Genomic DNA, 130380 nt, shown 5'->3' with positions numbered 1-130380 from the left:
GGTTTTAAGTATTGCAATTTCGACTTTTCAAAAAAGGATAGTTTCATGGGCAGAGTCAAAACTGAGACACCAGCACATGAGCTTCCCAATCCCTAATACCCTTTAATTCACCTATTTGGCTGGATTATATTAGATTTCCTAGCAAATAATTCTGTACTTAAAACAAAAAGAACATTTCTAAAAAAAATCTTTGGGACCCCATCGACCAACCTAGGAGAGTGCATACTATCGCCATTGAACTCCATGGCAAAACTCTCCTTGACGTCATTGAAGCCAGGATTCCACCCCCGGGTATGTCCTGGTCTCCTGGTTCTACCATTGTTTGGGGCAAGTGGGGGAAGAACAGTTTGCCCAGCTGAGGAAGGGGAGAATCAGACTCCAAAAACCTGCAGATCTTGAGCAGGTGCCATACAGTCTGCTCTGCTCCATACACTGCTTCCTGGCCACCCTCCGTCCCAATAGTTGTGTTCCCATAGGCATCTCTGCCAGCAGGTGCCTCTTCATTCCCCACTCAGGACAGGGGTTCCCAATCTGAGCAGGGGCTAACTGCACACATTAATCCTGATTTGGCCATCAGTGAGTTACACAAGCTGCCAACCCCTTGTGTAGTCAGAAACCTGCAGAGCACCAAAGTGGGGTTTTCAGTGGGGAAGGGGAGGGGATCTTACAGATGCAGCAATCCCTAGCATCCCAGCCAGGATCACAAGGGCTTCAGCACTTCCCCACCAATCTGCTAGCTAGGCAAAGCTACCCCTATGAAACATCTTCCTACCCTTTCCAGCCGAAGATTGGCTGTAGTCTCAGTTGTTTCTTTACCAAGGAGTCTGCTCTCAGATCCACCCTGCAGCCTTGTAGTCCCATACTCTGCTCTACCTACCTGCAGGGCCCTGGGGGTTTAAAGGGCGATTAGCTGTAAATACAGGGGTTAACGAGTGAATCTCATTTTGGGACAGGGAGCCATGTGGATTTGCATCGAATTGCTGATGACTGGTGCTGTTAATCACAGCCAGGGTCCAACAGCTCTTCAGATTCAATGAGCTAGGTCATTTTCCCAGCTCCCCCCACCCCCATTTCGCTTTTGTTTACCACACCAGAGGCAGGATACATGATCCTGAGCAGCCTCATTACACGGCTTGTATCTCTGTAGATAGTTTAGGTACAATCTGAGAACCTCACAACAGCCCTGGGAGGTCTGGAAATACTGTTTCCCCATTTTACAAACGGGGAACTGAGGCACAGAGAAGCTAAGGCCCAGCTCCGCAAATGTATTTAGGCTCTTAAGTGACTTTCCCAAACAGGGAATCCATGATCAAGCAGGGACCTGACACCATGTCTCCTACAGCCGAGGCCAGTCCCTTAAGCACTGGCCCATCCTTCCTCTCGTATGCAGTAGCTGTAGTAAAGTCGGTACCACATGGGCCAGCTTATCTGAGCCTACTAAATGGTATGTTTTGGTATCGGTGAGGCATTTTTCTTCTACTATTCGGGAATCCATGCTAAGGAGTGTCACCGTACCTTTGCAAGCTACTCTCCCCTGGGCAAATTTCACACTACAGGGGTCCTACATCATGATCTTCTTCTGTAGACGCCAGCCAATGTACCTCATAGAGCTTGTCTACACTACCGTGTGGGGGTCGATGTAAGATACGCAACTTCAGCTATGTGATTAGCGTAGCTGAAGTTGACGTACTTAGATCTACTTACCACGGTGTCTTCACTGCGGTGAGTCGACAGCTGACAATCTCCTGTCGACTCTGCTTGTGCCCCTTGTTCTGGTGGAGTACCAGAATTGAGGAGAGCGTGCTCAGCGGGCGATCAATCGCGTCTAGTATAGACACGATAAATCGACACCCGCCCCGCTGGATCTATCGCTGCCCGCCGATCCAGCTGGTAGTGTGGACAAGCCCTTAGCGTGCATTCAGCCCTGTGTCGTCAGTTAACAGATAATCATAGAATCATAGACTTTACGATCAGAAGGGACCATTATGATCATCTAGTCTGACCTCCTACACAGCACAGGCCAAAGAATCTCACCCACCCACTCCTGTAACAAACCTCTAACCTATGTCTGAACTATTGAAGTCCTCAAATTGTGGTTTAAAGACTTTGAGGTGCAGAGAATCCTCCAGCAAGTGACCCCCATTCCCTATGCTGCAGAGGAAGAACCTCCCCCCGCCCCCCCAGGGCCTCTGCCAATCTGCCCCGGAGGAAAATTCCTTCCTGACCCCAAATATGGCAATCAGCTAAACCCTGAGCATGACTCACCAGCCAGACACCCAGGAAAGAATTATCTGTAGTAACTCAGATCCCACCCCATTTAACATCCCATCACAGGCCATTGGGCATAGCTACTGCTAATAGTTGAAGATCAATTAATTGCCAAAATTAGGCTAGTCCCTCATATCATCCCTTCCATAAGCTTAGTCTTGAAGCCAGCTATGTCTTTTGCCCCCACTGCGTCCCTTGAAGGCTTCCCTTCTCTTGGAAGGCTGTTCCAGAACTTCACTCCTCTGATGGTTAGGGTTAAATGGCTTAAATCAATTCATTTTCCAAACCTTTCTGGTAAATGGTGATTTTTGGAGAACAGTGAGTTACTGAAATCTACCTAATAATCAACTGCATAAGTGATCAAGTACTCACTGATGTGAATAATAACAGTGACTGACTCTCAGACTCTGTCTATAACTGTCGTTATTCCCTCCAGCTACAGGCCTGAGGCTACAAAGTGCTGAGTTTTCAAATCGATGGGAGTTGAGAGCTCGCTGGAGGATCAGACCCTACAATGGAAATAGCTAGGGCCAGCATCTGTGCGAATGAACACCCTGCATGCTTCACTGGCACTGCTATGCCTAGTTAGGAGCCGAGCCTAGGGACCTCCTGATTTTATAATGCAAGCCACTGGTATCACAGCATGTTTAACCAAATCCGTACAGTAGATTATACTGTGAAACAATGGGCAGCGTTGAGGAAGTTTGTCCTGCTGCTGCCAGCTGTGTCGCAGCTCTCTGGGGAATCGGGCATCCGTCACCATGGGCAAGCTGTCGTTCTTGTAAAAGGTTTCATCCTAAGCATGCATTCAAAACTAGCCTGTAGTGGCTGGAGCCTCGGCATGTTCATTTGAAGGGCTTGACTGCCTGATCAGCTCCTCCAGGGGCTAAGGAGCGTGCTTTATTCCCCGCCCCGCCCCATAGTACCACTAGTATGTTATTTATAGATGCTCTGGACTACCAGAGCCCCGCCGCCCATGGAGTTATTATCCAAATTATGACGCATGGAATTCTGTGACAGCGGAAGTGCAGGTGGTCAGACTCGATGATCACTGTGGTCCCTTCTGACCTTAAAAAATCTATGAATTAAAATCTATGAGGTTAGCCTCAAGTGAGATCAGAGCTAGGCTATTGGGCTAGTCCCTGTACAAACACATTGTGAGAGATAATCCTTCCCCCCAAGAGTTTACAGTCTAAACATGCAGAGGTTGGGAGAAAAGAGGTGGTGTTATCCCCATTTTAAAAATGGGGAATTGAGGGCCAGAGAGATTTAAGTGACTTGCCTCAGGTCACCCCACAAATCTGTGGCAGAGTTCAATCTAACTCTCCTGAGTTCTACGTCAGCGCTTTAACTGCAGTAGGGGGGCGTATGAACTAGCAAATGAGATCTTCCATGAAGTTGCCTTGAGCTATTCTCTGAAGTAGAAGGTGGCTATTTTTCTACTATCTGCCTTTTAATTTTAAAAAGTTTCTTTCCCCCTTGAAGTAAACAACCACTGTGCATAACTTTTAAAAAAGCCACTTTGTGTTATAGCAGTACGAGTGATCCCATTGTGTTATAGCAGACGTGCCATGCTAAAACGCAGTTCTCGGGGGTTTTTATTTTAGCCCCAAGTTCCTTGGTGAAAGTGACACTTCGGGAATTTCAGTATTTTCGTTCACTCTACGCTTTTATTTTTGCGATAGAACATACATGATCATCTTCTTATGCTTCAGGTGGTAACCGACAAAAAACATTATTTATTTAAGTCTGATCAGTCCATAAGGTTGGTTTCTGGTGCTGAGTAAGTGACAAGCAGATTTGCTTTTTTAAATAAAGATCAGTTTTAAAAACATAAATCAAGCAACTTTCAGGCTAAGAAACATTTGATGTCTGTGCCACTGTTTTTAATTTGGCCCAGGCTGACAGTTGCTGCAAGTCATGGCAGGCAGACAGCCGTCTGAGGGCCTATGGCCAGTCAGTTGGTGGTTCCAGGCCAGTATTGAGTGATCAAGTAGCCATGTCACCAAAGGACACACACATGACAAGCCCGAACTGGCCTCCTCATAGAACAAAAGGAGGTCAAGTGGTTCAGGCACTAGACTAGGACTCAGAAAACCTGGGTCCATTCTCAGCGCCACCACAGATGGCCTGTGTTGACCTTGAGAAAGTCACTTAATTCCCAGATCCTCAGCTTCCCACCTGTAGCATGTTCCATATACTTCCCTCCCTCAAAGGGTGTTTTGTGAGGACAAGCTATACCTATCTGGGGGGAGCTCCCATGGTATAGGCATGTGGCAATATAGAAGTGCCTAGATGGCCTAAATGGGTGCCCATACTGTGAAAAGTATGACATTTTGTATGATGACCACATTGCTTCCAAAGATAAATATGGCCGTTGGTCTTTTAGCACAACTTTGCCATTGTTTTAATGAACACCAGAAATGATCCATACAGTCCAGTGGAGAGGGACCAGCAGCCTCTGCTTCAGAGGACGGTACAAAAAACCACAGTTCCCCCCCACCCCCCAAAAAAACCTCCATAATGGACAATAGTGGCCTAAGCCACCTATAACTGTGGCCATTAACCAAAATGGTGACATTTAGTCCTGGATCAAATTAGCCAATTCTCATGCTCTCCATTGTTACTTTGCAACAGATCTACTTATGCTGCAAGTGAAAGTGACTTTTGTTTTTTGCATCTTTACTGTAATGACTATGAACTCCAAGAGCAGAGGATGTGGCCTATACCCTCAGACACCAGAGTATGACCCAACCTCTAATTAATTAGGGGTAGAAAGATTATTTTTTATTTTTTAAATCAAGATCAGTTTTTAAAAACCTGGTGGGTGGTTTATCCCATAACTGCCACTGCAGGGTTTATGGCATCGTCTTTTAAAGAATCTACTACCGGCCACTCTCAGAGACTGGAGTCTAGTTGGATCCATGGAAATCCCAATGCATAAGAGTTGCTGGTTGGGAATGAGGTACATCAATCTATATAGGGAAATTGGCACATCACCCTTCCTTCCATCCCTCCCCCCCATTATGCTGGCTCTAGTCAATGCCATATTCCCCCTGCGCTTATACACACTCCAACTTCGGAAAGAAAAATGGCTTCTTAGTTCACTGAGCTCAATCACATCAGCTACATCAACAAGGCTTACGTTGCCAAGTTACTGCATAGTTCCAAAATGAGAGCCGCAATCCCTTACTGTTGACACAGAACACACCTGCTGCTGCGGACAGAAGTAATCACTTGCAGGTTTTTATCTATTCTAAAGGCAGTCTAATAGCTGCTGGAAACGCCAGGCAAAATTTTGCTAATAAGGAACCAATGGGGAGTATGTTAATACCAAGGGTCACTGATCTTGCTGTGACCATGGAGGATAATCTTGGAGGGGGGAGGAGGGAAAGCCTTAAAACTTACCCCTTGTTTTCTATAAAACTAAACACTATCCCATCTCAGGGGAGCTGTTCATTTGCTACAACAGCTAATGCTATGAAAGTAACGAGGTTCAATGGAATTTTCCCAGTGTAGGGATTTGCATTATGTGGCTAAAATGAATACATTCTTCGCAACGCTGAGAACCTGTGGGAACAGATCCTCAGCTGGCCTAAATTGTCAAAGTGCCATTGACTTCAAAAGCGCTGGAACAATTTACACCAGCGGAGGATCTGCCTGCTGGGCCTGTAAATTGGTCAGCTGGGCAACTCCTCTTCACTGCTCTTTTGCCATTTTGCTTTCTAATGATTTGATCCTTAATGAGGGACGGGCGCATTTTATTGTATTTCTTTTTCTTGTTTGGACTCTGACACGTTGAAAATTGCAACCACCACTCTAAAGGCAGACAACAATGTGGCAAATGTTCCTGCATCGAGCTATATTTTGTAATGACAAGATTCTCCTATTCTTCTTCCTTGTCAGCCTGGTACTCGGTGCAACTAGTGAGCCTTTGGTGAAAGGTGCTGTTTGGTGAAAGGTGAGTTGCCAAACGTTCTGTGGACATGAAAAAGAAATTAGCCTGAAACCTGTTGTAACTGACAGGTTCATTACACTCCTTTGCAACTTAGTTTATCCGCTGTAATACTTAGACTAGGTGATCATAATTATCCTTTCTAGACTTAAAAACCTATGGAAGTGGGTGCAAAATGCCGCCCTTTTCATTTGGTAGCATTCATACCCATGCTGGATTGGCATAAGTGAAAAAAGAGGTGGACCAGCAGGTCCCTATCGTCCCAATAAAGGTGTCCATACAGGGCTCTTTAATCTGCAGGAAGATGTTAAAAAGACATAAAAGAACCAAATTCATTTTGATACCAACCCAAAAGGTTTGGCGGCTCAAAATTACAATGTAGGGGGGCCAGATACTATTCAGCATGAGTAAGTGTTACTCGACAAATAGGCCCACTGACGTCGTGGAGGCTACTGGTGGAGTCAAGATGCTACTACAGGTGAATAAGGGTATTGGAATTTGGCCCTATCTGCACTAACCTAATGGGCAGAAGTATTTTTTCCCCCACACCACTTGCTTGTTACTATTTGCTGTCACTGAGCAGCAGGATGTTATCAGCCCCACACCTAAAAGCAGCATCGATTATGTTTTGTTGCGGAGGTTTTAAAGATAAAATGACTGTGTTCTAAATTGAATTCTCCCAGTGCTATTACCCTTTCGAAGGACATCAGTAAGAGCTCCACAGAGCAACTGAGAAGTTGAGATCCGGTACCAGGAGACCATTTTGCCTTGGGCTTCATGTTGCTTGAAAATGATACCACACCCACTCTCTGTCTCAGAAATGCCAGCAAAAGAAAGTACATCCAGCTTCTTCTTATCAAAATGAGCTCAGAGTAATTATGAAGTCAATAAAGCTACTCTGCTTGAAACTGGTCACAGCTTTATAGCTGAGGTCACGCTCAGGTTTCCTTATAAGCCCTATATTTAGCCCTCAAAGAGCTTCCCTTTTTCAGCACTATGATTCCCTAATTTGGTGTAGATATGTACCTAAACCCATTTAGTAGTTAGGATTCATCAAGCCTTTATCCCTAGAATAAATATGAACATTGGATAATAAATTTTAATAGCTCCAGTCAGTAACTTTGTATTATTCTCTCCCCAGCAAAAATAAACAGATTAATAGGATGAATGCTATAAAATTTATCAGGTAAACTATGTCATAAACAAAAGGAGGACTTGTGGCACCTTAGAGACTAACCAATTTATTTGAGCATAAGCTTTCGTGAGCTACAGCTCACTTCATCGGATGCATACCGTGGAAACTGCAGCAGACTTTATATATGCACAGAGATCATGAAACAATACCTCCTCCCACCCCACTGTCCTGCTGGTAATAGCTTATCTAAAGAGATCATCAAGTTGGGCCATTTCCAGCACAAATCCAGGTTTTCAGGGGACACCATCACAGGACCTAATCACATCAGCCACACTATCAGAGGCTCGTTCACCTGCACATCCACCAATGTGATATATGCCATCATGTGCCAGCAATGCCCCTCTGCCATTTACATTGGTCAAACTGGACAGTCTCTACGTAAAAGAATAAATGGACACAAATCAGATGTCAAGAATTATAACATTCATAAACCAGTCGGAGAACACTTCAATCTCTCTGGTCACGCAATCACAGACATGAAGGTCGCTATCTTAAAACAAAAAAACTTCAAATCCAGACTCCAGCGAGAAACTGCTGAATTGGAATTCATTTGCAAATTGGATACTATTAATTTAGGCTTAAATAGAGACTGGGAGTGGCTAAGTCATTATGCAAGGTAGCCTATTTCCCCTTGTTTTTTCCTACCCCCCCCCCCCACGTTCTGGTTAAACTTGGATTTAAATTTGGAGAGTGGTCAGTTTGGATGAGCTATTGCCAGCAGGAGAGTGAGTTTGTGTGTGTGTGTGTGTGTGTATGTGTCCCCGGGAAAAAAAAAAGGGGGGTACCAGGAGACCATTTTGCCTTGGGCTTCATGTTGCTTGAAAATGATACCACACCCACTCTCTGTCTCTGTCTCAGAAATGCCAGGGTGAGAAAGCCTGGATTTGTGCTGGACATGGCCCACCTTGATTACCATGCACATTGTAGGGAGAGTGGTCACTTTGGATGAGCTATTACCAGCAGGATAGTGAGTTTGTGTGTGTGGTTTTTGGAGGGGGGTGAGAGAACCTGGATTTGTGCAGGAAATGGCCCACCTTGATTATCATGCACATTGTGAAGAGAGTTGTCACTTTGGATGGGCTATCACCAGCAGGAGAGTGAGTTTTTGTGGGTGGGGGGGTGGAGGGTGAGAAAACCTGGATTTGTGCTGGAAATGGCCCAACTTGATGATCACTTTAGATAAGCTATTACCAGCAGGACAGTGGGGTGGGAGGAGGTATTGTTTCGTGATCTCTGTGTATATAATGTCTACTGCAGTTTCCATGGCATGCATCTGATGAAGTGAGCTGTAGCTCACGAAAGCTCATGCTCAAATAAATTGGTTAGTCTCTAAGGTGCCACAAGTCCTCCTTTTCTTTTTAAGGTTGAATGTGTGTCCCCTTTGATTCTACAATGTATCAAGAAGTCCTGAAATCTTCGGGGGTGGGAGGGGGGCAAGGAAGTTTTTTTTAAAAAAAAGCTTTTCTTCTGTCAGTTTTGGAAATAGCAGGAAAGTCTCATCTTCTCTGGCTCAGCTGGGGGACTCATGACAGTGACCTATGTGCAACATGCCTCTCTCAGCGCTTCATTACACAGATGAATCCCCTCTCGCCTTCCAGCCATTCATAGGCTCCTGCAGGCGACACCAAGCAGCCAAAAGCAGCAAAAGAAGGTACACACCTAACCGTGGTTTTGTTCTAGCTCACTCACGCCTAGGCCACCCGTGGGCGTTTTACTGGTATAACTGTGTGGGTTAGGGGAATGCTTTCTTCCAGTTACCGTTACAATCCCCAGTGTCAACCCAGTTACACTGGTATAAAGGCAGCTTGTACCAGTCTATTATTCTTCTCCCTGTACTGGAATAACTAGACAGGATAAAGCACCTAGACTGAGAGACAGACAGCCGCACTGGGAGGGTTATGCCACTTTAACTATACTGGTATAAGACAGGCCCGTCGGGCTGGAGCCAAAGCTGGCTGGCGTCAATGGACAGTCTCTCACTGACTTCAATGGTCTTTGGAGCAGGCACACAAAAAGCCCAGACAGGCCGGTGGGTTTTACAGCTGACCAGACTCTCCCTGCTCAGTTAAGAGTTCTTACAGCTCCTCGCTCTGGCGGCATCACTGACCCGATACTCAGCACACCTACGGTTCTATTTTTAGACAAATGGGAAGTAAAATTTTCTACTTACGGAAATTACTGTCTTGACAGACGGCGTTGTAAATGAGTCCACCTGGCGGGGCTGAGTCCCAGGGAAGTCATTGGGCCATAGAGCAGGCCTTTCCTCCACGCAACTGGTATTCCATGGGGGAGCGGTGGCAGCTCCCTGTTTATGGGGAGGCGGAGGGATAGTGGGTGCACTGGGGGAAGATTACAAGACTAGAGGGGAGGGAGGGAGCAGCTGGCTCCAGGCTGGGACTGAGGGTCCCAGCGGTTCCTACCTGGTCCTCCTGGGCCTGTTCCAGCCCCTCTGGGTCCCATTCCTGATCCCAGACTCCAGCCCTTCTCCATCCCGCTCTTGCCTCCAGCACCCTCCCACCCCAGCCATGTGCAACTTCCACGGTGGGAGTGCTAGCCCCCTGCAGCATGGGCAGGGACACTAGGCTTCCCTTGAACTATTCTATCAACATTTTCCCACTCTTACCTGAGAGCGTGATCTCTTGGGACAAAATGGTCCACAGGCCATGTCTACACAATCTCTGGCCTGTCTGCATCAACAAGGGCACTAACACGTGCTGGGGCCCCAGCCGTTTGTGGCTGAATTTTAATCCTCACACATTTTAGCCTCAGTTTTAAAATTTAATCAAAATTAAAATATTGCTACTAAGTTTGCCCAGGAACCTCTAGTCTCAGGACATACGAGGCAATTTTACAAAGGAGCACTTACTCCCATGAGTATTTTCCTTGACTCATGGGAGTAAAGGCGGCAAGATGGCACCCCAGCCATGTGATGAATGGCATAAGCCTAATATGTGGCGTGGGGGGAATAATTTGCCCCAATTTTAAGTTTAACACAGACTTTCAGATTATTAAACTGTAGATTTTATGTTGATAATTTTACAGTCTATAGGCCCAGACCCTCAAAGGTATTTAGGCACCTAATGCCTATTGAAATCAATAGGAGACCTAAATACCATTGAGGATTCTGGACCATAGTGTCTTCCATCCTAAAAGAGCTGAAAATGCTTTACAGACATCAACAGTTATGCAAAGCTGGGGTCCAAGTCAATGGGCTTTGGATCAGGTCCTGTATGCAGAGCTCACATCAGTGGAAATACATTAAGAGGGCCTGAAACATTATAGGAAAGGAAAGTAGAGATACAAAAGTAAAAGAAAGAAACCTACCAGAAATAAATAACTTCCACTTAGACCGGGAGGTGTAGTTAGCAATGCAATTCATTTTATTAGTTATAAATAAAGTACAAAAAATCCACCAAAAGTGAATCTAAGCATTTACACAATTTCTAATGTCTCTTCATTTCTTCAATGCACTATTGCTTTAATATTAATAATAAATATTTTGTCTAGCTTTCTTCTATAAAATAGTCTATGTAGCAAAATGTTGCACAGCACAACAGAACAGCAGTAGGATTACAAAAAAAGTGGAAAATCCTTTCACTTGCCCGTGCCATTAAAGGAGTTTTTATTTGTTTGTTTGTCCACGCATTGCTCTAGTTATCCCCATTACAGTCCGATGGTGCCCACGGGAAAAACAAAACCCGCTCCACATTATGGGTATGTGCACGTTAAAGAACAGTGTGAGATGGAGGTGGACATGTTTTAGTCACAGTGACAAAGCAAGCTAAGCAGCACCTTTAAGGGACGGGGGAAAAAAAGGCAATTAAGACTGTCGTGTTTTTTGGTCTCCCGTCCAAAATAAAATCACTTTGAAACAAATTATGGGAAAAACTGGCTCATGGCCAGGATAATTTCTCAATTATTTTCTCACTGATATTCTTATGCAGTTGAACTGCTAATCATTGACACGGCAGCTATGACTTAAGGTTAACATTTCACAGCAAGGGCTCCCACCCTCCTGAGCTGCCTATTTGCTGGTTATGGATCAAGCCCATTTAAAAGTGCCCCTCCTTGCCCTGCTGTGGCTGCTGAGCTATTCACTGGTCTTGCTGCTACTATGGTGCCCCCTACTGGAATATGCTCTGCACTGTCTGGAGAGTGGCACAGTTGTCCCTGCCTGTAACTTTCACCTGGAAAAGAAAGGGTGCAGGGGGCAGAAGAGGGGGGTATACTGTTTGAATTGACACCTCTGAATGGCAGACAGGCTTCGGATGAAGGTTTGTTTATTTGCAGTTTTATTCGTGGACCAGTATCTCAAGGGTGGAAACAATCACTTCTAGCAGAGCCCTCAGGGTTGTGATAGCTTGTGGTGATAGGTCTGTCACACAGTGTGTGCTGTCCCCATGCATTCAAAATACAAACGAGTTGTTTAGGATCAACAGTGGCTTGGGTTCATTAATCCCCTTTTTCTAACTTCAGTTAAGTTTTGGGGGTAAGGTGGGCTTTTATTTGGAAATGAACTGCCTGGTCTACACAAGTACCGTGCAGGATTTTAGGATTTAAAAAAAATTAAACTCAGCTGTCACACAGAAGAACCACCATTGTACAGAATTATCATCTTTACGTATATTATAGGTGACTTCTCTAATTCACAGGAAACCTACTTATATGTATGTGTGTCCCCTCCTTAGTAGAATGCTTATATGACAAATTTCAACCCAAGAGAATTTGCCTTGATTACACTGAGTTACTCCTAAGGAATAACGGTTTCAAATGGAACACTGCCAAACCGTTATTTCTCTAATGCAGCTAGCAAGTCTGACCAGATTATACAGTGGTTGTCATAAAAGAATCAACATTTGCCAGCAGCTACCATAGTTTTCCTTCTACATACACCAGGAGACATCTAGTGAAATGACTGGCAATTTTTTTTAAGTGGCTTCTACTATTCTCCACGTGAACCAATTATATCAGACATCTAGGGTCACATTTTCTAGAGAAAGGGATTTCCCTTCTATGCCTGAAAAAGCATTGTGAAGATGCCAGCTGAAATTACTGTGTCATATTAAGTTACAACTTTTTGATGGGGAGAGTAAAAAATGGAGGGTGGGGATTTCAATACTGATTTATTTTTAAATGATTAAACAAACAATTTCTAGGCATCTTCAATTCCAAGCCCTAGAGGCAATTTATAACTGTTTCTAACCAGTGGTGCTGCTGTCACTGAACCAGCTGAGACACTTGGAAAAGTCAGACAATAAAATTACAGCGGGGGTGGGGGGGAGTAGTCTCAGACCTAATTCTTTTGCTGGATTCATGAGTGTTCATTCTACACAGTGGGCCTGCCACACAGGAGAAGGGGCCACACAGGCCATTTTCTGTGGTGCCCCAGTCTATTCGGTCTGCACCTGCAACCGCCTCTAGGGGGCTCCAAAGTAACAGCAATGTCCCTGAATTGGCTGGCAGCCACAGCAGAGCAATGGAGTGATCTTTCCAAAAAGTGCCCTTCGTTAATCAGCACTCAAATTCCACCTAACACTTGGTCACAGCTCCTCTATAATGGAAATGCTGAGAAGTCAGCCACTGCCACTGCGCAATCTAGGGCCCAGACGTGCTCCGCTCCCCATGATGAACTCCCTGTCTTCAAAGGGACTTCCACACTTGGGTTCAGCCACAAGGTCGGGCTCCACACTTAAAAATACAGTTTGATCATCTCAGAGGGCAGCCCCTGTCTTTTGCCTCATCCCTTTTGAAATGCTTAGCTGGCCAGACATGTAGCATGCTGAACAAACCACCACCTCACACACGCACAGGCACACCAGACAACAGATACAGCAGGAAGGAGAAAGCCCACAAAAGGTTAGTTTAAAGGGAACCATGCAAGGCCAGCCGGAGCTCTGCGACAGTGGTCACCAGGCAAAAAAATAGATCCATGTGCCTGTTTCCCCGCTCACCCATTTGTTGGTCTTGTCTATTTAGATTGTAAAAAATTTGGGCTAGGGTCTGTCATTCACTATGTATGTGTACAGTGCCTAGCACAATGAGGCCCCAGTTTCGAGGGGCAGGAGGGAGGAATCCAGGAAGTACTATAATACAAATAATAAAATAATATCCCCAACAGCCCCGGCACCGTGGCATCCGAGACATGGCAGTTACAGCTCAGCCCTGCTGCCTGTCTCCTGCAAGCAAGTTTCATTGACTTCAATAGGGCTATTTATGGGAATAAGAGCTGCAGAACTGTGGCCAGATTTCCTCTTCTAGGTACAGGAGGAAATTCTGATATTTCAGTCACTACTGTGCAGTTGTTATTGGCAATCACTGGCTTTTTAATAGTGACCACTGCATACTGAGGAGGAATATGGCCTATAGAGACTCTCTTTCTAAAGGGGATAACCAGCACTGACCTGATTTGCTTTCAAATCCTAGGTGTATATTATGTTACGATGGTCCAGATGCTGTCAGCCCTCTGAGCAAGAAACTCCCATTGAAGACACCCCCGGGGGCTTGCGGGAGCCACCCCGATTATTTGGCTCTGAGGAGTGTTATTTTCCTTCAGTGCATACGGGCATGAGTGAAAGGATCACCACAGTTTGATTATGAGTGCAAATAATATTTATATATATATGTGCTAAACACAGTCACTATATTGCAGTTTTCCACTATGTCACAGCATACAGAATCAAAGGTTTGCATGTTTATGGAATGTATCCAAGGTAACAGCACCACAGTAATACAGTTTGTAATCACACACCCTGATTGATTTTTTTTTTGACATGATAAGCTTTACCCACCCCCATGCCCCATGTTTAACTTTGTTTAAGTACCGATGCATGCAAAGCATTCCATTCCCAGAAACGATGCAAAAATGAGGTAATAGGAGTAATAAAAAAAATTAGTATTAATTTCTAAATAAATAAATTATAATTAAAAATGCAAAAACAACTATAAAAATAATTAAATAAGAACCCACAATATCTACAAGTTAGTCATAAATTATGATTGTTAAATATAAGGCATTTAAACTCACAAAACCCTGTAAACTATGTTTTGTTTCTAGAGATTTGTTTTGTTTTGAAAAAAATCACTCTATTAGCTCATTCTACTCATACAAGCTATTTAAAGACAAGGGAGCCTGACACACCAAAATGCAAATTTCAGACGTTACAAGCTCTCGCGTGCCACTGTATCACTCACTCACACAGACCATGGAAGTTTGGTGCTTTCTTCACCGTTTTAAAAACTGTGCTTGTTCATTAGGCAAATAATAATACTTTCGCATAGACGTAAGAGACAGGGGTCGGAAGAGTTCACTTCCTCCCCACTGAATAGTTCATTCCAAGTCTTGAAAGGTTCTGAGCACCACCTGCAAGGTGCTGAGCACCACCTGCAAGGTGCTGAGTAGCTGTAATTCCCATTCACTTCATTAGAGGACCCTCAGCCCCTCCTTGGACAAGCTCAGCACTGGCAGGACCAGGCTAGAATGCATGATGGATTACAGTGCATCGAAAGAGCAACATCTTGTTTGGCTTGTTCATATTATTTTGTAATGATGTATGAATCTGCTGCTGCTGGAGTGAGGCCTAGGCTATTTATTGCCCAAGGCCCTCAGCCCCTCTAATCTCAGGGCTCAGACTGCCATGTTCAACAAGATAAAGTAGAAATGACCACACGTGTTCCAATGTCATCTTGAGGCAAAATTTAACAGTGCTAGAATTTTTCAGAGCGGAGTTTTGCAAGAGCGGTTACCTGCCCCAGTTATCTCGCCCCCACCCCCGACACTGTTCTCATCACACACACACACACAGGACGAGAACAGTGGTTCCGAATAAACATTTATGGATTGCATCTTCTTCACCTGCCCTTGTAAGTTATTATCTTTCCCTCCTCCCCACGCCACTACCTGTGTCTAGCAAGACAGATCAGCTGAAGAGATGACGACCCTGGGCGAAATGACTGCAGTGAATTGAAGAGCCTTTCCTGTGCGAAAGCTGATGCAGTCGCTCGTCCCGGCCCTATCGTTAACTTTATTCTCCAGACTGGAAAAAATATATAACATGGGCGTCTGGGAGGTCAGCGTTTTCCAATTACAGCTCGCAGGAATTCTATGAGCTCTCCAAGGGTAATTTATGTTCGTCTCCACTTACAAAACATTACTTAGCTCCTATGAAACAGGCACTCGTGGGAATGAGAAATCATCCTCCATATAAGCATCCTAAATACATGTTTCTGATTAAAAATCCTCTAGTCACTTTTTTGCTCCCCTAGTACATGAAAAATGTATTAAAAGCCTGGAGAATCTGGGCTGTTGATTCCAATCCTCCAGAGAGCTGTCAGATAAAGAAGACTGAGTAAAGAGTCAACATGCACTTAATTCAATGTCTCTCATGGCAAATAATCTGAAATGTTTATTTCAAGGGAATGTGGCTCAGAAAGTGCCATTATTTTTGGCACTTCGTTGATTACTTTCTAATCTTTATTTTGTACATACTTATAACCGAGCCGGCCAAATTAGCATCCGTTTCATTTCAGAGCTCACACCTTACATATCTATTATATAGATGTGGTTTTGTGCTGTACATGCATACACATCTACAGTTTAAAATTCAGACCAAGTAGTCAATTATCCCATACATCTAAATTCCCGTCCTGTACTGAAATTTTCACATTGTCCGCAATTTCTTATGTACAATATAAGACTGAACTATCCTGTTATTCTCCCCCGCTTCTTGTCATCAGAACAACTCGCTGAGATTTTCCACAGCCAGGTATGAAGAAAAAAGTGGATTTTTAAAAAACCTGCAGAATTCCACCTGAGCTGTAAGCTCCTCTCTTATTCTTGCTTTCTAAGCAACGAGATGCTGCCATTTCGTGTAAATCGCAAAAGGAAAGAGCAGAAGAAAGAAATTTAGTGCAGGATGCAACCTGAATCAATCCCTTTTCTCCTTTGCCTCCAGGAGCCTGAAAAGGAGGTTAGATGGCAGCACAGCTCTGGAGAGTTTAATTAGATCACTTGAAATTTCTTAGTCCGCGAGCCAAAGAAGACCATGAGATTAGGAATTTAATTGTAAGAAGGGCATGTTGGTTGTGTTCAATTTTCCCCCTTCTGGATACCTGCCTTAGCAGAAAATATGGTTTGTGCTTTTGTTTTTGAGAGACGGAAGAATGCATTTCTCATCACATTGCAAGCATATTTCCAGGCCAATTAGTCCTCCAAAACACACTTGCAGGGTCTAACGACTATGACCAGCTTAATAGGTTCTCTTTCTCCAGCAGAGAGACAATGGATCTTTCACCACAGGTGGGGTGTCAGGTTAGCATCAGATACATCTTCTGCTGAGGAATTCTTGGCCTGGTCAGGAGAAATGTGGAACACCTGCAGCTCCCACTGACATCAACGGGCCATACAGATTGCAGGAGCCATTGCAATTGCACTGGAAGATGAGACAGTGGTAGGAAAAATTACAATGATAAAACACCAAGTGGCCCTCCTTGAATGCTGCACCCCAAAGTACATCGTTAAGCTATGGAAGCAGGAGAAGCAGAGTCAGTCACAGGATCCTGCCCTATAGAAAGTGTCCAGCACCAGCAGATAAGTAAGAACAAACCTTCTCTCTATCGTTTTGTTCACTTCAATCTGATTTTTTTTTAGGCTTCTCTAAATTAGCAACACACTGTAAACATAATCAAAGAAATAAACTCAGACGAGGCAAAGAGCACGATCCTTCTAACTGTAAACAGGAATTTGCTATTTCACCTCTTCCCCCCCCCCCCCAAAGGTGGGAAGATTTAACTTTTTTTTTCTTTTTTCCTCTGCACATTTCAGTCAGGCACCAAAATAAGGAATCTATGAAAAAAATATTTGGTGGAAATTAGGTTAAGAGCGACATGTCCACCACAAGATGACTAGGGCACCAAACACAACATTTCTTAAGCTAACATGCTCCAGTTGCTGTCCACAGAAATAGCTAAAGACCCCCTAACATGTGTCTACTTATTCAAGAGGTATATATACAATCCTTGTGAAATCCAGGATTGACAGGCCAGACTAACCACACACTAGTTCCTTCATGTTCGATACTAAATCTTCTGTAGCACAGGGCCTTCTAGCTCTGGGAATACCAGCTCCCATGCATTGGACCAATATGGCTGTTAGGATCCTCTCCTACCACTAGATATTGTACCACCAATTTCTCCTTTTCGCTAATGTGCTTGCAGACTTTTCCTCTAAATCAAATGGCTCAGAAGGCAAAATTTTGCTGCAAGGGCTTATGGCCAAATGACCTGGTAAGGAAAACGGTGCACCGCATTGGTTCTTTCAGCTGTCAGAGCCAAGTTGTGTTTCAATGTCCACTCTGCAGATCGGGCACTTCTTGCTGGTTGCTAGCCACTGATCCACGCACACTTGGTGAAACAGATGCATACAGGGTAAACGCCTGCAAAAGAGAATCACATGCCTGTTACAGTGGGTGAAGTGATGTGCGTGAGGCAGGTGGAAAAGGGACAAACACAACCACGTATAGGATACAGAGAGGGAGAGAATCAAGCATTCTCCACTTAGTATGTTTATAGATTCATGGATTTCAAGACCCGGTGGGGCCGTTATTACTCTCTAGTCTGACCTCCTGCATAACACCCTAAGACAAAGAACCACACCCAGTAATTGCTGCATCAAGCCCACATCTTCTGTTTAAACTATGGCAACTCTTTTAGAAAGATATCCCGGCTTGATTTAAAGAGGGATGGGAAAACCTGCCACACCCCTAGGCAAGTTGTTCCAATGGTTAACAACCCTCACTGGTAACATTTCTGGCCTCTCTGTTTGTTGCAGTTCAGAATCGTTTAAGCTTGGCCATGCTGAGTGACCTGGATGGCACTTGTACACACAGCCCTTGCGAAAACATTCACCAGCTGCACCCAGCACCTTAATTTCAAGATTTTCAAAGTGTCCCACAAACACCCGTTTGTTTTATAGAAACGGAAATTGGAGTAAAAAAATGAAGGTCCAGTGCCTTTAACCCTTGTGCATATGCCCTGGTGTATGGAGGATGGCAGGAACTGCTCCCTGAATGGGACAACTGAATGCACAGTGCCCCAGAAGAAGTACGTGGTGGGCACAGGGAGAAGGTAGAGAGCCATATCTCTCCAGGCAGCCTGGACTGGGCTCATCTGCAGAAGCAGGCTACCCCTTTCTTGAGTCAAGCTACCTCATTATGGAGGAGTCACAATCCCTTCCTCCTGCATTCAGTGCAGCTCTGTCCCACCGCCCCCGCACAGGGCTGCGCCTACATGCTGCCTGTGATTGGACCAACGTTTCAGCAGAATAAATGGGCACAGCCCTTACTCAGCTGGTGCAAGCCAGGAGTAACTCTGCTGATGTTAGGGTTCCGCTACCATGTACACAGCATTGTTGGGAGAATAGATGCCAGCCCTGAATCTTCAGTCTCGTCACTTTATGTGTGGTGTTGGCTCCTACCCCACTTAATTGCCGCAATAAAATTTTGCTAGGACAAAACTGATATGCACAGCCAGTAATCTTACTGCAGGTTGGTTACTTTAGGGTACAACGGAAGGTCGCAGCTATTCCATGCCATCTGCAACATTGTTGTGTTGCCATTCTCGCTCACGGCAGCAGGAACTTTATGCCAAGAAACCCAAAATTTCTTAAGTGGCCGTGACCTGGCTTCCAGTTTTGGGTGCTCATTTAAGGCTCCTAAAACTCTGGTTGCCGTCCCCCTCTAACCTCCCAAACACACATGCACTGAGCAGCTGGATTAAAGAGGAACCTGAAGCAAAACCCCAGATCCAAATGTCCCTGAGCTTGAAATCTAAGTCTTCGTATAGCTACTCCCGTCATAAGGGGTTGAGTCCAAACTCCAGATGCAAACACCCCAGAACTACAGAGCCTTGCACACAGATCGGAACTGTGTGACTTGCCACTGACTTAGCTATCTAACCTGGCTCCTGCTGTCACACAAATACTGATTGGCACTAAAACCTGCAGTGCTGTGGGCCTAAAAACACAGAGGCCCAGAAGTAGGTGACCAAAAGCAGAAGTCACTGTTGACAACTTTGCCTCAGTGCTGCAGCATAGCTCCCTTTAGCCACAATTTATAAAATGGACTTTGAGAGAATCCTAAAGACGTTTAGCTTCCTACAGACACCTGCACTCTGAGTATCAAAGGGAGCTCACCAGATGTGCAGTGATGTGCGTGAGGCAGAGCATTGACAGCCTGGGCTTAAAAACATACTCACACAGCGGTGAATGATTTCCAATAAAATAAAATCCAACCAAGCAGGAAATGAATGGAAGTAAGGTGGAGGCTGGGGGGGAATCTGAGAGCCAGAAAATCTCTGTGGGAAAGATCATACCTCACGTCTTCTCCATCTTCAAGCATAGACAGACAGATTGTGCATTTCTCATCGGTGTCCGACTCCTCCCCATCCCCCTTCTCAGCTTTGCCTTCCTGCGGTCTTCTCTGTGACAAGGTTAAAGACGTAATGTAATTACACAAGGAGAGATTATGACTCACTACTGTTCTCTACAGCTCTGCAGCTGGAGGATTCTGAACAGTAAGTGCTTCATTGTCAACTGAAAGGACCCACCAGGTTAGGGAAGCCTGCCCAGTCAAAAAGCCTGCCCAGTGGGATGCATGCCAGTTCCTCCTCATGCTCCAACTGTCAAATTGTACCAGGAGAGGAAAGGCAGACAGAATAATGTCAGGGTCGCAAAGGAGCCAGGCAGCCACTTCCTCACGACTTCCATGATTAAAGTCACAGTCATTAATGTCACAATTAATGTCATGATTTATTCTTAGGTACTGGAACCTCCACAGTCTCTTGGACATTTCCAGTGAAAAATAACAATCCCAGTTCAACCCTCAGCTATACCAACACAATTCCCACAGATGCTGTACCGGTACATCCCAGGAGATATCTGCACACCTATACCTGCCACAGCTACAGTTGTTTCCTGTAGACTTTAGAAGTGTGAGCCTTTCTACACAACTCAACATTCACTGCAGTAACTTCCATACCACTGAAAATACCCTGGTTGCTGGCCCACTGCCAGCAATTCCGGGCCCCAGGGCATAGCAGTCAGTGGGCCCCCACGCGCAAGCCACGGACGCGGTCAGCCTGACATTTAGGCAATGCTGCGGCTGCGCAGGCTGGTGCCCGGCGAGCTGCCGGCTGCACTGCTGGCTGCGCTCTTCCGGCACAGCCAGGGCTTCCGCATGCCCGCCCGGTAGGGTTGCCAACTGTCTAATTTTGCAAACCCAAAGACGCTTGCCCCACCCCCTGCTCTGCCCCTTCCCTGAGGCTACGCCCCGTCGGGCACCTTCTTCAAGGCCCCGCCTCCTGTTCACTCCATCCCCCCTCCCACTGTTGCTCGCTCTCCTCCAGCCTCACTCACTTTCACCAGGGTGGAGCAGGGGGTTCTGGTGTGGGAGGGGGTGAGGGGTTGGGCTCTGAGAGGGAGTTTGGGTGCATGGTTTAGGCTGGGGCAGGGGGTTGGCATGCAGGAAGCGGTCGGGGGGTCGGCGCTTACCTTGGGCGGCTCCCGAAAGCAACCTGCACACAAATGCAAACCCTCTGGCAACAGCTCCTAGGCGGGGGGCCCAGGGGTCTACGCATGCCAGAGCCAATAGGCACTGCACCCCACAGCTCCCGTTGGCCACAGTTCCTGGCCAATGGGAGCTGCGGAGTCAGTGCTCGGGGTGGCGGTAGTATGCGGAGACACTCCCCGCTCCCCACGGGGGCCATAGGGCCATTCCGGCCGCTTCTGGGAGTGGCACGGTGCAAGGGCAGGCAAGAAGCCTGCCTTAGTTCTGCTGTGCTGCCAGCGGTGGCTGCCAGGGGCCCTTGAGCCCTTTTAAATTGCCCAGGCTGCTGGGCAATTGCCCCCTTTGCCCCCACCCACCCCCGTTGACAGGCTTGCTGGTGCCACAATCACTCTGGAGTGACAACTGTTACTTGTCTTGTGCTAATGTCAACAGGCCCCAACCCCATCGTGCTAGGTGCTGTACAGATAGAAACAGTGTCTTTAATGGAGCTCACTAAATGACAGCAGAATTCGGCCCATGAGCTTTTCCCATTGTTTTCCACAGTTTCCAGTTCCACTCACATCCCCTTTCCTGAGAGAGAATAATCTAAACCCAGCCCAGCAAGTAAAACAGAGTCAAAGTCTCAGGCCCCACTTTCCTTCCTCCTCCCTTGTAGATCTAAAATAAAGTGACCTCCTGGAGTTTTGATCACAAAATCTGGAGATATCACTTTTACTGAAGGGAGAGTGCAGATTCTCTCATCGCCGTGTGAGTCTTCCTCGTGTGGGACTTGGACTCAGAAGGGATATACATGTACACCCGCAGCTTTCTGGATCCTGGATTTCAAATTCCTCCCATCTGGATTTGAGGCTTTGGTTTGGGCCTCAATCTAACCTGAATTTGGTGCGCACACACACACACACACCCAAGTTTCTTCCCATTTCCTATCCCTGAGCAATCCTGGGACAAGAATGATTACGTGTTTCTTTACCAGCTACACTCATTCCCTTAGGAAGCGAAAGTCAGACCTGCTGGGAGAGTTACCTGTAGACTCAACCCTGGCAGCCTCCTCACCTTTTTGTACTTGTGTGGGAAAGTGAACCTCTCGATTGTGTTCTGCACAGCTCCCCGGTTCACGCTGCCTAATCTGTCTTCCAGCTGCAGCAGCTCCTTAAGCAGAAAATATCCACAAGGCATATGACAATCTCCCAAGACTATCCCTGCAGATTCATTCTGCTTTGTGATGAACATAGAATGTAAGGTTCTTTTCTTACCATTTATTCAGAGAAAGTATAATCTCATGTTAATAATACTATGTTTCACTTTCATGAAGTCTTTTATCATAAGAACATAAGAACGGCTGTCCTGAGTCAGACCAAAGGTCCATCTAGTCCAGTATCTTCTGACAGTGGCCAATGCCAGGTGCCCCAGAGGAAATGAACAGAACACGTAATCAACAAGTGATCCATCCCCTGTCACTCATTCCCAGCTTCTGGCAAAAAAAAAACTTGGGACAGCATCCCTGCCCATCCTGGCTAATAGCCATTGATGGATCTATCCTCCATGAATTTATCTAGTTCTTTTTTGAATCCTGTTATAGTCTTGGCCTTCACAACATCCGCTGGCAAGGAGTTCCACAGGTTGACTATGTTGTGTGAAGAAATACTACCTTTTGTTTGTTTTAAACCTGCTGCCTATTAATTTCATTTGGTGACCCCTAGTTTTTGTGTTATTAGAAGGAGTAAATAACACTTCCTTATTTACTTTCTCCACACCAGTCATGATTTTATAGACCTCTATCATATTCCCCCTTAGTCATCTCTTTTCCAAGATGAAAAGTCCCAATCTTATTAATCTGTCCTTATACAGAAGCTGTTCCATACCCCCAATCATTTTTGTTGCCCTTTTCTGAACCTTTTCCAATTCCAATATATCTTTTTGGAGATGGGGCGATCACATCTGCACAGAGTATTCAAGATGTGGGCGTACCACAGATTTAGATAGAGGTAATATGATATTTCTGTCTTATTAGCTATCCCTTTCCTAATGATTCCCAACATTCTGTTAGCTTTTTTTGACTGCTGCTGCACATTGAGTGGCTGTTTTCAGAGAACTATCCACAATGACTCCAAGATCTCTCTCTTGAGTGGTAACAGCTTATTTAGACCCCATCATTTTATATGTATAGTTGGGATGATGTTTTCCAATGTGCATTACTTTGCATTTATCAACATTGAAGTTAATCTGCCATTTTATTGCCCAGTCATCCAGTTTTGTGAGATCCCTTTGTAGCTCTTCACAATCTGCTTTGGATTTAACCATCTTGAGTAGTTTTGTATCATCTGCAAATTTTGCCACCTCACTGTTTACCCCTTTTTTCCAGATCATTTATGAATATGTTGAATAGGACTATCCCAGTACAGACCCCTGGGGGACACCACTATTTACCTCTCTCCATTCTGAAAACTGACCATTTTTCCTACTCTTTGTTTCCTATCTTGTAACCAGGTACCAATCCATGAGAGGACCTTCTCCCATGACAATTAACAGACATGGACTCAAGCCACAGAATCCACACCTGGGTTTCTGACACTTAGAAATCCAGGGTGTTTGAATCAACAGTTTTCTGCGAAGCCATTGTCTACAAATTAGTGATTTATAAAACATTAGTTAATTCTCAATTCACACCTGTGAAGTTGGTGGAGTCTTATCTCCAGACAGGAAAAATGAACCAGAGAAATTAAGTGACGTGTTTCTAGCCACCCATTGAGCCAGAGCCAAAAGGAGGACCCTGGAGTCCTGATACACAGGGCTTCTTACTGTAACTGTTAGACTTCATTGCCACCCAAATTGATATTAAAATTACATGTTTTAAAATAATCTGGACACAAATATTTTGCCAGATCAGTGCCACTGTTTCAATGTGCTAGTATGTTTCACAGAGAGGATACAAACTGGGACAAAGCTCCAAAACTGCCTGCCTGGATGCGCACCTGTAAAATCTGTGCTCCCACCTGTTCTGTGCACCACACCTGGATTTGTGTGTGAACCACTAAAAGCCTGATTAACAGCCCCCCCACCCACCCACCACCGAATGGGAATCTTTCCATTGACTTCAATGAGCTTTGACTCAGACCCTAACTATATCTATTTAGCATTCCTGGACCTAGCACATTTATTCCAGTTTGGAACAGCTGCTCTATAGTGAACCGGTATAAACATTTATGGCAGGACAGCTGCAGGTTCCAGGGGAAGGAAAAAGGGGTTAAACCATCATGTAAGCCAGAAGGTACCTACTTCATAACTTTCCCTTACGGCAGACGTGTGCCTGTTTGGATTTAGTCCCTGAAGAGCAAGTAACTGAAGCTGAGGATAAGGGTAGTTCCTGATTTCATGGACAACCTGTGGGGGAGGAGAAAGACAATCACCTGGGTTTAGCATGTAAAATCCTGACTTCAAATCAAATCTTTCTAAAGTGCAAAACTTCAGAGCAGACTGGCAACTAGTTTGAGGCTCAAAATGAAGATTTCTTTTAAAAACAAAGAAATCATAGAGTTTTTATTAATTAAATCTACTCTCAGTAAAAATACAGTTGTGAGAGGTTTTTTGTGTACAGTATGGCCAACCCTAGACATTCAAAAATCATGAGATCAGCTTAAAAATAATCAGCAATACATTTCGGGTTCTGTTTATTTTTCCTCTGATTTTTAGCCATTTAAATAGCATTTGAGTCACATTTTCAAGCTTTTCTTTGAAACCAGGAGAACTAGAAACTTAGTTTAACGAAAAAAATGAAAGCTTGGATTCTCATGGTCACATGATTCCAGGAGCCAGAGGCTTTAAGAAAAAAACCAGACAAACCCCCCACCAAATATCACAAGACACAATAAAATTGCTACGGTTGGCAACACTGTGGATCAACATCCAAAACGCAACATCCTGCTAGCAGGAGAGTATCACTAAGGTTATGTCTACACTATCACTTTTGTTGGTAAAACTTATCAGTCAGGGGGTATGAGAAACAGCAGGAATGATTCTCAGAGACTTAGAGACTTTAAGGTCATAAGGGACCATCATGACCATCTAGTGTGACCTCCTAAAGTCCCTTTACACCACTCTGGCACTACAAAGGGATTAAATTAAATTTAAATCCACTTCAAGGCTGCTTTACATTGCCAGAATGGTGTAAACAGTGCTTAGTCTAAATGAGCATCAGGACCAATGACTCAAATTCTGCTCTCAGCTAAATCAGTATGAATCTGGAGTAACTCCACGTCAATGGAGTTAATCTAGATTTACAGTGGTTTACCTGGGAGTGGAATTTACCCTAATATCTACAGTGGTACAGTGTTCCATATCTTTTCCATTCTGTCTAGATGTTGTGGGCCAGCTAGTGTAAAATCAGTGTCGCTCCATTGACGGTAACAGAAGTAATCCTATTTACTTTTCCTGCCCAATGTGTACAATGACGCAACCTTATCCTCTCAGGCAGACTCCCTCCCACAGCCAGAGATAAGTGGGACTCTTAGAAGACAGGTGATGGAAAGATAACAGCCTTTATTTTGACTGCTTTCTGGCAGACAATGCATAAAACATTTCCCAGCAGAAGTGTTTCACTTACCATCTGCGCTGAGGATGTGTTTCTGGGGAAATGGTGCATTCTAGATGTAGCTAAATAATGTTGATAGTGCTGAGGAACTGGCCTGACCTGGAACTGGGCATGCGTCAGTCCAGCATCAACACTAAGATCCCTGTAAGAATGAGACCGAAAATACATATATACAGAAAACATAAATCCAATCTTCCTTTTAAAACCCTCGCTTTATTTCTGAGCCCATATACACTGCCCGTTATAATTCATAGCATGCTCTCACATACTATGCATGCAGTTCATTGGGTCCCATTCTCAGCTACAATGGTGCAAATCCAGAGTGATGCCACTGACATCAGTAGTTACTCCAGATTTACAGCACTACAGTAGAGCAGAACTAGGTCAGATTCTCCACTGTCTTGCTCTTTGTGCAAGTCACTTGCACCTTGTCAAGGCGAGTACAAAGTGGCGGTAAGAGTCCTGATTTTCATATGTGCAAGGCAGTAGAGAAATAGGCCCATTGGCTTCATGGTTGGATTAATAAAAATTTAGTGGCCTTATTGGTGCTCCAGGAGATGACGGGTAAGGCAATGTGAATCAACTGGTTCAGAACAGGCCAGATTTTGGTTTCGCTCACGCCAGTGTAAATCTGGAGTAATTCTACTGACTATAGAATCTGCCTGTTCCACTTAATTTTTTTATTAATACTAATCATACTTTGCTTATATACTTTACAAACATAGGAGATGCCTCACCTGCCACTAAAATGCAATCACTTCCAATGTGAAACAAAGCATCTGTTTCACACAGGACAGCAACAGTAGCACAGGGAGAGAAGAACTGAAACTACAAGGAGAATTTTAGGTAGGCAGAGTAATACCAATTACCCAAATTGGAATTAAGCCAGAACACAGCAAGGCTTTGGTCAAATATGAATTTGGGAGCTTTAACACCACTAAATAGTTTAAGAGCTGGAATTCACATAGTATTCAAAAGCTGGCCCAGCCCATAGAACAGAACCCCCTAACAGATCACAAGGGTAATGGTCCAATGCTGACTCAGAGCCCCACCTACAATACTTTCTGCAGCACTTGTGTCTTCATTGGAGATTTACCATCCCAGGGATGAGCTCATCTACAGTTGCATGGCTTAGGAGAGCACCGTGGTTCACAGCACAAAGTGAGATGGTACATACTTTACCCTAATCAGTCACCCCAAGCCTCTGAACTGCAAAATTATTATTAAAAGCAAACAAAGAGAAGGAAGCAATATATAGGCAGGGGAAAGGAATACATCTGAGGGGAACGGGGCAGAAAGTGGGCTGGAGTCATAAGGAAAGAAGTTCATCAATTTTTAAGCCAGAAAGGACCATTAGACCATCTAGTCTATTTACAGATTACATCATCATCATCATCTAGTCAGACCTCCTATGTGACACAGGCCAAAGAATTTAACCCAGCTACTCCTGTGTTGAGCCTAACCACTTGTGTTTGGCTAAAGCATCTCTTCCAGAAAGGCATCTAATCTTGATCTGGAGTCATCTAGAGATGGAGAATCTACTACTGTTGTAATCTCAGAAAAAAGATAGTTTGTCTCATTGCATTTCTCGTGCTTTCACCAGACATAAATTTATGATCTCCATAAGCCCTCCAGCAGGGACCCCCTCCTGTGCACACACATACAGACACAAACCTGTGAGCTAAAACTAGATTGACCAGATGTCCCGATTTTATAGGGACAGTCCCAATTTTGGGGTCTTCTTCTTATATAGGCTCCTATTACTCTCCACCCCCGTCTCGATTTTTCACATTTGCTGTCTGGTCACGCTAGCTAAAATGTGCTGGCAAACCCCACCCTCTTGATTCCTGGAGTCCAAGGGCAGAGAGCTAGTACGGTATCTCCATCAGCAATTCAATTAACAGATCCCTTGGCTCTCCAGCAAGAGAAATCTTGTAGCAAACAGCGCTTTGAATGTTGGTCACTTTATCAGAGTTACAAAAGTAGGCACTCTAATAACCATTGTATTAGCACTTCCAAAGCGAAGCTAATGAGAATGGAGGAATTGCCTTTTCATTCCATCCTCAAACTTCCTTTTCCTTAAACGGAGGAAGAGAGCAGCCGGCATTGAGGCTCGTTATGAGCTATCAAAACATTTCTTCAATGCACTGTGGAAGCTGCTTTCCCTCAGCAGCGGATGGCAGGCATGAAGACACAGTCACTGTAGAAGTCTTTGGCAGCACTGTTGCTTGAAACATCCTGAGGGTGAGGAGAGAACTCCAACGCCCACTCCTGCCATTTCGCTAGCCTATTCCTGCCCTTGCTTGGCTGTACCATGCCTCCTGTCACGCGAGATCTCAAATGGAGCAAGCCTCAGACCAGGAGAAGGTCCACCGAAGGATGCAAGGTGTTGCAAGAGGGAGACTGCCATATGAGGAGAGATTTATAAGCTGACCCACTAATACTTAGTGTGCAAAAGATAAGATTAAGAATTCAAAGTGAGAGAGAGGAGAAGCAGTGTGGTCCAGTTGTCTATTCATGACTCTGCTGCTAGTTTTTATGATAGACATACATAATAGCGGCATAGGTATGCACGATGCTATACAGAGAGAGTAACGACTCTTTCTTTTTATTATTATAATCTAATTATAATAATATTATAATCTAAGGCCCCATTCTTAAAATGGCATCTGCCCCGGCAGACCCCTGCATCGATGCCTAGCTCTACTATAGCCATTGAAACTTCGGGTTGGTGCAGGAGGCTGTTTGCATGGATGTCTTTGCAGGATCAGGGCGTAAAAAGACACCATTAAGCCTCTCCTGTCTGATTCTTGGGTTTTCCTACCTCCCTGTGGCTGTGGGCCCAACTGGCTAGGGCGTCTAGAAGTGTCAAGGAGAAAGTTTTTAAAGGTTTCAGTGGACAAAGATCAACATTTTCAAATGTGGATGGCCAAAGTTAGGCACCCAAATACAGACTTTGGCATCTACCTAAAAATGGTCAGATTTTCAAAGGTGCTGAGCACCCACAGCTCCATTTAGGGATGAGAGAAAGTCAGGGTATTTACACCTCTGCAAACCAAGTCACTATTATACAGGTGTATAAATATGCATTTTAGGTGCCTACTATCAGCCACTGATTTCTAATTCTTTTCCTTGAATAGATAGCTTTGAAACGCACACCACTGTGAATTGATTACTAGTGCTGAGAGGGCCAAGCCGCTGGGCTCTGCTCCTGCAGCAAGAAGTTGAGAAAGTCAGCAGAGGCTCTGTCTACACTACGAGCTCAGGGTGAGATGTCCCTGTTCACGTATACGCATTTGCACTAGTGCTCATCAAGTGAGTGGTTTCAGAGTAACAGCCGTGTTAGTCTGTATTCGCAAAAAGAAAAGGAGTACTTGTGGCACCTTAGAGACTAACCAATTTATTTGAGCATAAGCTTTCATGAGCTACAGCTCACTTCATTGGATGCATACTGTGGAAACTGCAGAAGACATTATATACACAGAGACCATGAAACAATACCTCCTCCCACCCCACTCTCCTGCTGGTAATAGCTTATCTAAAGTGATCACTCTCCTTACAATGTGTATGATAATCAAGTTGGGCCATTTCCAGCACAAATCCAGGTTTTCTCACCCTCCGCCCCCCCCCCCCCCCCACACACACACACAGCAGGAGAGTGAGTTTGTGCTCATGCTCAAATAAATTGGTTAGTATCTAAGGTGCCACAAGTACTCCTTTTCTTTTTGTGAATAGAGACTAACACGGCTGTTACTTTGAAACCTGTGTATATAATGTCTTCTGCAGTTTCCACAGTATGCATCCGATGAAGCGAGCTGTAGCTCACGAAAGCTCATGCTCAAATAAATTGGTTAGTCTCTAAGGTGCCACGAGTCCTCCTTTTCTTTTCATCAAGTGAGTGTGAATATAAATAGGCAAGGTAGCCACGGCGGTAGCAGCAGCCTAGCAGAGGGGCCGCAGAGCTGAGCCAGGCAGAGTACATACCCACTGGTTTCAAGTAGGTTTGTACTCGGCACAGCTCAGACATGCCTCCGTTACCAGTGCTACCATGGCTACCCTGCTATTTATACTCGTGCTAACTCAGGCAGTGCTAATGCAAGTATTCATACATCAGCAGGGAAACCACACCCCTCGCTCCTAGCGCAGACGCAGCCTGAGTTCATCATGGCCAGACAGGGTGAAACAGCCTGCAGGATGAATGACTCAAGTTCAACCCTTAAAGACATATGGGGAGATACTGTTTGTGGTTTTTGTGTATTTACATATATATGAGTAGTGGTCAACAATGTAATCAACAGTCCCTGCCTATGCTGTATTCTGTTAATTCAGAGATCAAAAGAACATCCTAGCATTTAAATGAACTGTAAACACGGGATAGCTCTCTATTCATCTCTCTTTGAAGTGTATAGCAAATCACCTGTGAATGGTGGAAAAACAGGCAATTGCTTTATGAATAATTAACAACAATGCTTAGGAAATGAGGGCCTGTTGTTCCTCCAGGGACTCTAAATCTGTCAAAAAGAAAGAGGACTTGTGGCACCTTAGAGACTAACAAGTTTATTTGATCATAAGCTTTTGTGGGCTAAAACCCACGTCATCGGATACATGCAGTAGAAAATACAGTAGGAAGATATATACATACACAGAGAACATGAAAAAATGGGTGTTGCCGTGCCCACTATAATGAGAGTGATCAGTTAAGGTGAGCTATTATCAGCAGGAGAAAAAGAACCTTTTATAGTGATGAAGATGTTGTCAGCGGCACTGCTGTGAGTACCCGCATGGCCCCTCATTATGCCAACATTTTTATGGCTGATTTAGAACAACGCTTTTCCACTGCATGCATCCGATGACGTGGGTTTTAGCCCACGATGCTTGGGTCCCAATCTTTTTTATCTCTGATCTGCTTGATGCTTCAATGCAGGGGAAGCGTAAGCTACAAGATTGAGATCCCAATTGTCTAAGGTTATACGACATGCCAATGGAAAAGTCAGGTGGGGATCCTATTCATATGACAAGGCATCCTTCAGTGCACATCATGTATCTGCACAATTACACAATTTACATGTGCAACTGCAGCACTATAATTCAATCACCAAATTAACCACACAATTGTGCACCTAACTTTAAAAAAAAAAAATCACGCCCACTACATGATGTTGCTTCACAGGCAGGAGGATCCCAACTAACAGACCATATTGGATGTTTTCTGAGCATTTTGAAATGAATGACTATGACAAGCTAGCTGGGGAAAGCAAAAACAACCACCACCAACGATCTAGCCCAAGCCGACATTGGCACAGCTTTCTGATGCACAGACATCATAGATTCCCATCTTGTTGCAATGCCCATAGGACTCATCTCACTTGGAAATAATAATTTAAGGATTAAAGCCAGGATAACAGGTTAGATTGCACTCACTAAATGCATATTCAGAAGACAATTTGTGGGACCAAAGGGAGTGTTTTATGTTTTAATAAAGGTATGGCTGTTGGAAATATCTGATCACTTTCAGCAATTCCACCCATCTCCTTTTCATGTAAAAATACACTCCCTTACCTTCAAGTGAATGCAGTCTCCACTGATGTATTAATACATTACAAGAATGTTTTTACATCTATCACTGAATAGACTAGTACAGGCACCCTGAGGGGAGATGAGTCACCTAAAAGTATATATACATATATACTATATGATTTCCTGACAGCCACTCCTTCGGTTTTGTAAGATTATTGAACAACCAAGGCAAAAATAGGATGTTAAGTGGTGCTTTATAATGAGCATAATTAACACCACACACACACACACACACAGAGCACTATTCCATCTAGAGAGAACCTAAAGCACTTGTCAGCACATAGAAACTGGGCCAAATTCTGCTCTCGTTGGTGTCAATAATGGGAATGCTTGAGAAAAAGAGACAGAAGAATCAGGCCATATTGATACTGAACTTCAAAGGTTACAAAGTCACAAATTAGGAAATGCCAGAATTCAGGTTGTCTGTGCAACCTTAATTCGTCCCCCTTGTGCATATGGATTATGATCCAGGCTTTAATTACATGATCATATGCTATTTTTTCCACAGCAGCCCCACCACATTCAGGGCGCAGAATGGACTGTGCTCACTTATTGAGCAGCTATTCAATAATTTGTTTTTCCCTCGTTGGTCAATGTGGACTTGTGCCGTTTTCACTGCACACTATTCAAACCATGTCCTGACCACTGTTCCCTCTAAGCTGTGTGCGTGTGCACGCAGATCCTAAACCCCGCGTACACGGTGAAACACCATGAGCACAAAAATTCGCACCGAAGCACAACAATTTGCACTGAAGAAACTTTTTGCACACACAGCCTGTCAAAAATTTGCACAGAAGAAATTTTTTGAGCACATGGCCTGTCAAAAATTAGAGGGAACACTGGTCCTGACAACAGAATGATTAATTTCCTGGTGGGCTTTTCTGTCGTTCTCATCACTTTAGTAGCCAAGCACTTCACAAGTATTTATTTAATTATTTATTTTCAGAACACCCCTGGGAGATGAGGGGTGCTATTATCCCCATTTTACAGATGGGGAACTGAAGTACAGCGAGATTAAAGTCAAAAGTATCCACTAGTTTTGGGTGCCCAATTTGACACATCTAGAACCTGATGTTTCAGAGTACTTAGCATTACACAGCTCTGTATATGTTCCAAGCACAGCTCCCCTTGACTTCAGTTTCAGCTATGAATATTAGCACTTCCACAAATCAAACCCCAGACTCTCAAATCAGGAACCCATAAAATGAGGAACACGCAATTCCTGTGAAAAGTTTGGTTTTAATGAATTGCCTCCCACTGCACAATAACACGGTGACAGAGGCAAGGATAGAATCCAGCTCTCCTGGGCAGCATTCAACTGCCTTAACCAAGAGATCCTCCTTTCTCTTCCTGCAATCCCTGCCTCATCCACTACATACATTCCAAGACCATAATAGACTGAATGCACCTAATCTTGTCTGATCTCGGAAGCTAAATTAACCTTGGGTCTGGCTAGTACTTGGATGAGAGACCACCTGGCAGGTGATATAGGCAGCTTTTCTACACACCTTCCAACTGCTGTAACCAAAGTAAAAGGGGTTCTACAGACAACAGCTTCCTTCCCTACACAGCCCTGATTCATCCCCAGAACATCTCCCTCCTGTGCACTGAATGAGGCAGGAGCCCTGCTGAATAAATAGTATGTGATCATGTAACTAATGACGGTCTCGTAATGCCTATGCACAAGGGGATCAAATTAAGACATGCAACCTTAATTCTGGCATTTCCCAAATTTTGGGTGCCTGACTTTGCAACTTTCATAATGTGCCGCCGACATAGTTTTGTGTGTAATTTCCTTGGTTCTTAAAAAAAGGAAACTGAAACAAAAACAACAGAAATTCCATTATGTGCTATCATATTGACACCCACACTCATTGAATTGCAGCCACTTCTGCAATGGAACGTGGCAGCTGTTTAACAGCACATGGCAATTTTAAACCACCATTCAGGAGCAGAAGTGAAGAATTTCTGGGCTAGACTCTCTAGCTCAATGTGCCTTAGCTCTGCTGGCCTCTATCCCTCCCTCTCCACAGGTCCTGCAGCGCAGACCACAAAGAGAGGAATCCCATTGGCCAGAACACAATGCAGCAGGGAACTAGAGACAGCTAGGACTGTCGAGAGCAGCCTCCAGTCTGCTCTAGTTTGACTAAAGGCTAAGGCAGAGAATCAGAGTGCTGTAATTGACTTCAAAACAGTCTGCTGCACCCACAACATATGCTGTATGCAGCAGAAAATCTGACCCACTAGTTGTAAGTAAAATTGCAGCACGAATATAGATAAGGAAATGTAATTGCCCAAGCTGGGATCTGGTTGGGCCTCAGGGGTTAATGCCCCTACTTGCTATACAAGTGCAAAGTTTTATCATATTGTAAAAAGTGTCATGGGAACATTATCATTAATTTATTATAGCAAGTCAAAGTATAAACATTTTCCCATAGTACCCAGGGGCCATAATCTTTAATGACCACAGTTGCTTATGGCTTTGGTTTTATGCCTCATCCAAAATACCAGGGGAAATGAAAGACTTACCAGTCTGTGCCTTCAGCTAAATACCTGGGCTGGGGCCCCATGGGTTGAGGAGTTTGCAGTTGGTGGCTGAAGTCAAAGCCTGGGTGTAACCGATGAGGTTGAACAGACATGCGCTCCTGAGTCCGCCTGCAGGGGTGAAGAGAAGGGCAAGTGTTTTTAGAGGTAAGAAGGCCATGGCTGAATGATGTCAGGGGGTAAGAGATGGGCAGATTGCTAGGTAGAACATTGTGCACCTAGAGCTCCCTCACCAAACATACCTTCCTTCCTTTCTTTAAAATACAGGGAGGAAAAGATATTGCTCTTCTGTGGAACTTTATTTTTTTATCGCACCCTAAGCACATAATCGCAAATAAGGCAAGAAAACAGCAGCAATAGAAATGGTCACACTTTTAAGGGGTTACAGACTAGACAGACAAGACACACAAGGGATGAGAGGGAGGGGCAGCAGAGGGAGAGAGGTGATGGGACTTGCCCAAAATCACATGGAAGGTCAGTGGCAGAGCCAGGAGTAGGATCCAGGTCACCTCAGTCCCTTTCCAGCACTTTATCCAAACTTACTCCGTTTACAAGCAAAAACAAAAGTACGTTAATTTTGAGCATCAGCACCACAAACAGCCTCAAATCTGTAAATCAAAAAATATACTTAGTGGCTCAGGGATAGTCAATCTGCTATCCTAATTTGGCACTCAGTTATCTCTGTATCTCTACTCTCTGTATCCATCCTTGTCTCCACATTCATAGAATATCAGGGTTGGAAGGGACCTCAGGAGATCATCTAGTCCAATGCCCTGCTCAAAACAGGACCAATCCCCAACTAAATCATCCCAGCCAGGGCTTTGTCAAGCCTGACCTTAAAAACCTCAAAGAAAGGAGATTCTGCCACCTCCCTAGGTAACCCATTCCAGTGCTTCACCACCCTCCTAGTAAAAAAGATTTTCCTAATATCCAACCTAAACCTCCCCCACTGAAAATTGAGATCATTACTCCTTGTTCTGTCATCTGCTACCACTGAGAACAGAGTATATCAGGGGTCTCAAACTCAAATGACCACGAGAGCCACATGAGGACTAGTACTTTGGCCTGAGGGCCACACCACTGACCCAGCTCCCACTGCCCTGGGCCTGCCCCCACTCCACCCCTTCCATGAGGCCCCACCCCTGCCCCACCTCTTCCCAGCCCCCATTCCAACCCCTTCCCCGACACTTTCTAATTTTTTCACATCCTTCTTGTAGTGTGGGGTCCAAAACTGGACACAGTACTCCAGATGAGGCCTCACTAATGTCGAATAGAGGGGAACGATCACGTCCCTCGATCTGCTGGCAATGCCCCTACTTATACAGCCCAAAATGCCATTGGCCTTCTTGGCAACAAAGGCACACTGCTGACTCATATCCAGCTTCTCGTCCAACTTACTAACTTATTCAACATATTAACCTGTTTTTATGAATGGCGTTCCACAGACTCCACAGCTGGTAACTAGGAGAAAAATTTGGCCCTGCCCCTGGAATTTAGTCAACAGGTAGCAGCTCAGACCCAGGCTTGCACATGGGTGTGGCAGTTGGGCCAAGCAATCCACCATCCACCAGCAGTCTCCCTCGTACAGCCAATGAAATTGTGGCATGCAAATTAGCTGTAAACAGGGTTGCCAACTTTGGTTGGACGTATTCCTGGAGGTTTCATAAAGGTTAGTTTAAATTCCTGGCGACTCCAGGAAAATCCTGGAGGGTTGGCACCCCTAAGTAAAGGTGGCAGTGATTGGTTGAGTTATTTCTGATATCACAGTGGTCTAGGACTCCAGGCAATGCACATAGATACATGCCTTACTGTAGCTGTACATCCCAGGGGTGGAGTTTGGAAAGTCAAAATGGCTGAACACTTAAAAACTGGTTGGTAACAGACTGTGAATTCCAGTGACAATTCAACCTGGTGACAATCTAAACAAAAAAGAGCTCTCAGCCATGCTTGTAGTTGTATCCATCACTTCACACTGACTCTGACGTTCTAGCCTTCAAAATAACAATCCTGGAATTTTATTATATTGTTTTTTCTCTTGATGATATGCAGGTCAGAATAGACCCCCTGCTTGCTCTCCTTTAGTTGTTTTGTCTTTGCAGGGCTAAGAGAAGAAGGAGGTAGTACAAGCTGTGTGTCTAAGGGCTGGTCTACTCACAGCTCTTGACTACTTGAACTGCATCCACACTGTGGGATTGCTTGGCTTTAACAATATCAGTTTCTAAATTGATATAGTTAGAGAGAGACAAAAACTATATGTAAACAAGACCTGAAGTAAACAGATGAGGCTCTGAACATACAAAGGGTGAAACCTATGTGCTCAGTCTTTATGTAGTCAAACTCCTATTGACGCTGATAAGGTGAGTGAGGTACAACTACACGGCATACATTGATACTGATAGTTTGCCTGAGCAAAGACTGAGTAAATCTAACTAAAGAACTCTGGATATAGCCCAAATGGAGTTAAATCTGCTGAGTAAACAGGTTTCATTTTTCAGAGTCACAATAGAACCCGCACGCTACAAGACATAAACCAGATTCTCCCTATTAAGGGTTTGAAAGAAACCTTTCCTGTAGACAGGCTATTCCACAGCTGCCAGCAACAGAGATTCTTGCAGCTTCCTCTGGTACTAGCTGTTTCCCTGAACAAGATATGCTGGACTACATGAGCATTTCTTGATCTTTTCCATACTGGGACCCCCTGAGAACTCCCTCCCATATAGTTAGCATCACCCATGTAACCTTGTGAGAAAGCCATAAGGGTTGTGTCCCCATTACCTGATTTGTGAATCCCCCAGGGGCCCATGACCACAAAGTCAACAATCCATTGATGTACCACTGATCTGATTGTCTGAGGACATTTTTATGTAGAACTGCACTGTATGGTTTCAGAAGAGTGCAGTGTACAACCAAGTAATAAACATATCATCATTACCCTAGCCACAAATATATTTGCTACTAATCATTAAATCCACTTAAAGAACTAACCCATGCAAAACAAAACAAGCACAAGAAGAGTATAAGAAAACACCTTTAACAAGGAAAACACATGGAAAGGAGGAACCTTCACTTTGCAGCAATCCTTCCAAACACAGCATTATTGCAAAGCTTCATGCTTTAATTCTTGATCCATTAGTATAACCCACAAATGGTTTCCATATGTTTTCAAATAGGTCTCCCCATCCTATATTTTATATAAACCACTCTCTCAAGAAATGCAGTCTGAGTAAGGCTAGACATCAGTTTCCATCTCTGTTGAGTTAAAATTATTCTCTTTGCAGTCATCAGTCTAGTCTGCAGCCAAGTTGCCTTCCTTGACAAAATGTTCTTCAAATCAGATGCGTCATTTACTCTGTATGCAGCTGGATTATAGCCATCAAACCTACATCCAGAAGGATGATCCTCTGTCTTTCCACAATATGTACATATAAGCGAACAGACCCAGAATATGGGATCAAGTCTCCTATATGGTTGTGAAACCTGCAGCAAACATTTATAGATCTCATACAAACTACCCATTTTCTCTCTTGCCCAGTATAGATTATGTACAGTTTTAAAACTGTCATCCTGATTCTCCTGTCATTTACACTATTACCTTCAATGACTTCAGGTGAGTTACCCTAGTGTGAGAGAAGACTCTGTCTTAGTACTTTTAAATTCAGTTCCCCAACTAGTCTTATAATTAAGAAGCTAAATGTTTTCCCCATTACCTTTGTGTAACTTTCACCTATTCTGATCTCCCATGTGCTTTTAGGCCCCACCACTAAATGTACATATCTATGTATATATTTTATATGCTTAATGAGTTTCCTTCATGCATCTAAGTTTTCAGAGCATGGTGGGCACATCAGTCAGGTGTTTTCTGTAAGGAATCACTCAATGATTTTTCATACATAGTCACAACTGTGAATGTCACTCGTACTGGAACTTTTTTTAACTTGGAAAACAAACAAACAAAAAAAAACCTAGTGGCCGGTTTTCAGAAGAGCTGAGCAGCTACATATCCCATTCTATCTAGGGGCTTGTACTGTGGATCCCCATACGATTGCATAGGTGCAACAGAAGTTGAAAATCTGCTCTGCAGACTCTCTCTTCCTCTTGATGATACCTGACCCTGAAAGACCACAGTTTTGGTGCCGGCTGAATCTGTGGCACAGTCAGGTAGAAACCAAATGTCATAGGAAGTGAGTGAAAGATGGGGCCCCAGGACATCATTGTTAGGATAAAGATATTCAGGCCTGTCTGCAAAGGCCTGTACTTTAAGAATTTAGGTGTATTCTTATCACTTGGCTAGTTCTAGAGGTATAAAAGAAAGAATCAAAATCACTGTCTGCTGGTGTAAGGGCCTTCTCTTACTGTGACAGTCTGAGGCCCTGTTCTTAGGCTAAGGCCTTTGGCTAAGCAGCAGAGGCAGCCATAAGCTGGGAAGCGAACAGTCACATCCTCACATTCCAAACTAGTCACATTGAAAGAAGGTGCTATTGGGCTATCACCTCCAGAGAAATGGAAGTGCCTAGAAAATGTAAAAGGAAACTTAGTTTGATAGCATCCTGTCTGGCAAGAACTAGCTTATCAATAGCTGGGATGTGAAATCCTCACTTCTGTATTGTCTTGTCATTATAGTTCCCACTTTGCTATTGTTTGTCTGTATAATCTCTGTCTGGTTCCGTGATTGTTCCTGTCTGCTGTATAATTAATTTTGCTGGGTGTAAACTAATTAAGGTGGTGGGATATAATTGGTTACATAATCATGTTACAATATGTTAGGATTGGTTAGTTAAATTTCAGGAAAATGATTGGTTAAGGTATAGCTAAGCAGAACTCAAGTTTTACTATATAATCTCAGGTTTCAGAGTAACAGCCGTGTTAGTCTGTATTCGCAAAAAGAAAAGGAGTACTTGTGGCACCTTAGAGACTAACCAATTTATTTGAGCATGAGCTTTCGTGAGCTACAGCTCACTTCATCGGATGCATGCCGTGGAAACTGCAGCAGACTTTATTTATACACAGAGAATATGAAAAAATACCACCTCCCACCCCACTGTCCTGCTGGTAATAGCTTATCTAAAGTTTCAGAGGAACAGCCGTGTTAGTCTGTATTCGCAAAAAGAAAAGGACGACTTGTGGCACCTTAGAGACTAACCAATTTATTTGAGCATGAGCTTTCGATCACTTTAGATAAGCTATTACCAGCAGGACAGTGGGGTGGGAGGAGGTATTGTTTCATGATTTCTGTGTGTATATAAAGTCTGCTGCAGTTTCCACGGTAAACATCTGATGAAGTGAGCTGTAGCTCACGAAAGCTCATGCTCAAATAAATTGGTTAGTCTCTAAGGTGCCACAAGTACTCCTTTTCTTATCTAAAGTGATCATCAGGTGGGCCATTTCCAGCACAAATCCAGGTTTTCTCACCCTCCACCCCCCCCACACAAATTCACTCTCCTGCTGGTGATAGCCCATCCAAAGTGACAACTCTTTACACAATGTGCATGATAATAAAGTTGGGCCATTTCCTGCACAAATCCAGGTTCTCTCACCCCCTCACCCCCCTCCCAAAAACCACACACACAAACTCACTATCCTGCTGGTAATAGCTCATCCAAAGTGACCATTCTCCCTACAATGTGCATAATTAAGGTGGGCCATTTCTGTAATAATAATCTGTAGTCAATGAGGAAGTGGGTGGGCGTGGGCATGTGGGTGAGGGAGATGGGAAAAGGGAATGGGGGTAAGAAAATTGGAATCATGTTTTGCTAAAGGGGGAAATGGGAACAGGGAATGGGAGTAAGGAAGTTGGAATCATGTTTGGCTAAGGGTAGGAATGGGAACAGGGACACGGGTGTAAGGCTCTGTGGTGTCAGAGCTGGGAAGGAGGATACTAAGGAAGGAAACTGGAATCATGCTTGCTGGAAGTTCACCCCAATAAACATCGAATTGTTTGCACCTTTGGACTTCAGGTATTGTTGCTCTCTGTTCATGCAAGAAGGACCAGGGAAGTAAGTGGGTGAAGGAATAAGCCCCCTAACAATCATTTGTTCAGAACCACTTTTCAGATCCTACAATGGAGGGATGCCCACAGGGGCATCCCTCCATTCTAACCTCAGAAGGTCTCATGAACTTCTGCATTTGAAAAATCAGGCCAGGGGTATTTATCCCCTCCAGCAGGTCGGACATGTGTAGAATGTTCTTTGACATCCAGCAAGTCAAGTCCGACATCAACTTTGTTTTACTGCGCTCCTGGAACAGGACATGGAGCCAAACTCAGCCCTGATTGAAATGTGTGTGAGACCCATTGATGACACTGGGTGTCAGCCCCAGGTACCTGAGGGCTGAGCTTGTATTGTTATGTCACATATGTAAGAAGAAACATCACCCTCGAGAGCCATGGGCTGGCTGGGGTGGGTTAGTTCATGGCCTGTAGCTGGCTGCCCTATTTCTTGGTGGAAAGGTCACTCACCTGGGATGAGGCATGACCCTGCGGTGCTGGGCCTCGAGGAGCTGCTGCTGGAGGAGGTATTGCTGGTGTAGCGCCTGAGGTAGGAAGGAGGGTCCTGTCACATCCTGGAACGGCAGGGCTGGCAGAGGTGGTAGGGGCTGGTGTAGTGGGCCGTTATGCTGGTGAGCTGTCGCCATGTGAGGGTTCAGCCCTGGCTGTGGCTGGACAGGGTGAGGGAGAGGGAAGTCAGCTGAGATCTGAGGTTGGGGGCCCAGATGGAAGTGCCGGCAGGAGGTAGCATGGGGGTGCTGAGACCTTTGAAAAGGAGCACCTGCGAAAGAAAAGCAAGTCTATCACAGAGGTATGCAAATACCGCCACAAAGGCTCTGCAACAGGACTTCCTCTAGAATACCCCATCAGGAACAATGCCTGGAGGGAAATAGATTACACAGCCTCATAAATGTCTTCCATCTCTTCAAATTAATGATCAAAGCCATCTGTATGCCTCTGACCACATTTCCAAACATACCTCCACAAAAGCCAGCAGTTGCATTATGTGTGCACAAGCTGGATAGCTGCATTAAACCAAACATGAAATCTTTAAAGCATATAAACCTTCCTGCTTTCGCACACAAGACAGCCACAAACTCCCAGGATAGAGGAAGAAATGTTACATGTACCCCAGTGCCATCATTGTCCAGGGTGGAAGCTTTATACTTTTTTTCTGAAGCCTCTTGCATTGGCTGCTATCTGAGACAAGATCCTGGACTACATGGGCCAGTGGGCTGATTCACCACATAAATACCTATTTCCTTAGAACTTTTGCATTCATAACAGCTGCCATCTTGGCTGGCATACTAGGGATTGAACATGCATGCTGCACACCCACTGAAAAAACATCCTCATGTAGGAAATTAAAGACAGCAATATCATCATACAAACTACTTATTTTTAGTGTGTCTCATACTATAAGATGAGTGTTTGTAATAAACCTCAGAGGTTTATTAGAATAAGTCTTCCGGTACAGATGAAAGCCGAAAATGTAGACTCTCTTATCCTCTAAGCCTAAGGCCATCTCTTTTATTCAGCACAAGTGAAACCTTATACCAAAGACATCCAGCTTGTTTGTTTCATCTTGGGAGGCCTGGTTTTCATATAGCCCTTTGGTAACATATGCAAGATCCTTCCTAAAACTAACAATAAACCAGGTGCTACCTACTAGAGGCCCATGTCCCTCTCACTCAAACAGACCCCAGCTAGTGCTAGTAATGGGCCAAGGGACATGAATTCAATTCCCTTCTCTACCACAGACTTCCCGTTTTACCTTGAGCAAGTCACTCAGAGCCTGTCTACATGGGATGTTAGTGCACAGCAAGCCAGAGTGTTAATCTACAGTACACTGGCTGTCGCCAACCGGGAGTAGGTCAGAATTCACTGCAGAACTGGCAGCATACTGTGCCACATAGGACATTACTGCATGGCAAACTAGTGCACTGTAGATTCACACCCTGGTTTGCCCCACACTAAAGTCCCATGTGAGACAAGCCCTAAGTTTCTCTTTGTCTCAGTCCCCGTCTGTAAAATGGGGATATTAGCATTTCCCTTACCACTGGTTTTGTGAGCATAAGCGCATTAAATATTGTGAGATGCTCAGACGCTACTGTACTGGGGGCCATATAAGTATCAGAGACAAAAAATAATCATTGGCACTTCTATGATGCTTTCAATCAGAACACCTGAAACATTATATTCATCTCGTCTTACAACATCCCGGTGTAGGTAAGTGGTGTTATCTCTTTTGTCAACTCTTACGAATCTCATGATATTTAGTGTTTTTCTTCTGTGGCAAAGTGGTATAAAAAAAGTAGGTAAACTGAACTCCATATTTCCCAGATGAGATGTGGGTAAAAACTCTGTTTACCCAAATTTTCCCCTCAACTACACTACTGTTTTTTGTCAAGCCTTGGCTCCTGGAGTCAGGTTATTTCATGAAAATCTCAGCTTAAAACCTTCAGAATGTGACTCAGGTACACCCAAAAGGCTCAGCACCCCCAAAAAAAAAGAAAGAAAAAGAACCCTAGATTTATCATTTTTTTTTTTAAAAAAGTCTCATGGTTTTTAGGGCTTGACTAATATTTTAATACTTGGGGTTGACAGTATCAGATTCACTTTATAGACAGGTAAAATGAGGCATATGGAAGTTAAGTGACTTGCCCAGGGCCACACAGAAACCTACTGGCAGAGCCACAATTAGGACCCAGGCAATGAATCGGCATCCCTTTGGCAAAAGAGTCTGTAACGAATTAAGGGTGCGCAGCATCTCACTACAATTCTTTACAACTCTCCACTCTAACTTTTCTCCCATATCAAGACAGATTTCACTATGCACCACACTGAGACTGGCCCTTACGTGGATGTATAGGGATCGCACACTGAGCCCCAGCCCTCCTCCCTCCCCTGCTCCCCCATCTGCATACACCAGGCAATACAGACCCTGTGATCAGTAGAGCACATGGATTTCTTCGTCTGTGACACCTTGGAGTGCAGAGAGGCCTGAAGTGGGGCCGTGGTTGATGGTTTAATATACTGCTCTCTCTGATGGAGTGTATCAGTGATCATAGTGCGCTGAGCGCTCCAGGAGAAATTCTGCTCCCTGAGGCCCAGCATTCCTTCAAGAACTCCCTTGAGGATGGTGTATCTCCAAACACGCTCAACATGGGGCCATGCATATAACACACCATTGACCACTGTATCAAGATCAGTTCTTGCTGCAAGTCATTAGCATCATACACTCCACCACCATCCATCTCCTCCCCATTTGTGCGTGAAATGCGATTGCTTCTCAAGGGCATTTAAATAAATAGACACCCACCTACCTCTTGAAAATACAATAACAATTCTTGCTGGACAAAACTCTCCTTTCAGAACTCCTCTGAGGGACAGTCAGATAATCTACTTCCTACAGCACGCAGACAGCAGGCCATACAGCACGCACACTGGAGACAAGTGGAGGTTGCTTTCGAATGCTTTGTTCATTACACACTTACTGTACAGTGGACTGCACGAGACATAACCCTGCAACTAGAACAATGCTCACAATTAAGCCAAAAGACACAGGAAATGTACCCAAGTTGAAGTTTTCTTACAAACTCAAATCTCTGACCAGGTTTGGAAGCCGCTTGAGAGAAGCAGGGTCCAGTTTGGGGTGAACTTGGGACAATGTTATGGTATTGAACTGGAAGCCAACAATTATTACAATTATTTATTGTACTGGGTGCCAACAATTAGCATGGTGCTTTGAATACACAGTAAAGTTCAGCCTAATCTGCAAAGCTGAGAAGTGGCTCCAAACTCCCTTAGAGAGCAGGGTGTTCTTATGCCAGGCAGTGTTTTGGGGTCATCTTAGGTCAGACAAAGGCAAAACAGTTTGGCCATCTATTCTCTAGGGTGCCTCTACAAGTCAGAAGCGGTGGAAGAATTATGCAGTGGACATATTTGAAATTTGTGGTTTTGCATGAATTTGTCCTGAAACCAAGCAACAAGCTGGTGTTTCTAATGGAGGGAAGACCCATAATCACTGGCCGATTGAAACTAAGGGGACACCTACACTTGGAGCTGGGATTGTGATTCCCAGCTCGTGTAGACATACTAGTGATAGCTCTCTTCGAGCTAGTCCACCAGAAGTAGGAGTGTAAGTGGGGAAACATGGACAGCAGGGGAGCAGCAAAGCTAGCTCCCCCGATAACAAACTCGCCTGAACACCGTGGGTGTGTACTTGGCACGACAAGCACCTGCTGCCGCTCGCTGCTGCCTGTTCTCCCAAGGCTACACTCGTACTCTTAGTGTGTTAGCTCCAAGCATAGACATACCCTAAAACAGCTGATTGAACACACAAACCACCAACTTTTGAACAATTCCGTGTATAACCCGATCATACATTGGTTCTGATGAGCTCACTCGCTGGCAATGGTTGAATGAAGACATTCACACATTGGGAGCCTAATGAAACTGGATGATTTGTCTACAGCTCGGAGGCTCCATTACAAATGTTTCACGCTGCTCTGGGGCAGAATATTACACTCTGTATTTTTATCTCTGATGAAGACAGTCTCCATTAGACCCGGGCCCATATTGGCTAGCTGCCTGCGGGAACATTCATTAAGATAAAAGCCATAAACTTGCTTTGACAGAATTTGTGACTTTTTATTCCTTTCCTACAAGCAGTGTGTGTGGTTGTGAGGATGTCTGAGGAAAGACAGAAGCTTTGTGAAATACATCTGCAGGCCTGTGGCTTCAAAGGAAGTCTTAGCACAGCCATCTTGAAATCTCTGTCACCTCTCTCTTTCTGTTGTGGTCATCCAGACAGAAGCAGAAACAATACCAGTACAAAGCAACTGACCAACCACACATCACAAAGAGCAAATAGTTACTGAAAAACACACAGGATGAAATCTGTTAACTAGGGTAAACCCATAGTACCTCCGCTAACATCAATTGGAACACAAATAACCTGGATTTACCCCGATGTAACTGAAATCAGAATCTGGCCTTGCAGTACCATTCCTTTACTGAATTTAATGGAAGATTTCTCAGAGTAAAGTGCACAGGATCAAGCCCTATAGTATTTACTCCAGTAATATTTATTTTTTTTTCTTTTTGCTCAGCCAATATTTCAGTCCCAGGTCAGATTTGCATTGGAACATAAAGTCACTGCCCATAAGAGATTCTGGGTCAAATGAGAACTTGATCCATTTATTTCAACAGTCCTTTGTTTAGACAGTAATATCTGGCACAGCAGAGAGAAACCCGTAACTAAAGATCTGTCCAGAGACACCAGACTGGCTCAATGTTTGTGCTTCCTGTAATGATGGCAAGGATGTCATTTTCACTTTCCAGAGCACGTCTTGAGCCTGTAGGACATTTCTATGGCAAAGAGGATTATGCTGGAAATGTGTACATCACATTCAAAAGCCACTAATTGCATCCTTCCTGTGCCATGCTCTGCATAACCTGTCTGCAGTGGGAATTTGTATATAAAATCTCCCCAATGCATTTTCTACGGCATGCATCCGATGAAGTGAGCTGTAGCTCACAAAAGCTTATGCTCAAATAAATTTGTTAGTCTCTAAGGTGCCACAAGTACTCCTTTTCTTTTTTCAAAAAGGAAATGTAGTTCTAGGATTAAAGAAGGGAGATGGAGATTCAGATACTCCCTGGGTCAAGTCACAGAGGGCCTCAAGTTTCTATCTCCATGTGAATGGGAGATCTGAGCCACTGACTGGACCAACCACAATTGACTTTATTATTTCCATTAATGCACTTTGATCTCCTGACAAGTAAGCAGAGAGCTTACCAGTGAGAAACTGACCAGCTCATGGCCTAAAGGACTGGTCTCTGCATTAATAGCTGCTTTCTTAGGGCCTGCTCCAAAGCCCGTTGAAGTCCACTGAAAGACTCCCACTGACTCTCCAGACGAACTGGGAAAGAGAGTGTATGTTAGCATGGGGATGCGTACACTTAGACCACCAAGTGATGAAATGCTGCTGCTGTTGCTGCTGAGGGCTTTTGACCCGAAGCAAATCTGGAAAAACAGCATGTTGCCCTCCTTTCTCTACCAGCAAGGTGGATTCAAAAGCCCACCGGGGCATCTCCTCAATGTGTCCAGTTTATTTATGTGCCTCCCTAAATTGAAACTTCTAGCGCTTCCCTGAGGTTCTGGATTATTAACAATTTATGTGTGCTCTCTTGCTCTCAATATCCATTTTCCCCTTTTGCCACTTACCTGTACTTTTCCATCAGACTATGATATTTAAACAGTAACTTGGAGGGATATTGGATCAGCAGCCCAGAGAGGGACCCTACTGAAAACAATACCCAACTGCTGTGTCAGCGGAGGAGATAACAAATCACAACTCAGCCAGAGACACCAGTTCCCACTTAGCTGATAAAGGCTGAGCAACGTGAGGATCAGCAATCTCAGGGGCTAGGCCTGCATAAAATTATTCTGACAGTATGTTGCTTGGCAGCATAATGGTTTGACTCTCTATCTTCTTCCCTTCATTTCCTGGCTTTCCCTTTGTGATTGATCACATTCAGGCTCCCTGTCATTTCGCACTGACTCAGTGCTTGTCACAAAGTCCTCAATATGTCCTAACTAACCCTTTCCAACATCAAATGGCAGGCTGCATCCTGTGCTGAATTACGCCTATGTGACTGCATGGAAGCCAATGTGGCAATTTCACCCTGTGCTGATGTAGAATGGACAAAACACAAAAGGTTTGGGATGGCTCAGGAAAATAGCCCTGTGTCTAACTGCTTAGCCCACGAAAGCTTATGCTCAAATAAATTTGTTAGTCTCTAAGGTGCCACAAGTACTCCTGTTCTTTTTGCTTATCCAAATGATTAACAGAGAGGAAGGATAGTACAGTGGTTATAGTAGCCTAAGGCTTGTCTAAGCAAACACTCAGTTTGCGGCAGCTGGGGTGTCAATCTACCCTGCACTAGCGTGCCCAGCATTAAGTGTCTGTCTGGTTTCTGCTGCCACACACTAAAAGTCTCCTAGGGTGTTTTGATCTACCCCGTTTCAAAGCAGGGCAGATCAAAGGGCACTAGGAACTTTTAGTGAATGGCAGCACAGTCCACACAGACACTTAATGTGGGGCATGCCAGTGCAGGGCAGATTGACACCCCAGCTTGCTGTCAACTGAGGCCTGGTCTGCACTTAAAAGTTAGGTGAATATAGCTATGGCAGTCAGGGGCTGTGAAAGTCACACCTCTGAGCCCCATAGCTATGTCAACCTAACCCCCAGCATATGTAAGCGGGGGAATAGTCCCGCTACTGCAGGCAACTTTCTTGGCTTCTGCACTACCCCAGTGAAGTGGGCAAGCAAAAGGATCCGAGTCCTCACTTCCACTTCCTTTACCCAGTGGCCTCTCTGCCCTTGAGGGCTCCCCTTCCACTCTCCTGTCTGGCAGAGTCCTCATCAAGGCTGGGCCCAGAATTCCGGGGGGGCTCGACCCCCAACCCTGCTGTGGTCACCTAGGACAGGGGCTAGGGTGTCCCCACTCCAGGGTACTCTCTCCGCACTGGGTGCTTCTCTGACCCACTGACCATTACATACAATTGAAAGCAAATGCAAGTTATTTAATCAACAATTAATTTTAAAAAGAATAAGGAAAAATGGGAAAGGTTAAAGGAAACACATCAACCTGCTCTGTGGCAGGGAACATCACAAATAGTGTCTCTGGAATATCAGGGCAGTTCACAGTCTGTTCCTTGTATGTTCCCGGCCTTCTTCTCAGGCCCTGGCTGTGCTGTAGGGATGCTGTGGGTTGGACACTCGCTCTGGTGGTGGCCACACACTCTACGTGGTAGGACCCTTCTTCCCAGTGTCACCCCCGCCCTGTTGGGGTTACGATCCAAGCCTGGCCTGCAGAGCCCCTTGGCTGAGGCATCTCCCTGTGCTGGGTCTGCTGCCCAGGGTCCCCCTCAGTCTCACCCAGCTCCGGACTGCTCCAGCCCCAGCTCCACCGCTCTGTCTCTGCACTGCTGCTGCTGCTGCTCTGCCTCCAGCTCCCTGGGCTGCTTCTTTGGCCCCTCTGCCTCTGGTTGCTCCTAGCACAGGTTTGCTCTGCAGGCTGCTTCTGCGACTCTGCTCCTAGCATTGACCTGCTTCGTGGCCTGCTTTTCTGGCCCCTCTGGCTCTGGTTGCTGCAGCTCTGCTCCCAGGGCAAGTCTGCTCTTTCTGTGCTGTGCCTCTGGCTTTGGGGCTGCAGCTCTGCTCCCAGGACAGGGTCTGCTCTCTCTGGGTTGCTTTTCTGGTCCCTCTGGATCTGGCACAGCTCTGCTCCCCAGCTTAGCTCGGGTCCCTGCTTTCTCCTTAGCTCGGCGCCACTCTGTCTGACCCAGGCAATTCAAGCTCACACAGAGGAGGACGGGACCTCCCTGGCCTCCTGACTCCCTGATTAGCATGCCCGCCCTGTCATTCAGGCTGACCTGGAGCATTGGCCTCTCCCCATTGTTCCTGGGGGCTGTCAGTCTCAGGGTCCTGATTTCCCATAGACCCTTCCCCTTTTAGTACTTGGAGCTAGCCAACCAAAACACCCCCACTGAATGTTAGTAAGGGGGCAACAGTCCCCTTACACTTAGATGCACGTGGTTGACAGAAGACTTCTGCCTTTGGCTAGCTACTGCTGCGGAGGGAGATGGATTTCCTACAACAACAGAAAACCCCCTTTGTCAACCCCCCTTTCCTTCCCCACTCTGAACTCTAGGGTACAGATGTGGGGACCTGCATGAAAAAACCCCTAAGCTTATTTTTACCAGCTTAGGTGAAAACTTCCCCAAGGTACAAACTATTTTATCTTTTGCCCCTTGACTTTATTGCTGCCATCACCAAGCGTCTTACAAATATATAACCGGGAAAGAGCCCACTTGGAAATGTCTTTCCCTCCAAAATCCTCCTAAACCCTATACCCCCTTTCCTGGGGAAGGCTTGATAAAAATCCTCACCAATTTGCATAGGTGAACACAGACCCAAACCCTTGGATCTTAAGAACAATGAAAAAGCAATCAGGTTCTTAAAAGAGGAATTTTAATTGAAGAAAAAGTAAAAGAATCACCTCTGTAAAATCAGGATGGTAAATACCTTACACGGTAATCAGATTCAAAACATAGAGAATCCCTTTAGGCAAAACCTTAAGTTACAAAAAGACATAAAAACCAGAATATACATTCCATTCAGCACAACTTATTTTATCAGCCATTTAAACAAAACAGAATCTAACGCATATCTAACTAGATTGCTTATTAGCCCTTTACAGGAGTTCTGACCTGCATTCCTGCTCTGGTCCCAGCAAAGGCAACACACAGACCGAGAGAACCTCTGTCTCTCCCCCCTCCAGCTTTGAAAGTATCTTGTCTCCTCATTGGTCATTTTGGTCAGGTGCCAGCGAGGTTATCCTAGCTTCTTAACCCTTTACAGGTGAAAGGGTTTTTTCCTCTGGCCAGGAGGGATTTAAAGGTGGTTAGCCTTCCCTTTCTATTTATGACCCCCTTCCATTGCTGTAGGAAGTGGCTACATTACGCAACAGCACAGCTATGGCACCATAGCCGCTGCACTCGGAGAGTAGCCAGGGCCTAATCATTAGTTTAGACATGCCCTCGGACCTAGGAGGCCTGGGTTCAAGCTCCTGTTTCTCTTTGAGCTTGGGCAAATCACTTAGAGCCAGATCCTCAAAGGTATTTGTGCTTAGGGCCACCATTGACATTTTCAAAACCGCTGCTCAGCTGCCTCCTATCACTGTAAGTGCCTAAGTCCCCTAGGCACCCACGTTCCTGCCAGTGGGCGTTTCCAAAGCCACCTAAGCTGTGACACCAGTCCACAGCTAACAAGCTGCCCAGAGCCCTAGCTCAAGCTGAAACCGCAGAGGCCACAAAGCGGGATTCTCAAAGTGGGCAGGGGAATGCCTGGCTCACCAGCAGGACCTGGTCCTATAGGTGTGCTCCAAGAACACCTGAAACCTGACGGACTCTGCAGCAGGAGGGCTGGATGGAGGCCACCTATAGGTGGGGAGACAGCACAGCAGCAGAAGAACAGGGAAATGTAGGGTGAGCAAGGGCAAAGGACACAGAGACAGAGGCAGCTTCACCTGTTAAGGAATGGTCTACCTAAGGGGCTGACCTGGCTTAGATCCCTAACTCCAGAACAGAGTTTGCTGCTGAGATCCTGAGCAGGCAGAAATGCCATCTCTGGCCCATCAGTCAGATGTACCATGTTAGCCACCTAAAGATGCACCTAAGCCTCTCTCCTTGGCATTGCACTCATGACTAGCTTACGCAGCTCCTTGCTCAAGTGGCTGGTTCTCACGATCCCCTCCCTAAATGCTTAATTCTCCCCATGCATAGTACATGGAGCCGGGGTGTCTAGCTCAGGGTGGAGATGTCACGAGGCAGCAGGCGACATAGGATTAGGCATTGCATTGCTAAACTGAGCAGGTCTAAGGACCTGTGAGGAGCTGAGCCTTAGTCTCTCTGTACCCCTTTAAAATGGAGATGGCAGCACTTCATGTTGTGTAGGGTTACTATATTTGAACATTCAAAAAGAGGACACTCCACACGGGTTGTTGGCCCCGCCCACAGTCCACCCCCGCTCCGCCCCCACTCTGCCCCAGGTCCAGACCCCTCCCCACTCGGCCCCACCACCGCACCCCTCCTCACCCCCTGGCCTGCCACTGGCTTGCTGCGTCCCTCCTCAGTCCCCCACCCACCGGTCACCTCCTCCCTCCTGCCACTCACCTCCTCACTCCCCTGCCAGAAACCCCCATGCCCACCCCGAGAACCCCCACCTGCCGCTGGCTCGCCACTTGCCTCCTCACCCCCGCCCACCGCTGGCTCCCTTGCCACTCTCCTCTTCCACCCCCGCTGCCCGCCGCTGGCCTTTTCACCCCCCACCACCTGCTGCTGGCTCACCGCCCGCCTCCTCACCCTCCTTCCCGCCCGCTGCTGGCTCCCTCACCGCTCACCTCTTCACTGTCCCCGCCTGCCACTTGCCTCCTCACCCGCCTGCCAGCCTGCCCACCAGCCACTGGCTCCCTCACCGCTCGCCTCTTCACCACCCCCCTCGCTCACCTACTCACCCCTCCTGCCACAGGACCCTCTGGCTCCTAGGATCAGGGGCAGCCGAGGGGTCGCCACGTGCTGCGCCCGCCACACGCGCGAGCGCCGTGCTCCCATTGGCCGGGAAAAGCGCCAATAGGAGCTGCGGAGCGGGTTTTGCAGGCGCCGGCAGCGCGCAGAGAGCCCTCCGCCCCCCCCCACCCCCCGACCCGACCCTAAGAGCCAGAGGGACCTGCCAGGGGGCGAGGTGGGGAGTCCCGGGGGCGCTTACCTGGGGCGGCTCCCGGGAAGCATCTGGCAGGTCCCTCTGGCTCCTCCTAGGGTGGGGTCAGGTCTGGGGGGGGGGGGGGGCAGAGGGCTCTCTGACCACTGCCGGTGCCTGCAAGCTCCACCCCCGCAGCTCTGATTGGGCAGGAGGGAGCTGGTGCCGCACACGGAGACCCCCTCCGCCTCTGTGCCTAGGGGCTGCCCACACTGTAGGCTCCTGCTGGCGGGCAGGTGCCGGGAGCTGCCCCAGGAAGCGCCACCAGCCCAGGATGCTTTTAGATATTTAAAAATTCCTCCCAGATGGTGATTTAAGAACTAAAAAGCCGGACGTGTCTGGAAAATACCGATGTATGGTAACCCTAATGTTGTGAGGATACATACACTGAAGACTGTGAGGTGCTCAGATAGAGTACTGGGAGCCATGTAAGAACCATGGCAGATAGTCGGAAAGGAGCGGGGGGGAGCGGGGGAAATCACACCAGAGCAGATTTTCTTACTGGAAGCACCAGGCCACTTGAGACTGGGGGTGGGGTATTGGGTCCTCCCCTTTTATTTAATCTGAAAAACAAAAAGAGGTGTCAGGTAGCCTTACAAAACCAGTCAGCCTGAAGCCTAGCTATGACCAAGATGAGTACGCCACTTAAATGCCTGAACCAGATACATCAGACAGCTGGCCGGCCCACAATGTGCCATGGCACAGGTGTTAGGCACAGGCTTATTTAATACCTTTATTAACAATGATAAGGGGAAAGCCCTAACCACTGGACTATAGAGTCACCCTCACACTCTCTGACCCAACGCATATTTCATTATTTATACACAGTAGAGCAACTTCAACAGGAGCGACGGAGAGGCCATAGGTGCCAACTCCATGGGTGCTCCGGGGCTCTGCACCCATTGGCAGCCAAGCTCCCTGCCCCGCCCCGCCTCAACTCACCTCCTCCCCTGAGCGCATCACGTCCCCACTCCTCCCCCTACCTCCCAGTGCTTGCTGCTGCCAAACAGCTGTAGCAAGCTCCAGGAGGGAGGAGCAGGAGCATGGCGCGCTCAGGGGAGGAGGAGGGGAAGAGGTAGGACCGGGGCGGGGATTTGGGGAAGGAGTCGGAATAGGAGCAGGGAGGGGGCAGAGACTTTGGGGAAGGGGTTGGAATGGGGAAGGGGCAGGGGTGGAGTCAGGGCGGGGACAGGGGCAGAGCACCCACCGGTGCAAGTAGAAGTCAGCGCCTATGGGAGAGGCCCACAGTAGAATATCCCAAGGTGCAGTGGCTGTATCAGTCACCTGAGAAGTAAAAGACCTATGTTCAAATCCCTTTGCTGCATCAGGTGGGGGGCAATTGAACCAGGATCTCCTTCCTCGCAGGTGAGTACCCTAACTGCTGGCCTATGGGTTCTAGCATAGACCTGCTCCTCCGCCCACCATTTTGCCTGGCATTAGGCATGTGTCAGGAACCCCTACCAGACTGGGCCCCATGGCAAGATGGCTGTTGCCTATCTCTGCCTGCTCTGAGGATCCCACTGGGGCCCTTGGGATATGTCTACACACCCGCAGCTGGCCCATTTCAGCTAACTCAGGCTTGCAGGGCTTGGACTACAGGGCTGTAAAACTGTGGTGTAGCCATTCGGTCTAGAGACCGAGCTCTGGGGGCTCGCAAATGGGGAAGGTCCCAGGCTCCAGCCCAAGCCCAAACATCTACACAGCAATTTTACAGTCCCGCAGTCCGAGCCCCATGAGCCCGAGTCAGCTGACCTGGGGCAGCCCCAGGTGTTGAACTGCAGTGCAGACAGACCCTTACATGCGAGATGTTGCCTACAATGAGGTGTTGTGCCCATGTCCAGTGACAGGCACTTAGGCAACATGGGGACTTTTACAGCAAAATTTAAGGCACCAAGAGATTCAGGTGACCCCAGAGTTTGGTGGCAGCTTAGTGGTGTCTAAATTTGGGCTTTGGGAGCTAGGCAACTAAATCCTTTTGTAGATGTGCGACTCAGTGATTACAACTCTGCCCTCAATTCACTATGGGAGAGATTGGCACAGCCCTCAGCAAGGGGTGAGGCATCCGCTGTGTTAGCCCCTGCATGTACTGTGCCTTAGAAACCCCCATTCCTCAACTGTCTCCTGCTTCCTCCTGGCTCCCTGGATGTAATGATTTACAGCTGGCCTTTAACAACAAGTTACTACCCACCCCACACAGGTTTGGAGTCCGAAGGACAAAGCCATGCCTTGCATTGTCACACAGGCCTATGTGACTCTAGGTTTAGGCAAGCTGTGCCTCTATTTCTCTGCCTGTGAAATGGGGGTAATGATACTTCCCTGCCAAGGGAGGGGGCGATGTATTCACAAATCCTAGAATTGTGCTTTAAGCTCCCTGGATGGAAGGCGCAGAGCAATAAGATAGCAACAGAAACACCAACAACAAATGAATCAGGTCTCGTCCTAGCAACCAGCTCCAAGTCATGATCAACTTAAAGAATTTGAAGGGGCGGGAAACCCCAGCACTTCATTAACTTACATTGGTGCAAAATCTGAGTACTGCTAACTAATTATCACACTTCATTTGGCTCACCTCCACTTCACCAACACAAACGTTTGCAACTCCAATGATGGCATTGCTGACTACACTGATGATCTGACACAGAGCTTCTCTCTAATGCTGCACTGCAGCTACCCGGGCTGGTGCTGCTGCATTTTCCAAGAACAGCTAGTCCAGAAGCTAAGCACCTGCAGTTGCCATGGAATGACAGTGCTTAGGATTAGTTTTGCTGCAGAATAAAAGGATGCCCTAATTGGGAAGTGTGTGATTTTACTCTACTACTTTCCCTGCCATGCGTTTTGGTACAAAGTGTCATAGCAACACAGCCAAGGAGGGCAGTTTCTGATGGTTAAAACGGAAGCTTGGGAGTAAGGAATTCTGGACTTTATCCCTGGCCCTGACACTGATTCACTGTCTGTCCCATAGGCAAGTAACTTAGTTTCTCCACATGTAAAATGAAGAAATACTTAACTAAGGAGGATGTTGTAGGACTGATTAATGGATATTTACGAAGCACTTTGAGATACTTTGATTAACAGTGCTATTACAGGCTTCAGTTCTACAACCCTTCACTCAGGGCTGGTCTACATCGGCAATGCTAAAGCTGCAGAGAGCTCGCCCAGTGCTCTAAGAAAACCGCCTCCCCAAGGGGCACAGCTCCCAGCGCTGGTGCGTTGTCTACACCGGCGCTTTACAGCGCTGTAACTTGCTGCGCTCAGGGGGGTGTTTTTTCACACTCCTGAGTGAGAAAGTTGCAGCGCTGTAAATTGCCAGTGTAGACAAGCCCTCACTGAAGTCAACAGGATTACTCAGGTGCATAAGGGTTTGCAGGCTCAAGTCCATGTACTCATCCATATTCCATGGGGAATCTGTATAATGAAACACCCTCTTTTCACACAGGAAGGAAAAAAATTGCTCAAGTCCCACAAATTTGTCTTCAGAAAGATAAGATGCAACACAAAGACCCAAATTAATTGTAACGGTTGAGAATTCCCACTGTGGAAAATTCATCAAGTTTGTGGGGGACGAGGAGGGGAGGAAACAACTTTCCTTCCTGATTCTCATCAAAAGTTGAAATTTTGTCAAAATGTAGAAATTTTGACCATCTCTGCAAGTTACTCGAAAAACAGTGGGAGGAAGAATTTTCCCAGAAAAATCCTCAGAGTCCACAGTAATACAATCAAAGCATTGTAGGATGAAGGTTTGCATGTGGCACCATTGATGTAAATATGTTTTGGTCCTTGTTACATTCTGTAGCGTGGGCCCGTGTGTTGACATCTAGGGCAGATTATTTTGGCCCATTCATTTCCCCACCTATGGGCTGTTATAATACCTAACTTGTATACAGTGATTTTCATCAGTAGAGCTGAAAGCACCTTACAAAGGAGCACCATTACCCCCATTTTAGAGATGGGGAAACTGAGGCACACAAAGGTGAACTGTCTTGCCCAAGGTCATGCAATAGACCAGTGACAGAACTGGGAATAGAAGCCAGGTCTCCTGAGTCCCAGAACACTACCCAATTCACTCTGCCTCTCTGTAAGCATTGGTGATTACCACAAGAGTTGCCATTAAAAAAAACCCCTTAAAAACTGCTTTTTCAATGAAGATTAACTATCCATTAAAACACATTGAAACTCATTTTTCAGGGGATGGTTTGAGCTACTTTCTCAATGTTTCACATATCATCATTTCTGAAATCAGCTCTTTCCACATAAGATCACTAATTATGCTGCAATAACCAGGAGGTAGACGGAGCCTCTGACTCCAACAGGACTGCTGAGCTGGGGTTGCCAACTTGGTAATATTTAAAAACTGGACACTCCAACAGGAGTACCAGAACCTCACCTACCCGGCCCCTTCCTCCTGATGCCCTGCGCTGCCTTTTCCCCAGAGGCCCCACCCTATGTCCACTTCTCTTCCCCTCTCCCCTCCATCGCTTGCTGCTTTTCCCTTCCCTCCCTCCCCTCCTCCCCCCCGCCCCGTGTCAGGAGGGACTCTCCTACAGAACCTGGCAGGGAGCTGCGCCCCCCCCCCCCACACACACACACACAAGTAGGAGGCAGCCCCAGCTCAGTAGCGGCTGGCCGGGTCATGAACCAGCACCTCCCCATCTCCCACACCCTCAGTAACTGGACATTGGGTGCCCGGTCAGTAGATCTGACCAGACACCGTCAAATCCCCTTTTCGACTGGACTTTCCGGTCCAAAACCAGGCACCTGGCCACCCTAGACAGCTCGTGGAATAGCTAGTCACCAACGTAAAGGGCTCCTAGTCTGATCCTATATTGGCAGAACCAACATTCACACGTAAAGAACAGCGTGCACAATTTTATTATCATGCACCAATATTCCATCCAAGGTGTTCATAAAATCCCGGGATCTATAATGTGCATATAAAAAAACCCCTCATCAGTGCTTGTGATGTAAAAATCTGTAGCTAATATTCTCAACACAGACATACACGTTTCAAGCGTTACAGAAAGAAAAGAAGTCCAAAAATCAGGTTTGCCCATATGAGTAATTCTACTGAATGCAAATGGGGCTACTCTGAGGAGGGCTACTCATGTGAGTAAGAGTTTCAGGATCAAGCCCCTTAGCTTTTATTGGAAATAGGCATCCCAAATATGCATTCCCAGGGGCACTGCAACTGTGTCACATATGAAAGGAAAACAAAAATCTGTTTTACATTGTTAAAGCTGCCCATGGTGCATGTGAATTTTTCCCCTTGGGTAAGGAACCCTGGCCAGTGTAAAAGAGGCATTAACAGCTTGTGGGTGAGAGGGAGAGCGCTGAGCAGGTGTGTGCATGAATGTAGTGAGGGAGGGTGGAGGGAGGGAGTTGAAATCCTATTTATACATCTCTGTCAGATCACAGAAGAGAGGGAAATGGCAGCTTCTGGTGAGTCCTGACTCACAGGACACAGTCAAAGACAGATTTTGGAACTTCAAAAGGTCTTCATTTGCCTCTCACAATCTGCTCAGATGGGAGAGGCAGACACAGCCGCATATCTTGATGTTGGCCACTTGCTATTGTTTAAACTCCAGCTCAAAATCTCCCCCCACTCCGAAAATAAAGAAATAAATCAAAAGGCACCCAGATAAGAATGACACACACCGCTACAGCCATTAGGGCTGTATTCTGAGGGCTGTTTCTTAAAGCACCAGCCACTGCAAGGCTGATTTCAGCGATGCCTTGCAGCTAGGAAGTCTTTAAATAGAATTATTGCCCAGTAACGCTAATAAATCAGCAGCCATGAGAGATTGTGATTTCACTCCAGTTTGGGTTTGTTATTCTAGAAATGCTCACATTTTATATTAAGGTTCTATTTAGAAATAGTTATAAATGAATACTGATTACATCACACATTGATATTAATAATGATTACTAGATGTTAGCAGCACATTACCGATATGAGTAGGGTGTTATATATGGGAATTCGTATATCAGCAGGTGTATTACAAGCAATCTGTTGAACCCTAACAATTGATTAATACTATTTTATAACATCCATGAATCATGTATTAATCTTTTACAAACTATTTGTAAATGTATCTTTATAAAAACAGCCCAAATTTATTCAGTGATCTGAAATGGAAGATTATATTGCATAAAAATACCCATAATAGACATAAGCACAGAAGCTGTGTCTTTAATATGCTCATTTACTTCAGTTTACAAGACAGGAAACTCAATACAGAGGAGAGATTCTGCTACAGCCACTAGACATGGAGCTGTGGGGTGCAGGGAGATATATAGGGTGGGAAATCACTCTGTCTTGATTTCAGTGCCTTTTACAACAGCATTGTCATTTTGTTTAGGAAATTCTGAGAACTGTGCCAAAAACAACCACACGTATTGTGAATAACCAAATTTATTGCAGAGCCATAACCAGGGGTTGTGAGTGCTCAGCACCCAGAGGTTTTGCCTCAGTTTGCTTGGTAAAGGACCACAGTTGTAGGTTTCTGCTTCTGTTAAACCACAAAAAGAAACCACAACGCTTTGCATGTACATGGCAACTGGCCTCTAAGGAGAAAGGCACAACAAGAACCAGTGGCTGGATACTAAAGCCAGACACAGTCAATTAGAAATAAAGGCCCAATTTTTTAACCATGAGGGCAAATAACCATTGGAAAAAAGCTACCAAGGGAATGGTGATATCACTTGATATCTTCAAAGCAAGACCGCAGGCCTATCTGGAAGATATGGTTTAGTCAAACACAAGTAAATGGGCTCAACGCACAGGTACCTGGGTGAAATTCTTTGGCCTATGTGATGCAGGAGCTCAGACTAGCTGATCTAACCTTCTGGCCTGACAATTATTATCTCATTGTGCTATGCAAACAGTCATTAAACTTCAGGTTACCCTGGGTAGTAGGTATGATGCCCATGTATCAGATAGGCAAACTGCTCCACAGAGCTAAACTGAATCACTGAAAGTCACAAGCAAGTCAGTCCCAGTCTCATACTTTAAACAGTGAAATCATTAAGTCCTACATTAGCTATGGGAAGTGTGGATGACGGGTAGGGTCCACTGGCCCTCTGATGGTTACTGAAGAGTGATTCTACTCTGAAAAGTGACTGTAGATGCATTGACGGGGGGGGGGGGGGAGTTCCCTATTTATTACCCTCAGTACCTTCTGTATCAAATGCGCTGAATTTATGAGGGACATGGATTAGCGGTAAAGCCTGCAAAAGAACAGTTCGGGATCCAGTTGATTCCCTGACTGAGAACTACACAGGCACACGCTTGTGTCCAGGCAGGTCTCAATACAAAATCATTTGGTGTCCTAAAATGTGCAAAAATTGGTGCAAAATTCACAACAACAAATGACTACAAGACTCTAGAATCCCATTTCCTATACAGAGGATCTGTTCCCAGTACTCTAAACAGTAACACATGCTACATCATTACACACTATAGGGGCTACACACTCATTGCTATACAACATAATTAGTCAAGTTAAAATAGAAAGTTGTAAGTGAATGTGGAGGTCTCATAACACACTAGCACTCTTCAATCAACATGGTTTTTAATGCCAACTCAATCAATCATTTCATTGACATGCATAACAATATTCGACCTGACCAGCACAGTACTCCATAGAATGCACAGAATTCTAACAATGTCCTGGGGGGATTCATTCCTTTCAAAATCTTTATTACTTATTTTAGACAATGTCTAAAACTGACAGTCGAGTCTCAAAGCATGTTTCCATTGAAGATCAAGACAGGTGAAGTTAATTTTGAGCAGTGTAAACTGGGAACAATGAGAGAAAATGATGAAGGATTATATGGCACTGGGGACCTTGTTACAAGAGTGTTGTACAAAGGAGACGTCTGTATGTATGGTTGAAAAAATTATGATGAGACCATTTGCCATCAAAAAATAGAGTTTTGTCAAAATTCCCATGGAACATGTTGATTTCTCTACTTTTCCCATGCAAACTTCAGTAACATTTTGATTTGACAGTGATAAAATGTTTCGATTAATTTTGTTTATTTGTATAGTAAAATATTCGTGTTACTATTACAGTAATACTATATTTAATATAATATTAAAGCTGACACAAAATCAATCAAAACATTTCAGTGATCCTCAATTGAAATCTTTTGGAATTTTTGTTCTGTGGGAGATTCTGGAATGTTGTTTTTTCATTCTAATTCGGAACAATTTTTTCCCCCAAAATGTCAGAATTTCCCACAAAAATGTAATTTCCAGTTTCAAACCAGATCTAGGTACCTTGAAAGACAGTGAATAGTAGTTTGTCAGTAGATGGTGCTCAAGAACATGCAGCATTATTCATAGGTGTTGTAGGGCCAATAAAAGTTGGGCTTCACAGAGAGGGCTATTTGCAGTGTACTTTATGTCGACTTTTAACAGAATGGAGCGAATCCTTTAACTGCTCATTTCCTAGCATTATCAACCAGCACCTCTGCTGATGTCCAGTCAGGCTACAGATTTTTATTTGGACACCTGTTCACTATTGGACTGAGAACCTCAATTCATTTTACCATCAGAAGGTAACAGCTTTCAACCACTCCTGATCTGAAGCAGCCACTGAGAGATTCAGAAATTCCAGATCATGTTACTAAATCCCTGAGCTACCCAGGCCCCTAAATAGCAGATGTTTTAAATGAATGGCCTGACTTTCCTCCCCTCCTCCTCTTTATCAGTGGCATGCACTCACACTGCATTCTTCAGTCTTTAAATCAATGCTTGCAGCGAAGTGTTCTCTGGACAATCCCAGTTTCAGCACCCAAACTTGCATGCATAATTTTTTGGGCAAGCCCCTTTTTTGCACATTCCTAAACTCGGATTTACGCACAGATGGACATGATTTGCTCAATCAAGTGTCAACTGTGTACATCAATCCGTGTTCTGTATGCCCAAAAATGAATACCCCGCAAAACACACATGCACAAATGTGGATGCTCCCATTTGCTATTTTTGAAGATTTGGCCATCGACCATTCAGTCATTCTGTCTGTCTGAGCCACCCTCTTCCATACACTCATGCTCACTGTTTCTTGTTTACAACATGACATCATTCTGTACATAACAAACCAATGAATAAAAACATTGAACAAAGCTTTTGCTGAACTTAAGGCAAAGCCCCAGGACTCATAAATGCTTTCCCAAAGTTCACACATAGCTCTCCAATTTACATATAAAGTGCTACAAAAACTGCATGGGGATTGTTTGGAACCAGCGTGCTTTGACTCATCCATATATGATACTGCACACGCCCTGTCCCTCAACCTGAACTTCATATCTACTCAGTTTATCAACCACAGTACTCTTCCTTTGGGCCATTCCCTTTATCTTTCTATTCGAGCCAAGCCAACGGTGTCTTTTTTCCCCTTTTTCTGTTAATTATTATTAGCTGGGCTAAACCTCCAAAGGAACTAAATGACAAGAATGTTCATTTTGTTCTGTTTTAAATAATGGGCTCAGAAAAGACGGTGGACGTCACAGGAATGTATCCTGGGATATACAGAGCACAAAGGTATTAGTGCTTTTTCAAGAGTGGGGTATCGTTTACTGTGTCTTGACTACTTTACACTTGTCTTTCTCCAAGCAGGCAACAGAAAAATAAACTAAGGGAAGGGATTTCAGCCTACACTTCAAAAAGTTTTTCCCATGAACGATATCTTTTTATCGAACCTGCCTTTGCAGAATGCTACAATAAAGTGAAGAAGCACACACACACAAAGGTGAAGCATTAGATCTTAGTTCTTTCCCTGCCAGACCCTTGGGAATGTAAACAGTGCTTACTCGTGCCTGTGAGTGTCTCAGAATTTGACAGGCAGCAGTAAGCTGCTACCAGTTGTTTTAGAGGGTGAATTCAGTAAATGGTTTTCTGACGTTTGGTGTGCTTTGCAGTGCCCAAAAGGCCAGTTGGCATTGCTGAAGCCCTGGCATCTAACAACACCCTTAATTGGCTTCTAATGACACCCCTAAAACCATGCATACATTAATTGCTACTATTATTAGTGGGAATAATACTTGGATGGAAAGTGCTGTAGACCTGCCAACTCAAACCTCTATACAAGCTGGAGATGGGCACAAAACCAAAGCCTTGAAATGAAAAACACCAAACTTGGAGGGTTCAGAATATGACCTTTGATCCAGCTCTGAATTTTGTTGCTAGTCTGTGATGTGCCAAAACAAATCTCTGAATCCAACCACCACCAAGCCACGAGGATTTGAAATCCACAGCTGGATCCAAATGCTATTACGTCCTCCCATCTCTAGTAAAAGTAATAATTAGAAGATCTTTGTACACAAAATGACCTCCTTTCTCCTACTTAAAATCCCTCCTTGGAGAATTTTTCCACAGATCCCTTTTCTGAAGGCGGCCTTCTGTTAGGATCCTATGCTGTCTCACACTTGTACCTGCTCAGGATGTTCTTTCACTGTGTTTGCTGGATCGTGCTCTAATTGAAACAGCAACAGGGTCCATTGATAGATTTGTACAGAAACAACTGCACAGCCAGTGCACTCAATAAACAATAATGACTAGAGAGACAGTTTGGTTTGTGAGCCTGGAACTAATTCTGACTCTGACCCACTGTGTGACAATGGCAAAGTCACTTTGCCTCTCTGTGCCTCAGTTTCCCCATCCATAAAATTGGGATAACACAGGGATGCACTGACTGCTCAATATCATGCTAATTCATGAGTAGAGATGGGGCAGCAATGCAAAGTTTTGATAGAAATCTAAACGCTGACAAAGTGCGGGGGGCAAAGCCAGGGTTTTGGTTTGACCTGCTATGGCATTAAGGGCCAACCATAAAATTCCTTTCTGGATATAACACGAATAATAACATGAATTTCTTCAAAGTTTGGAGAGGTCTGGTTTAGGTTCAGCCCCATCTTTTGCTCATTAGTATTCACACAGCCCCTCCAGCTGCGTGTGACAGATCTTACCCTGCTTCAAGGAAATTCTGTCATGGCTGCCGGACCTGAGGAAACGACACCAAATGTCTGCCCTGCCGCTCACAGGGGAGCAGGCAGGGGTTTGACTGGAAAGCACAAGGCACCACTTCTGAATATTGCTCTAAAGCCCAGCTCTCTGCTCAGGAGAGTAGGAAGGGAGGTCGCAATGACTCACTCCAAGGGCCCGATCCCGCTCACCTCACTCACACAAGCAGTCCTGCAGGAGTCAGAGCAACAGACTTGGGAAAGAATTTCAGAGTAACAGCCGTGTTAGTCTGTATTCGCAAAAAGAAAAGGAGTACTTGTGGCGCCTTAGAAACTAACCAATTTATTTGAGCATAAGCTTTCGTGAGCTACAGCTCACTTCATCGGATGCATACTGTGGAAAGCTCCACAGTATGCATCCGATGAAGTGAGCTGTAGCTCACGAAAGCTTATGCTCAAATAAATTGGTTAGTCTCTAAGGTGCCACAAGTACTCCTTTTCTTTTGATTTGGGAAAGGTGAGCAAGTGCAGCACGTTTGGGCTGGGGGCAAGTTTTGGACCCCATCCTCCCACTGTTTCTGGGGCAGCCCTTGAGTTCTGGTGTACAAGAAAGAGAGGGCTCTGGGCCGAAGGTGCAGCCTGGGGTTATTATTCCCTCCTTGCAGGGGTGTGAGGATAAAGAGCTGGCGAACAACACAAGGCAGCATCATAAAAAGGAAGACACAGACTGGAACACACACTACAAATGACTCACTCAGTAGACATCCATGTGGGTTATTAGCTTGTCTCTACAGCCTGTGTGACCTACCTGGAGCCCCTGACAACTGAAACATCAAACCCAGCTGGCAAGGAGAAGGATAAAGACCTGCAATTGATAAGGGCCCAAGCTACCCCTGGTCTGTCAATCCTATGGCCCTTCCTTCACCTCAGGGTGGGGTGCGCCTTTTGTTCTGGTGAGCTCCACCCACCATCCCAGGATTTCAATAGGCCAGATTCTTTCCAGACAAATTGGTGGAACTCATTTCCACAGCCCCGGTCCTTACAGAAATTGCTTTACCCAGGATCCCTTGCTGGGGACTTGTCAGATAAAGAGGCAAGTATGTTCATATGCCCTTTACGCTTATTGTCTATTCCGGTGCCTGCAGGAGTATCTGAGGCTATAACCTAGCCTGCCTAGGAGGCAGCCTGCCCTCTCTGATTGCCACCTTGCCCCTGTGTGATTTGAACAGACAGTCATCCAGACCCAGAACAACTGTTACCAGCTTGCATACGTTTGTGAGAGGCAGCGTGGCACTGCTTTCCCCTGGGGCTTTGGGACCATATGGCTTTGGGAAGGATTTTATGTGCACTGTAGCCTTCACTTTAAAGGGTCAGGAGACTCAGGAGGATAGTATAAAATTGTGCTGTTTGTAGGGCAGGCTGCAGTTTGGATTTGTCAACTCTGAGAGCATCTATTTAGTTTCTTTTTATTTCAGGGCTCAAAAGCCTTGATGATAGCAAGGGAGAGAGAGGGTCTCGTGGGATCCTGGCAGCTGAGAATGCCTGAGTTCTAACCCCAGTGCTGACACCAACTCCCAAGAGCCTTCCTTAATGTACTTTACAATCAAAAATTTTTATGCCCATTTTACAGATGGGTAAACATCGGTTAAGCAACTTGTCCAAAGTCACCGCAGAGCTAGGACTAGAACATAGGAGTTCGGGGTCCTAAGCTAAACATCAGGTCACCTTTACTTTCTGGTCACCTACTTTCACTACCAAAGCAAGTCTTTCCTGCAGCACCTTCTCTCAAGAGTCTCCATGCATATCTCCCATGCCTGCCTCATGGGGAGCAAAATGCAAGCATAGCGAGACAGTGTGGCTTAGTGGATAATGCACCTAGGAGACCCCAAAGGCCTTAAGTTCTAGTCCAGCACTATCACTAAGCTGCTGTATCACCTTCAGTTGCTTTACCACTGTTTCCCCTCCCACCATTTCTTTCTCTTGTCTACTTATAGCGTAAACCCCTCTTGGCAAAGAGGGCCCCTCACTCTGTGTTTGGACAGCACTTAACACAATGGGGCCCTGAGCAATGCTCGGTGCAACTGTTATGCAAATAATCAACAATCACAGGTGATGTGTACATATTGATGGCTTTACTTTAAACTTGTATCAAAATCACTGCTAATTTTCAAAGCCTTCTGACTATCCCCATTCACCTCCACTAGGGACTGTGGCAGCATTTGAAATGTCTCCTTAAAGCCACACTGTGCCAATTACTTTTGCATTGGATGTTGTTATTCTATAACAGTGGTTTTCAACCTGTGGTCCGCGGATCCCCTAGGGGTCTGTTGACTATGTCTAAGATTTCCAAAGGAGTCCATAGACTATGTCTAAGATTTCCAAAGGGGCCCACACCTCCATCTGAAATTTATTAGCGCTCCGCAAATGAAAAATGGTTGAAAACCATTATCCTATATTGATTTTGTTCATTTCTATTTTAATAACACAAGAACATAAGAATGGCCAGACTGGGTCAGACCAAAGGTCCATCTAGCCCAGTATCCTGTTTTCCAACAGTGGCCAATGGCAGGTGCCCCAGAGGGAATAAACAGAAGAAGTAATCATCAAGTGATCCATCCCCTGCATGCATTGATTTCCCCAACCCCCTCCAAATTTAAATGGGGCTGCAATTACCAGCTAGTTTTGTTATTATTATTTACTTACTGCTTAAACTCACTTGTATACTAGCATCATCAGGTGGGTTGGTACAGCTCTAGGAATTAGGGAAGTTACCACTGCATAAACAGAAATACTTGGGCATTTTTGGCAAAGTGTTGGATAGTTTTTGTATTATCAGCAATGGAATTTTAGATTTAAAGAGAAATATTTATAATCCAGCCATTATTCTTCACTAGATTATAAGAGCTGTAAAATAAAGCAAAGTTTGAGCCTAAATTTTTTCAGACTGCTACATATCATTGCTCCCCCTTTCATCTTGTGCTACATGAACTTTCTCCCGAAACCAGTGGCACGGTCACTCAGAGGAAGACACAGGTCCTAGAGATTGGACCAATTGAAATTCTAAATCTTAAGAGGTCAGGCAGACAATTGCCAAAACAATATCTGTAAGTAATTGTTGCTCTTAACACTGAGAGTTACTTAACAGGCTGTGTTTTGTAGTTGTTAGACCTAAGAAATGGGAGTCAAGACTCACGGGTACTATTCCTTGCTCTGGTATTTGTTCATTGTATGGTCTTTGGTGAATCACTTTAATCTCTTAGGATGGGTTTTCAACAGTGTTCTGGATTGGCCTAACTCTGCTCCCACCGACTAGACAATCCAGTGGTCCCTTCTGGCCCTAAAAACTCTGACTCTTCCCAATTTACATATATGTTCCTCACTGGTGAATCTCCTATCATGTGACCCTTTCCCTTGAATTGACTGTTCCTGAAGTTCCTCTCCTTTCGGAAGGTGGTTGGGGTCAGTTTTTAGAAGCTGATTGTTTGAATACATGACAGCAGGAATTCAAAGCCCAGCAACCTTGATAGCTTGGGCTTTCATAGAAGATATGCTAATCTTTGGTTGATATTTAACAGAGCTTTGTAGCTGCCATACATGACCTCCTGCCATGTATCGTTATGACCTTTCTGTTTCATTTGTGAATTTATTTGATATTTCTGAGATTTTGATTCCTGCACAGAGGATGTAACCAGGAGTCCTACCCGGGGGGGGAAGGGGGAGGAGGGGGGACGGCAAGGGGGAGGTATAGCTCTCCCTAGACTGTACACTGTGTCCTTAAATAGCACCCAAGGATTGCAAAGTGCTTTACAAATGGTGAGCAAGTACTGCGCTGTTACCCACATTTTGGGGAAACTGAGGTACAGGGCAGTGAAGTGAGTTGCCTTTGGCTGCACAACAATTTAGTGGCAGAATCGGGGACAGAGCCTTTCTGCCCCAGACTCATCTCATCCCATTCAATCTCCTGCTGTTTCACAACAGGCATTAGGTTGTTGGCATTGAGCTGGCTACCACACCATGTGAGAAGACAACACTTTCCATACATTTGGGAACTAGCGTCACCGGCCTGTGTAAGAGGGAGAGCATCTGTCACATAGTTCCCAGTAAGCTGCCCGGCCACGCAGCAGCCTATTTAGCGCCACACAGGCAACCTGCCCGGAGACCTGCTGTGGCTGCGGGTGGGGGGCCCTGTCAGGTGGGGGGCCGCACCCATGGGCCGGACCCAGCCGTGGCCAGGGCGCACCTACACAGGCCCGGACCCAGCCACAGCCGGGGCAAACCCAGCCTGGACCCAGCTGCAGCTGGGGCACCACAGCACAGCCCCAGCCGCAGCCAGGACTGTGCGGCCTGAACATGGATGGCTTAGCTGCGGCCAGGGCGGCCCGGCCCAGTCCCAGCCGTGTCCCGGACCTGCCACGGTGCCCCTCCCCTGGCCTGACCCCAGCCCTGGCCCACACCTGCCAGGGCTCTGGCACCACTCCCACCCCAATCCTCTGCCCCAGCCCTGAGCCTCTCAGCCCCAGCCCTACCCCAGCGCCCACACCCCCAGCTGGAGCCCTCACACCCCTGCACTCCAACCCTTTGCCCCTCATTCCTGGCCCCACCCCAGAGCCCACACACCCAGCCCTCAAACCCTGCACTCCTACCCTCTGTCCCACCCCAGAGTTATAGCAGTCAGAGGTGTGGTTTTTCCATGCCAATGACAGATATAGCTAAGCTGATATAATTTCTTAGTGTAGACGAGGCTCAGAAAGAAATTCTGTAGGGAAGATCAGTGGGGAGCTGCCTAAGCTAGCTAGGAGTGAAATGTACAGGCAAAGGGTGGAGCTTTAGAGTCAGATCAACAAAGGTACTGAAGTGCCTAACTCCCATAGATCTAGGCCTTCAGTGTCTGACCGACAGAGCGCAGGAAGGCACCTCTCTCCATTCAGGTGTGAAACCTCTCCTGGAGTCAGTTACTTATCCCAGGTCTCCCAGAGGAGCACCCTAAACCATCAGGCTGTTGGGTAGTCTGGGGTAGGACTCTGTCAGTCATGCTTGCTGAAGCTGTTCCACTTTGTATAAATAATTAAATGTTCAGTGGGCCATAGGGAGAAGCAAGACATTGACTATAACCTTATGGTTAAGGCACTCCCTTGAGGGGTCCTGGGTTCAAGTCCCTCCTTCAAATCAGGTAAGGGGAGGGGAGGAGAACTCAAACCTTGGTCTTCCATATCCCAGGAGCATGGGGAGGGCCCGAACCAATGGGCAAATGGATGGATGCATGCACACCAGAATATTTCTTACACCCCACTGTCATTTCATAGAATCATAGACTCACAGAATATCAGGGATGGAAGGGACCTCGGGAGGTCATCTAGTCCAACCCCCTGCTCAAAGCAGGACCAATCCCCAGCTAAATCATCCCAGCCACGGCTTTGTCAAGACTGAACTTAAAAACTTCTAAGGAAGGAGATTCCACCACCTCCCTAGGTAACGCAGTGTTTCACCACCCTCCTCGTGAAAAAGTTTTTCCTAATATCCAACCTAAACCTCCCCCACTGCAACTTGAGACTATTAGTCCTCGCTCTGTCATTTGCCATCACTGAGAACAGTCTAGATCCATCCTCGTTATTCTTAACATCTCTTGCTAGCTGCAACTCCAGGTGTGATTTGGCCTTCCTGATTTCACTCCTGCATGCCCGAGCAATATTTTTGTACTCTTCCCTAGTCATTTGTCCAATCTTCCACTTCTTGTAAGCTTCTTTTTTGTGTTTAAGATCAGCAAGGATTTCAGTGTTAAGCCAAGCTGGTCGCCTGCCATATTTACTATTCTTTCTACCCATCGGAATGGTTTGTTCCTGTAATCAACCTCAATAAGGATTCTTTAAAATACAGCCAGCTCTCCTGGACTCCTTTCCCCCTCATGTTATTCTCCCAGGGGATCCTGCCCATCAGTTCCCCGAGGGAGTCAAAGTCTGCTTTCTGAAGTCTAGGGTCCGTATTCTGCTGCTCTCCTTTCATAGAATCATAGAATATCAGGGTTGGAAGGGACCTCAGGAGGTCATCTAGTCCAACCCCCTGCTCGAAGCAGGACCAATCGCCAACTAAATCTCCTTTCTTCCCTTTGTATAGGTTAGGTGTGCTCTAAGCATGTCTACCACAGCAGGCCCCGCAGGGAATGCAGTGTTTTGAGAATCCTGCCAGGGGGTTAGGTGCACAGTTGCCAACTTTCACGTGGTAAATAAGCACCCTGACTTTCACAATAAGCCAAAAATCAAGCTAGTCCCATTCCAAAAGTAGGCCAAAACAAGCCAATCCCTAAGAACCCTAACACTCTATGTGACTAGATCCCCCAGGCGTGTAGTCTGGGACTGTGGTGGGCCCCCTGTGCACCCCTGACTCTCTCCACCCCCTTGCCCCTGCCTTCCCCTGCTTGCCCTCCCTTGCCCCTGCTTGCCGGGAGCCAGTAAAAAAAAAAAAAAAGCAGCAACAAGCTACAAGCCAAAAACTAGCCAACAAGCAACTCACAACCCAATTAAGCCAAAAACAAGCCCAATTTCTGTGTTTTTTTCACGGGTTTGGCATGTCTGGTTAGGTGTCAACTAAGGCTTTGAGTAGCTTGTTAGCTATGGGCCAGCATCAGAATTTAAGTGTTTTTAGGATTTAAGGATTTTACCCTATCACTGAAATCGACCTCTGTACCCTCTGATTGGATGTACCCTCTGACAGCTAATGTAACACTGATTTTAAAAATTCTCCAGAGGAGATCCTGGCAATTACAGACTGGTAAGTCAAACCTGAGTATTGGGCAAATTGGTAAAAACTATAGAAAAGAACAGATTTATCAGAGACATAAATCAATATGATTTGTTGGGGAAGAGTCAATATGGCTTTTGTAAAGGAAATCATGTCTCAAAAATCTATCAGGATTCTTTGAAGGTGTCTGCTAGCCAAGGCGTCTGCTGGCCTTACCATGGGGCGAACTGAGGCAGATGCCTCAGGTGCCAGACTGTGGGGGGCGCCACTAAGACCCAGTGTGTAGAAAATTGTGTCTGCTGCTGGTGCATCTGTATTCTCTCTGCTCTAGATGCACAGAGAGGGTGGAGTGCTGTGCTGGAGGAAGGAGGGCACAAGAGACATAACAGGCAGGCAGGAGAAAAGGCGAGAGGGAATAACAGAAAGCAGCAGGAGCTGCAGGGAGAGAGAGAGGAGAAGGAGCCTCTTATGTACCTCTCTAGCACCCCCAGGGGCCTGGACTGATTAACCCCAGCTTCTCAGGGAGCTTCCTGTTTCCTGCTGCTTCCCTGAACCCACCTGAGGAGAACAGGCAGTCAACTGAAGTGGTAGGAGCCAGTTAGACCCTTAAGACGCTGATATCTTCCCTCACTCAGGCCCTGTTACCAGCCTGCTTATTTGTCCCCTTCAACTGAGTGTTGAGAGCCACTATAGCTGGCACAGAACAGCAGTCATGAGTGAAAGGAGAAAACGCCCCTCTGGGGCAGCATTCAGAAAAAGAGAGAAAGCAAAGGAAGCTTTGCTATCTAAACAGGAAGGAGCTCTCCTGAGATACAGAGACACAAATGTTCACGGTGAGCCTTCTGGCCCCAGTGAAGAAGTGAGTGGTGAGGAGATGCCTGATCTTCCAGTTAGTCAGAGTGCAGGTGACCTGGCAGCTACTGCAGCATCCATATCTCCATCTGAAATGGATGTAACCATGCACATTCCTGAAGAAAAGTATAGATCAGAGAAGAGTGTGGTGGAGGCGCAAGAAACAGCTGCTGTGAGTTTAGTTCCTTAAGTCTAGATGATCCAGGACTGTGGACCCACTTGAGTAGTAGCCTGAGGGACTTCCTTGGCCACATGGGCCACAGTAAGTGGAAAACTTCATCTTTCCCAAAGACAATGAAAATAGAAGTTTCCATCCAACACATTACTGGAATCCCCAATGGTGACAAAGTGGAGAGGCCATGGCTTATGTACTCAAAAACCCAGAATGCTGCATACTGTTTTTGTTGTAAACCCTTCCAGTCTAATGTTCCAGTCACACTGGGTTCTACAGGAGCAAAGGACTGGAAAAATCTGGCTAGAAATCTGGCATGCCATGAGAAGGCAGCAAATCACCAGAGAGCGTTCCATAGGTGGAAAGAGCTTGAGATGAGATGAAGGTTAAAGGTCACCATAGAAGATCAGCATCAAGAGAAGATTGCATCAGAGTCTCTTTACTGGCAAAATGTTCTGAAAAGGCTCATTGCCATTGTGAGAATGCTGGCTACCCAAAACCAAGCTCTGCGTGGCACTTCAGATCAGCAGTATGTGCCAAACAATGGAAACTTCCTTAAAATTGTGGAGCTGATGGCTGAGTTTGATGCTGTACTCCAGGAGTATCTAAGAAGAGTCACCACCCAAGAAATGTACACACATCACATTACCTTGGAAAAACAATTCAAAATGAAATCATACAGTTACTGGCAACAAAAGTCAAACAGAAGATTGTGGCAGATCTGAAGTCAGCAAGATATTACTCTGTTATTCTGGACACCTGACATCAGCCTTATGGAACAAATTACTTTAATGGTGCATTTTTTAACAACAGAACCTAGTGAAAATGTCCCTGCGATGGTTACTGTCAGAGAGCATTTTCAAGAATTTATTGACATTGATGATACTACAGGAGCTGGTATGACAAATGTGTGTTAGAGAGCTTATTCCTTCACTCTCCCACTTCCCTGGTCCTTCTCGCATGAACAGAGAGCAACAATACCCGAAGTCCGAAGGTGCAAACAATTTGATGTTTATTGGGGTGAACTTCCAGCAAGCTTAAATCCAAGTTCCTTCTTCCTTATTTTCGAATCCCAACTTACTTCCTGTTTGCCCCTAATTTATATAGTAATATTCTTAGCTATACCTCAACCAATCATTCTACTGAAATTTAACTAACCAATCCTAACATATTGTAACATGATTAGCTAACCAATTATATCCCACCACCTTAATTAGTTTACACCCAGCAAAATTAATTATACAGCAGACAGAAACAATCACAGAACCAGACAGAGACCATGCAAATAAACAACAGCAAAGTGGGAACTATAATGACAAAACAATACAGAAGTGAGGATTTCACAACTACATCTATAAAGACATAAGAAGAAAAGGAGGACTTGTGGCACCTTAGAGACTAACCAATTTATTAGAGCATAAGCTTTCGTGAGCTACAGCTCACTTCTTCAGATGCATATCGTGGAAACTGCAGCAGGCTTTATATATACACAGAGAATATGAAACAATACCTATTCCCACCCCACTGTCCTGCTGGTAATAGCTTATCTAAAGTGATTTCCAGCACAAATCCAGGTTTTCTCACCCTCCACCCCCCCACACAAATTAACTCTCCTGCTGGTGATAGCCCATCCAAAGTGATAACTCTTTACACAATAAGAAAAGGAGGACTTGTGGCACCTTAGAGACTAACCAATTTATTAGAGCATAAGCTTTTGTGAGCTACAGCTCACTTCTTCAGATGCATATCGTGGAAACTGCAGCAGGCTTTATATATACACAGAGAATATGAAACAATACCTATTCCCACCCCACTGTCCTGCTGGTAATAGCTTATCTAAAGTGATTTCCAGCACAAATCCAGGTTTTCTCACCCTCCACCCCCCCACACAAATTCACTCTCCTGCTGGTGATAGCCCATCCAAAGTGATAACTCTTTACACAATGTGCATGACAATTAAGCTGGGCTATTTCCTGCATAAATCCAGGTTCTCACATCCCCCCCACCCCCATACACACACAAACTCACTCTCCTGCTGGTAATAGCTCATCCAAACTGACCACTCTTCAAGTTAAAATCCAAGTTAAACCAGAACATCTGGGGGGGGGGGTAGGAAAAAACAAGAGGAAACAGGCTACCTTGCATAATGACTTAGCCACTCCAAGTCTCTATTTAAGCCTAAATTAATAGTATCCAATTTGCAAATGAATTCCAATTCAGCAGTTTCTCGCTGGAGTCTGGATTTGAAGTTTTTTTGTTTTAAGATAGCGACCTTCATGTCTGTGATCGCGTGACCAGAGAGATTGAAGTGTTCTCCGACTGGTTTATGAATGTTATAATTCTTGACATCTGATTTGTGTCCATTTATTCTTTTACGTAGAGACTGTCCAGTTTGACCAATGTACATGGCAGAGGGGCATTGCTGGCACATGATGGCATATATCACATTGGTGGATGTGCAGGTGAACGAGCCTCTGATAGTGTGGCTGATGAATTGGAATTCATTTGCAAATTGGATACTATTAATTTAGGCTTAAATAGAGACTTGGAGTGGCTAAGTCATTATGCAAGGTAGCCTGTTTCCTCTTGTTTTTTCCTACCCCCCCCCCCCAGATGTTCTGGTTTAACTTGGATTTTAACTTGAAGAGTGGTCAGTTTGGATGAGCTATTACCAGCAGGAGAGTGAGTTTGTGTGTGTATGGGGGTGGGGGGGATGTGAGAACCTGGATTTATGCAGGAAATAGCCCAGCTTAATTGTCATGCACATTGTGTAAAGAGTTATCACTTTGGATGGGCTATCACCAGCAGGAGAGTGAATTTGTGTGGGGGGGTGGAGGGTGAGAAAACCTGGATTTGTGCTGGAAATCACTTTAGATAAGCTATTACCAGCAGGACAGTGGGGTGGGAATAGGTATTGTTTCATATTCTCTGTGTATATATAAAGCCTGCTGCAGTTTCCACGATATGCATCTGAAGAAGTGAGCTGTAGCTCACGAAAGCTTATGCTCTAATAAATTGGTTAGTCTCTAAGGTGCCACAAGTCCTCCTTTTCTTTTTGCGAATACAGACTAACACGGCTGTTACTCTGAAAGACATAAGAGTTTCCCAGCTGTGTCTATTGATAAGTGAGTTCTTACCAGACAGAAAACTATCAACCTAAATGTCCTTTTACATCTTCTAGGTGCTTTCCTTTCTCTGGAGGTGATAGATCGGATCACCTTCCTAACAGCCCCATATTGACTAGTTTGGAATGTGAGGATGCGACCGGTCGCTTCCCAGCTTATGGCTGCCTCTGCTGCTTAGCCAAAGGCATTGGCTTAAGAACAGGGCCTCAGACTGTCACAGTGAGAGAAGGCCCTTACACAGATTCTTTCTTATATACCTCTATTACTAGCTAAATGATAAACATATACCTACATTCTTAGAGTATAGGCCTTTACAGACAGGCCTGAATATCTATATCCTAACAATGTGCTTCTTAAAAAGCTGGAAGATATGGGAATTGCGATAGGTGACATGAGAGGTCAGGGCTACAATAATGGTGCCAACATGAGAGGAAAGAACAGAGGATTGCAGACACGGATCCGAGAGTTAGACCCGTGAGCGGTTTTTGTCCCATGCAGTTCTCATTCATTGAACTTGGTGGTCAGTGATGCAGTATCAGCTTCTAGTGAGGCTGCTGAATTTTTTAATGTAATTCAGAGCATCTATGTATTTTTCTCTGTATCAACTCATTGATGGCAAATTTTGAAGCAACATCTGGAACATCCTCTCTGACACTGAAACCACTGAGTGCCACATGATGGGAAAGTCGAGTGGAGGCGATAAAGCCTATCAAACACCAAATTGGGAAGATAGATGATGCCATAGTTGCCATTATGGAGGATAATGCTATGACAGGAACTGTTCATGGGAGAACAGTGGCAGAGGGAAATGGAATAACCAGAAACATACATAACTTCAAATTTCTGTGTGGCTTAGTGTTGTGGCATGACATACTGTTTGAAATAAATGTTGTAAGCAAGAGACTCCAAGGTGTTGAGCAATGGAACAACTGGACAAAGCAAAGTCATAACTACAGTCTTACTGGTCAGATGAGGGATTTCAAAATGTTCTGAAGAGTGCATAGAAGTTGCCCGAGAAACTTCACACTAAAGCTATTTTCCCACCCATTCAAGAATACAAGGGTCACCAAAGAAGAAGATGACATTTTGATTACGAGGCACGGGATAATCCCATAAGAGACCCCAAACAACAATTCAAAGTTGAATTCTTTAACCAGGTGCCAGATTGTGCAATACAGTCAGTTGAAAAACGTTTCATGCAGCTCAAGGAACACAGCAGTATATCTGGGATGTTGTATGATATTCCAAAACTCCTCACTATACCTGAAGAAGACCTACACCAGCAATGCGGGGCACTAGAGACAGTGTGGACACATGATGACATGCGTGATATTGATGCGAGTGATTTAGGTAATGAACTGAAAGCCCTTTCAAGATACATTTCAGCAGGATCAACTTCAAAGTCTATTCTAGAATATATGTGCACAAATAAGATGACCACCCTCTTTCCAAATGCTTTTGTTGCTCTGAACATTCTTCTAACACTTCCTGTAACAGTTGCCAGTGGAGAACGCAGCTTCTCCAAGCTGAAGTTAATAAAAACACATCTACGCTCCACAGTGACAGAGGAGAGGCTGGTCGGCCTTGCAATCATCTCAACAGAGCATGAGCTGACCCAGACTGTGGACCGTCAGGAAGCAGTTCAAATCTTTGCAACCAAGAAGGCACAGAAAGCACCACTTTGATTATTCAAACAGATAAAAATGCCAGTGTTTACTATGCAGACAAAACAATTTACATTTGCTGTTCAGGCATTTGAAAGTTAAGTGTTACTTAAAATTTTTGAACAAGGCATTTTAAGTCGTTAGTTCTCCTTTATTGGGGTAGGTAGCAGAGCAGTACCATGGGAGGAGTAGAACAGGAAGAAGGCAGAATTGAGACCTTTCAAAGTTTTGGCCCAAGTGAGGGGCATGGGGGCATCATTTGAGCTCCCCCCCTCAAGTGCCAAAATGTTGTGGGCCGACCCTGCAGCTAGCATGTGGATAACGATGATCCAGTCATTATAGTGTACTTGGGTTTTCAAAAAGCCTTTGACAAGGTCCCTCACCAAAGGCTCTTAAAGAAACTCAGTAGCCATGTGATAAGAGGAAAGGTTCTCTCAATGGTCAGAGACTGATCCACAAAGATAGGAATAAATAGTCAGATGTCACAATGGAGAGAGGTGAACAGCAGGGTCCCCCAAGGATCTGTATTGAGACCTGTGCTATTCAACAAATTCATTAATAGTCTGGCAAAGGGGAAGAACAGTGAGGTGACAAAGTCTGCAGATGATAGAAATCACTCAAGATCGTTAAATCCAAAAGCTGACTGTGAAAAGATACAAAGGGATCTCACAGAACTGGTTGACTGGGCAACAACAAAATGGAAGATGAAATTCAAGGTTACGTGCCAAATAACACACATTGGAGAAAATAATCCCAACTATACATACTAAATTAGCTATTACCACTCCAGAAAGAGATTTTGGAGCCATCATGGATAGTTCTCTGAACACTTCCTCTCAATGTGCAGCAGCAGTCAAAACAGCTAACAGATTGTTAGGAACTATTAGAAAAAGGATAGAAAATAAGACAGAAAACAACATAATGCCACTATATCAATCCATGGTGTGCTCATGCCTTGAGTGCTGTGTCGAGCTCTGGTTGCCCCATCTCAAAAAGGATATAGAGGAACTGGAAAAGGTTCAGAGAAGGGCAACAAAGATGATCTAGGATATGGCGCAGCTTCCACACGGGGAGAGACTAAGAAGATTAGGGTTGTTCATCTTAGAAAAGAGACGAGTAATGGGTGATATGACAGAGGTCTATTAAATCGTGAATGGCATGGAAAAAGTGAATAGAAAAGTGTTATTTATCCTTCCCCACAAAACATAAACCAGAGGTCACCCAATGAAATTAATAGGCAGCAGGTTTAACACTAACAAGAAGAAGCCCTTTTCATACAACATGCAACTAACCTGTGGAACTCATTGCCAGGGGATATTGTGATGGCCAAAAGTATAACTGGATTTTAAAAAAAACTGGTTAAGTTCATGGAGGATAGGTCCCTCAATGGCTATTAGCCAAGATGGGCAGGGACGCAACCCCGTGACTGTAAATCAGAAGCCAGGAGGTAAAATCAGAGGTGGATAACTCTATAATTGCCCTGCTCAATACATTCCCCTAGAAGCTTAGATATGAGCCACTCTTGGAGACAGGATACTGGGCTAGAGGATCACAGGTTCTTATGCCCACCAGTGGAAACTATATATAGTTATATAGTTCGGTGCCTACAGGGTTAGGTGGCGGCGGAACAATTGTGTTGAGAATGTTAGTGGGACCTAGATGTTGGACATAGGCACTTAAAGAGGCCAAATTGCCTCTTGTGGCACCTAAGTTCCCTTGTGACTCTATCCTTCAGTGCCCATCTGTAAAATGGGGAGAGAATAGCACTTCCCTACCTCACAGTGTGTTGTAAGGATAAATAGGTTACAGATTGTGAGGCGCTCAGATACTGTGGTAATGGGAGCCATATAAAGTACTCAAAATAGAGAGAGATGGGCCATTGCTATATAGAATTTACAGGCCTGAATTTGCAGTAAACCCAAAGACTGACCAACTAGATCTATCACACTTACCATTCTGGTATGCAAGTGCCTACAGTCCCTCATCAAGGTTACGCATGGATTTAAGGAGAAAGATACATCGCCTTTAGCTCTGAATGTAACCTCTAGGTCCCAAGGACTTGTCAATTACTTTAATTTAGTTAATTTAGTTTAATTTCAGTGTCTTTGCAGCTCAGTTTCCGCATGGCTCTTTCCGCTGCCAGTGTTCGGAGACCATAGCAACTTCAAATTAAATATCAATCACAGCATTAAGGTCAAGTAGCTTGATTCCATTAACAGGCAGCTAGATTCAACTTCCATATAATGAACAGTCTATAACCTCCTAATGATCCTGAGAGAAAAACTGGGCAGTTCAGTTAGCTCCAGCATTCAATCATTGGCACCCTGCTGACATAGGGGATGGCAGAATTGATTCAAAAAGTCCATTCATCTGCCAAGAAATCTCATCTGAAATTATTCTGACCTGTGACAAATCTGTGTGAGTATCAATTTAAAGACAAAGCAAGAGAGATGGATTTCAGCTGGGCCTTTCAGTCTTGGCTTCCAAGTCTTACTCCCTGCAATACTATTATATATCTTTCAGAGTAGCAGCCGTGTTAGTCTGTATTCGCAAAAAGAAAAGGAGTACTTGTGGCACCTTAGAGACTAACCAATTTATTTGAGCATAAGCTTTCGTGAGCTACAGCTCACTTCATCGGATGCATGAAGTGGAAAATACAGTGCGGAGATTTATATAGATAGAGAACATGAAACAATGGGTGTTACCATACACACTGTAACTAGAGTGATCACTTAAGGTGAGCAGAGGTTCACCCCTCTCCCCCTGCTCTCCTGCTGGTAATAGCTCACCTTAAGTGATCACTCTGGTTACAGTGTGTATGGTAACACCCATTGTTTCATGTTCTCCATCTATATAAATCTCCCCACTGTATTTTCCACTTCATGCATCCGATGAAGTGAGCTGTAGCTCACGAAAGCTTATGCTCAAATAAATTTGTTAGTCTCTAATATGCCACAAGTACTCCTTTTCTTTTTATTATATATCTGTATCTCACTTTCTAACTGAGGTTAGAGATTTTTTTTTCCTACTATGGGTTGACTGCCACACGGAAAAAAGAAATGATGCTATGTTGGAGAGGCTGCATGGTCTAATGGCTAGAGCACTGGACTGAGAGTCAGGAGACCTGTGTTCTACTCCTGGGTTATGATTATTTGTATTACCGCAGCCGTATCATTTGTATTACCGTAGCTGCACCATTACCTAGTCATGGACCAGGACCTCATTGTGCTAGGTGCTGTACAAACACAGATCAAAAAGACTAGCCAGCTGTGTGACACATCACTTTTGTTTCCTTCTCCACATCCTTTCTTTCCCTTGTCTATTTAGATTGTCTGTCTTTAGGAGCAAGGCCTGTCTCTTACTACGGGTTTGTACAACACCTACCACAATGGTGTCTCAATCTCAATGGTGGCTACTACAACAGAAATAAACAATGAAATAATATGAATAATAAGCAGCAAGAGTGTGATATTATTATTGTTATTATTATTATTTATTATTAACACATCACTAGATCTGAGTCAATTTCAAAATTAAAATTTTTGCAACAAAAAGGGGGAAAGCTTTATGCTCATCTCTGGTTTTATGCAAATAAGTACAGTTCCACTCCTCCATCAATAGGTGGCGCTAGCTGTTACTACAGTCTGTACAATAGGAAGTCAAATCCCATTCCCCTCATGCTGGTTAACTAAAGTTCAGCCACGTCTGGTTCTTTTTATATATATATATATATATATATATATTTGCAATAAATAAATAAATAAATTCCCTTTTTTCAGCCAGCTCTACTTATTGCAACACTCTGTCATGCTAGCTGCAAACGTCCATTTTTCTACTTCCCCCCCACACATCTCCACCCTTCCTCCCGTGCTGCCCTTCACACTCAGAACTGATCTGACTGCTCCCGTAGTTTTGCTGAGTGTTCAGTGGCAGGTTCAGAGCGACATGCCTGGCGTCTGAGCACCTACAGTCTCAGGTGGGAAAAGACCAGGCCTTGGAAGAGTACAGCCTCAGTCACCTGTATCTTCTGTTGGATTTGACTTTTGATGTTTTCCCTGCAGATGTGCATGTTTCACGTCTAGAGCCAGAATCACCCTCCCTGGCACAGGAAAGTCCAAACGACACCTTCCAACACCAGCAAAGGCTGCTGCACCTCATGGTGTAGGGTGTAATTTTTCCTGGTAAGAGGGCACAACTGCTCACCCATAGGGGCTTATGCCAAGGGAAGGTGTTTCCAGAAAAGCCTCCTGCTGGCTGACACTGATCACCACTGGGTCCATGAGGGAGGGGAGATTGTAGAAGCTTTGCATCTGCACAACCTCACCCCAGGTGGACTTTCCTCTACCAGGTGCTTGCAGACACTGGCGTGAATCTGACTCTCTCATCCTAGGAGTAATCGACATGTGCAGATTAAAAGTGATTGAACCCGAATGGGGTTAACCCTGCCTGCCTTATTTACAACCCCAGTTGTCCCCAAGTCCTGGGGCACCTTGCATCTCTGGAGCCAGTGAGCTATGGGCTTTGGAGAAGTTGCAGCTACATGATCCCAGCCACAGTGTTCAGTGACGGGAATTCTGGCATAGCCCTTTTAAAGCTGGACAGTTTGCCACCCTAGAGACACAGCTGACGTTTAGTTAACCAGCATGAGGGGAACGGGATTTGACTCCCTATTGTACAGAATGTAGAAACAGCTAGTGCCACCTATTGGTGGAGGAGTGGAACTGTACTTATTTGCATAACACCAGAGATGAGCATAAAGATGGAAACAGTGGCTATTCTCCACTTTAATTTGATCATTTCAAACTGAAAAGTGCATCAGTGCAGCATAGGCCATAGCTTTATATCCGCTCAGCCCTGCACAGGCTGTGATTTTAAACTGGAGCATGAAGAAATTATCCTGAAAATTAACTACTATAACAAGAAAAGCTTGAAAGAAGGATGACTTACACTGTTGTAAAACAGGAGTCCCTCAACTGACAGAGAGATCAAACTCGGGTCCCACGTGTTCTACCATAGACCATCACAAGCTGTGATTTTGACTCCACCATTTCTGTGACATCTGTTAAAAACCATACTTTTAGAAAAAACAAACCAACTCTAAAGCACCCATCGGAGCAATGAAGAACCCTATATTTCAGATGGTAAGATCATCATTTACCCCTCTTGGCACAATTATTGCGTTTGTAAGGGGACTGTTGCCCCCTTACTAACATTCAGTGGGGGTGTTTTGGCTGGCTAGCTCCCAGTACTAAAAGGGGAAGGGTTGATGGGAAATCAGGACCCTCAGACTGATAGTCCCCAGGAACAACGGAGAGAGGTCAATGCTCCAGGTCAGCCTGAATGACAGGGCGGGCAGCCTAAATCAGGGAGTCAGGAGGCCAGGGAGGTCCCGTCCTCCGTGTGAGCTGGAATTGCCTGGATCAGACAGAGTGGGGCCGAGCTACGGAGAAAGCAGGGGCGCAAGCTGAACTGGGGAGCAGAGCTGTGCCAGATCCAGAGAGAGCAGACCCTGTCCTGGGAGCAGAGCTGCAGCCCCAAAGCCAGAGGCACAGCCCAGAGAGAGCAGACTTGCCCTGGGAGCAGAGCTGCAGCAACCAGACCCAGAAGGGCCAGAAAAGCAGCCCAGGAAGCAGGTCAGTGCTGGGAGCAGAGTCACAGAAGCAGCCTGCAGAGCAGACCTGTCCTGGGAGCAGAGCTGCAGCAACCAGAGCCAGAGGGGCCAGAGAAGCAGCCCAGGGAGCTGGAGGCAGAGCGGCAGCAGTGCAGAGACAGAGCGGTGGAGCTGGGGCTGGAGCAGTCCGGAGCTGGGTGCAGTGAGCAGCTGAGGAGACCGAGGGGGACCCTGGGCAGCAGGCCCAGCACAGGGAGACGCCTCAGCCAAGGGGCTCTGCAGGCCAGGCTTGGATCGTAACCCCGACAGGGCGGGGGCGACACCGGGAAGAAGGGTCCTACCACTTAGAGCCTGAGAGCGTGTGGCCACCACCAGAGCAAGCGTCCAACCTACAGCATCCCTGCAGCACAGCCAGGGCCTGAGCAGGAGGCCTGGGACTTACAAGGAGCAGACTGTGAACTGCCCTGATGTTCCAGAGACACTGTTTGTGATGTTCCCTGCCACAGAGCGGGGTGATGTGTTTCCTTTAACCTTTCCCATTTTTCCTTATTCTTTTTAAAATTAATTGTTGATTAATGACAGGTTTCAGAGGAACAGCCGTGTTAGTCTGTATTCGCAAAAAGAAAAGGAGTACTTGTGGCACCTTAGAGACTAACCAATTTATTTGAGCATGAGCTTTCGTGAGCTACAGCTCACTTCATCAGATGTTTACCGTGGAAACTGCAGCAGACTTTATATACACACAGAAATCATGAAACAATACCTCCTCCCACCCCACTGTCCTGCTGGTAATAGCTTATCTAAAGTGATCAACAGGTGGGCCATTTCCAGCACAAATCCAGGTTTTCTCACCCTCCACCCCCCCACACAAATTCACTCTCCTGCTGGTGCTAGCCCATCCAAAGTGACAACTCTTTACATAATCAAGTCGGGCTATTTCCTGCATAGATCAAGGTTTTCTCACATCCCCCCCACCCCCATACACACACAAACTCACTCTCCTGCTGGTAATAGCTCATCTAAACTGACCATTCTCCAGGTTTAAATCCAAGTTAAACCAGAACATCTGGAGGGGGGGGGTAGGAAAAAGCAAGAGGAAACAGGCTACCTTGCATAATGACTTAGCCACTCCCAGTCTCTATTTAAGCCTAAATTAATAGTATCCAATTTGCAAATGAATTCCAATTCAGCAGTTTCTCGCTGGAGTCTGGATTTGAAGTTTTTTTGTTTTAAGATAGCGACCTTCATGTCTGTGATTGCGTGACCAGAGAGATTGAAGTGTTCTCCGACTGGTTTATGAATGTTATAATTCTTGACATCTGATTTGTGTCCATTTATTCTTTTACGTAGAGACTGTCCAGTTTGACCAATGTACATGGCAGAGGGGCATTGCTGGCACATGATGGCATAGATCACATTGGTGGATGTGCAGGTGAACGAGCCTCTGATAGTGTGGCTGATGTTATTAGGCCCTGTGATGGTGTCCCCTGAATAGATATGTGGGCACAATTGGCAACGGGCTTTGTTGCAAGGATAAGTTCCTGGGTTAGTGGTTCTGTTGTGTGGTATGTGGTTGTTGGTGAGTATTTGCTTCAGGTTGCGGGGCTGTCTGTAGGCAAGGACTGGCCTGTCTCCCAAGACTTGTGAGAGTGTTGGGTCATCCTTTAGGATAGGTTGTAGATCCTTAATAATGCGTTGGAGGGGTTTTAGTTGGGGGCTGAAGGTGACGGCTAGTGGCGTTCTGTTATTTTCTTTGTTAGGCCTGTCCTGTAGTAGGTAACTTCTGGGAACTCTTCTGGCTCTATCAATCTGTTTCTTTACTTCTGCAGGTGGGTATTGTAGTTGTAAGAAAGCTTGACAGAGATCTTGTAGGTGTTTGTCTCTGTCTGAGGGGTTGGAGCAAATGCGGTTGTATCGCAGAGCTTGGCTGTAGACGATGGATCGTGTGGTGTGGTCAGGGTGAAAGCTGGAGGCATGCAGGTAGGAATAGCGGTCAGTAGGTTTACGGTATAGGGTGGTGTTTATGTGGCCATTGTTTATTAGCACTGTAGTGTCCAGGAAGTGGATCTCTTGTGTGGACTGGACCAGGCTGAGGTTGGTGGTGGGATGGAAATTGTTGAAATCATGGTGGAATTCCTCAAGGGCTTCTTTTCCATGGGTCCAGATGATGAAGATGTCATCAATATAGCGCAAGTAGAGTAGGGGCTTTAGGGGACGAGAGCTGATCATCAAACATCTGATGAAGTGAGCTGTAGCTCACGAAAGCTCATGCTCAAATAAATTGGTTAGTCTCTAAGGTGCCACAAGTACTCCTTTTCTTATTGTTGATTAAATAACTTTCATTTGCTTTCCATTGTATGTAATGGTCAGTGGGTCAGAGAAGTGCCCAGTGCAGAGAGAGTACCCCGGAGTGGGGACACCCTAGCCCCTGTCCTAGGTGACCACAGCAGGGTTGGGGGTCGAGACCCCCAGGAATCCTGGGCCCAGCCTTGTTGGGGTTACGAGGACTCTGCCAGACAGGAGAGTGGAAGGGGAATCCTCAAGGGCAGGGAGGCCACTGGGTAAAGGAAGTGGGAGCGAGAACTCGGATCCTTTCGCTAGCCCACTTAACCGGGGTAGTGCAGAAGCCAGAAAAGTTCCCCACAATAGCGGGGCTATTCCCCAGCTTACACATTGTTGCCTAGGTACTTTGTAGATTTTATTCACTTTGCCCTCTGCAAAGTATGTTCTTTTAAAAGCACTCAGCTACGTCACTCGAGCAAAAGAACAGCAAACAACACAACTCCAATCTGAAAATAGCCCTTTTGGTTTTAAATTTAAAAAAAACCCAGCCAATTCAATTTAAAAGTGCAGTTATGTTCATTAAAATGACTGTTAAAATAACATCACAACATCCCATCTTTATTCCCTTTGAATTACTTCCTATCTGATTTGCCCATCAATTTAAAAGTGCAGTTATGTTCATTAAAATGACTGTTAAAATAACATCACAACATCCCATCTTTATTCCCTTTGAATTACTTCCGATCTGATTTGCCCACTTAAATAAACATTATGAGCCAAATTCTCTGCTCCTGTGAGATGACACAACGACATTGGCTCTGTACCTGCCAGCACTGCAAACAAAACCTCGGATCAGAAAGATGATGATCTACAAATTGGTTATCAGATCAATTTCTTAAGGTCAGAACAACAGGATGAGGTGCTAGGATAACTGGGTCCTATTGTTGACCATGAATGTGATATGTGATTTTAGGCAATGTCCTGAATTATTATGCCTCAGATTATCCATTGGTAAAATTAGTGTAATATCTAGGGCTGGTCAAAAATGTTCTGCCTCAATTGTTTTTTAATGAAAAATTGAGTTTTCAACTAAGCAAAAAGAAAAGTGTCTGCTTTCTGCAGAATACTGCAACTATCAAATCCCCCCCCCTCATTCTTCTCTTCTGCAGACTAAACAATCCCAGTTCCCCCAGCCTCTCCTCATAAGTCATGTGTTCCAGTCCCTAATAATTTTTGTTGCCCTCTGCTGGACGCTTTCCAATTTTTCCACATCCTTCTTGTAGTGTGGGGCCCAAAACTGGAAACAGTACTCCAGATGAGGCCTCACTAATGTTGAATAGAGGGGAACGATCACGTCCCTCGATCTGCTGGCAATGTCCCTACTTATACAGCCCAAAATGCCGTTAGCCTTCTTGGCAACAAGAGCGCACTTGATTCATATCCAGCTTCTTGTCCACTGTAACCCATAGGTCCTTTTCTGCTGCATGGGATTCTTCCGTCCTAAGTGTGTTTCTCTACAGTCGTGTTCGGAAAGTACTTGGAGATCCTTGAACGAAAGGTGCTATATAGACAGAAACTGTCATTGCCAATAGAGATTCTGCAATCAGAATGTAGGTGACAATTTTGCCGGACATGCGTAAAGCAGAGTAGAACCCAGCAGGACTTTTCAGACCAGTCTTAACTCCACAGTTATAACAAAATGAGGGATGACCCAAATACCCATGAGAATCAGATCCAGTAAATAAGAAGGTGCTGTTTTCACATAGTGGCTTTTCTGATTGTAACTGCACTGCAAAGTTTACAAAGCACTTCAGTCCTGGACTAAAAATGTCATTCCAAATTCTCAAATTAATCACCTTCTGCGGAATGCACTTCTAGAATAGCCAAAGTAACTGACCCTTCGAGCTGCATACAATAATCTTCAGAAGTTCAAGAGCTGCCAGATACGCGCAACCTGCACCGCCCCCTCCCTGTGGGGCAGAAGCCCCTAGTCCCACCACCCTGCTGCAGGGCAGAAGACCTGAGCTCCCCGCACCCACCACCACCTAGTCTGGTAGGTGGAGAATGGGGACATGCGTGGGGGGGCTCCGCGAGCTGCACTTTAATTGTAAAAGAGCTGCATGCAGCTCATGAGCCACAGTTTGGCCACACCTGCTATAAAGCAACACAAACCCCTTTGCAATGAGTGAGACGGGATAATGAAAGAACCTTTTTCCCAGGTGGCCAGAGTGACTCTTGCCATCAATGGCAGAACTTGCACTGACTTCAACAGGAGCAGGAGCAAGCCCAGGCATTGCTACGCTTCCCTACCTCTCCAGCTGGGTTGAGTGCTGTTTAAGGAAACAGAGCAGCCGGGAGTATCTGAGGATAAAGAGACCCAGAGCTCCAGCCTTTCCCAGATCTTAACACACAGCACTTCCACCTTGTTTCTCAGTAGGTACAACCACTTGAAGAAGAAGAACTATAATCAGCACCTTCATTGTCCACAGCCATTAATAAATCCATCCTCCTCATCCCTGTGAGGTTGGTATTATTAGCTCTATTTTACAGGTGGAGAAACTGAGGCAGAGAGGGGACATGACTTGCCCAAAGCTACACAGAGTGTGAGCGCCAGGAATAGAACTCAGAAGCTTGGATCTCCACCATTCTCTGTGCAGATCTCGACACCAGGCCTCTCGGAGTAGCAGCTCTTATGGGCTTAGATTGCTTTATGCTACCTGCTCAAGTAGTTCCTTTGGCAGCTTAGTTGCCTATTGATCATCCACCTTTGTAATAAAAAATCCCTTCTTGCAATCCAGCCTAAAGCTCCCCTTCATTAGCTTTAATTCCTGAGCTCATGTGACTCTTTTACCTTGTTGTATGAATGAGCCTTGTCCTAGATCCTCGTGTGAACCCATCAAGAAGTTGTAAAGCATGATTAAGTCACCTCTCAGCTGCCCTTTTATTTTTTCCTTTCTTGCAAGGCTGAACATATTCATCCCTTGAAACCTGTCTTTGCAAGGCAGGCCCCTTCGCCCCTTGGAACAATCGCTGGAAAACTCTTTTTGAAAGAATCACAGCAGACGGCCATTAAAAAAAAAAAAAAAAGACAGCTGTAGCTTAAGAGTGAGAGTTTCAAAAGCGCCCAGCAATGGCTGGATTCTGCTCCCAGTGAAGTCAACCGAAGATTCACCAGTGACTCCAGTGGAAACAGAATCAGGCCAACCCTGAGAACTTCTGCAAATGCCACCCTACGTGAATTGGTCCAGCACTGAAAGATCCTTTACGTAGACCAATAAAACCTGTCACCTGCGCACTCCTTGCCCTGCACTACCCAGGCTTTCCTTGGAGGCGTGGGGAGGCTTTTAAAGTGTCATTTGCGCTGCTAGGACTGACCTGCAACCCCCCTCTTAGCTTCCCTCTTGGTGCCTCGTCAGCACTGCGCAGATCATCACTTCAGACTGACAGTCCCTTCCGTCGCTCCTGTCGTGAGCCTGTACAGAGTGCTGCCACAGCCCCTCAGTCAGTCCCACCCCACAATAAGCCCCAGACTGTCCATCATTCCAGCCAAATCATCAATCCACACACAATATTTTTTTTAAAATGTTGTTACCGAATTTGGGAAGGATGAGACAGAAACCAAACTCACAGGGCCTAATTCTTTCCCAGTGTAATCCCACCGAGGTCAATAGACTTTCATCAGGGATGAATCTGGTACATTTTCTTTTGTGATTTGAAAGGAGGTTACCAGAGGTAGAAGGTTAGTGCATTACCCAACTCTGCTACCTACACAAACACGTATACGCACTTTTATTTATGCCTAGGATGTACAATAGGAAGAGCATTGAAAAAAATATTTAGCGTTGGCCAAACTGACGCAATAGATGCCATCGCAGAAGACTGGAATGAGGCTGAATTTCCTATGAGAACATAGATGACTTTACCTCAGTGTGTTGCATTTCTGGGCTAAAGAACTTGACGTTTTCCCGTTAAGGTCTCATGGGTTCATCCTAAGCCTGGGTCCCACTGAAGTCGGTGTAAGAAAGAAGGAAGAAAGCACAATGCTTAAATCACAACTGGTCACTTGAACCTCCCTGAGTAATTTTTTGGCCTCTAAAACACAAGATATGTATGACTGTGGGGGAAGCAGAGTTCAAGTCAACAAAAATCACCCTCTTGCTTCTGGGAATAAAAACTCATGAAACTCTAATTGTGAAAGATATTCTGCTTGTGGCTTAGTCCATGCTAAGGGATCCCAGGTGTTTAGGTAGCAATCTCCATTGGCTAATCTCAACCCTATACTAAGTGTGCTGTACACCGTAAACCCATCAGATACATCACCGAGCTGCACAAACATTTGCTGGCCCTCCCAGACTAACACTCTCTCCTGATGGGGACTAAAATAAGGAAACACTTTAGGAACAGCTTGTCCAGGGGAGGTGGGAGTGTGTCCAGTGGCTGAAAAGAAAACTCAGGGTTCAGTTCCTGGCTCTGCTACAGAGTGGCTTTGGGCAAGTCATACAACATTTCTGGATGCCAGCTTTGAAGAGGGGCTGATAATACTGACCTACCTCACAGAGGATATGTGAAGCTAAATTAATTAATGTCTGCCAAGCGTGTTACATCCTTGGACGGAAAATACTGTAGCCATGCAGCAAACTGGCTACTATGTATGTGCCCCTTTGCCCTCTAACGGAGGGGATCAGAACTACGTATTATAGGTCCTATACTGCTAACTTACAGAAATTCTCCTTTTGCTCAAGCAGCAGCTTGTGTGCGTGTGTGTGTGTGTGTTTCTATACAGACAAACATACCCTTGCATCATGAGGAATATGCACCTGACTCAAAAGCCAAGACAAAAATAAATCAGTACAAATTAAGTGTGTAATTGCAAGCTGCACTGTCCTTCAAAGGGAAACTCTCCTTATGGAAAAAGCAGGAATATGAAATGACACTCACAATGCAAATAAGAGATCCAAGCCATGGCTCAAAGAGGATAATTTTGTCCAAGGTGAAATAATATCTGATACTTACATCGCACGTGTCACTTAGCTGCTGAGCAGATTTCAGGAGTACTTTATACTGCCTTTTTTTGACCACTAAGTGCAGTGATAAAATACTTCAGAAGTTTCAACTCTGTTTTAGATCCACTTCCAGGAGACAGCTGTAGGGCAAAAGTCTGTTCTTCCTGTTCAAAGCAAGGGGAACGCCATTGAGCTCCATGGCGCTATCACAATATCAAACCAGTGGAATCAGGACTTCAGAAGAGTTACTCCAGATTTACACCCACATAAGCAGGAGCAGAATTTGGCTCATATATTCAGTTTCTAAAACTTCCCTTGCAAAGAGGGACGTCAAATAAGTGATGTAACGCCTCACTCTGCTACCACTGGCATTGACATGGTCTGACATTGGAATGTCATTGGATCTACAACCTACCCTGAGGAACGATCCTTCACTCTCACAGATCTTGGGAGACAGGCCAGTCCTCGCTTACAGACAGCCCCCCCAACCTGAAGTAAATACTCACCAGCAACAAAAACACCAACCCAGGAACCAAACCCTGCTACACCCCGTTGCCAACTCTGTCCACATATCTATTCAGGGGACACCATCATTGGACCTAACCACATCAGCCACACCATCAAGGGCTCATTCACCTACACATCTACCGATGTGATATATGCCATCATGTGCCAGCAAAGCCCCTCTGCCATGTACATTGGCCAAACCGGACAGTCTCTACGCAAAAGAATAAATGGACACAAATCTGACATCAGGAATCATAACATTCAAAAACCAGTAGGAGAACACTTCAATCTCTCTGGTCACTCAATAACAGACCTCAAAGTGGCAATTCTTCAACAAAAACCTTCAAAAACAGACTCCAACATGAAGCTGCAGAACTGGAATTAATTGGCAAACTGGATACCATCAGATTAGGCCTGAATAGAGACTGGGAGTGGTTGGGTCATTACAAAACCTATACTTAATCTCCCCGATACTAATTTCTCCCCAATGTTACTCACACCTTCTTGTGAACTGTCTGTAATGGGCCACTCTCTTACCACTTCAAAAGTTATTTTTCGTCCCTTGGTATGCTGCTGTTAATTGATTTATCTTGTTAGACTGACCTCACACTTGGTAAAGCAATTCCCCATCCTTTCATGTATTTATACCTGCTCCTGTATTTTCACTCCATGCATCCGATGAAGTGGGCTCTAGTCTTTGAAAGCTTATGCCCAAATACATTTGTTAATGTCTAAGGTGCCATAAGGACTCCTTGTTGTTTTTATTGGAATGTGACTTCATTTGGAATACGAAATGTGAACAAGAAAATGAACAACTAACAATACTCTGATTGAATCAGAGACTGTGGCCCCAATTCAGCAAGGTGCTGCTGTATGACTAAGAGATGGATCTGAACCAGAAACCTCCAAAACTGGGGATGTTTGAAATCTAGCCCCAAACTCATGTTCTGATGTGGCCTAAGGCAAAAAGGCACTTTTTCTACAATGGGCCAAAGTGGTACACCAAAGCGGAATACCCCCAATCCCTGGAGTTTGCATGTTAAAATACAGATTCAAACCTAGATCCACATTTTGCATGTAAGGCCTCACTCTATAATGACAAAAAATGTATCACAAGAAAATTCCATCTTGGGGCCCTGGTGACAAATTATTCCACCTTCTGCTCAGGTAGTTATGGAATTATGTGGCCTTCCATTACAAACTGTAGTCATTCAGCAGGTCTCAGTAGTAATAGAATTGACTATTATTAATAGAATTAATATTAACACTTAAGCTGAAGGCCAAATACTTAGTGGTCTGAGTTTCAGGCTGTAAATACCTAGACTCCTTGGAAACACAGATTCAAATCCTGCAAAGGTTGATGCAGTCTGAATTCCATGCATTCTACTATGAATAGATCTGTTAACTGAACCCATGGCAATTCAAGATCCTTTGGCACTTTCTTATGCATGGAGGCTTGCTCAAATGTGCTTGGTCAAAGTTTCCCTTCCCCACGTTACTCTGTGTATCAGTTAGCTGCCACCCTTCAGCCCCCCATCAGTATAATGCTGTAAAGTGCTCTGGGTTCATTTGGTTTGGCAGGTACTGAGTAAAGTCAGATATTAATATTGTTATAATATTACTTCATCGTGAATACATTTAATCAATCCATGGCACTGATTTCTTCTTTGCATGTGGGTCTTCTGTGTGAGTTCCAGGCCTTGATATATTACAGATGCCAATGGCAGTTTCACGTATGGAAGGAGTGCAACATATGCAATAGAAAGCAGAAGAGGAGAATTTATCCCTCCTTCCCAAACCCCTGACTTTTAACTTGTCTTGGGTCCTACTAGAAATATTCCTGCCAATGATACACACTTATATATATTTCAGAGTAACAGCCGTGTTAGTCTGTATTCACAAAAAGAAAAGGAGGACTTGTGGCACCTTAGAGACTCTAAGGTGCCACAAGTCGTCCTTTTCTTTTTACTTATATATATTAAGGACAAAAGAGTCATCTCTTCAACACGAGGTCGTGTTGCCAAACCCTGCAGTTTTAATCACAAGCATCACAATATTTGGTATTTCTCTTAAACCTCCAGCTGCTAGAGTGATGTGCTTACATGGGAATATCAGCTTTCATCTGAAAACAGAAAGTAAGTTTCTAGCCCTCGCGGTTGCAGAGAAAAAAGTGAAAATATGAACCCTAAAGGCCTCAAAAATCAGAGGACAAACAACGAACAACTCCAAATCTAGCCTCTCTAAAATCAGATGATTTTTAAGCCAACCTCATGATTTTGGGGGCCAGAGTCATGAGATTTGAACTTGAGGTTGGCAGCACTGCCGAGGTCGTGCAATACTGTGTGTAAATGCAGAAGCCACTGTCACAGTCAGACTTAGGGCATGCCTACACTGTAATCAGAGGTCCGAGCGCAACATATGTTGACAGACCTGAGCCAGCTTTGGTCTGGCTAGCTCGGATAATAGCGGTGAAGCCGCAGCAGCGTGGGCTAGCCACTAGAGTACATACCCACTGCCACAGTTTCACGACTGCTGCTCTCTGAGCTAGCTAGATCAAAGCAAGTTTGGCTATGCCTACATGCGATACAGTCACACCTCTGATTGCAGTGTAGATGTACCCTAAGGGAGGTGAGTTGCATGCATGAAAGGATATTTTTACTCTTAAATTGTTGCAAAGGCATCACTTAGCATGAAGCAGTTACTGAGTTGTTCTGGAAATGGTGCTGCATTTTATCATATAAGGCTTAGAGGAGAGAACAGGCCGAGAATCAAGATAGGGATGAAGGTGAATTACAGTTCAGCTCGTACAGAAAGGCCCGTCAGTCACTGGTGAGAACAGCAATGGAAATGATGTATCATTGCACGGCTGCTCTGATTGGGGCACACTACATGTAGCGCTTTATCTTTCATTGTCAAGTGCTTCTCCAGGCTACAGCTGACCTTGTGACGGAGCAGAACTTTTTGCGAGTTTGACATTGTTAAGTACAATTAGACGCACAAAAAATGACATGACCGATGACACTTAACCCACATGGCTGTAACCGCTAAGAGCTGGCACGGCGCAATCACGAGCATCGAATTCTTCTATTGTTTTGAGAATGTCTTTTTTACCACGTTACTTTTTTATCACTCAACGTAAATTTTGTACTGGCGGAATAGTTACTAGCGTCACTGCTGTTTCTGTAAATCCTTTGTGTGCTCTCCTGAGATACTATAACTCCATACAGTGACATTCCCCTTAGAGAGGCCTTAGCCTTCTACAGCAAGGTTACACTAGGACAACTATTTCCCCCTCTTTCTGGCCACCGCCATCGTAGAGCTATACTAAATCACAGCATGACAGCCACCAACTTGTCAACACACCAGGGATTGAACCAGGGAGATCCAGAGCTAAAAGCATGAGCTGCTACAGCTTGCGCTAAAGAGGCTTCTAACAGGCTCATATCTTCTGTGGATCAGGCGCAAAGGGGCACCTGTAACAACACACACCAGTGACTACAACATCACTTTGCCCTGGCCATACAGATATCATAGATTTCGCTTGTTAGCAACCCTTCGCTTGCCAGAAAAAAATTGCCATTATCCAGCAGTTGCCAATAAGAATGGCCATACTGGGCCAGACCAATGGCCCAGCTAGTGCAGTCTCCTGTCTTCCAACAGTGGCCAATGCCAGGTGCTTCAGAGGAAGTGAACAGAACAGGTAATCATCAATCGAGTGTTGTCCATTTCCAGCTTCTGGCAAACAGAGGCTAGGAACACTTCACAGCATAGTATTGCATCCCTTCCCATCCTGGCTAATAGCCATTGATGGATCTATCCTCCACTAACTTATCTAGTTCTATTTGTCTTTGCCTTCTCAACATCCCCTGGCAAAGAGTTCCACAGGTTGACTGTGCATTGTGTGAAGAAATACTTCCTTTCTTTGTTTTAAATCTGCCCCTATTAACTTCATTTGGTGACCCCCTAGTCTTGTGCTATGAGAAGAAGTAAATAACGCTTCCTTATTTACTTTCTCCACACCAGTCATGATTTTTAGACCTCTATCATATACTCCCTTGGTTGTCTCTTTTCCAGGCTGAAAAGTCCCAGTCTTATTAATCTCTCCTCATACGGAAGCCGTTCCATACTCCTAATCATTTTTGTTGCCCTTTTCTGAACCTTTTCCAATTCCAATATATCTTTTTGAAGATGGGGTGAGCAGATCTGCACGCAGTATTCAAGATGTGGGAGTACCATGGATTTAGATAGAGGCAATATGATATTTTCTGTCTTATTATCTATCCCTTTCCTAATGATTCCCAACATTCTGTTCGCTTTTTTGACTGCCGCTGCACATTGAGCGGATGTTTTCAGAGAACTATCCACAATGACTCCAAGATCTTTCTAGAGTGGTAACAGCTAATTTAGACCCCATCATTTGAAATGGATAGTTGGGATTATGTTTTCCAATATACATTACTTGGCATTTATCAACATTGAAGTTCATCTGCCATTTTGTTGCCCAGTCACGCAGTTTTGTGAGATCCCTTTGTAATTCTGTGTAGTCTGCCTGGGATTTAACTATCTTGAGTAGTTTTGTATCATCTGCAAATTTTACCACCTCACTGTTTACTCCATTTTTCAGATCATTTATGAATATATTGAACAGCACTGGTCCCAGTACAGACCCCTGGGGGACACCACTATTTACCTCTTTCCAGTCTGAAAACTGACCATTTATTCCTACCCTTTGTTTCCTATCTTTTAACTAGTTACTGATCAATGAGAGGACCTTCCCACTTATCCTATGACAGCTTACTTTGCTTAAGAGCCTTTGGTGAGAGACCTTGTTAAAGGCTTTCTGAAAATCTAAGTACACTATATCCACTGGGTCAGCCTTGTCCAAATGCTTGTTGATACCCTCAAAGAATTCTAGTAGATTGGTGAGACATGATTTCCCTTTACAAAAACCATGTTGACTCTTCCCCAATTTGTTTCAACCAATTTGCCTGGTACTAAAGTTAAGCTTACGGGCCTGTCATTGCCAGGATCACCTCTGGAGCCTTTTTTAAAAATTGGTGTCACATTAGCTATCCTCCAGTTATCTCTTACAGAAGCTGGTTTCAATGATAGGTTACAAACCACAGTTAGTAGTCCTGCAATTTCACATTTGAGTTCCTTCAGAACTCTTGGGTGAATACCATCTGGTCCTGGTGACTTATTACTGTTTAGTTTATCAATGACACCTCAATCTGGGACAGCTCCTCAGATTTGTCACCTAAAAAGAATGGTTCAGGTTTGGGAATCTCCCTCACATCTTCCGTCTTGAAGACTGATGCAAAGAATTCCATTAGTTTCTCTGCAACGGCCTTATCTTCCTTGAGTGTTCCTTTAGCATCCCAATCGCCCAGTGGCCCCACGAGTTGTGTGGCAGACTTCCTGCTTCTGAGGTACTTAAAAAAAATGTTGCTGTTACTTTTTGAGACTTTGGCCGGCTGTTCTTCACATTCTTTTTTGGCCTGCCTCATTATACTTTTATACTTCACTTGCCAGAGTTTATGCAGAAGGCAGATTTGTGAGGCTGCAGCCAGGGAAGGAAACTCTGGGATGTGCCTTCACAGGCTGCAGCCCAGCAAACCTGCCCGCAGACAAGGCAGGATTGGGGAGAGGGGTTGCAATCCAGATGCCTGGGCTTTCTACAGGGAGTGAGAGCACTGGGGGCCTATAGGTCTGCACGGTACCTCTCCCTGCACGGTCCAGGAGTCGGCGCTCAGCACGTCTCAATGCGTCCTTCTCTGGGTGCAGCCCACTGGCAGGGCACAGCCTGGAGAGGACAGGGAGAGGTAGCATCCATCTCCATCCCCGGATTCCCTGCTACTGCCCTGCCCACAGCCTCTCCTCCCAGCCTGCAATCCCTTACCTCCTGTGTGGACCCTGCGTGCAGGCAAGTTTGTGAGCTTGCAGCCCCAGAAGGGAACACTGCGATGCGCTGAGCACCAGCCACTGGCAGGTTCCTGGGGCTGCAGCCAAGGAAGGCAAGTCCCACCACTTTGTCCCCAGTTTGCAGTCCTGCAAACCTGCCTGGGGTGGGCTCTCAGCACATCTCAGCACTTTCTTCCCTGGTTGCAGCTTCGCAAACCTGCCTGCAAGTAGGGGCTTTCTTCCATAAATGTTGTTAATAAGTAGCATGCCCATATCCAAATGCCATTAACATTCAAGTCAGCGTGATGGGATTGGTTTCTGGCAAAATGTTGCTATTAACTAGAAGTTGTCAAAATCCAGGTTGCTATTTAGTGGGTAGATTCCCGCTTAGGAACATAGGACCAGCAATACTGGATCACAACTGGGTCCATCTGGTCTAGTATCTTGTCTACTGTCAGATACTTCACAAGAAGTTGCAAGAAACCAATAGACAATAATGGTCCTGACTTCTTCTGCAGCAGAAGAAGCTGTTGGGTGCACAAGATTCTCCTTCGTCCAGCTCCAAGAATTCTCTCTCTTAAGCAGTTAAGTCTTCAGCCCTCCCAGAGATCCTAAAGTCAGCCCTTCATTTTTGTTTCTGGGATTTTCAGGCAGACCAGGAGGGGTAAGCATTTCAGATGGCAACTTAGGAGGTCATCAATCAAAGAGTCTCATGGCAAAGATAAAGAAATGTTTCACGTGTAATTTCCAGGGTTTATACCGTCTCATATTATTGTGTGTTTCAAAAATACACTCACCTCTAAAACACAGTGGAGCATCTCCTTTGGAATTAAGGGCAGATTTTGAAGTAATCAGCATCCACAATGGCGGCCCAATTGTCAAAACAGCTCCTCACTCAGCAGCAAACACTGTGGCCCTTTTGAAACTCTGCCCATAGTGGCTCAGCACATTCTGTGCTCAGCTCTCCTGAAAAGCTGGCCTCTGATTTTGGTGCCTAAATAAGGGCTGAGCTCTTTTGAAAATCTGAACACTAGTGTTCACGAGCTTGAATGCCTTAAATTAAAATCTGTGGGTGAAATCCTAGCCCTACTGAAGCCAACAGGAGTTTTGCCATTGAATCCAATGAGACCAGGATTTCATCTCATATCTGTGGCTCAATACAAGCCTAAAGTAGCAGTCTTTGCCATCAGTATCTTAAGGCTCCGAGCTTTGTGAATTGTATGTCATGGAAAAGGTAGAACAAAGAGGGCGACAACAAAGATTAGCTGACCCAGTGGTTAGAGCAGTAGCGTGGGACTCTGGGGGTTTTCTGCTCTGCCACAGATGTCATGTGTGACCTTGGGCATGTCACTAAGCCGCTCATTGTCTCAGTTTCACAGCTGTAAAATGGGGATAATAGCCCTTTCCTATTTCACGGGGGTGTTGTAAGGATAAATACATTACTTGATTGTGAGGTGCTCAGATGCTACTGTGATGGGGGCTGTATGTGTACCTTAGATAGACAGAACAAGTATCTTTGGCCTGTTGGCAATCTCTCTTGGCACTGAGCCATGCTGTTGAGTGACCCATAGGATATCCCTCTTATCCTCTGGTGTAGAAGTGCTTTCTTGTTGCAATGCTTAAAGGCAAGTGACGCAGAGCAAGAGGCGCTTAAGACACATGTTTCTGTTAATCAATCAAAGACAACAGGAACATCTGTGATTTATTAAGGAAGAGAAATCCAAGACATATTCAGCTTCTCATAGGGGGAAGACATCTTTGTGGAGTAATTCTAACTGTCACCCAGGTTGCATCACTGTGGTGTTGGATTTGTTTCTTAATACTGAGACACAACCCTGGGCTGAGCGTGAGAATGAGAGCTCTTGTCTCAGAATCATGGGATTACTGCCTGGAACCTAGATGCTTGCTCTCTGAATAGATAAACCTCTGAGCATGCGAGCTTTCATAGGGGAAGGAACAATAGCATTGCCAGGCTGAGATTGTATATGTGCATTGGGCAGTTGAGAAAACAGTGCTAAGAATTTAAAGATCATAGCATTACAAGCACCGAGCATTAAAAAATCATGATTCGAACCCCTCCAAAATCATGAGCATGACTTAAAACTCAGGAGATTTTATAGAAACAATACATTTTTCTTTTTTGTCTGGAATTTGGACCTTTGAGATACACTTAGGTTACTCACTTGTGCATTTCTCTGCACTATGAGGGATAGAGAGCTGAGATTTAAGCAGAAAGCGCCACATATTGTGAGACTTGCAATAAAGTCACAAGAATTGGCAATACTTGGAGTAGGCGCCTATTCATGTGAGATGCTGTGCATTAGAGTTTGGGTTTCAGCGCTACGGCTGGTCTGAAATAAAAATTTCTCGTGGAAATTTGCAACAAAAACAACAACAAAAAAACCTTTTGGTTTCATCAAAATTTTCCACAGACATTTTGCTATATGCCAGAAACAGAAATATTTTGACTGAAAATGGGATTTCTAGTTTGCGCCTCACGTCCAGCTGGACTACATCTCCCACACTGCATCAAGGTGTCCCCTCTTGGCAATGAGAAGCTCTGAGTCATGGAGTCCCTGGTGATGGATGCCGTATGGGAAATGACAGGTTTCAGAGTAGCAGCCATGTTAGTCTGTATTTGCAAAAAGAAAAGGAGTACTTGTGGCACCTTAGAGACTAACAAATTTATTTGAGCAAAAAATGCTCAAATAAATTTGTTAGTCTCTAAGGTGCCACAAGTACTCCTTTTCTTTAGGGGACATGTAGTCCACCTAGAAAATCCCAGCACATAGAAGAGAATGGGACACAAATAGCAAATTATAACTCCCCTTTTTTGGTCGAAATATGTCAGTTTTCAGCTGACAGATTTTGACAACAACAACATCAATACTAATTTTCTGTGGAAAGCAGACACTTTTTGCAAAAATAATTCATTTAGGCGAAACCCCAATTTTCTGTCAAAAAACAGTTTTGACAGAAAATTTTCAATCTTGCAGAACTGAGCCTTAGATTATCAACTGAAATCGAGGCAGATGTATGTGGAGTATTGGTTCAGTAGATAGGACACTTGATTTAAGCATGGGGAGACCTGGTTCTATCAAATACCTGCTGATGCTCCCTTTTCTTTGTAAAGTGGTTTGAGAGCACGGGATGAAAAGTGCTAAATATTATTATTAATTACAGATGGTCTAGCACATCAGTGTGCTCCCAACAACAGGCATTATTATTACATAAAACATACCTGCTTCCCAGGTGCTGGGAGGATGCGAATGCTGGTCCTTCAGCCCCACAAGCACAGGCCCCTAATCACTTACGCTAATATAGAACGCCTGTTAGCACTACCATTAGTAGGCCTTTTATCCTCTGTGTGCGTCAGCCAATGGCGAGCAATACCGCTCTCACTCACACACAATACATATAATAATAATTAATAACAAAGGGCCCAGGTTGCCCAGTTTGACTCTGAACTTCTCCAAAGTGCCAGAGGGTCTGGTTGCAGCATCCCCAACCTGACACAGCTCTAATGTTAGTTAGCTGCCTTCAGGGGTGAATTTGGCTAATTATCTTTAAACTGTCTGATGTTGGTAACTATTAGCAACAAATGTAAAACTCCAGCCCCCATGGCTGTAGTTAATGGGTGCAATCCATGCTGAAACTAAGGAGGAAAGCTTAGTAGAGAACAGAGCATGTATGAAAAGGGAGGGGTTGTACTGAAATCTTTTTCTTGGCCTGGAGCTTTGTTTGATCTGATCGGAGTTGGTGCAGGCAGCTGAACAGACCTACCCGCTCCCCAAATTCTATACCTGTGAGTCCCTTTTATTTCAGAGTCCCTTATGGTTTCAGAGTAGCAGCCATTTTAGTCTGTATCTGCAAAAAGAAAAGGAGTACTTGTGGCACCTTAGAGACTAACAAATTTATTAGAGCATAAGTGTATGCATCCGATGAAGCGAGCTGTAGCTCACGAAAGCTTATGCTCTAATAAATTTGTTAGTCTCTAAGGTGCCACAAGTACTCCTTTTCCTTTTATTTGGGAGTCTGTGGCACTGAACAGAGTATTGCTAACCCCATCATGAGCCAGGTCCTCAAAAATCACAAGATTGGCTTAAAAACATTGAGAATGATAAACAATATGTTTTGGGTTCCTTTTCTTTGCCTTCTGTGATTTCCATTTCCAAATTACATAGTCCTGTGTGTTTAGGTCTCCAGACATTTTATTATTCATACCAAATGAGGCCATTTAGAAAACACTACCTGCTCTCTTACATGGCAAGGGCAGAAGTCTGAGTACTTTCATAGATGAGTCTGATGTTAATTACACATGGGTAGTTAAAACTGCAAGAGCCAGCAGCACTGTATCGAAAGTCTTACACTATTTGGTGTTTTTCCTAAAATCTCAGCTCCCAGATTCATGTGTCTAAGAGAGAATCTCAGCTTAAAAAAAAAAAAGAAAAAGTTTCTGACCCTCAGGGTCACAGAGAAATGCTTGGAAATGTGGCCCAAGTGAACTCTAAAGACTCAAAACCCAGAAAGCAAATAGCAAGAACAAACATTTGTATCTTATGATTTTGGGGGCATGACATGTAATTTTTTAACCTTTGGGGTTGACAATATTATATTTACAGTCTTTGGCAAAGTCTTAGATTCAGTATAGTCTTGGGAGAACCAAAAGGACTTGCTGTTTGTAAAATAAATGTGACTACTGCACCAAATGATATTAACTATGGTCACACTGAAGGTAACATGACAGACCCCTGTTGCACTCGGAATCCTGGAATAATTTAAAGAACACCAGCTGCACATCACAAATAAGCTGCATTTTTTTTTCCAGATAAACTTATGTAAGATGGCTGCTGACATCCTTTTTTAAGGCAGACCATTCAGGGGAACTGTTTGTTCTAAGGAAAGCCACACCTGAAATCAACATATAACAGAGATCCTACTTTATTCTGTGATCCTGTAGTTATTCAGGATTAGGCTGAGAGTTCTCCAAGGAACATCTTAGAGGTGCAGAAAATAGTGATTAAGTAGGTAGCATTCTTATTTCTGAATTTGTACTGAACCGGCATGATATTATAGAGCCTCGTGTTATTATAGTGCCATCTTTCAGATCCCATGGTCCTGACCACTTCAGGTCATTAAATATTTAATGGTACTTTTGTAAGAGTTTGGGTTATAAATCCTTTTATTCTCTCTTCCTGAATATATTCCTGGCTGTTTCATTTGGCTACGGTGTTAGTCACTTCCTGTCTCAAATGCTGTGTAATGTTCCTGTTCACTGTTAATCAGCTGGCATGTTTCACCTCACAAGTGTGGGTGAACAGTGAATGTTTCACCTTGTTGGAGGCGTAGGGGGCCATTCATTAATATATTAAATTCATAAGTCAAATGCAGACCAGGATGGTGTAGGGATGAGTAATGGCCTATAGAGCCTTCTGCATCTCAGCTGAAATTCTTAGCTTAGTAGTAACTGAAAAGTAGTTATGATGCTGTGACTATTCAGGTGGTTTACAAGAAATGAATCCATGATCTTGATCCGTTGCCTAGCAGACGGGTCATCACAAAACCAGGACACCAGCTGACATTGACTGGTAGTCTTGCTGACAATCTCAGCACAGAGGCAAAGACTGGAATGGGTATGGAAGCTAAGCCTCTCCTGCCTGTCCCAAGGCAGTCCCTTCCCAATGAGGTCCCAGCACTTTGGAGAAGTCTGCACTCTCACAATCTGTGATATAGCTACTTGGGATTAAATAGAGCCCTTCATTCCCCAGGGCTTTCAGTCATTCTTTGTCCCTTATGATGAGTTGACTTGTGGGCCCTCCCCTCACAGGCGGGGCAGACCTTTTGTTCCTCTGGTGGGCTGCACCAACCAACCCAGAATTCATCTAAGATGGCATCTTCCACCAGCCCGAAATTCACGCACAAGTAATAAAGATGCCAGACTGTACATGTTAGACAGCATTACAGACGAAGTCTGTTATTATACCGAGACACTTCCCCGGGTTATGCTTGACACACAGGGCTTGTGTACACTTGAAACATGACAGGGCACAGCTGCGCCACTGTAGCGCTTCAGGGTAGACACTCTACACCAACAGGAGGGGTTCTCCTGTCAGCGTAGGTAATCCACCTCCTCAATAGACGGCAGCTAGGTTGATGGAAGAATTCTTCTATTGGCCGCACACTGTCCACAAAGGGACTTAAGTCCACTTCACTATGTCACTCAGGGTGTGGATTTTTCACACCCCTGAGCGATGTAGGTGGTCAATCGAATTTTCTGGTGTAGACCAGCCCACAGTGTACTACTTCAAACTAAGGCCATGTCTACGCCATGGGTGGTATAGCAGCATAATTACAGCACCGTTGCTGCGCTGTTGTAATCCCATAGTAGAGATGCAGACTAAGGCAATGGAAGGGGGTTCTCCATCTCTGTAGGAACTCCTCCTCTCTGAGTGATGATAGCTAGGTTGATGGAGGCATTTTTCCATCCACCTAGCTGCATCTACACAAGGGTTAGGTAGTCTGGCATCACTATGGCACTCAGGGGTGTGGATTTTTGACACCCCTGAGCAAAGTAGCTATGTCGATCTAAGTTTTAAGTGGAGACCAAGCATACTACAGCAGTTTCCATGTAAGCCAGGGAAGGCTGAATGAAACAGCTGGCCAAATGTTTATGGGAGCAAATAGCTAAATTTTATTTTAAGGTCTTAACAAGTTTGATCATTAAGGGTGAGGCCAATGGTCCTTTTACCCCTGTATCCTGTCTTCCTACAGTAGGCAGTGTCAGATGCTTCAGAGGGAATGACCAGAACTGGTCAATTTATTGAGTTATCCATCTCCTGTCAGCCAGTCCCAGCTTCTGGCAGTCAGAGGTTTAGGGACACCCAGAGCATGAAGTTGCATCCCTAACCATCTTAACTAATAGCCATTGGTGGACCTACCCTTTTCCATATTAAAGACCAAAATCCTGCTGTTATTTAGCCCAAATCCCAGATTTCACTGGAAACTTTGCCTGCATAAGGACTGTAAGTACTGTAGATATCTCTAATTACTGTCCTGGGGTGTGTAACATAGAAAGAGACGTAGATGCTACTGCCCAGTGCGATGGGAGAAAGAGACATGAAATGAGAGGGCTGGTTTCAGGGTGTCACTTACTGTGGAGTCGCCTGATCTTGGTCAGTTGTGTTATGCTTTAGAATAGGCTGATAGAAATAACTTGCTTGTGGGGTCAAGTAACACCTGTTTTTCCTTTGTACTCTTGTCTATTCATGAAACACATGCCCCCCTGCCCCACTTCCTCTTTTGGCAGAGCATTTGTGGCACTTACACCATGCTCACATTTTTTGATAGCTGGGATAATGCACCTAACATCTACATAGTCTTTTGCATCTGAGGAACTCAAAGCACATTCATGAGAGCGACTTACCCACACCCATCCAGCAGGCCATTGACAGCGCTGCGAATAGAAACCAGGACTCCCACAGCCTCATTTGATGCCCTAACCCGCAGACCACACTGCCTCTAATATAGGATGTAGTTGCATACTTTAAGCACCATACTTGCTTAACACTAGAGGGTATTTGAACACCAAGACATGACCAGCAGTGTTTTACAATGAGTTTCCTGTCTAGTTACTTTTTGCATGAAACCTTCTGATATATTAAATTCCAAGCAAGGGCTTGGGTCATTACATACTGCCTCCCTAAACTCTCCCTGTGATTTCACTTAGCGATGATGTTCAGCATGTCCTCATCCAAACCATTCTGCAGTAGGTGCCATTAACCAATGGGCATGTACAGCACGCTTCGCTATAGATTAGAAAACCAGAAGGGACCACTGTGATCATCTAGCATGACCTCCTGTATCTATGATATTTGGCAAGCTCAGTCGTGACCAGAGTCTGAATGGGACACGGAGGCTGAACGATCTTCTCTTTCCTAAAGGTTTTCATACCAGGTCATGACCAGGGAATTGTTAGTTTGCACCACTGCTCCCCACTGTGGATCAAAAGAAGAGTTTTTAATCTCTAAGGCTGTCGGTACTTCACCTGAATTCATGTCATATTCAAAGAATAATGATTTTTAAAGGATTTCAGGAGCAAACCAAATCTTCCTGCTATAGGGGAGCAGGTAGAGAGGCTAGGTGCTATCCAATTCCCTCAGAACTGAAGAGTTAATACCACACCTCACACAACATTGCTCCATAAATAATAGCAGCTGGAAGACACAGAGTCTTTGCCTTCTGCAATGCTGTGGTTCCATCAGAGAATCCTTTCTTTCACTGCCTGTAAATTACACACCGTTCCCTGATATCACTGCACAGCAAACAAACTCCCTCCTTATCTTGGATCCTGGAGATGTGTGGGCTATCATAAATAACTTCTGTACAAGATAAGGCTTCTTCCAATATAGCCTCTGCCTCGGCCCTGATGTGCTGCATAGCTAATACACATACGGCACTTTCTCCCGCCATCAACTGAGCTAAAGCAGCCAGTTTCTGAGAGAGGTCAGCTGTAGCCTGCTCAGTTAAGAGTCTACCCCTGCTCCTTTTGAAGAAGCAAAAACCCCATTGACTTCTATGGCACAGCTTCAGATTCTAAACCCATGACCCTGAATGGCGTGGAATGCCCAGCAACTCCCATTGATCTCAGTGGGAGAGGTTTCAGAGTAGCAGCCGTGTTAGTCTGTATTCGCAAAAAGTGGGAAAGGACGATGCTTAGCTTCAGGCATGGTCAAGCCTGGTTCTGCTACCTTTGCTCATACTGTGTAGAACCTTGCCCTGTGAGTCATCCTGTTGGTTTCAATGAGTCTACTCATGGAATTAGGTACTACTCAGACACAGCAAGGGTGGCAGAATCTAGCCCAGGGAAGGGCAAACTACAGCCCACAGGCCGGATCCAGCCCATCAGGGCTTTCAATCTGGCCCGCGGGATTGCCAGTCCTGTAGCAAGGCGGGGCTAAGGCAGGCTCCCTGCATGCCCTGGCCCTGTGCCGCTCCCGGAAGTGGCCAGCACCACATCCCTGCAGCCCCTGAGGGAGTGGGAGGGGGGCAGAGGGCTCCGTATACTGCCCTTGCCTGCAGGCACTGCCCCCCACAGCTCCCATTGCCCTGAGCCCCCTGACACACCCTAACCCCCTGCCCTGAGCCTCCTCCTGCACCCTAATCCCTTGCCCTGAGCCCCTTCCTGCACACTGCACCCCCTCCCACACCCCACAATCCCTTCTGCACCCCAACCCCTGGCCCCAGCCCTACATTCATGGCCCTGCATACAATTTCCCCACCCAGATGTGGCCCTCAGGCCAAAAAGTTTGCCCACCCCTGATCTAGCCCTTTAGGTTTCACCATGAAAAACTAAGTATGCGGGAGATGAGATGTTTATAGATTCATGATTCATAATATTGCAGTTTTCAGGGAATATAACACCATTCATGCTTAAGAAATGCTCTTATTTTCTGCCAAATATATAAAATAATCACTCATCTCCCGAGCAGCCAAAGTAAATTATATATCGTATTAGCCCCATACACTGTAATTCTGGTATAGAATGAAACCATTTCCCAAGTCCCTAAATCTCCTTTCTGACTTCAAATTACAAATGTCTTGCCTAGGATCATCACTGTGATGACTAATGAACACTTATTACAAATGAGTTTATAAATGTTATTAAGAGATTTCTATTAAAGGCCAGGCTAAAAAAAAAATGTGGATTTAACAAGAACAACAAGAGAGGAGGAATCTGCAGAGATTTCACAGCTCTTTTCCTGCCAGGCAAAGGAGAGCCACAATGTTTGCAGCTCAGTGAATGCGGAAATTGTTGGCTGCTCACTGACTTTGACGGACATACCTTCTGAAGTGCTGGAGCCCTGATTATCTTCAGGTTCATTCGGAGCGTTAGAAGGTTCTCGCGTGGACTCCAGGGAGCGCATTACCCCACTAGTTTACCACATGGCAGGGGAGGGCTGAGTGCAGGCGGATATTCTTTAAGATCCTAACGCTGCATCTCCAGGCTCTTGTAAAGCATTTTTAGACTACAGCTGATTTGAGACAGATTTTTTTTTAAACGACTGAGGTCGGATTCTGATCTCACTTACGACAGCATAAATCCAGAGCTGACGTTTATTCTGGATTGGTGCTGGTGTAATCAAGATTAACGAGGAGTCTGGTGTCAAGATTAGAATCTGATGCCTTGTTTTTTGATGATGCATTTTGATAGCTTTGTTTGGGAGCCATGGCTGATTTTCGTGATGACTTCTCACTGGCGCTTTGGCTTCAAAGAGAGCTCCTATTTAAAACTATCGCCCCCCTGCAAGTGGTGCAGGACAGGTGCGCAGTGAAGGTGCAGTCACTGATGAGATATGCCTATGAGAGATGGGCCCCACACAAAAACCCGACATGAACTTTGGGGAAGTTCAGATCTGGAGGTAAATGTCATATCCAGCCCTATCTCCTTAGTGGGTTACACCAAAACCCTAGATGTGAACTGCCCCCTAGCTTGGATCTAGATTTTGCTACTGGGATCCATCACTAACACTTACACAAATAATAAGCAGCCAGAATAACATTGGATGATACAGGTAGTTTTTCCTCATCTCAAAAGCTACACAGCGAAGGGGAAGCACTTGCCTTCTTACTTTTCTATACACAAATGCCACTATCCATCACAAGCACAGTGATGAGATGGACAGAAAGAAGGATAGCAGGATGGGAGGACAGATTTCAAAGCATTTTAAAGGCATTAATGAATTCCCCTTCACAGTAACCCTGGGAAGTACACACAGAGGTTGCCTTTAATAACTCACCTCAGAGACCTCAGTATTTGCAGTATCCTAGGAACTCCCTATCATCAATATGCAGAAGCTGAGGAAAAACATAGATACAATTTTTTAAGCAATTGTCACTTTTCCAGGGGGGTGGCTGCGCTAAGTATTATTTCCATCTTGCAGCTGGGAAAATTGAAGCGAAGGAAAGTGACTCGCCCAAGGGGACACTATGAGCAGAGTCAGGAATAGAAACGCAGATCTTCTTCCTCCCAGGTCCATTCAAAACCCCGTCTTCCCCTTCCAGGAAGGCCGATTGGCTTTTTACTTTTTTCACTACCATTTCACGTTGCTGGAGAGAAGGCAGCAGGAAAAGTGGATGTGCAGCCTCACAGTACATGCCTAAAGCTTATGCAAGTTAAATTTAGGTCTAACTAAAACTATGTGCCTTGGGCTGCAATGCCAGTTGTGAGTGCTCTTTCTCTTCTCTCCTCTCCCCACCCCCAGTAGCTGTTTCTTTAGCTGATGATAAATCTTCAGCTTTCTCAAAAGAGATGGGTCTTTTAAAACAAGCCTCTAATTCCCTTCCTCTCCCCCAGTTTTGAGTCAGCAATGAAATAAATGTAAAAAGTGGGTGCCAATAAGCAGGCAAGTCATGGCATCCTCTAGAGCAGTGCTTCTCAAGCTATTTGATGTGGGGGACCGGCAATTTTTTTTCCCAATGTGCGCGCAGACCGGCAGCCGATGGCTCGCGGACCGGCACTGGTCCGCGGGCCACCACTTTGAGTAGCACTGCGGTAGGGCTTTGTTTTGCCTGGGGGGGCTCAGACCTGCAACAGAGCCGCAGCTGCACTCCAGGTGGCAGGCAGGCCGGCAGGCACAACCCTGCCCGGAGTTCCCAGGCAGTGCAGCAGCAGCACCCTTCTAGGGTCTGTCTTCACTGAAAAGCTAACGTGGGTTCTTATTGGAGTGTTGCCCCTAACACCTCTCCCGTCCACACACAAAAACCCCTCCCCCGAGTTAAGCGGTGCTTTCATCCCAGGCTAGCGGGCCTGGCTGGGGATGTGAGTGACAGCCCAGGTACCACGTTTACTTGGGCTGGTAGCCCGCCCATTGGGACACAGGCTGAATCACTCAAGTGCTGATAGTCCTCCGGTGTCTTCCCGCAATTCCCCTCAGGTGCCAGAGGGACAGACGAATTCTCCCACAATTCATAAAGCAGCTCAGTTTACTGCAGCACAAAGAACCATGGGATGTGCCCCCAGAGTCCTCGCAACACACCCAGAGGGTGCACAGCACCAGTGAAGACACCAGCTTGGGTAGAGCTGTGCAATGTGGCCGCTCACACCTGGGCTAAGCTAACCTGGGTTCTCAGACAAGGTGCTGATCACCTGGGCTAACTCTGCAGTGAAGATACTCTTACTAGAGGTTGCAGCATGCCCTCTGCTCTCCGCATGGCCAGTTCTATTGGCCAGTCCCAAAGCCATGACCCCCACCTCCTTCCTAGATCTCCCCAGCCCTTTTGCTACAGCTAGCTTTACAGGTACCAGCAAAAAAGCAAGATCTTGTGCTCAGCGGAGCTCAAGAACGGTCATTTTTTTCCAAATCCTTGCCCTTTTCCCTTCCCTTGTGCCTTTGCAAAGGGCTCAGGCATAATCTGGCCCCTTGAATACCTTCCTGTACCCTCAAAACAGGCCTAAATGCCATCAGCAGTGCCTGCACAAGTTGGAACCAAATTGTGCCTGAAAGCAATGGTGGGTGCAAGTGTGGAGTATGAATTGAGGCCCCTTGAAAATCCAGGTGCTAAGAATATCCACTGCTCAGCTTTTTTCTTTCAGGATGTATTTACTTGCCCTATAATTCAGTCCAAAGTGAAAACAAACAAAAAAACCCCAAAATCTAAAACACTTAATAATGTTGTGACACCTCGGTGGTATCCCCTGGGCCCTCAGAGGAAAAGAGCAACTGCTCACTGCTTCATTGAAGTTAATGGCCCACAAAGGAAATCACGATCCACTAACGGAGAGCTCCCTAGCAGCAGCAACAAAATTCGAAGGTGCACCCGGCTAGAAAATCGTGACCCAAGGTTGGTGGCATTTTGCCTCTCGAAGATCAGGAAATCCCCAGTTGGAAAGGTCAAGGCTATTTGCGTAGAGGAGATCAATGAAACCCTGGATTTCCTTAGGAAGCTGATAGAAGGAGCTTGTGTGTTAGGTATGTAAGGAAGCCGTTTGTCAAAATCCATCCCAACCAAAACAGATGCCTCAGCTCATCAAATCAGCAGTGCATCTGAGTGAATAGTCAAATGGCCTTTCCAGACGAGAGTCTAATGAACTTGATTCCTGTAGGGCTGCCAGTTCTTATCAACAAAAATGCTCTCATTTTGCCTCCCACTCTCCCTCTCACAGGGGCCTTCAGAATGGCTAAATGGCTTTATATTCATCCTGAGTAGAGGGGCCCACATTATACAATGCATATGCACAAAATGCGTGCGTCATTTTGCAAATCCGGGCCATTCTGTTTAGGATTGTGTAGCTCTGCTTCACAGGGTAGGCCCCCATTACAGTTGTTTTGACTGCCAAAAATGGCTTCTTAATCAGCACTGCATGAGGAGGAAGAAATGCCAGGTACAAATTCTGCTCCTAGTGACATGGGTGTAAATCCAGAGTAACTCTCTTGATCTTAACTTCAGTGGAGTAGCTCTGCATGTGTGCTGTAAGGAGGGACAGAATACAGCCCTTTGTCAAAGTCAACAGGAGTGGCAGAGATGTAATTCTGGATAGAACTGCCTCCGTGAGACTAGAGACAGACCTGGTACAATTTGAATTCAGATCGGATTTTTACAGTTCAGGCCCATCTCTAATTAAATCCAAACTACCTATCTATGGGAATTACCATAGCACTACATAATCCTTTGTGTATTTATCCTCACAACGCCCCTGTGAGGTAAAGTACTATTCTCCCCAGTTTACACATGAGGAACAGAGAGACTATGTGACTGGCCCGGGGTCAAACACAAAGTCTGTGGCAGAGCAAGGAATTGAACTACAGTCTCTAGCTAGTATCTTAACTGCTGAATCATCCTCTCTATGGTCTCAGAGGTCTGTGGTGCACAGATTTAAGCTTTGCCTATGTCTTGAAGCACAGGCAGTTGTTCAGCTCTTTTTGTATGGCAAAAACAAGGTCAGCAGAATGAAAATCAACTCTTCTGGCTTGTCTACACGGTGGGGTAATGCGCTCTTCAGGGTTGTGATTTCTAAAGTGTGCTAATGTGTTACGCATTCATTGACCCGTGTTGACCCTGCCAGTCTGTTGAAACCCTGTTCCAAACAGCACTACGTTAAAGCACACCAGCTGGGTCTATATCAGTGGTTCCCAAACTGCGGTTCGTGAACCCCTGGGGGTTCGCAAAATGTTACAGGGGGTTCTCAGGAAAAAATTCCCTAATGGCGGACAGAGCTGTCCCTAGGGACCCCGGGCAGCACAGGGCTTGCAGCCCAGAGCCGCTGGACTTCCAAGAGCTAAGCAGATCAAAGCAAGCATATCTATCACCCTGAGGAGATTTAAACTTCAAGACTCCTTATAACAAATGGAAAGGGAGGTGGATATTTTTTGCTGTTTTTAAAATTAAATAGGCAGCTAGTATTGTTTTTAAAATTATCATGAAGAACAAGTTTAAGTTTTGTTGCAATGTGTGTCATTTGCCTGGACTGCTCAAGACCCGAATGCTTGTGTAGGAGGAACTCTCTGAGTTGGCTTCTTAAATACCTTCATGCTGTTTCACATCTGATACTCATTGATGAAACCTAGGAGCCTTGTCTTATAACAGGCTTATTCAAAGTGATACAAGCTACGAAAGTGAGATCTTGGAAGAGTGTTGCCGTTTTCATAATGTAATAAACATACTGTAATGATAAATAATAATTAATAATAAATAGTGTGTAATAAGCATGTCATAAAAACAAATTTTACATTTCCAAGATCACTGCTTTTATAATTTATACTCAGGTAAAGGAGAAAATCCCTGGAAATATTAATTTTTAGGAAGGGGTTCAAAAAGGGGTTGACATTTTAGTGAAAGGGATTCACAGGTTGTTAAAGTTTGGGAACCACTGGTCTATACGGACCAATTAATGTGCAACACATTCGTGTGCTTTCGAAATCACTCCCCAAAAGAGTGCATTGTCCCACCAGTCTGACTTTGTACAGGGCCTGAACAACTTACAACCAGTTAAGCTGCAGTGGATGAAGTGAGGATGTGGTTGCACCAGGCCATCTACTCACTATTCTGGACTAACTAAAATTCCACATAACGTGTAGCTTATGTTCCCTGGTGCCCAGGCCTGGATGTAACAGAGAAGAAGGAGGACAGTGTGTTGCCATTACATTGGTTAATGCAACTGTGACACTGACAAACCAACTCTTGCCAAGACTGTAGGCATCAGCTGAGCACTGATAAATTCATAGCTGGAAACCAGACCAGCTCACCTGCAGTGTTCCCTCTAATTTTTCCCACCCATGTGTGGAATTAATTTTTTTATGTGCACCGATATGGAGGTGATGTGTGACACATGACCTTCATATTGGTGCACATAACAAAATTCATTCGGCACATGGGGTGGGGCCGAGGAATTCTTGTGGGAGGGGGCTCAGGGCTGGGGCAGAGGTTTGGGGCACAGGGGTGTGAAGGCTTCGGCTGGGGGTGTGGGCTCTGGGGTGGGGCCGGGGATAAGGGACTCAGGGCTGGGGCAGAGGGTTGGGGTGCAGGGTGTGAGGGCTCTGGGGTGGGGCCGGGGATGAGGCGCTCAGGGCTGGGGCCAAGGATTGGGTGCCGGGGGTGAGGGCTCCAGCTGGGGGTGTGGGCTCTGGGATGGGGCCAGGGATGAGGGGCTCAGGGCTGGGGCAGAGGGTTGGAGTGCAGGAGGTGAGGGCCCCGGCTGGGGGTGTGGGCTCTGGGGTGGGGCCGGGGATGAGGGGTTTGGGGTGCAGGAGGGTGCTCCAGGGCTACGGCGGGGAGAGAGGACTCCCCCCAGTGCTCTCTCCCAGCAGCAGCTCCTGGGCTGGGGGGAGAGGTGCCTATCCCTGCCGTGGGAGCTCTGGGGCTGGGGCTGCAGGATAAGCACCCCTCCCCCAGCCTCAGCAGGTCTGGGCTGCCACCCAGGCTGTGCCTGGGTCTAGGCCGCTCTCCGCCACCCCAGCTGCGGCTGGGTCTGTGCCGCTCTGGCCGCAGCAGGTCGGGCCTGCAGGGTGAGCTGGGGCCGGAGGAGGGGCGCCCCTCCCGCGGCAGGTTGGGGGCCGGGCTAGGTGAGGGCTGGGGAAGGGGCACCCCTCCCCTGGCTGCGGCAGGTCCCTGGGCGGGTTCCCTAAGTGCCTGCGTGGGGCTGCTGCGCGGCCACACAGCTTACAGGGAACTTAGCTCACCGGTATGTTCGTATTGTTCAAGACAGGTGCTAGACCTGTAAGAGTCCTGTAAGACCTGTGTTTAGTGTTTCGACTCTACGGAATGCTTGTAAGTTGCTGCAGGCATTGATTTCACTTGTAATATCTGTATCCCGGGCTATAAGGTAATATGTACGTTTTCCTTTGTAACTTAAAAATGCCAGCTCTGAACCTGTGAACCCAGTCAAGAGGAAGGCTCCACCCACCGACCATCAAGAAGGACTATCAAAACTAATGGGCCATTGTGGAACATCACCAATACAAAGACTTGGTTAATAGCCCTCTCACACCCATGAAGATGCTACGTGCAAGAAAGTGCATCCCATCAGCTTGAATGCTGGAAGAAGGGGATAAAACAGAAACACAAGAAAATTTCTCTCTCTTTTGCTATTTGGACTCTCACAGGGCTGGAGCTAGGAAACAGAAGCAGAGATTCCCAAGGTCAGCCCTAACCGTCAGTGCTTACAACTCTGTCACCTTCAGAAACATAGACTGTAACTCATTTGTGTATATATGTTGCCTCCTTTAACCTGTAAATAACTCTCTCATTTCTTTTTCCTGGTTAATAAATCCTTTGTTATCCTATAGGATTGACTACAAGCGTTGTCCTTGGTGTGAGATCTAAGGCACAAATTGACTTGAAATAAGTAACTGGTTTCTTGGAACCAGGAGCAACCTGAATCTTTTGTGATCTTTGGTGTATGGCAACCAACTATGACTAAATCCAGCTTGCCCGGGTGTCAACATACCCTGGAGTGCCCAGGGGGACTGTCTGTGACTCCATGGTCAGACTGTTATGGTGCCTCAGGAGTTCACATCTGTTAATGGTTTGGTGAGATCTAGTGTAGAACATACCGCCAGGTCGGGGTGTCGGCCCTGCTTTATGACAGTCTGCCCTGAGGTTGGCACTCACGGGGGTGAACCACTCCAGACAGCGTGATGACAACAACAACAACAACATTTGGCTCCTGCAAGCGTTGCATGAGCATGAGCCAATCCTCAGAACAACTCGGCTGATGGGAAAGGAAGGATCATTCTCCCCATTTTACACGAGGAGAAATGGGCAGAGAGGTTACGGCCCAACATTTTCAAAAGTGCACTTGTTAAAGTGCCCACACACTTCTGTGCGTGTCCAGTTTCCACATGCTCAACCCCCCTAATGAGCATGCACCAGAAGTCTTGAGATGTGTATGCACAGATATAGAAGTATGTGCATAAACCCCTGATTCGCACACACCCTAGGCACTGTCCATGCAAATTTTAGCGTTGGTATTTTGAATATTGAGCTCAAGTGATTTGCCCAAGGCCACAGAGCAAGTCAGTGGCAGAAGTAATACGGGAAGTCAGGAGTTCTTGGCTGTCCGTTCCATGCTCAGACCACTAATTGCTGCTTCAGACAGACTGACTGGTAGAGTACCCTTTAGATTCCCCTACCCAGTACTGATTGTTAATGTACTTCTGGCAGGGGTCATTCCATGGCTTAATTACAGGATGGATCTCTGCAGTCAGCAATCCATCTTTCTCCCCCATTTGGGTGCCTTCTCAAGGATAGATCCTTGTACGCTAGCTTTGTTATTCTTTCCTAAAACAATTTCCATAGATATTAAGGAGAGAAAGGACCATTATGATAATTCAATTTGACTTCCTGAAGTGAGCTGTAGCTCACGAAAGCTTATGCTCAAATAAATTGGTTAGTCTCTAAGGTGCCACAAGTACTCCTTTTCTTTCTACAGGCCATAGAATTTCTCCCAGGAATTCCTGCATCAAGCCCTTCATTTGTGGTTGAACTAGAGAATACCTTTTAGAAAGCCATCCGCTACTGATTTAAAGACTGCAAGTGATGAAGAATCCACTTCACAGCTTGGGAAGCTGTCCCAATGCTTAATTACCCCCACTGTTAACATTTTGCACCTCATATCCAGTTGGAATTTTTCTAGCTTCAGCTCTCATCCACTGGCTCTTGTTCGGTCTTTCTCTGCTAGATTGAAGAGAGTGATGGTATCAGAAACCATCGTCCTGAGTAGGTACTTACAGACCATGATCAAATCACCTCTTAACCTTCTTTTCAATAAACTAAATAGATTGAGTTCCTTAAGTCTCCCATTGTAAGGGGTCTTTTCCTGACACTGAAAATTTCTTGTAACCTTCTCTAAACCCACTGGTTTTTCAACATCCTTTTTAAAATTAGGCATTGGAACTGGACACAGTGTTCCAATAACTGTCTCTCACCAATGCCACATACATGGGGAATACCACATCCCTAATCCTGCTTGACATTCCCATTTATATATCTAAGGATTGCATTAGTGCTTTTAACCATAATCCACTGGGAGCTCGTATCTACTTGACTCCTGAGTCCTTTTCAGAGTCATTGCCTTTCCACAATTCTGAAGTGCGACTTTGCATTTAGTTGTATTAAAACACATAATGTTTGATTACCTCTAACTTGTCTGGTATCACACTTTGGGGGGGGGGGAAGAGGGGGCATGGTTGAGCAGTGTGACACTGCAGGGGTGGGGTTTGGTGCTGGAGGTGGGGTTGGGCAGTGTCACACAGCTTGATCCAGACCCGTATGGGCCAGTGACATGGCCTCATCATTATTCACCTGCTGGCCAATCTTTGTCTCACCTGCAAACTTGATCAGCAATCATTTTATATTTTCTCCCAGATCACTGACAAAAACATTGACCTCCCCTGCCGTGGCACTTGTGCCCCATGACTTTCCATTTCCTATCATCTGCATTTTCATGCCCTTTGGGCTGCTTCACAGCTGACCCATTGGCAGTGCCTTTTCAGAACTAAGAGAATGCATGCACGAGACACACCCTTGTCGTTTCCAGTCATTATGCGAATGGAGTTTATAACCTCATAAAGAACTGCGACAGGTTACTGTGGGAGGTGTCTATGCTGCGAAGACAAACCTGCAGCACTGAGTCTCAGAGCCCGGGTCACTTGACTCAGGCTCACGGGGCTCGGGCTGCAGGGCTCGTGTAAACATTCCCACTCAGTGTAAACATTCCCACTCAGCAGTGTAAACATTCCCACTCAGGCTCGAGCCTGACCTCCATGACCATCCCCCTTTGCCCAGTTTCAGAGGCCAGGCTCTAGCCTGAGTGGGAACAGCTACACTGTTATTTTTTGCCACGCAGCCTGAGCCCTGCAAGCCCAAGTCTATTGACCCGTGTTCCGAGATTCAGCATGGTGGGTTTTTCTTGGGAGGGTAGCTATATTAGACTGCCTTCCTACCACATCCAATGCTGTCCATTCCATGACCCATCCTCACGTCTGTATGAATTTGTATCATAGCTACCTGCTGTAACATACAGGATAGACTTAAAACTAGCATTAAATACATGCAGCCACTCACACCCTAAAGGATTTCTGGGAAGGATCAGGCCTTAAAAAGAAAGGGATTGATTCTCCACTATCTTTCACCTTGTGTACTTATTTACACCTGTGCCAAGTGGGCATTAAACACTACCAAATGAGAGTTCTCTACTCACATTCCCCAGGGGTAGCATATCACACTCATTTGCCACAGGCGTAAATGGCTGCAGAAGAGTGCAGTGAAGAATCGGGCCCATATTGCACAAGTAGGTTAGTGGGACTGCAATGAGTGAACTATGGAACAGTGAGTGAAATGCAAAACCATTCACAACTACGTAAATATGCAGCTTCAAACTGCGGTGTCTGGTTTTCTGTGCACTGCCCCTTGAATGTCGTCTGGTCTCAGCATGGCTGCAGCCTGTAACCAGAGAGGCACACACTGTGCTCTCTCCTGAAGTCTTTACTTTTGTTCTTTCTTGCTGCTGTTTCCTTTTAATCCAAAATAAAAGTTCTCTTAGGTGGGTGGGATATAGTTCTTGGTATATTGGAAACATAACATGAAACAATTAGCACTACAGAACTAATCACTCCAGCAGGTGAAGGCTAACGACTACACACCATTCATGTGAGAACGTGTTACGTCCCTAGGCGTAAGGAAGGGAGAACGTGACAGGAGGTGGGAACACTTACCGGCTGAGATAGCGAGCTCCACAGCAGGCAACCAAATGGCCATGTTAGCGCTGCAGCTGTCTGCAAAGTTTAAAGGGCCAGCGCCCAGAAAGGCATGCTGGGCGAAAGGTCATGTGACCACTGAAGAGTGTCACCGGGGTCAGACAGAAGGGCCTAAGGGTTTTGCCAGTGGCAGTTGGGCAGTGGCCCCATATCAGAGTATCCCATAGTGCAGTGGTTAGTATTCAGCTAAGAGGTAGGGAACCTATGTTCAAAGCTCTTCTCCTCAAGCACTATGGGCAGTTGAACCAGTATTGCCCTCCCCCTGGGTGAGTGCCCTAACCACCAGGCTAAAGGTTATTAGGGAGGGGTTTTTTTTCCTCCCCACCCATCCGACTGTTACAGGCGTTCCAATGCTGTTCTTGCAAGTGAAAGCATAAATGTCTGACTCCAGGGGAGAGTCCAGATCCCCCTAAGCTGTGAGAGGGGAGGGCTTAGGATACACCCCCTCTTTGGCACCTGCTAAGCCAACTCCCTGCCTATTGTGCTGGCTTTATGGATCCCATTTTCAGGATCTGTCTGTCTCTCCCCGTGTATTGTATAGGGAGCTTGGGTGCCTATCTCAGAGTTTGTGGATTCCACTGGATGGCTGGGTGCCTAAAAGTTAGGCATGGCAAGGCTGAGCGTTGCAATGTCTAAATCCCTTTGTGGATCTGGGGCTAGGTGATTCTGGGGAATGGTGATTTGTTTCTGCCTGTCCCCAGCATAACTCCAATTCTGGAAGCGCCTGCTCTAGGCAGAGCCTGGTTGGTTTCACTGCGGAATTGGAATCCATGTCATGATAAAGAGCTCTGTAGCTAACACTGACAAGGCTCAGAAGTGATTGTGTTTGTCTGTGTTGGAGGGGAAGGACCTGAGTGCTCTGCCTCCCTCTTAGAAGATCAAGGAGCAGACTACCATGAGTGGGAATTAAATCGGTGTCTCCCATGTGAGAGAGCGCAGAGCAAGCAGTTAAGCACGCACAAAGCTAGAGGCTGCTTTGAACCACACTGCTCTGGGGGGGCAGGGGGAAGGTCCATGTCTCATGCAAGCTCTGCAAAACGCAGAATAGTCGTTTGTCCCAGGAAGAGAACCAGTGAGAGCAGAGGCAACCCATGCCTGCCGATAATGGGGGGTGGAGTGAGGGCAGCAGCTGAGCGGGAGGCGACTCATGCCTGCCTCTCCCCACGCGTACCCTCTGAGAGACAGGAGGAGAAAACTCACAGCTAGACCCCTGTGCCTTACCCATGTGTCTACCAGCAGGGTTAGAGAAACTCATAGTCTGATTCCCACTGTTTGGAGGCTTTCAACCTAGCCTCAGTATGGCCAACCCCACACATTCATGAGTCAGCCCTCCCCCCAAAAAAGTCTGAGATTGGCTTAAAGATCATGAGATTTTTTAACAATAAAGTGATAAACTGTGGGTTCTTTTCATTTGCCTTCCAGTTTTTGAGGCTTTAGGGAGCACTTGGGTCATGTTTTCAAGTTTGTCTCCACAACCCTGAGGGCTAGAAATGTAGTTTTACTGAAGGGAGAACTGTATTCTCACCCAATCACCTGACCCCAGGAGTGGGGCATTAGGGAAAACACCAAAATATTGTGAGACTCCCACTAAAAGCAGAAGAGTTGGCAATTACTTGTGTTGCTGTTACCTGTGGTCCTACAAGCTGGCAAGGGAGGCAACTATCACTGAGAGCATTAGCAAAGTCACAGGACATGGCCAGTGGTCTGATTAAATATCCCTGATTCATGCAAGGACCATGACTGGGGACATTTAGTACTGTCAGACAGAAGGTGCACAGGGCCTTCCTGCATAAGAGCAAGTATTGTAAGAATTTTACATCAGCGACATCCAACCTTAGCCCGGCTTATGGCTTCCTTTGCAACTTACTAAGAGACTGCAGGTAGCACCGAACGTGCAGAAATGGAGCAGGGTAGCAGCTCTGCACTCATGCTGAGCATAGTCTTAGAAGTCTGTGAGGACTGCAGGTCCCAGTATGCTCCATCTCTGTATGAGCAACCTCCACTGGGATCGATTTGGAGAATGGCATCCTGGGACTTGTAGTCTCCATGGGCTGTGCCTGGGAGAGGTGACCGTAGGTCGCATTGTGAACTCGCGGAATCCCATATAGTCTGCCAACTACGTTTAGCATCCCCGGCTCACTGGAGTACTTTGGAGAGGACAAGAAGCTATTGGCACATGCGCAGGAAGCCTCTAAGAAAATAGAGGAAATGTTTTGCTTTCCAGAGAAGATAAGGAAATTATTTTAAAATTAAATTAGAAAAGCTTCAGAGTACAGAGAACGTTTGACTGTTGGACTGACTAATGAAGCGCAGATCAATACTGATAAAGCAATCAGGAATGGTTGGCTCAGGGATCTGGTAAAGCCATTCAGAGCTTTTCACTTCTAAGTTGCTGGGTTAAAGCCAGCTTAGACAGTCATCACAGAGTCATTCCTATTGATGGCTGTTTGGTGCCCTATAGAAGGTGAGTGGGCGGGTCTTGTTCGGTTGGATAAGTGTCCACAATGCACAAAACCCACCACCACCTTTGTGTGCATTCTGTTGGCAGTCTCAGAAGAAAAGCCCAGGACTGAATGGGTCTGGAAACAGAACTCTTCTCTTGCCCCGCCAGGTCAGTGTAAAGTTCATTGGTAGGAAAGGGAAGGGGGAATCTCATGCTGTACTTGTTGTGTGGATAAACTGAGGGCTTCATTAGGCATGCTCGTCAAGCCATCTCAGTGCTAAATTCACCTTTGACACCAAACAAAAAATAATGGCTAAGAAATAAACAGAGTCTTGATTATTTAAGCAGCAAACTTTAGGGTGCTGATGAATGAATCTGTGGACATTAATATTTCTGGAGTGATCAGACTGTGAGACTCTGCAGCAAATCCCCAGACATAGACTGGGCTACAGCGCTTCATACATCATGGCTTGCTGTTCACATATTTCTAGTGGTATTCTCCTACTTAGACTTCCCAAATGAGAAGGGGATTTCTTTTCCACTGCTGCCTAAGCATAGTGTCTGGCCCGTTTAAAAGTCCCCCGGGAAAAAAGGAACCTTCTACTTTCAATTATTTTACTAGCCATCCATATTCAGTACCAAAGCCCCACATAACAGGATGGACTATAAATGTATACTGCTCTGGGATGGATGTTTAAATGCAATATCCCCTAATAGCTTGTTCAAATAGAGGAAGCCAGAATGACAAGGCAACAGGTCTGGAAAAGTATGGGAGGGCAGAAGTCCGCATTCTCCCCATCCAGAGCAAGATTTCTCTAGAGAATGCTTGAACACAGCAGTTGGGAAGGCAATACTTTAAGATCTGAACAGCATGAACTGCAAAATGAATTTCATAATCCTTTCGGGAACGCTTTGAACTGATCTGTTTGGAATAAAAGAAAATGTAACTCTGTAGGGAGCCGGATGGCACATGGAATTGGTAATGAGATACAGAGTCTTTCTTGTCCAGGTCACCTGTTAGAGACTTAGAATCTAGCCCGGGTCATTATTAATCAAAAGCTGTTACTATCATCTGATGGCTGTTTGGTGGCCTATGGGTAATGAGTTAGTTGGTTTCCTTCCAGTTCCTTGCCTCCAGAGCACACACTCCACCCTGACAAATGGCAGTCAAAGCACAAAGGTCAGAGATGAGATGAGGACTCAGATATGTCTACACTGCAAAACAAAACAATCCTGGCTAGGGCAGGTAGTCTCAGAGCCTGGGTCAACTGACTCAGGCTTGTCCTACAGATGTTCCTGCTCAGGCTGGGTTGTGAGACCCACTCGCCTCCTAAGTTTCAGAGCCTGAGCCCAAATGTATACACTGCTATTTTGAGCCCCATAGCACAGGCCCCGCAAACCTGAGTCACTTGACCCAGTCTCTCTGCCGTGGGTCTTTTTTTGCTTTGTAGATGTGCCCTAAATTACTCCTTCGGCCCTTAGAGGTCATCCCTCTGCATTAGCAGGTTAGCCCATTGTTCTACTGCACCCTGTGCTGTACATGTCCTGCAGAATTCTTCAGGCTGCTTGTTTGGCACCCGTTATTAATGCTATAGCCTCTCTATCTATATGGGTACACACTCCGTATTATTAAGGAAGCAAACTGGAAGCCATCAGGCCGCTTAGAAGGGATGATTTTAGGGCAGTTTCAACTGCTCAGAGGGTTATTAGAACACCAATCACTGTCCTTTAACGTGTATATGGGATGGATCCTTGAATTATGGCCCTTATTAAACTGTGCACAGTGACTCGGTAAAATGTGTACTTAGCTGTTTTGGAAAACCTTGCCTAATAAACTGGCTCTTAGCCTTTAAGCAAAATCTCCCCAGCAAATGGCAATTGGTTCAGAGGACACATTCCCAAAAGGGGCATGAGAATGGTAAACTGTTGGAGCCCACTACAGCCTAGATGGGTCCTGCTAGTTCAAGAAAGTGATCCATCTTTCATGACGGGCGATCAGACCAAATGAAAGAACTCCAATCGCTTAAGGAAGGACCCCAGGACTGGGCAGTCAGTCTAAACCCAGAGTGGCACCATTCATATTAGTGAGTCACTGGAGGTAACTGAGACCAGAAGCTGGTGCGTGTAGCCTTCATGACCACACTGCTTCCTCCACATACAGCCCAGCCCAGAGAAGACTGGGAATAGCAGGAATAATGCTTGGAGAGTGTTGCAAAGGTCAAGAATCCCAGTAATTGCACTCTGATTCCTGGAGTCACAGTAAACTGGCTATGTGAGCAAAGGTAAATCTAAATTAAGCAGCATCCTTATGAGACATCACCTATTACTGCTCCATTACGTTTATTATATCAAGCCCAATCTTGTCATCCTTATTGGAGCAAAATGACCACTGATAGTGGCCTGGGTCTGCAACAGCAACCAAGGAGTGCCCAGCACAGCATGGGCAATTGAGGGGACTGGAAAGATGGCTTTAAGCTACCTTTGCACTCTCCCAGTTCTGGGCTGGCTTTGCAGCTTCCCTGTGCTCTCTGTAAATTAGAGCCACTTGATAAGCACAGCTGCAGCCTTTTTCCTCCTAGACACCAGCTGAACACCACCAAAGCCTCACCCTACGGTAGGGATCTTCCTTAGGCCAGTTAAGCCCCTATTCTTTAGGGATCCGTTACATCCACAGCGCTGCACAAAGCAGCCATGGCAAAGAGAGAAATTGGGTCTATTGACTATAATGGGGGTTTAACCAGACTATGGAGGACTGAGTACAGAGCACAGGAATTAGCCAATAGGGCCTGATTCTGCTCTTACTCAAAGGAGTAACTCCACTGGAGTCAACATGATCAGACTTGGTATCCAAAGGTCAGTTTAGTTTCTTAGCCATTTTTTTTGGCAAAGCATCTGCAGACACCTGGGGCATCCCCAGAGTCGGCACTTCCCTTGTGGAGACCCATTTAGTGCAATTTCAGAAACAATTGATCTTTGGGAGGAAGACTGGCAAGCCTCAGTTGCATACATGGGATAGCAGGTGTATCTCTTAGCAATCACATGAAGCAGGCTCTAGCTTATTTCCTCCTGCCTGAAGGACTATCTTCCCCACAAAATGCTGGATCAGATTCTCATCCCAATTTTGCAGGTGCCACCCCCCACTGAAGTCACATAAACCTAATTCAGCCCTCATATATACACACACAACTACCCCAAGGACATGCATAGCTGAGGACAGACTAGATCCTTCAAGTCAGGGGGGTTGCTTTAACCAGGGTGACTGAAACCAGAGCTGTGGGTTTCCTGAAGTTGGGATGTGTTTAGTTAGCAGGAATGGTAAGGATTTATGGCCTGGTTTTCGAAAGCGCTGAGCAGCCCTTGCTCCCACTGACTGTGGATGGAGGATCTAGACATGTAAAACTAGTTTGCTGGGACAGGTCCCATCAGGCATCAGAAGAAAACACTGTAAACATATTTTTTGATAGAGGCCACGACAAAGGCATGGTAAAACTGCTGCCTTGTTCATACGAATAACACAACGTGAATTTGGTGGATGTGCCTGGTCAAGGAGCTGTCCCCAGAATATACATGTAAGTGGAGTGAGGCTTGTCAGACATCCATACGGCTCTGTGCTCTACATTTAGGCCTAGATCTTTCCCTACCACAGAACAAACCTCAGGTCAAAATTAGGTGGGAAACTCAGCATCCTGTGTGTTCTGGGGGTGTGGTCCTCCCACCCCCTGGATGCTCTGAGATCTACAGAGGGCCAGGGAATGTGCACTGAGGCCTAGTCCCTCTCTGCTGATCCCTGGGCCCCCTAACTCCCTCAGGAGCTCTGTTCCATTGAGTCCCTGGCTATGACTAAGCCAAAACTCCTTGGGGAGGAGGTGCTGACAACATGGAATGAGAGTCTGTGTAAGATAAGGTAGCAGGATCAACATTATTTTGGACTGAGGAAAAAGCTGATTGTGGAGGAGAGTGGCACTGTGCAGATGCTCTTACTCCTGGCTCCCCACATCCCCTGAAATCACAGAGCCGTGAACACACAGAGTTGGCCTGGAAGGGCTGGTGCAGAAGTGGGTGACAATTGTGGTGGGTTGACTCACTGTAACAGCATTTAGCTGCCGTGGGGGGCTTTCCACTCTTTCCATCAAAATGAAGGAGGAATGAGTTGGCCTTTAACATTTTGCATGTTCTTCATGGCATTACAGGGAATGTTTTCATGTGAGATACATGAGGCGTTTGAGAGAGGGGGTCGTTTACTCCCACTGACTCCTTTTGTCTTACATTTTACCCTATGTGCAGCAGAGGACTGACACCCCAAAAATTGCTGAAATGGACAAAAATCTCCTGATGATGCTATTCATTCACTAGGGCAATTGAGGATTCAGACAGAGCAGGATTCAGGCCTTGATTTGCTGTGGAGAGAGCTGAATGCTGTAGTCAACTAGTATGCAGCTAGCCAGAGTAACACCACTCTGACAGGGGCCACACAAGCACTGAGAGAGTCTTATGCACATAGGCAGATCGTGCAGCTAAGTGATATGTTTGGTGCAATGCATTGGGCTTTTTTAACATTACAAGAACCAATACTTATTAAGGAGTTGTGTTTACTGCTATAATCTTGGCCTGCTTGCTGTGGGGTTTTAAGTTTCATAGCCACTAAGCCTATCATCTTCAAATTTAGTGCCTTAAAAATTTTAGGCAGCTAAATCTACCGTTAGGAACCTAAATCAACGAGGCCTGGTTTCAGAGGTTGTGAGGATCCACAGTTCTCTTGGAAATCCACACACAGGGCACTCAGCAGCCTCCAGGAGTTACTCTGCACAGCAGCACCTGGCAGGATTGAACCCTAATCACTTGACTCACAGTTGATTAGGCCGTGGGTTGGATTTTTAACTGCATGCCTCTCACAAGTCCATTTATACTTTGGTTTCTTTTGCTTTTTAATTTGGAAGTGGGTTCATTAGTTTTTAAACATTATACATACGTGGGCCCAATTCTGCTCTTACCAGTGTAAATCCAGAGTTACTTCATTAAACTTTGCTGGAGCTGTTCCAGATTTATGCCACAGCAAATGAGAGTAGAATTTGGCCCAGTATGTTTATTTCTGAAATAAAATAAAAAAACCCGGTACAGATTATAATGAGACAAGAATCTCGGCTTGGTTCAGGAGATGGGGTCCGATGGGCCTGGTTCTTATTGAAACTTCTCTGGCAGCATAAAGGGGCTTAAAGTGTGTGTAAACTATTTCAATCCCTTCTAAAGCTGCCAGAGCAGTGTAAAGGCACCTTAGCATACCTAAGAATCTGGCCCAGTTGCGTCCATGGTCAGGATAATCATTCCCCCTCTTATACAAGGATGTTATTTAAAAACACCCCGTTAATGCATGGGGGTGTCTGAGAGAAATATACACTTTCAAGAAACCCTTGTGAGTCCTTCCAAACCCACAGCAACAATAGCACTTTGCTTGCCTCCAATGTTCCCAATCTGGGCTACTGAAATGAAAAAGATGGCTCTCTCGTGTCCAGATGTCTTTTCTGAATTAGTGTCAAAGGTATTAATTATTAAACTGTGGATGCATTCTATGAATTATGAACCATGGAAGCCTTGTGGCTGTTTGCTAGTACAGTGTTGGGGGAAAGCAGAAATATTGTCTCTCATAAGAATGCATGTTCTAACAAGATAGGTCAAAACATGATGCAGATGATAAATTGCTTAGCATGAGTTCCCATTAATCCAGAAGCTTTCTGTATTATTAGATTACTAAACTATCCTCAAAATGTATCAAACAATATTGATCTATATTAGCCTAATTTGCAAAATAAGAACTGGTGGCTTGGTATGATGAAACCACTATCTGTAACAAAGGGACAGCTGCTTGCATATTTCAGGTTAGCAAGGGTTGGAAATGTAGGACTTGGAGTGAGGGGGTTGGTTGGTTGGTTGGATTTTTTACTTTCTGAAACCATGAACAAAATTGCATTGTACTGTGTGGGGGAAAAAAAAAAAAATCATGTAATAGAATGATCAGCCCCAAACAGGCATGCATGTCTCCCTTCATGCAAGCTTAAAAAAAGCACAGGCTCCCTGCTTACATATGTGTCCGTGTACATGTGTCACAGCAAAACAGCTAAGCTTTCAAATCTGGAATAGGCTCGAGCAGAGAACAAAGGGCCAAAGCATACAGTACATCCAGAAGGGGGAGCAGAGAAATATATTGTGTGTGGTCATACAGGAGGGACATGATGGCCAAATAATTACTGAGATACATGGAAAAGGAATATGGAGGAGGAAAAAACTCAGGATACAGCTAGGAGAAAGTGAAAAAGCACTGCCTTGCAAAATGATGAGTCTCTTCAAATGACGACCATTTAGGTAGTGTGGGTTCCTTTAATCACTTGATTTCATTTGTTTCTAACATGCCTTTTTCTACAGGACAAACGTAAGATTACTTGTCGTGCACTGAAATTTTGATAGGTGGAACTGTCAACTGCTGAATTTTTGCTCTACTTTACAGGAAAATAACCCGACCCTGCATTTCTCCATCTTCTTTTGAAATGCAATTAGTGCAAAAAAGTGTTTTTGGAAGCCCTGACTCTACTTAGTCTCTTGTAGTGGCACCTAAATACCAACATGTAATCAATTTTAAATGTATTATGTAATAATGCCCTCCTGCAAGTCTGGGAAACAGTCCTCTTAATGGGTTCTGGTGAGATACCAAAGATGGGTGATCTGCATTATTATTTCATAGCATCTGCAGTAAACTCCCCTACTGGCTAAGGTGCAGAGCGAATTCAAATTTTCTGTGTGCTTACATATATTTTAAAGTGCATGTTTACTTACTTGAGTTTCTATGTCAATATTTAACTTGTTAATCAAATCAGATATTCAAAAGAGTGGACCTCAAGTTTTCACACTATAGTGCAAGCAGGAAGTGTAGTTATAACCTTAGCATCTTGGACACATTTACTACTCTAGCTCCCCAGCTGTCTATCTAAGGTATTTATAGTGTGCCAGTCATCATAGTATCTAGGCACTAAGGACTCCTCTCCTACCAAATGGTGGGCAGGATAGTTATATTCAGAAGGGCAGGGTTATAAAAAGGAGGGGGGAAATATTTTTTCAGACTCATTTACTTCTTGCTAATAAAGCCAGCCATATAAAAACGTCTTTTTCCCTCATCCATCTTGGGGCATTGCACCTCTCATTACTCATGACCAATGTGTAACCTTGTCATCAGAAGGCAGTAATAGCAGGCTCCTTAATCTCTTCTGATAATTAATGAGTGTGGGTGTGTTTATACACTTATTTTTTGCCATTCTAAAGTAAAACAGAACTATACATAGGCACAGTGATAATATAGGATGTGTATCTGTACAGTAGATATACACAGACTAATGCTGAATATAGATATGGGATCGAAATATTAAAGACCCCCATATCTGTGGTACTGAAATTCATTCACTCAAATCTTACAATGGGGAAAGCAAGGAAAAAATCTAAACAGCAGGATACGACAATAAATGGGAAAACAGCAATAGAAAAAGCACACTAGGTTAATATAGGAAAACTAGTTTCTTTATTGAGAGATTGTATATTAGTATTAGTGGAATTGTGTGTAACAATGTCATCATGCACACAATACAAAAAGGCAAGGCCCACCATGCTATGGAAGGGCAACAGAACAAAAGCAGCGTACAATGAGCAGATGTATAGGCTACAGCACATTACATTTCAGCAGGGTATGTCTCTACAGAGAGATTTACATCAGAAACTAGGTAATGTAAAAAAATACAGACCATGCTTTAGTTTTAGTACAAGAAAAAAGGTGAAGATACACAACCAAAGGATATTTGATACAGAAAATTACCCACAAAATAAGAACAGGAAGTAATTTAGCACAGCAGAAAATGTTATCCCTGTTTAATGGAAAACCATTTTGCCAGTAGTCTCTCCTTTTAAAAAAAAATAATTTAATTAAAATTGCCATTTAATATGCTTCTTTGGAGCAGTATTAATGGATCAAATGTTTGTGTCCAATTTATATACACTAAATAAAGTGTTTGGATCATTTCTGTAACAGGCAGTTGTATATACTGGATGTTTCAGCTTTCAAAGAAACAGATGGAGGCCAGCTGTTGAAAGTGGTGTAATTTTGGCCAAGAGTGTGTGTGATATATAATGTACAAAGATGCAGTACCCCTTTGTATTACAAAGTCTTTGAATAATCCTTGTTAATATGCAGGGTGGAGGACTATTCAGATGTTCATATGCTTAGTGTCCCCATTTATTCATGGATCTTATTCTCCAACTATTTTTCAAAGCCTTTTTTTTAAATGTAAGGCTAATTTAATTGCAGATTTTATTATTATTATTTTTGCCTATGATTGACTGTAATTTGTTTAGTCATAAAGGCGTTCTAGATGGCAAACCAATGGTTGTCTAAATAACTAGAAACAAGCCCACAAGATCCTGCATCCACCAACTAAAGCAAAATGAATCCACTTAACAGGAATTTACAGTGCAATGTACTTAGCTAAACAAGATGAAGATACAAAAATGGCTGTTATTATCTACAGCTATTCTGAAATGGCCTGTTTTCTATGCTACTACAATGAAATTAAAAAGAGCAGATTTAAGCTTACAGTCTGTCTAATAGTTTTACAAGAAAATTGTGGTTTAGGACTTCAGGTTTAAGCATTAGTATCCTCTGTCACAGGGTCTTTTATGGTTCATTTTTATGGATCAAATCTCAATTTACAGTTTCTCTGTGGGTATGTTCGGTTTTAAGTAAAATGAAAGAACCCAAAATGAAATGTAAATTTAGGGGAGAGAAGCAGACAACCTCTCCCCTCCCACTAAAACTAATTTGAAATTGAAAACATTAAATTGCATCCAGCAATGGTATTAAAAATCAGTGTAATTAGTGATGATAATGATTTAATCAGGATAATTATACTTTGGGGCTTAACATCAGTCTGAATTATTTTTAATGCATGCCTAGTATATAATAAAAAAATCCTAGACATTCTCAAATAATAATAAGAATAATTGCACAGATGAGAGGGAGAGGGGAAAAATTAGTGTTAGGGAGAAATCTCATCAATCTAAGCCTTTTTGAAATTGACAGACAGCCCATAGAGAGGGGATACTGCAGCTTAAATATCAATGCCTTCCTCGGATGGATACAGGAAATGGTTAAGAGAGGGGTGTCACAATACAGCTAAATGCAGAGGCAGAGGGCTACAGCACACAGCAGCAAGTTGACCATTCACTGTGCTACACAATGAAGAAAAAAAAATAAAGATTTGATAAATGCAAAATGTCATCATCCCATCATCACAATAGAGACTGCAGTTAACAATGCCACTATGTTCAACCTGGGTCATATGTACACATACAGTAAAGGGAAATAAAATTTAAAGTGGTTGGGCAACAGCAAGAAAGGAAAGACCAGATTCTGATCTCAGTCACACTGGGTGTAAATCAGTGCATCTGAAGCCATCCATGCAGTGGAGTTACTCTGGATTTATAGCAATGTAAACTGAGATCAGAATCTGGACTGAGTCTAATTGTGCTAGATTTTAACCCATCTTTTATTGGGTCCCCAGTGACCAAGATCTCAATGGTAATTACAGCAGTGCATCATCTTTATGAGAAAATTTATTTTATATATAAATAAAACTATAGGGACTTGACCAACAATAGGCCAAAAGGGGTGGGAGGTCAGGCTGGGGGAACATTTCCAGGGAAAGAAATGTAAGGAGAGAGAGAGGGGGGGCTGATTGAGAAATAATAATGACTCTAAATGCATCCTGATTTTGATAGAAAGAAAATGGAAGGAATGAGGGAGAAAGGGGGTGGGGGAAGGTCCAAGTCCATTGTCTGTAGCAGAATGTGGGGTGGATGGGAAGGAGGGGAGGTGGAAAAAATATGCAAGGGCCATACACATCCCATATTAAATCTCTGTGAAAAGTCATCATCACGCTGCTTTTTCTGAAAAATCTCTGAGCAATAAGAGCACCATGGAGCTGCGGACTGATGTGCTGCTCTCCAGAGCCAACATTACATTCGAATCCCCAAAGAGAAGAGGACAAATTACAGGAGATGGGAGGCGGGGAGGGGGAATGTCCAACAAGAAAAAGAAATAAAGGGCCCCCTAAAAACGGTAGGCTAATTCCAAAGCTATTTTAGTCCATTACAGAAGAAACAGCAAGGGACAAAAAAGAAAGGTTAAGAGAGGGTGAACATGCTCTCGGGTCCCAAGAGAGTGGGGGGAGGGGGGAGATAAGCTATGGAGAGACCTCGGCTTGGAAATAAATAATAATAAAAGCACAGATCAATGGGTAAACAGGGCACACACACACGCCAAGAACACAAAATAAAATCGCTACCTACTGAATGCACAAAATCAAAAAGAAATACCTTTTTTTTTTTTTAAGCCCCCCTACCCCATCTGGGCATAGGTCTGGGCTTGGCTTCCCACCCGAGAGCTCGATTTGTCAGGTGGAAAGCAGGGGGCAGATGATCCGATTTAAAGGAAGGAGGCTCCCCGCACCCCGAAAAAGAAGAATCTTGAAGTCATCCCGCCAGCTCGGTTGCTGGATTTTCTTTTTCCTTCCCCCCCCCCACCCCACCACCCTCCTGCATCTGATCCGCAAGACAGAGAGACAACGAGGAGCCAGGAGTGGGTGGGGGGCTGGGGAGGGGGGGGGAACCCTCCAGAGAAACCAAAGGATCGTGCCTTTAAACCACACACGCCCACCCCCCGCCACCGCGAATAAGCCCCGAAGGATAAAGCGATACCTCTGTTTCGTACAGAGCCAAACACTGGAAGCACAAGATAGCCGACGTGCACTAGTACCATCCTGCCTGCCTGCTGCCGCGGCTGCGGTCCCTTTGTTGTGCTGCTCCTGGGCGGAGGTGGGAGCGGGGCTGCTGCTGGCTGGGAGACAGATGGCCCATGGAAATGGTCCCTTCCAATCCCCTATATACATTCAAATGTGGAGCTGGGACTGCAGCTGCCTGGCACACAAAGGGAAGGGCAGCCAATGGGAGGGAGGCCTGGGAGGAGGGGGTGGTTGGTGCTTTCTTGCTGGGTTATATATATATATATATATATATATTTTATTATCTCCAGCTTGGGTCTCTGTGACAGGGAGGAGACCCAATCAGGGGCTGGGCTGGAGCCTGCCCTGGGTCCTGCTGGCTAAGCTGCCTCCAAACAAGGAGATGGAAGCAAATTGGGGCCAGGGTCTGGAAGGCTGGGGGGGGGGGTTCACACCCACGGACATGCAGATACACTCTCACACCCTCCCTGGCCAGCGGGATTCGCTGCGAAACCCCCACCCCCACCCCCGAGATACGTGCACACACCCACAGAGACACATGGAGTGATTCAGACAGAGACACAGACCACACATACGTTCCACACCCTAGCCACAGAGACTCATGTGGGTGTGCGCACCCCCCCAGAGACCGGGATAAACATGCAGTACACACATACAGGGCCAGATTTTTAAAGGTATTTAGATGCCCAAAGATGCAGCTTGGCACCTTACTACCTTTAAATATCTGGCTCACCCATCCTACATACAAAGACACACACACACACCCAGACACCCACAAACATACAGTCTATACATACATCAAGAGACACAAATATACAGAGACATCAACATGCCCAACATATGAACACAGACACAGATCATACCAGTATAAAAAAGTCCTATAGAAGTTGAGAGAATGATAACCCTGCTATAGAACTCTACAGAATGGTTAAGAAAACGACACAGATTTCTTTATTAAATCCTGTAGCTTTTCAGAGTAATTTCTGTAGAATCTTATTAAGTATCTCTATTGGTTTAATTCCTGTTACATTCTATACATCTTCTCCATTAAGGCACTGACAGATACATATAAAGACACACAGTCAGGCCTATACACAATCTACACAAATATGTACAGAAGTGTATGCACACACACACACACACACAGGCATGGACACACACAGAGAGAGGGCACAAATATGTACGCTATGCATGCACCCAGACAGAGGCACACAACATATACACTACATACATCCTACACTCACAGATAGAGCAGAGATACACAGACAGTGACCCATAAACATGCACATTGCACATACAAAGTCATATATGTGTACCCAACTCATATAGATATACGTATACATATAAATGCACACTCCCAACCGCTCAAAGACAAAGGGGAATACCCTATACAGACAGACACACACACACACAGAGTCAGACATATACTGACACCTGCACATATGCTTATGGAAAGTCCTACAGAGTGAGCAGAGAATAATATTCTCTCTGTAGAATTTCTAAGCCAGTCTACAGAATCCTATAACAGGGATAAAAGTCACTATTCAATTCTATAGGATAGTTTAAACATTCTCTAGCAAGGATATCATCATTCTCTATTAAATTCTATATGGATTTAGAATAATTTTTATAAAATCCTGGTTCATTTCTACAGAACCCTATTGTATAAAGCCCTATTAAGTTCTCTAGGACATGCATACAGAGACATAATCAAACATACAGAGAGACAAATTTCACACGCACTCAGGGGTGCACACATACTGCACAAGTACAGCAGCACCTGGATTCCCTCCCATATACATGTAACATCCTACACACAAAGACGCACAGACACAGACAACAGCCGGACCTGAAAAGGTGTCCATTTCCACCCTAAAGTCCTGCACAGAGTGCTAAAAACAACAGCAAGACAACCCTTAAATATATAACTAACAGGAAAACAATATGCCACCGAACAAGACAAAAAATGTAAGAGCAATGGTGTGACACTGATTGCCATAAACTAACAAGAAAATGAAGGAAATCTCTATTTTAAAATACTCTCTGATATCTGCTTGAGGCCAGTCTGTGCTACATGTACCACAACATGCTGCAGAAGAGTAAATCATTGCTCATGTGACAATGAAAGAATCACAGTTGCCCCTTTCTTCTAACACTGAACCAGGAACTTTATGAAAATAAGGACACAACTGTATTACCCCTCAAGGTATTCTGTTTCTCTTTGCTTCACTGTAGAACTTCAGGGCTAGAGATTTTCCCAAAAAGTCTCTCTGTGGTCTCAGAGGAGCAGCCGTGTTAGTCTGTATTCGCAAAAAGAAAAGGAGGACTCGTGGCACCTTAGAGACTAACCAATTTATTTGAGCGTGAGCTTTCGTGAGCTACCTTAGTCTCTAAGGTGCCACAAGTACTCCTTTTCTTTTTTCTCTGTGGTCTGGTTTCCTCCTACCAATTTAAAGAAACAGTGCACATAACCTGACTGGGGCTATAGTAGAAAAAAGTTAGTTTTTTCCTTCATAAAATCTGATGTTAGTGGAAATAATTGGAGACCTGGAAAGAACATAGTCCAAGTGAAAAGGAACAAAATGTAGCAATCCAGAATGGTAAAATCTGGAAACCGTACAGACACACAGAATCCACATAGAAAACAGACACCCTAAATTATTCACCCTTGGGCCTCATAATAAATGCATCAGGAAGTTTCAGACCAGCTACATATAAGCACTGCAAAAAAACCAAAAAACTTTCCATGGATTCCACCAGATAAAGAAACCACTAGATAAATACAAGCCACTTCAAGCTGGTTGAAAATGGCCTTCCCCACACCAAGCCATTTTCCAGTCTTTCCAACCAATGCAAATTCTCTCTACGCCCCCTCCCCCCCCAGAAGACTGAACATTTTGACCAACACCTCCCCGCCCCCCCAACACACAAACACACACACACATTTTTATTTAAAAAAAAAAATCATATTTGGCTCCAGTTTTTCTTCCAAAAACCTGCAGCAGCTAAAACAATAAAAAAAAATATCACACCTTGTTT

The 130380-nt window shown here is 45.1% G+C and overlaps 1 protein-coding gene across 3 annotated transcripts; it reads right to left on the bottom strand.

Annotated features, from left to right (window-relative positions):
- Positions 1–10848: 10848 nt before the first annotated feature.
- ARK2C (arkadia (RNF111) C-terminal like ring finger ubiquitin ligase 2C) lies at positions 10849–127474 on the bottom strand. 3 transcript variants are annotated; one of them, XM_073343461.1, is made up of 9 exons: positions 127298–127474; positions 40141–40450; positions 33672–33797; positions 25578–25707; positions 24254–24358; positions 22031–22126; positions 19785–19891; positions 17697–17848; positions 10849–16846 (listed from the first exon to the last, which is right to left on the bottom strand). In XM_073343461.1, the coding sequence occupies exons 1-8, from the start codon at positions 127356–127358 to the stop codon at positions 17731–17733; spliced, it is 1053 nt and encodes a 350-aa protein (XP_073199562.1). In that variant the 5' UTR covers positions 127359–127474; the 3' UTR covers positions 10849–16846; positions 17697–17730. The 3 variants fall into 3 exon arrangements, with proteins under 3 accessions (XP_073199562.1, XP_073199561.1, XP_073199563.1); XM_073343460.1 differs by having other exon boundaries at positions 10849–17848; XM_073343462.1 differs by having other exon boundaries at positions 10849–17848; positions 40141–40340; positions 127298–127383.
- Positions 127475–130380: the final 2906 nt, after the last annotated feature.

Source organism: Lepidochelys kempii, chromosome 5 (assembly GCF_965140265.1).
Source record: "Lepidochelys kempii isolate rLepKem1 chromosome 5, rLepKem1.hap2, whole genome shotgun sequence".
NCBI classification, from domain to species: domain Eukaryota; kingdom Metazoa; phylum Chordata; order Testudines; family Cheloniidae; genus Lepidochelys; species Lepidochelys kempii.
This window is presented reverse-complemented; position numbering and strand designations above follow the sequence as displayed.

Coding starts and splice junctions, on each gene's coding strand:
- ARK2C (XM_073343460.1), bottom strand. CDS start 127,358: ATGGTACTAGTGCACGTCGGCTATCTTGTGCTTCCAGTGTTTGGCTCT. Junction 22,127..24,253: donor CCGTAAGGGAAAGTTATGAA/GTAGGTACCTTC, acceptor TTTCTGCTTAAG/GAGCTGCTGCAGCTGGAAGA. Junction 19,892..22,030: donor TCCCACACAAGTACAAAAAG/GTGAGGAGGCTG, acceptor ACCTTGTCACAG/AGAAGACCGCAGGAAGGCAA.